Source organism: Diabrotica virgifera, chromosome 5 (genome assembly GCF_917563875.1).
Source record: "Diabrotica virgifera virgifera chromosome 5, PGI_DIABVI_V3a".
NCBI lineage: Eukaryota > Metazoa > Arthropoda > Insecta > Coleoptera > Chrysomelidae > Diabrotica > Diabrotica virgifera.
The window spans coordinates 42,386,384-42,530,562 of NC_065447.1; the positions used below are offsets into that span (position 1 = coordinate 42,386,384).

At 33.2% G+C, this 144,179-nt stretch overlaps 3 protein-coding genes across 9 annotated transcripts; all 3 read right to left on the reverse strand.

Moving 5' to 3' along the window:
* Positions 1-7,817: 7,817 nt before the first annotated feature.
* Positions 7,818-36,860, reverse strand: LOC126885716 (mitochondrial amidoxime-reducing component 1-like). Of its 3 annotated transcripts, none has more exons than XM_050652445.1 (6): positions 36,496-36,860; positions 32,716-32,879; positions 22,920-23,090; positions 21,039-21,225; positions 13,277-13,563; positions 7,818-8,032 (listed from the first exon to the last, which is right to left on the reverse strand). In XM_050652445.1, exons 1-6 carry the CDS (start codon positions 36,499-36,501, stop codon positions 7,921-7,923), a joined length of 927 nt encoding a protein of 308 aa, XP_050508402.1. In that variant the 5' UTR covers positions 36,502-36,860; the 3' UTR covers positions 7,818-7,920. The 3 variants fall into 3 exon arrangements, with proteins under 3 accessions (XP_050508402.1, XP_050508404.1, XP_050508403.1); XM_050652447.1 differs by having other exon boundaries at positions 32,716-32,919; positions 36,496-36,858; XM_050652446.1 differs by lacking the exon at positions 36,496-36,860 and adding an exon at positions 35,036-35,052 and having other exon boundaries at positions 32,716-32,919.
* A 5,219-nt stretch (positions 36,861-42,079) lies between these two features.
* Positions 42,080-108,360, reverse strand: LOC126885717 (mitochondrial amidoxime-reducing component 1-like). 2 transcript variants are annotated; one of them, XM_050652449.1, is made up of 6 exons: positions 108,195-108,360; positions 83,452-83,723; positions 78,219-78,398; positions 67,884-68,073; positions 53,722-54,008; positions 42,080-42,302 (listed from the first exon to the last, which is right to left on the reverse strand). In XM_050652449.1, the coding sequence occupies exons 2-6, from the start codon at positions 83,709-83,711 to the stop codon at positions 42,188-42,190; spliced, it is 1,032 nt and encodes a 343-aa protein (XP_050508406.1). In that variant the 5' UTR covers positions 83,712-83,723; positions 108,195-108,360; the 3' UTR covers positions 42,080-42,187. The 2 variants fall into 2 exon arrangements, with proteins under 2 accessions (XP_050508406.1, XP_050508407.1); XM_050652450.1 differs by lacking the exon at positions 108,195-108,360 and adding an exon at positions 107,921-108,150.
* Positions 61,598-65,716, reverse strand: LOC126885718 (uncharacterized). Of its 4 annotated transcripts, none has more exons than XM_050652451.1 (3): positions 65,435-65,716; positions 65,156-65,341; positions 61,598-64,876 (listed from the first exon to the last, which is right to left on the reverse strand). In XM_050652451.1, exons 2-3 carry the CDS (start codon positions 65,322-65,324, stop codon positions 64,188-64,190), a joined length of 858 nt encoding a protein of 285 aa, XP_050508408.1. In that variant the 5' UTR covers positions 65,325-65,341; positions 65,435-65,716; the 3' UTR covers positions 61,598-64,187. The 4 variants fall into 4 exon arrangements, 3 of the variants coding, with proteins under 3 accessions (XP_050508408.1, XP_050508409.1, XP_050508410.1); XM_050652452.1 differs by having other exon boundaries at positions 65,156-65,248; positions 65,342-65,446; XM_050652453.1 differs by lacking the exons at positions 65,156-65,341; positions 65,435-65,716 and adding an exon at positions 65,342-65,428.
* Positions 108,361-144,179: the final 35,819 nt, after the last annotated feature.

Below are 144,179 nucleotides of genomic sequence, written 5' to 3' on the forward strand. Positions count from 1 at the left end.
AACCAAAATTTCAAATTATATGCATTATATGCATTTATATAAAAATATGCAAAATTTGATACTTTTGCATTTTTTATGCATAATATGCAAACTATGCAATTTGGGTATTTGCCTAAGTCTAGTAATAAATGATTTACATCTTGTTTTTTGTAAAAAGTTATAAGTTTGGAAGAACATCCTCAGCTTGTTCATCTTCATGGGGAGGAGCTATCTTGCGAAAAATCCAGGTGTGAGGTGACACCAAGGATGTTCTTCCAAACTTCCAAGTTCTTACAAAAAACACGATGTACATCATTTATTGCCAATCTAAGAATGTTTGTGTAATACTATTTGTTTTGAACCAATTGATTCTTTCTCCTACCTTCTGGGTCAGTTCTATGTTGTGTTCCTGTATTAGCTGATGATGGCTCGTGTTAAGCCGAAACGTGTCCTTTTGTAAGACTGAACTTTTTAATAAACAATTTTTTGTGGTACATTCTTAGAGTCTAGTACTTTGTTGTAAGTCCAGCACACCAGAGGAATCACAAAGCGGATTGGGAAAAAGCAGAAGCACACATGATCATACATTTACCATCAAACAGATAATAGAAAAATGTCAGTACAGTAGAACGTCAATAATCCGGATTAATTGGGACCGGACCCCCATCCGGATTATCAAATTATCCGGATTATCGAAATTACCTTAAAAAAGGCCAGTATACAGATTTAAGTACAACAAGCATTTTAAAATTTTATATGATCTCTTCTACAGTAAAGGTTCTAGAGGTGAAATTAATCAAAACATCTTTTTATGTTCAAACACTGTATTGTAATTTATATACATGTGTACAGTAAAAACATCAGACACTATTTGACTTTAAAAAAAATGTGTAATAGGTTTTTGAACTGCGGTAGTGGTTCTTTTTTTTTCGCAGCTAATTCCTTAATTCGTTTTAAAATAATCAGATATTTTTGAAAGATACAAATCCGGATTATTGACGGTCCGGATTTTTGACGTCCGGATTATCGACGTTCTACTGTAACAGGAAAAAGATTTATATGACGTACATAGACCTTGAAAAGGCTTTTGACACGGCCAAAATATGGGAAATGGAGAATATATCTCCTAATATTTCCCATAATAGAATATGGGAGAATGGGACAATGGGTCAAATTCGTACATAATGTAAATATATAGCAGAATATTAGTTAAGTTAATCTTAACTTTAAGTTTCTTCTTCTTCTTCTTCTTAGCCTTCTATCGTCCACGTTTGGACATAGGCCTCTCCCAACTCCTTCCATCGGTCTCTATCCTGAGCAACATATTTCCAATTCGTTCCGGCTACTCTTTTAATATCATCAACCCATCTCATCTGTGGTCTTCCTCTCGGTCGTTTACTTTGGTAAGGTCTCCAATGTTGTATCGTTGCATTCCAACGTTGGTCTTTTTGTCTAACAGTGTGGCCTGCGAAGCTCCATTTAAGTTTGGCAACTTTTGTTGTTATGTCCTCGACTTTTGTTTTTGATCTTACCCAGTCGTTCCTCTTTTTATCTGACAGTCGTATACCTAACATTGCTCTTTCCATAGCTCTTTGTGTTGTGGCTAGTTTATTCATATTTGCCTTGGTTAGGGTCCAGGTTTGACACCCATATGTCATGATAGGAAGGATGCACTGGTTGAACACTTTGGTTCTCAAATATTGAGGTATTTTGCGGTTCTTAAGTATCCAACCAAGTTTTCCAAATCCTGCCCATGCTAGTCTTGCTCTTCTATTAATTTCCGCACTTTGGTTTTCTTTGTCTAGTTTCAGGATTTGGCCTAGGTAGATATATTCCTGGATTTTTTCTATCTCACTGCCATTTATAGTTATGCGTCTGGGGTCATCTGTGTTTGTCATTATTTTTGTTTTCTTCATGTTCATTTTCAGGCCGACGTATTGGGAGCTGCCTGCGAGTTCCTCCATCATAATTTGCAGTTCCTCGAATGAGCTCGCTATAATCACAATGTCGTCAGCGAATCTGAGGTGGATCTGAGGTTATTATTTATCATAATAGTAGATACAAAGTGTTTTCCTTTGGTCGCATATTAGTATTCCGGTAGGTGTGTGTGTGTTGACGGAAACAATTATATAAAATAATATTAATTAAAACGCAAATAATTGTCAATAATATACTTATTTATTTTTTTGCTTATACATCTCTTAAGAGGGTTTGTTATTGTTTCGGCCCAGCAAGCGATCGATGCCGCTGGGGTGTGGTAACCGACTGAGTGGCTGAAAGAAACCACAGACGCTAATCTGTTTGTGTTTCTATCATCTGACCAGAAGGGCAATAAATTATTTAGATCTGGCGTTTAAAAGTTAAAACATTTCTGCAGTTTTAGGAAACGTTTTCGAATGCATGTCCAAAGTGAGTTATTGACATAAGGTCTGATAAGGTAATTCATTTATGAGGAATTCAGTTTGTTAAACTGAACACACCAAAAACATATCGTTAAGGATACATTTCGTTTCGTAAAACCGTGCCCTTCTTAGCATCTGATTTGTATATTACATGTGAATTTATATGACCCATATTATTTCGTTTTGAGAAAAGTTATTAAAAATTAAGAAAATAAAATTAGCAAAAATTGTAATTAAAGCGTACCGCTATATTAGTAAGAAAATAAATAAATTTGAGATCAGAAAACTTGCTGTTGTTCATAAAAATGTAACTGATCTACATTTAAAGTATAATATGCAGTTCGCTATCTTTAAAATTCTCTAGAAGTACTCTGTTTGGTTATTGTTTATTAAGAGGATACGCCTAAAAATGCGCATTTTTAGTGGGAGTAACCTAAAAAGTAGAAAATCTCAAATTTTAATGCTTGAGTTGTTGCAAACTAATAAAATTTTAAAACAAGAAAAGAGTATAAAATAATAACACAAAAAGGTAAAAAAATATTCAAATTTGTAGTTCCAGTTCAACTGGAAGATTATCTATTCCGGCTGATTCGTTTCTGTTTAGTTTGAATAACTGTTTCTTTAATTTCAAGAATCGTGGGTGACTCTTTTTCTCCCTCCTCTGTTTCATCTATTTCGCTTAACTAATCATTCTGTTTCGTCTCAATCGTCTCCATGGTTTTCTTCTTCGTGCTGTAAATTAAATTCGTCGCTGATTGCCGTTAATAGCATTCCACTCAGGCCTATTTATTGGTTCATCGTTGCCTTGAATAATTTTCTGTTACTATAAAGACAGATAATAAAATACTTCAATTTCAATCAATATTAGTTTTAATAAATAGGTAGGTATAACACCTCAATACGATAAAACAAGAAAATATACGAAAAGTTTAGTTATAAAACTATTACCGTAACTTTAATCATCATTATTCCAATCATCATAATCATCATCACAAGTAAAAGCAGTATTTATTCCTAACTGAGTATCGAGGCCAAGTTTTCGTTGAAATGTTTGCCATGCTGAATTGACAGGAAGTGAGATGCAAAATATAGACCTCCCCGTATCTTCTTTAACTCAGCATTCGTTTGATTTGCAATTAATACAAACCACGAAGGCGTAACCAGAAATTTGGTCTCCTTAGAAGTTTTACTTCTCCGGAAATTCTTCTTTTTCTTCTTCCTTCTTGTATGTAAGCTTTAAAGCCCGTTTTTGTTCACTATTAGCCTCCTAAATTGTTTAAGTTATCGCACCATCTTTTTCTTGGTCTGCCGATACTTCTTCGTCCATTTGGTGACTTTATCTCGTGCTATTCGTACTATCCTATCCTTTGCGATTCTACTAATGTGTTCTTTCCACTCCTGTTTCCGTTTTGTCACCCATCCATTTATGTCTTCTACATTTCATGACCTTCTTATGTTTTTGCTTCTCTCCCTGTCCAACAAATTTTTCCCTGATATTCGTCGAAGTATTTTCATCTCTGTTGTTTCTAGTAGTCGTCTCGTTTTAGATGTGTCAGGTCTTGTCTCCGCCGTGTATGTCAATATAGGTCTAATTTCTGCTTTATAGATTTTTGCTTTTGTGTCTTGTCTTAGGTGTTTGTTCTTCCAGCTTGCGTCATTAAGAGAACCCGCCGCTTTACTTGCTTTCAAGCTTTGTTGTCGTACTTCCTCTTCAACATCTCCGTAACTGGTTATATCTAAATATTCCCATATATCTAAACCTTGCTTCCTGCTTTATTATTTTTCCATCAATTTCGATTTTACATCGTAGTGGGTATTTTGATGTTGTCATACATTTGGTTTTTTCTGCTGATGTTATCATATTGTATTTCTTGGCTGTTGTATTGAAGATGTGTGTTAATCTTTGGAGATCGTCTTCTGTCTCGGCGATTATTGCGGCGTCGTCTTTTTGGATTTCTTTGGATTTGGATGTCTTTATTCCCCATTCTGTAACCATGACCTTTACGTACTGCCTCTATTATTGGGCTTAAATATCAGTGGGCTTAATGAGTCACCTTGTCTGACTCCGCTTTGTACTGGTATAAACTGCGTTAGTTTTCAATTTATCTTTGCTTGTATTCGATTATGAAAATAGATGTTTTCAATGGTTTGTATAATATTGATTGGTATGTTCCTTCTATACAGTAAATGTAAGACGTCTTCGAATTGGATGCGATCGAAAGCCTTTGTCAGGTCTATAAAACATAGATATGCTGGTTTATTGTAATCAATGGTCTTCTCTGTGATTTGTCTCAGTACAAATACGGCATCTACGCAGGATCTACCGGATCTGAATCTTTTTTGTTCATCTGATAAAGTTGCTAGTTTATTGATTTTGTTGGTTAGGACTTTTGTGGTTAGCTTAAGTGCGGTGTTCAGTAGATTTATACCTCTATAATTATTGGGGTCTTCTTTGTCTCCTTTTTTGAACATTGGTATCATTATCCTGTTTCTCCATGTGTCTGGTATCTTGCAGTGCAAAATTAGTTTTTGTATAAGTTTTGTCATCTCTAGGGTTATACTTTCTCCTCCGTATTTTAGAAGCTCGTTGGTTATTTCGTCTGGTCCTGGAGACTTTCTGTTTTTGAGTGAATTTATGGCTATCTCTACTTCCTGAAAACTGATTTCTCTTTCTTGTCTTAATTCAGGTAGGTTATTGTTTTGATTATATTTTTTCATTTCCTTTAAACAGTTCCGTCAAGTACCTTTCCCATTCGTTTGCTTGGTATGATATTGTATTCCTTCAATTCTGCCATTTCTTTCCGTTGGTTTCTTATGAATCTCCATATTTGTTTTTGTGTTCCGTAGAAGTCGCTTTCCATCCTTTTAGTAAAGTGTTCCTAGTGTTCATTTTTTGTTCTTCTTACCAATTGCTTTGTTTCATTTCGTATTCTTCTATAGGTGTCTCTCCGGAAATAAAACTTTGAATTGTTTTAGGCAGATGTAGCTACGGCATCCATATCCAGTTATTTTATCGTGATTCGGTACTAGGAGGCCTGGTTTGTAAATCATGGTTAAAAAGGCGTAAATCCTCAGACAGAAAAATATCTGTGGGCCAGTTATCATAGCTGTTTTGTTATCTTATACATACTTATTTAAAGACGACTAGTTGATGAATTATACCTATATTAAAATCTAATCTGAAATTTGGAAAAATTATTTTTAACGTGAATAATTACATTATAATGCACAATTTTTCGTATAAATAGAAGATAAGATACTATTAACTACTAGGAAAAAACTTCAATTTGGTTTCACCAAATAACTTGGAAACAACAAATCTCGTATCAATTCATTTTAAATGCATTCTTTTTTTTTCGAATCCTGAGAAAACTAATATAGTTATTTTCCTAACTAGTGCGGAAAGTGATACTTTCACGCACGAGACTGCCGTTGACCCGAACGACGCGATAGCGGAGTTCGCCCAAGCAGTCGAGTACAGGGAAGACACATTCCGCATGAGTTAAGAACAATATTTTTTCTAGTGCCGTACGTTTGGAAAAAAGCCACAAAAAATAGAGTTAAATCAATTTTTATTTAGAAGTGAAAATACACAAATTAATTCTTTGACAAGGTTGTCAAAACCAAACTTTCAATACAATGGGTTACCACGACGACGATATTGGTTTCCATGACGACGATTCAAAACCATTGTAATTGTCTACTGATCTGACTTTTAAATATTATGTCAAAATAATTTTATTTCATGGAATTATCGCGCTATTTTCATTAAAACATGGACACAATAAGGTAAATTTGAAATAAATTAGTAAATAATATCTAAATGTTAGTTTATTGCATGTATTATAATATATTATAATGCCATATTACAAGGTATTTTACTTTCCCGCACGCCGTGCGGGAAAGTGCAACTTTCGGAAACGAAATGCGTGCCTGAAACTGGCTCTTTTAGCACGGCCGTAGAAAAAATATTTTTGAAAAACTTAACGCAGATTGAAAGATCACATTATTACCGAAGGTCAAAAGTCCCTTAAAATAAACAAAAAATTTCTCTTTTTTTTTTCACCCCTGTAATTTATTAAAATAAGAGTTAAAAATCTCAAGACTTTTGTCTTCTTGTGGACACTCACATTTATAAAGCATAACTAATTATAATGATAATATGTGATGTTCACTACATTGCTTAGCCTTTATTTTTTTGCTATCATTTCAAATGCCACTCTCTGGGGCTTTTCATCGATTGTCATTTGTTTCGAGCTTCTGTCATATATTTATAATCTGTGTATAACATTAATATACACGGATTATACGACATATGACACAAGCTCGAAACAAATGACTGTGAATGAAAAGCCCTATTGTTATCTGTCCGGATTCGTATACTTTTCTTGATAAGATTTTAGGTTTGAGGAGAAGTGAATTTTTAATTTTATGGTTAAGTAGTTTGAATACTTCTCTGGGTATTTTATCTAATCCGGTTGTTTTCCTGTTCTTTATCCTGCAGTATTTCCGTTTTGTTCTGACAGACGAATTTTTATTTTTAGGAATTGATATACTGTACAATGACCTGCAAACTAAATAATATTTTTTCTGGTTCCACGATTGTTCCTGAGACTAAATTGTTTTTCAATTTTTTTGTAAATTGCATCTAGTGTACGATTTTTAATACATAATTAAGACGTGCTTTATTCTAATGATAACGTGATGCTCACTACACTGCTCAGAGTTTATTTTTTCGATATCATTTAAAATGTTTACAGTGAATAGCTAGTCTATTGGCATCATGATTTGTATATTTTGTTGATGAGGTTTAGAACACATACTTTTATCATAGAGTAGTTTGATTACTTCGCTGAGTATTTGTTCTAATCTGGTTGTTCTCCTTTTTTTTGCTAGTTTCATGGTCTTCCCATATTATCTTTGGTCCATTCACCATTCGATACATTGTTCAGTTGTGTTTCTATTATCTTGTAATCATACAGAATTTTCTTCATTTCTCCAATTTCTCTTGTCCGTTAATGTTAACGTATCCTTGTTTGCTGGCATTGCCTTTCTTATTTCAAAATATAGATTTGGAGTTTGCAAACTGCTTTTAAGGCCAGTTTTGAAACTAAAAAACAACTATTTTACGCTGTTTTTGCTACCAAGAGATTCATTACCTTAAAGGAGACAATTATATCTATCCAATCACTGGAAATCACTGGTTTTGATTTCATGTTACTCAATGTTTTACTTCCAATAGATTATTATAATAATATTTTGTATTAATATGAAATGTATTTTTCTTTTTTTTTCACTTTCAATTTTTATTGGACTGTTAATAGATGAACAAAGTATGAAGTGAAAAAAAGAGAATATGAAGTGAATAGAAGAAGAAACGGAGATAATAGTAGAAATAACTGTTATTTCCGTTTAACTACTGGAAATAAGCTAAAAAATAATACAGATATATATTTTGCTAAAAAATTTACGTTTACATGTCACACAATGATAAAATTACTAAATTCTCCTAAAGATAAAATAGATAAAAGTCACTTAATTAATAATTTCCCACATAAACATCGTCATGGAGAGAAACTTTGCCAGTCTTAATTACTTCCAAGAAAATACCCATAAGAGGATCCTTTTTTGGTCCGTTGCTGACACGATACCTATAACAAACATTTACAGTAACTGAATATGTAATACTAAGGTAAATGATAAAATAAAGCAACGAAAAGATAATAATATATCCGCAATTAGGATATTGTAAATGGTTAGGATTGGATATGTAAATGGAGCTAGATCCTAAGGCGAGGTCGCTTAATTGACGTTGAATGCCAAAAATCCCTTCTCAGTGAACATGTTCTTCTTCTTAAAATTCCCTCTCCTATCGGAGGTTAGATATCATAATGGCTATGGCTACTTTGTTGGCTGCTGCTCTGAATAGTTGTAATTAACTACAGTTAAACCATTCTCTAAGGTTCCTCAGCCAGGAGATGCGTCTTCTTCCTATGCTTCTTCTTCCTTGGATCCTTCCTTGCATAATAATTCTCAACAACTCATATTTTTCTCCTCTGGTAATGTAACCCAAATATTCCAGTTTTCTAGTTTTTATAGTTTTCATAAACGTCGTAGCACTTCAACATTGGTAATCCTTTGAACCCACTGAATTTTCAATATTCTTCTGTAACACCACATTTCGAACGCTTCTATTCTTCTTATGTGTTGTCTCTTCAATGTCCAAGCTTCCATTCCGTATAAAAATATAGAAAATATGTAGCATCTTAGAGCCCTCAACCTGAGAGGCAACTGAAGGTCTTTGTTTGTAAGCAGTGTCTTCATTTTTTATAAATGCTTGTCATGCAGTTTCAATTCGAACTTTAATATCTTTGCTTTGGTCCTTCTTGTCATCAACCCAGGTCCCCAGATATTTGTATGTCTTAACTTTTTCTATTTGGGTTTGCTCTATCATTAACCTTTCATTTCCATGTTCTGTTTTTGAGACAATCAGAAATTTAGTTTTTTTTCTTGTTTATTTTTAGTCCGTATCGAATGCAATAATCGTTAATTCTATTTAGCAATTCCTGTAACGATTCCAGGGTGTCTGCCATTATAGCGGTGTCATCAGCGAATCTTATGTTATTTACTATTCTTCCGTTTATAGAGATTCCATCACTTAGCTCCGCTATCGCTTCCTGAAATATGGCTTTACTGTACAGGTTAAACAGTAGCGGCGACAGAACACAACCCTGTCTTACTCCTCTCTTTATATCAATATTCTCGGATTCTTGTTCTTCTATCTTTATATTGGTCTTTCGATTCCAATACAGATTGATGATAATTCGTAAATCTCGTCTGTCTATTTCTCTGTTTTTCAATAATTCTATTAGTTTTTCATGTCGGACCCTGTCGAACGCTTTTTCGAAGTCGATGAAACAGAAATAAATATCCAGGTTCATATCTAAGCATCTTTGAAAGAGGGCATTAAACGCAAACAATGCCTCTCTTGTTCCAAGTCCTTTGCGGAACCCAAATTGAGTATCATCCATATCATATTCTAGCTTTCTGTATAATCTTTCATGAATCACCTTTAGAAATATTTTGAGGGTATGGCTTATTAGTGATATTGTCCTATAGTCCGAACAATCTTTGGTATGTAGTGTTTTTGATATTGTTACAAAGGTGGACACCAACCATTCCTGAGGGATTTTTCCGGTTTTATATACTTCATTAAACAGATCCAGTATTACCCGTAGAGTTTCATCGTCTAGACATTTCAGTAATTCCGCAGGTATTTCGTCTGGACCTACAGTTTTTCCATTTTTTACGTTTCGTATTGCTTGTTCGATTTTCTCCATGATGATCTCTGGTCCCGTTTCGCTGTCGATTTCTTCCGGTTCTTGTCATGTGAAACATGTTACATTTTAAAAAGAAAGAGTTATTTGGTGATTAGAGTTAAAGGGTTCTATCCTTCGTTGCACATAGTTTTCATTTCTCCGTCTAACGTGGCCAAACCATTACAGTTGTTGTTCTTGAATCTCTTTTGAGACTGTATTAACACCGGCTCTTTTCCTAATCAAGTCGTTTCTGGTCCTGTCCCATCTAGCCTTACCCAGCATCTCCCGTAACATTTTCATTTCATCTACCTCCATCTTCTTTTCCACATCGCCAACGTAAAATTTACCACACTCTTGTATATTTTTTCCCGATTTTTAGATCACAGAGTACCCCTCTCATTGGCTTCTAGTTAAACCAACCGCCTGCACCCTGTGGTAATTTCTTGATCTAGTGTCAAAATATTATGAAGGAGTCAAGGTATTTAAATTCTCCTAATCGTCCTAGTTTTTCTCAACCTAACCTTAAGTCCTCCCTCTTCGATAGCCCTTCTCCAACTGCCCAACATATCTTAGCTCTCATCCACGATATCATCAGCAAAGATCACTGACCATGGAACCCCCTCCCCTACCTTCTCTATCAGTTCTTCTATAACAAAATTAAACAGATAGGGACTCAGTCAAGAGCCTTGATACAAACCAACTATCACTGGAAACGCTTCTTCTTCTTTTTCTTCCTCGTCTAGCCATTCACGTCCACATCTGAACATAAGCCTCTTCAAGTCTTCCTTTCCATTGTTTTTTTATTGTACGCTACTTGTAGCCAATTTTTCCCGGCAGTCCGTTTCAGACCATCTGTCCATCTCATAGGAGCTGCCTCTGGGTCTTTTGTGCTGGTATGGTCTCCAGGTTAGAATTGTTCTGTGCCATTTGTTTAGATCGCTCCTAGCTACATGTCCAGCGTATTTCCATTTCAATTTTAATGATTTTTATACCACATCGTTGATTTTGGTTTTCTGTTTTACCTATGTGTTTGTTTTCCTGTCCTTAAGTGATATCGTGATAAGTGATATCGCGTGATATCCTTTCGATTGCGTGTTGAGTAACTCTGAATATATTCATATTCTTTTTGTGATTGTCCATGTTTGGAAACGCTAAAGTGGAAAAAATATTTTATAGAAAAGTATAACGTTGTAAAAGCTTTGGAAACTATATAAAGATAAATGGATGATACAGTTCTTCCCCTCTATCTTTTACCATGCATGAAATTATTTACGAATTACTTTTTGAAGTTATACCCCTTTAGGCTCGATTCGGAGTGAATTTCTATTATTATGCGCGCATGCGCACTCAGACAGTATGGAGTTCGTTGCTAAACCCAAAGAATATAATATACTCTCTCTTAACGTCTATATTCTTTGCTAAAGCTTTTAAATTATGTATATATGAGTCCAAAAAAAGTGCGGAAAGAATATATTAGTGATTTTAGTAAATATATTTATTATAATTTTTGTCTCTTTGGATGTGTCTTCCTCGGGAGTAAGATAATACGTATTATTAAAACATTTTTATATTTTATACTTCACTTCGTCTATTTGTTACCGTGATTTGTCATAATGTCCGAGAAACCGTATAAACAGTGAGGTCGTGGAGTCGTGGGTCGTTGATTCGGCTATTGGGGTGAGAGCACGCCAAATAAAATTCTATTTTAGTGACGTCACGTTGCCTAGCAACCGTCGATTCTCCCATTGTGAAATTCGATTTTGTGACGTCAGCAAAATAGAATTCTATTTGGCGTGCTCTCACCCCAGACGGGGGGTTCCGGGTTCAAATGCTGACAATTGCTATCTTTTTTTTTAATTTTTGGAAAGTGGTAAGTATTAAAATTAGTTTAATATTTAAATAAAATAAAAATAAACTGTTTAAAGTATTTTATTTCGTTGAAATCATATAATAGAACTATTCGGACCGTGCAAGTTCGGCAAAGCGACCTCTATTTCTACGCTCTGTACTTTTATTCGCACTTTTAATTATATTGGCCAATTATATTAGTCCTGGTTGCTGGATAATGATCAAGGCCATAGTCCAAAAAATAATAAGAAGAAAAAATAAGATGCAGGATATGTTATGCAAACGTAAACAATTGTATGTAGTAAATAAAATTAGTTATTAAAATGCAGTACTGCAAGCAAAATACAATTAATTAAATTTACCTTTATATAATAATTGCATATCATATCAATATTGTGGAGCAATATATAATTTTTCTGCTTCAATGACAGAAGGTATGAAATATACGTCAATTTGACAATTTCAATTGACAATATGAATTATTTAAGATAGTTGCAATATTTCTCCGCGACTCGCGCACGGTCGTTTCTCATTTCCCTTCCATAGAGGTATATATTAACATAGAGGGAGCCTACCTTCCGCGCTTCCTGACGACAAGATCTCATGGACTGGTTTGCTGCATCTCTTTCTAACACATTGTATCGAAAATCTATGATGACATTCAGTGTGAATATAGGCACGGAAGAGGAGGACAACTGTAGCAGCTTTACTATGCGTAAGAGTGAAACAGCACTAATCCAAATAAAAAAGATGGTGTCGTCACTTCGCTCCGAATGACACTCTCTCTATGCTAATATATAACTCTATGTTCCCTTCCAAGTATTTGCACACCGCGAATAACTTCTTACGTGAGTACAAAGTATACACACATTCTTCTTATTATACTAGGTCTCTTTTTTACTCACGGAAACTAGTAAAAAAATACCGCAAAATTAAGCCGCTTGTCCATAGAAATGGCAATAAGTGAAACAAGGATAAACAATACGACATCTCTTTGATACATTGTTTACTATGAATTTTGATCTTTATCGTTTTCAATGACAGTGACATTAGCGCATTTGTTGTTTATATTGGAATTTATAACTTATGTTGTGTTTGGATGACCTCTACTCCGATATGCTTCTTGTCGTTCGCCAACAAGATGGTTTGATGGCATAAAACGGATCGACAAAAATTTGATGCAAACAGCACAAATCAGGAATACATGGAGAATACTGAGGGAGACCTATAACCAGCAGTGGATAGATCCGGGTTGACTGATGATGATGATTGTGTTTGTTTTATAAAGTTATATTGTGTTAAATACGTCCACCGATAATTGCTAGTTCCTAATTATTACATTGACAGTACGTATCAAACATCGACGTAAGTTTCAATTAACGTTTTGATTTTACTTGTTTGAAAATGAAATATGACATTTGAGCAAAGATAAAATGGAACAACTATATGAAAATATGCATTGTTAAAGAAAAACTAAATATTAAACTAATTTTTTTAAACTACAAGGAAAAACTTTCTTGTAGCTGGCTAATATACCATTAATCACAAAAAAAATATTGAAAAATATTTTTTAATAGTTATAAATTTATTAAAAAACCTACAAAGGGACACATCTAAATCACAGATCGTTTTCGATCTATGTAGATTTTATTAATCAATCTTACAGAAGAATTTGGGTGTATTCTCATTAACTAAAAAAAAATAATATTTTAAGATAATTTCACTTACGTTCCCAATGTTCTTAACGGTTCCCTATCACTTCTTAGAACTCCTTTATCCATATCCACAGTGGTCAATAGGCATCTTACACATTCCAAAACATTTTTAAATATAACATCTCCGATTTTTAAATACTCCCACTGATCTTCTAGAAACGGTTCTAAATTATCATCGTCCACAAGAATATTTGGTCTAAAATTATTCTCATTTATTTCAGAAATACCAGATTTCTTTTGAAAATCTCTTATGGACGCAGCATTGTTAAGCATAACAGCACACATGTTTGAACTTAGACCCTAAAATGTTATATTATTTTAATTAAAATGAATGTATTTTAAATTACTTTTAAAAATATAATATAAAAAACAATGTATTTTAATTAATTTTAAACATATAACCATATAATATAGGAGCAAGCAACAAAGAGAAAAACTGATTTTTTCGGATTTTTTCACTCTGTATAATATTTTAATTTACGGATTACAAATATTCGAAAGAGAAATACTTGAATTCCTTACGAGAAGGCATACTCTAAATGTTTTTTGTAGAGTCTTAATTATCGTCGATTGAAATAAACAAAATCCGATCATTTATTTGCATTGTAAAATGTAAAATTAGCATAATCATAAGTTTCTGTTTACATTTGCTAGATATTTTCACCAAGATGATGGTTACTTATTGTCTTTCTTTTCATTCGCTTCATCTCTCTTTTGCCTGTAGTAATTCTAAAATAATATCAGAGTTTTCAATAAAGACAGGCATGAGAAGCGAAATTAAATCAGATCGACGGGCGGGGAGATTTTTACCAGCGAAGGATATTGTCGTGGAGATTGAGAAAATAAGGAATTCAGGCTCAGCCGGAGTCTGGCTTCTGGCTAGTCTGGTCTGACCTAAATACCTAAGTACAATACTTGCATCAATTGTAGGGTACGGTTCAAGTGTATGGGCACATATATTAAATAAAAAAAAATGCAGAAAAATTAAATAGAGCTCAGAGAGGATTTCTTGTAAGAATGACGGGAGCATTTGGAACAACTGCAACACAGGCACTCACAGTTTTAACTGGAGTAATGCCAATGCATTTAGAAACACAAAAAAGACCATGTAATTATTGGCTAAAAAAAGAAAAATATGAAAAAATAATACAAATAATAGGATTAGATATACGAAATAAAAGAGAATTAAAAGAAATAATAAATAGAAAAAAACAAAATGAATGGGAAAATTCAACAAAATCTAGACGTTTGTACAATTTTATACCAATATTAGAAAACATTCCAAATTATTTTAATCCAAAACAAGGTTTAGTACACTTTTTAACAGGACATGGACCGTACCCAACATATTTGGAAAGATTTAACTTAAAAGATGATGCATATTGTGAATGTGGAGAACTAGGTACACCAGAACATATAGTGTTACATTGTGAAAATACTATAGAAAATGAAGAACATAGAGAAATGAGAAGAAGATTAGAAAGAATTGAAATAAGAGATATATTACAAAATGAAGAATATTTTGGAATATTAAACAATCTAACAGAAATAATACCTAAAAAACAACAAGAAATTTATAATAATAGAAGAAGACAACAAATAATCCAACCCTGATGAAGTTGAATAAGATAAAGTTAAAATAAATAAAATAAAATATAAATTCAAAAATAGATATTCACAATTATAATAATAATAATTCAATATAAAATAAATAAATAAAAATAATAATTCAATAAATAATTCATTAAATTAAAAAAAAAAACTACCAACTCTCTTCTGAAAATAGAGGGACTGTCTTTATAACTTAGAAGGGAGTTGATAGTACCAAAAATAGTTTAACAAATATATATTGTTTCTTTAAATTTGTTAAATGTATTTGTTAAATGTAATTAATAGATTATGGCAAATTATTAATTGTAAAATTAGATTTAGTAGTTTAGTAAAAAATGTAAAAATATAAAAAAAAATATCTGTAATCCCATCAGAAAAAAACGACCTGGATTAGTTACTAGAGGCCAGGTCATATGTATGAACAATAAATAAATAAAAAAAAATAAAAATAAAAAAGTCTGGTCTGACCTCTGGCCACTCAAGTGGTACTGGTGATGGCACCATCAGATTCCTAGTTCTAGGTCTAGGTAGTTGAGTTATAGAGATATATAGTGTGCTTTACGCGTTGGCTCTGGTGAAGCGGTAAATAAATATTTGCCGGCATGTTATAGAAGCCATCAAGAACTAAGAATTAGATCTGAAACCTCCGCATAATCTTGCCAGTAAAAAGTGTTTAGTTGTAGTGTATTAAGGTTGTGGCGAAAGCAGGACAAGCTGTAAGTTATAATATTTTTTGTTCCGTTTTTATTTTGGTGAAACAACAGATAGTCATAACAACCTAACAAAGATTCTTCGATTCTTAATCATACAGCGTGATGATCTCAAAACGAAGAATTGTCGAACCTTAAGATGAGTTCACAATTGCTCTAGAGTAGAACTGACCGTTGCAGTGGGCTCTACATTTTACAGAGGCTCCACATAAAAGTAAAAAGCAGCTAAGAATATTAACCAAAAAATATCACGCTAAACAACCTAGTTCAAGTTGTAAATATACAAGCAAGTCTAGAAAAAAGGCTAGCAGCTGAGGAGCAAGTAAAGGACCACCAATCTAGAAGGATACTGATAAGGATTGCAAGGGATAAAAGGAAAATCCCAAGAATCCGAAAATTGGATTTCATAAAACGTATTGGGTTTCTGCAGCTAATTGCATACAATTCAAAAGCTGCACGTAATGTGCTTATTACGAGCTTCAACAGAATCCTAATCGATATTAGACACGTACTTTTATTAAGATCTAACAAAAAACTAGTTAAAGACTGTCAAAGACCTCATGTAAGTTAATCAAGTCACAAATTAATGCATGACACGCAAATTGAATATCTCTTCATATCAAAATTAATTTAATTTATCGCCGTTTCAAAGTTTATTACTAAAGATCTTGTAACATCGAAAGTGGAAATTCCCAAAGTAAGAAGTAAAAGGCGTATTATAATAGGCGCTGCCTAATTTTCCGTTGACGTAAAAGACTCACGGTCAGAGGAAGTTGAGAACCTTATTAACTGGTGCAAAAAGAACACACAACTTATTATTTTGAGATAGTTGAGAATGTAAGAAGGTGTTCCTGTGCATTTAAAATTAACTTATTATTAACTCATATTTACTTTAGAACAGGGCGCATCAGTAAAAATATTAGTACATTTGGATGTTAAGAGGTGACTCATATTTTTTTGCAGAAATTGCGTGAAAATAACTCATATAATAATATTTGAGTTATCCTCCCACTCAAAAAGGTCCGGAACATTGTTTAAATAATCAAAATGTCAAAAAATGAAGGAAAAATTCGATTTTTTTCTTCGTTTTTTGATTATAACTTTAAAAGTATTCATTTTCCACAAAAGTTGTACTAACATAAAAGTTGCGTAATTAAATTTCCTACAACATATGATTAGCTATAAATTTTAAAAATGGTCACCCTTGTTGCAAATTAGCAATATTTGCGAAAAAACCATAAAAAACAAGTATTTGCATTTAACGTTTTTTAACCATTTTTGCTACACATAGGACCTTCATATTTCATCCAGAAAAACTTTATGATATAGTAAACCAATATTGTAAATTTCATTAAGATCGGTTTAACAGATTTTGCAAAATAAATTTTGCAATCCAGCTTTCGCAAAAAATATTCATTTTTTCAAAATGTTGGAGGGAGGACTGAAAATAAAGCAGACAGCAAGTTGAATTTTTTTTACATACATGAGAACACTGTACCTTTCATTTGCAATTTGCGAAATTAAAATCGGTTAACTACCACGACGTCAGGAATTTTTTTAAATAAACATTAATTTTTGGTGCTACGCGCAGGATAGCGGATACGTTTGCTCTGATTGGCCATTCCAGTGACCTGTGATAATTATTGATAAATTTTAATTTTTAGTGCATTTCAATATAAATAAATAAATTTGTCCATTGCTAAATAAAAACACATACTCTGTCCTTTGAAATAACACTTTTTTAGCAAAAACTTTATTTGTTCATATATTTTAACTTAGAGAATGAAAGTTTATTATTTTTAAACATATGCAATTGTTTAAACAATATTTCATAAACAATAATCAAATTAGTTTGATTTTTGTTGAATTAAAATATTAAAATACAACAAAATGTAGAGTAATAAAATAATATATATTAAATAAAGATTGGAAGAAATTTTGGTGGAAATCAACCTGTGTGAATCGAACACCGCTGTCTTGCCCGTAGCACCAAAAATTAATGTTTAGTTAAAAAAATTCCTGACGCGCCGTGGTAGTTAACCGATGTTAATTTTGCAAATTGAAAATGAAGGGTACAGTATTCTTCTACATTATGTAAGAACAATTCAACTTGCTACCTGCTTTATTTTCAGTCCTGCAACATTTTGAAAAAATCAATTTTTTGCGAAAGGTAGATTGCAAAATTTATTGTGCAACATCTATTAAACCGATCTTAATGAAATTTACAGTTTTGTTTTACTGTATCGTAAAGATTTTCCGGGTAAAATATGAAGGTCCTCCGGGTAAAATGCGAATACTTTTTTTTATGGTTTTTTCGCAATTATGGCTATTTTGCAAAAAGGGTGACAATTTTTAAAATTTTTAACCAATCCTATATTGTAGGAAATTTAATTACGCAACTTTAATGTTAGTGCAACTTTTCTCGAAAGTGAATACTTTTAAAGTTATAATCAAAAAACGAAGAAAAAAATCGAATCTTTCCTTCATTTTTTGTTATTTTGATTATTTAAACAATGTTCCGAGCCTTTTTGAGTAGGAAGATAACTCAATTATTATTATACGAGTTAATTCCAAGCAATTTTTGCAAAAAAATATGAGTCACCTCTGAACGTCCATCTCAAAACTGATGCGCCCTGGACTACTTGTAAATAATGTATAATACCTGAATTACTGTAAATAACGCTCAGTTGTTACATATAAATAAATAAATAAGCTGCTCATATTTGAAAGGAAGGTTCTCAGAATAATATTTGACCCTCAAAGAGATAAATTGACAGGAGAGTGGAAAAGGTGCCCCAATGCTGAATTAATGAGTAGGGGAGAATGGTGGAATGGGAACCACTTAACTATATTCTTTAATAAAAAACAAAAAAACAAATTTTAAGTTATATAAAAAATCGGTCCAGGTTAAGAGCTAGTTTAAAATGTTAATTATCCTTCCCTATTATTATTGCGTCAATTTATTTAGTTATGTTAAAGTTATTATGGAATTACTAAAAATAGTGAATGGCTTCAATTGCCCCAATAGGGCGGGTAATAGGAACCACAATTTATTTTAAGTTTTATCTGTATTAAATTTTTAATTTTCATAACAAAAATAGTAATAAATTGTTTTCAACTCATTTTGTTTAAACAAAAGTCACAGAGATAATCTTTAGCTGTGTCAACCCCCGAACAATCTGCACGTACCCATCGACCACAAGCTGTACATCGATACCACAGTTCTGCCACTAAACGCCTAAGGGTCGATTTCTCATACCTGCGTTAATCTATGGTTCAGTTGAACCGGGTTCACGGGTGATCTCCGGTTCTGTTTGGAATGCATTTCTCATTGCGCGTTCATGTCAGTGCTCGTTCTACAGCTTTCGAGAAATGCCAATAGATGGCAAAAGGTAAAAACCTGTCGCCATTTTGAACTACCTTTTTTACGCTGTTTTTGAATAAAGTTAAATTTAAGTATTTATAATCAAATAGTCATTTTAATAATTATAAATAAATATTATAAAAACACAAATAATGTTATCGTTTATCGTTAGGCTTAATATAATAAAATAGGATATATTTATATTATGACAGCGTTTCGTATTAATACAACGCATGCGTAGTCCATGAAATCATCTGAACTGAGTTCTGAAATCTTTGAACGGCCGAATTTCACCGTTCAAGCATCGTTCAAGTTTAAACTGCCATCGGTTGAACGGGAATTGAGAAAGACGATTTTGACTTTAAACTGACGTTTACTAGAAGTTCAGGTTAAACTGGAGTTGAACTTGATATGAGAAATTGGCCCTAATAGTTCCCATTACCCGTTTTGTTTTTCGAAAATTTTAACCTATGAAAAAAATTACCAAAACCAAGTGATTAAAAAACAAATCACATGTAGTTATTCTTTAGGTAGTTAAGTTTAGTTTGCATAAAATAGTTTTGAGGAAAAACATATTGGGACCAACTTACCGTGAATTTTGTAAACCACGTGTATTATAACGATTACTGCAAAAAGTCTATTATGTTTACACAAGAATCAAACAACACTGAATAAACATCTGCAACGATGTCGCTGCTTCTCTGCATTGTTGGTAGCGTGTCGCCAGTGTCAGCAAGTATTTAAATGCGCGTAATTTAAATAAAACTGGGTGGTTCTCATTACCCGATGGCTCCCATTCCCCCATTCTCCCCTATGTATGTACTTAAAACATTGTGAGACACATAAAAGCTATATCCAGATAAGGCGGGCAGTTCATGGGGTAAGATCAGAGGAAGACAGAGTTTTGGGTGTTTTTATGTTTTTTGAGACACCAAACGGTAGAAGATTAGTAGGCCACCCCAGAGAAAGATAGAAGGATGATGTTAAATCTGATTTATCTAGCACTGAGTGGGGTACAATAATAAGAAATGGACCAGATCGTAGAAGATGGAGGGCAAGAAGAAACCTATGTTATAGTCGGTTCGCTAAACTCAGACACAACTGGCTAGTGAGTTTAGTGAGTAATTTTGCCAATTTGGTAAAATTGGCAAAAAAAATTACTAAATAGTTAATAATTACTAAATACAGTAGAACCCCGATTATCCGTGCTCCTCGAGACCGGAGGTGGCACGGATAATTGAAAAGCACGGATAATCCGAACATGTATTTCTTATGTATAATACATATTATGTACGAATACACATACATATGCACCTACCATAAAAAGATAACAGAAACAATAAATCTTTCATTATGAGTCTCTTTCGGCATATAGAGTTTCCATCGAGTGATTTACGATGACGCTATCTTAATAAAATCTTAAAAATGCAATTTGAGTAATAGAAAATAATAGCACGGATATTCCGCACCCGGATAATCGGGTTCTACTGTAGTTAGTAATTTTAGTTTAATTAGGTAGTTTGTAAACTTACGTATATATGTACCTATTTTTTTTTAAATAAAATGTTAAAATAATTTCTTGTCTCATTTAATGATAAAATAAATAAACTCTTCAACATAATTTACGAAATAAAAACCTAAGTACAACATGGAGGATAATTGAAGTTTACCTTAATTTCGTCCTGAACCAACCTTTGCACTTGTTAATTTAGTGATTTTTTTCTGGGGTCGCTCATAACTCTTTTTTTAATTTTGGGGTCGCAATATCAAAAAGGTTGCGGACCGCTGGTTTGGAGTCATCACGTTTATAATTTTTAAAACATTAATTGTCATTAATGTCACTGAATGTATTTTTTCGTAGCAACGAAGAGCATCTGACGTAATATACTTGACGACGGGAAATTATCAAAAGTTATCAATTTAATTTAGATTTCTGTAGCTTTCTATTGGTCAGAATCTCCTATGAATGGAATAATCAACTAAAATCACTAGCCAGTTGTGTCTGAGTTTAGCGAACCGACTATATTTATTATACAGGTAAAAAAAGTTTGAATATCTTAATAATTGTGCTGAAGATTTACTAGTCTTACCATAGAATCTGACGTCATACCACGATTGCAATAGTCAATTTGCTTTTGATGTACCTCGGCACTTCTTTTGTTAGTTCCATTATTATATCCAATGCGCAAGCCGGGTTTGTCGCCTTGCAAATATGTGGATATCCAGGTACTCGCTTTATCTCCACAGTCAATTAAAGGTATCGTTTCTCTAAGTTGTCTAAAACAGATAAGTGATAAATAAGAAATAAACTTGCGATTTTCTAATTTCAATTCATTCTAATTTCTCAAAGAAAACCGTATCAACCGGAGCTGTACCGGTGCACATTCTGACATAGGAGAGGGCACAAATCCATCGAAGGGGTAGCGGAGCTATAGGTTCAGGACCAGAAAAAGGAAGAAGAAGCCTGGAAAGTTGGCAGGATCAGTGGTCAAAAGAAACAGGCAAATCCGCCTGGAACGAGGACCCTTATCCCTAATGTAGTGAGGTGGTATGAATGCAGACACAGGAGCGTCAACTATTATTTCACACAATTTTTGACGGGGCACGGATCCTTTTGGTCGTATACATATCGTATAAGAAAGACCGAGGACGATCTGTGTACCGAGTGTAGAGTGGAGGATGACGCGCACCACGTAATATTCGTACGCCCTGTATATCATGCAGGGCGAACCTCGTTACAGCTGAGAATGGGGTCCCCTCTGGGTGAGTCCCAAGAATTAATACACAAAGCCACTACAAATGAAAAAATGTTTGACTTGATCATTGGATTTGTCAACGAAACGATGAAGCATAAGGAAGAAAGAGAGAGGAGGCTCCAACAAATATAATCCGTTTGTATTTCTTTTGAACATGTGTCGTTCCGTGCCGACCGGGGTGGGTAGCCAATATACAACTCCCACTTCTGCCGGGGCAGAGTCGTTTAACATAAAAAAAATTAATCCTAGAGTTAGTAAATGTTAGATGTTTTGTTTTTCATGTGTTTATATCTTCTGTTGTGAGTGTATAGATTATAGATGAATGGGCCACTCCTGCGGGGGGTGGAGAATGAAAGTTTAGTAGTTCTTACTAACTGTCTAGTAATTCTTTGCCAGTTTACGGTCGATGGAATGATGACGTGGTTGCTCCCCCTCACTCATTATCATGCAGATAAGTCGGTTGCCTTACGGACCTTGGCTGGCTGCATGTGTGAATGAAGTGGCGAGACCGGGTTGCCATGACAGTCACAAAGCGCACGCAGAGAGTGCTAGATGGGGGTGACGAGCAAAGCTGGTGGGTCAGAGCAATTCCCGCTAAGGTCGGTTCCTGGCCCGCCGGTTGGAGAAAGAGGGGGTGAGTTTAGTTGGTAGGCGGCTCGCTACGGTTAGGCATAGAGAGTTGAATCCAACATACCTGGAACACCTTCCCAGAAGTCTTTAGAAGACTCTCACCTCCCAAAAAAAGATTCTCATAGAAAACGTATATAAAATAATTTACCTGTCGAAACATTTTTTAAACTTTCCTTGTAAATTAATTATTATCAGCTTTGTTTTTTTTACTTATTTCTTTCACTTTTAATAAAAAAAACATCATTTGATTCAAGATCAGACAAAGTCAATCAAAAAATTAAGTTCATAGTATTCATATTGCAAAATAAAGCAGAAGTACATAATTTTCTTGTTGATTCTTGTTTATAATTTTCTACAATATCCAAGTAAATCATTATTCATTACTGTCTTTAAAAGTTTTTTTTTGAATAAAGGTTTTTGCCTAAAATATTGCAAATATATATTTTAGTTTGTATTATTTGCTTGGGGGCTTGGAGCTGTAGAATAATATTTTATAGATATGCATAAAGTGTGTTTTTCACTTGAAAACATCACTTTATGCACAAACCGCACTCTAGCATATAAAATGAAAATAAATATATTTACTTAATATGCACTTCTTTTCCTGTTGGTATAGGTATAATAAGAGGTTCCATTCCTGGAGCATTCAAAGCAATGCTGTTAGCATCATGGGATTTAACTTCAAGTAAAACCAGCTTAGGAAAATGTTTGGCAGATCGATATTCTAGATAGTTCTGTTCATATACCACAAATGATCTAAAAAATAAAAAAGTATCTCTTTAATCAGGTAACATTATGTCGAAAATATGTATAAATCAACTAGTATAGGTAGACCAAAATATTATAAATGAGGCCCCTAGAACACAAGGGGCGTAAGTGACATTGTTTAAGAAATTGGGGTTAATACAAAAATGGACTCCCAAACACATAGAAAACATGGTTCCCTAGGGATGTAAGTGAGCAGTCTATCGGGTGCTGAAATCTAGTGGCAAATTACTTAACTACTTGGCTAACAATGAGCTGTGTGATGGATGACCGAAGTTATCTTTAACGTTTGAGTTAAAGTTAAGATTACTCTCAGGTATAACGATGCCCATAACTATTTAGGTAAAATTCGCTGTGATGTATTCTTCACAGTTATGAGATAGTTCTTTCTTCAACGTTATATTAGAAATAACATTTGAGGAACAAAGTTTGACGTAACAAAGAGAACCCTATGTAGAAATAGTACAAGTTGGAGTGAGCGCGAGAGATTGTTCGGAACATGCTACAGAATGGGTAGATGACCGTAAAAGTAAATACCCATCGTCGGACACCGTCGATTGCCGAACAGCAAACAGCTGTTCGGTGGTGTTTCAAACGGTAGATAGAAACAGGGTTGCTGTATTGGTGTATTTTCCCACAATTTTGGGGTAATTTGAAAGCGTCTAGGGAAATTTTTCTAAGCAGAAATTGTAGTGGGATTTTTGGGGGCGGAAAATTATGGAGGATTTTAAGGGGTTATGGTAAATTAAATTTGCGAATGTACATAGAACTGTATGTTATACTCCCATATAATCGAAGATTATAGGAACTATTCATTATTTCCAAGGCCGTCGTTGATAAATAGTATAACTTTGGTTTACTGTTCTCTTCATTTGACTACTAATTAATTAAAATGCGGCAAAAATTTAAATTTGGGGTATTTGAGCTTCAATTTGAGGGAATTTCAGTTTCTAAGTGGGGGATTTATAAAATATCAACTGGCAACTCTGGATAGAAAGCTCAGTAGGTACTTAAAATAAAATTTCAACTTACATTATATATATTATTATTATATTAAATTTTTAATTGTATTACCCTTCTATTCTTAATTATTAAATTATTAGCTTCTAAATTCACTTGATTTCTGTCTAAAAAAAGTCAAAAGATAAACCTAACCTTACATAACTACAGAGTTATCTCATAACTTGAGGTTTAACGTCGCCTTATAAAGTGACAGTTGATATGTCAGATAACTCAAGGATTGTCAAGAAATAACGGAAGTAGTTAAGTTAAATATGATACACCACACCAATTCGAGGATTATAACTTAACTACAGGATAACTTTACGTTAAAGATAACTTCGGTCATCCATCACACGGCTGAATGTCGAATATTTCAGTTGCCAAGAAGTGTTAGTTCTGAACACTGAAAATATGTTTTTGGAACTTACATCCCTTGTGTTCTAGGGGCCTCAAATGTTTTTACTACATTAACCCTTCAAAACACAAATTACGATTCTGTTTCCGGATTTAATGACATATTGGTAATATTATTGTATTGGCTGATTAGCGGACAATGTAGCCGTTGGTGCGGAATGGCAGAGAATAATGAATGGAATAAGATGGAAGAGGTAAGGAAATAGAATCGGAGGAACGGATGCATGGTACTACTCTGCGATTTTAAGGCGAAACCTCTGCCTTGGTATTGGTGATGAAATACATAGTATGTTTTAGTGAAAATCGGCTATTGAAGCCAAATTTCGTGGTTTCCAAACATTGTAAATCAAACGATTTATCCTTTTAACCTACCACTTTGTATATAAGTATTTTTATTGCAAATATCAGCTTCATTTTATGTTAATAGTAACATGAAGTCCCATTCTTAAGAATTATTTTTTAGTAGGTTTCCATATTACCTTATTATAATAAACAAGTTAAGGTTTTCTCTAAATAATCTTATTTTGTGACGTGAACCTTAATCAATGGTATATCTTATAGGTAAACCTATATTGATTTGCGATATCTTCTTAATAATTTTTCCAAATTCCACGAGAATTAATATTTATTTTACTAATTTATAGTTGGTATATCCTAGAACACAGAATTGTAAATGGGCAAATCTCATTAAAATGACCTTTTTCAAAATTGGATTGCTACCTTGAGTATCTACCCTCAAAAATCCTCGATTTTCGATTTTATTTAACATAAGGTACATCGGTATTTTTTCAATTTAGCTCTTTCATTTCATATATTAATAACAAAATATTGAAACCAAACTTTTCCTTCCTTTTCTTTCATTTAAAACAAAGTTGTATCCAACCTATTTACAAAATCTCATAAAGATAGATTTTATACTTAAACCTGGCAAAAAGGGATAGGAAAATACCCCTAGGTTGAAAGGTCTAATGATGTTTGTCCGGACAAATAGGAGGACGGAAGACTCTACAAAAACTGATCCATATGCACATTACACTAGTTTACACTCAAAATGCGACTGGAATGCCACATGCTGTTTTTGGTTAATTTTTGCTCTCTGAACACGAATATGATGGAAAAACTTCCTAACACGTAAAATTTTTGAGTTATGATTAAAAAAAGATCAGTATTTTGATAATTTTTTTTTAAAACAGTCATTATCAAATTCACGTTTTTTCTAAAAACTGCATAATTTGGCAACACTGGGATGTGTAGTGTCTACGGATAACACATTAAATAAAAAATAAACCAAAGGCAATCCTTATTCGGCAAACCTACCCATTTAAACCTACTTCCAAATGTCTTTATTCCTCTGAGCCGCATCTATTTTTATATGGGCCCCCATGTACGAGAATTTCGCCGTGGTCTGTTGACCTTTGGGTTTTACAGAAAATGCTAAAAGTATGGAACGGCTATAAAAGCAGCTCGTTGTTAAATCACCCCCTCAGTATTGGTTTAGTGCGCATAGTGGTGTTATATCGAAAAGTGAAAGTATCCAAAGTGAAAAATGTCCAAAGTCCAGAAACGTGGTTGTGTTAACCCCGCGGATAGTTTTTGTTACATATGTGGTCAGTTTACTAATAAATAGCAGAAAAGGATAATTAATAAGAAGACAAAAGTAGCTTACCATAAGTATTTTGGATGTGTTATTGGCGATCAAGATGTCAAGATCGGGACTGGGCTCCTTACATATGTTGCCAAACCTGTGCTGTAAATCTAAGTAATTGGTTAAATGGCAAAAGCTTTTCTATACCGTTTGCAGTTCCGATGATTTGGCGGGAACCAACAAGTCATTTCAACGACTGTTACTTCTGCATGACAAAAGTGTCTGGATTTTCAAGGAAGAGCAAACATAAAATTGAATATCCAGATATTCCGTCAGCAATAAAACCGGTTGTGCATAGCGAAAATTTACCAGCTCCAGAACCCCCGGCAAATTGGGAGGAAGATTTAGAAATCTATGACGATAGAAGAGAACCCGATGATGCATCAGAAAGGGGCGATTCCTATTTACCCGAAAGCGACGATAAAGAACCTCATTTCATCCAACAAGCTGAATTAAATGATTTAGTTCGAGATCTTCACTTGTCCAAAGAACATGCTGAACTCTTAGGTTCTAGATTGAAATAATGGAATTTACTAGCCAGTGGAACCAAAGTTACAACATTTAGGAACCGTAACCAGGAGCTCTCCTCGTTTTTCACTATGCAGGATTAAATGTGTGTTTATGTTAATCCAAATGGGGTTATGGAAAAATTAGGATTTTCACATAACCCAAAAGAATGGCGTTTGTTTATAGATTCTTCTAAATCAAGTCTAAAAGCAGTTCTGCTCCATAATGGCAACAGAAGACGATCTATTCCTCTTGCACATGCAGTTGACATGACAGAAACACATGAGAGTATGTCGCTTATCCTAAATGCAATAAGCTATGCTACATACAAGTGGCAAATATGTGGTGACCTAAAAGTCATCGGATTATTACTAGGTCTTTAGGGAGGATTTACAAAATTTTGCTGTTTTCTTTGTCTTTGGGACAGTAGAGCAACACAGAGCCATTACCAAGTTACAGAATGGTCTCCAAGAGATCAATATATTCCAGGTCAAGCTAACATTAAGAATATACCTCTCGTTGATCCCCAAAACGTTCTGTTACCTCCGTTACATATTAAACTGGGTTTGACTAAAAACTTCATTAAAGCATTAGATAAATAAGGACATGCGTTTAAACACCTTAAACAAATTTTTCCTAAATTAAGTGACGCGAAGCTGAAAGAAGGGGTATTTGTTGGACCACAAATCAGAAAACTACTAAGAGATTAACAGTTTGATGAAAAATTAAGTGATATTGAGTTAGCTGCGTGGAGATCTTTCAAAAGAATTGTTTCCGAGTTTTTGGGAAACAAAAAAGTAGATTACCAAAATGTTGTAGAAGAACTACTTAAAAACTACTGCAAAATGGGCTGTCGTATGTCTCTGAAAATACACTTTTTGCACTCCCATTTAAATTTTTTCCCGGAAAATTTGGGTGCGGTCAGCGACGAGCAAGGAGAAAGGTTCCACCAGGATATTCTCACAATGGAGCAATGCTACCAGGGAAGATGGGATTCAGCAATGATGGGAGATTACTGTTGGTTCCTCATGAGAGAAACTGATACAGAATATAAAAGGAAATCAGCGTTTGCAAAAAATTTGTGTACCAAAGACTTACCATAGTTTTTTATTCTAGTTCTAAAATTGTATATATAGTATATAAGTATTTTTATAATAAATATTAATATTTCTATAACTCAAAATATATACGTGATGGAAAATTTTGGTGTTTGAATTCGTAATCAGGATGCTTTAAACTTCACGATACAGCTATTTTAACATCAGTCGTAACTTTTTTTCTTTTTTGTTGACTAGTGTTATGGATGGTATCATGGGTGAAAGTCCGATACATAAAAGACAGTATCCGTATAAAGCAGCATTCTCTATGGAAACGGTAGTGGAACAGGTGATTCTGGATGTATTTCTCGATAAGGTGGGATCAATCGTCAACACCTCTTTCAAAGCGATAAGGGCGATTCATTTAAATAAACGAAACCAGCTGCAGATGGAGTGTATGCTGAAGAGCCGTAACGTTGTTGGGGTATACAGTGTCAGCACTGATAGACAGGAATTATTCGCAGGGGAAACCTTATCTGCTTTTTTAAGGAATTGATCATGGATGGTTTGATAGGTAGATATAGTACCGATAGACATTATGCCCTCAGATATGCGGATGAGTTGGTCATCTCAGCCCACGAAAAATTTAATGGCGTAATCAGTGATATAACGAAATAGCCTCTGACTCTAGTCACAGAATGAACTTCAAATGTAGGGCTCAACACAAGCTCCACGAACTATACGATCATGAAATTTAGAGGGATTATGTTCTCTGATTAATCTGAGAGTCCTCTAAACAGTACAAATCTAAATCTGGTGAGTGAAGTAAAGATCTTTGCAGCAGTAGTAGACTGGAGGCTTACTTGGAATCGGCAGATAGATGATAGTAGATAGAATCAACAAAATTTTATATTGGATTTAAGACATTGTGGTAAAACCAATAATCACAATGGATCAGTAATACTCATATATTGACCAAAAGTGCAGCAAAAAAGTGCCATTTTCTAACTAAGCAGGCTGCAAAGACTGCTTGTTTCAAAATCACACGGACTCTTAGGGGCACACCAACAGCAACTAGAGGGGCTCTACTGGATCTCTCACCTATGCGAAGCGTTATTAGAGGTAAAGCGAGAATGATATATATCATAGACTGCGAGAAATCCTGAACCGCCTAATAGTTAGATAAACGATATAATAACATCATAAATAAAATCACATATAATGAATGATAGTTTCTGACCATAAGGTACCCAGGAACAGGCCCAAAGAATCTTTCACACATCGTTTAGACAGTATTTTTTCCCAGTACCATCCATACCCAGTATCCTACCTATGATGGTATTACTTCTCCGTCCAGTCTGTCCTGCGCGTAATACTTCAACTGAGGAAATTGTACGGAATATATTTAATGAGAAACATATTTATATAAAACTGAATGATTTTTAATTAACAATAATAAATAAAATGTTAAGGTGCAGTGTAAAATATGAACTCACCTTTAACATTTTAAAAATTAAATATATAAAAATTTAAAAAACAATACATAATACTATTTTTTGAAAAGAAAAGGACACATAGAGAAGAATAAGAACAAGAAGAAGAAGCTTCGTAATTTAGAGTGACCGTGATGATTGCCAACCTCCATAGTAAAGGACGAGTTAGAAGAAAAAAATGAAAGATTCAGATTTTGTTGAAATATTTTATTAATGAGTGTTAATCTTCTTCATATATGTACATATTATATGAAAAAAATATAATACTGTAACTTGTGTCCAATAACTTATCATTAAAACTATTATTATATAAAAAAAATGAAATACGATGATCAAAAGTTAGAAAAAGTTACATTTATATATACGTGGTTTTAAATATTTGGAAATACATTAGACTCCCTCTATAACGGGAACTGAAATGGCTGACTAATTACCTCGTTATAAGCGGATCTCGTTATATCAGACAACAATAATATTGAAGTGTGTACGTAGTTTACAGGCCCTGATATTCTAGTTACGGAAACTCGTCCGATTGGCGCATGACGTCAGCAACAGAGTAAAGCATAATCCCGTCTATGCGTTCGTAATACGAACGCGAATGAAATTTGAGAATAGTAATGAATGAATTATGATTAGAAAAAACTAAGTGATTTTTATAGTTTAGAGGAAAATTATTAAACTATTTCCGTTCATTTAAATATATTTTCAGTTATGTGTAAAGTTCCTAGTCTCGATTATATTGGGATACGGAAAATAAAAATATTCATATAATCGATATCTAATAAAATTATTATATTTCGTTAGTTGTCAAAAATTGATTATTGGCCTACACATAAGAAAATATAGTCTTTACCAAGGGGAAGAGAAACCCCAAAAATTGAAACCATAAATTTAATTGATTGTTAAAAAAAACAAAATGTTTACTTTTTAAATATAATGTACTTCATCAGATTAACGTGACAGGTTCGGAAAAGGCAGAGGTTTACAGATTTCATGCCATGCACTTTATTCAAATTTTGTGATTGTGAAATAGACGTACATACAACAACTATGTAGCAGTTTTTATAATTTTTCTTTTACGCAATATCAGGTTGTTAAGAGATTTGTTTAATTCTTTAATTCGAAAGTACATCCGAGACCTAAAAAATAACTTCTTCGCTTTATTAGAACAGTGTACAGTTACACTTTTGGACATAAGGTTTTCTAAATAATTTTTAGTTACCAAAATGGAATCACCATTTGTGGAACGAAAAATTGTCTCGATTTTCTCAATATATGACAAAAAAGTTTCTGATGGTTTACATAAAAAACCACCCTCACTTAAATGATCAACCCACGTGTACGTTGAAAAATCTTCGGATTGAATACTGGAATCCTTCAATTTATGGCAAATATAGCCAACCAAATTCTCCAAACCATCATACTCGAGGTCACTAATGTTTTTTTCATTCTGACTCTCATTGTAAACTTGAACATCCGCAACTGTTTCGTTCTTAGAATCCAGCCTTTGGATCAATTGTCCAGAAATTGGTAAATCTGGAGTGTCGTCTGTTTCCACGTTCGAAAATTCGTTCCTTTGTCTTTCCCATCCGTATATAACTTTTATAAAACATAAAAATAAAGCTTTTTGTAAACACTTAAAAACATTTTTAATGGGTTTTTCCCCGAAAGAGGTAATTTAATCTTTTGGTAATATCAGGTTGAAATATTTGATTTGGAATTTGAAGGATTAGAGCGTCTTTTTCATGAGCTACAAATTTGCTTTTACTGGTTCTATAGACTAAGAATACACTTACCATTTTTTCGTTTTTTTTATATGCTACATTTTTTCTAAGAATATTTTTTCGATAAAATACTTACTTTTTGAATATTTGCGAAAAACCGCCTGAAAACGTGTTTTTTTCTTTGTTGAAAAGTAAAAATTTTTAGTCGCGTCGCAAATGACTCTAGTACTACTGAATTAACCTAGTACCTAAGTTAAAAAACTCTATAGAACAAAAGTTGCTTAAAGTTAGTCAGTTTATCTGTTTCCGGACTTATTTTAAACGTCTATTTTTTTCACCCCCAAAAAGGAGTGACTTTCACCCCCAAGTAAAAGCAACCAATGGCACAAGTTCAACTTTGAAGTGGAGGATGAGTAGTATCTAAATCCAAATTTTCATGCAATTAGGAGTTTACCCTGAAAATTATACGGTATCGCCGTATTTCAGGTTCATTTATTGGAGCCTTAAATTTTAAAGCTGTTTCTTTTTACCCTTTAAATCATTTTGCTTAAAACCATTTTTTAATTATAAAATAATTACATAATGAGTTATTTTATTCTAGTAATTATTGTTATTTTAATAATTATAAAAATTTGTACTTTTTTGTAATGTATGTTAAAACAAGCAATCATTTAAATAATTTTGTAACAATTTGTATTATTTAAGAATATAATGTACTAATTACATTTTGTTTTGTAGTAAGTGTTTCTTAAGAATATTAATGTATAGTTTTAATATATTGTATTGCAAATTATCATTATTAAATGGTTATTATTTGTGAAGTATTCTTTTTCTTTTTTCACACCCTTATGTATGTAACAAAACTAAGGGACTTTATGAAAGGTAAATCTAAATATAATTAAAGAGGGGGCGGCTTAATTGGAATTGCACGCCGGCGGCCACTCTTCGCGGCGGCTCTGGTAAGATCCACATCCAAAAAGGCACAACGCATGTTTAACGAACATATTCACAACGTTATAAATAAATATCGCAACCTTATACAATATACAATAAATTCAAAATATTTATAAAGAAAACCACGGTAGACTTTGAAGACACGAAAGAATGCGATACTTAAAAGTTACATAAAGAATCCGAGATAACTCTGTTGCTGCCGTCATTGACTCCGCCCACTATGCGCATTATCTTATCTTCTGTGTCTTTATATCGTGCGTAGTTTATTAGGTGTCGATGGACGACCTGAACAATGAGACGTTTTCGCCATAGTAAATTGTAAATTTCCTACAATATTCAATATCGGTCGATAGAAGAAGAAGTTTATTACAGGCTGTGAAGTTTATTACAGCACTGGCTTCGATAATATCACAGATGTTGGCCATTTCTATATACAGGCTGTTGGGGTGTTTATTTATAGTCATAACTGCTCTCAAAACAGGTAATGAAACATATTCTTCGATTTGATTTTTCCTCGTTATAACCAAATATGCCTCGTTATAGAGGTGTTATAGTTCAATAGGAATTTCATGGAACATCTAGTGTACCTCGTTATAAGCAAAACCTCGTTATATCCGTGTTTGTTATAGAGAGAGTCCACTGAAGTTTATATTATGTATAAAACCAAAAGAATTTAATAATTTAAGAATTTAACAAAGTATATTCAAATGGATGAGCTACAATGGTAACTCATTCTTTTGCCCAGTAAACTATTTAAATTAAAGTGAGTTACAATGTTTTTTTTTATATCAGTTTATCGAATGTTAAATGCGTTAGTGTATTCAAATAAATAAACATTACCTGTCTCTCAATAGCAACTTTCGATGACCTTTTTCCACCTCTCGGAAACCCTGCTTAGTACATTCTGCCTCTTTCACTTCGATTCGTTTTCCACTTTTAAATGGATAAATACATAGTTTCTTTACTTTTCCAACTTTCCTCCACTCTGTTGCCATTTTCAGTTGCTATAAAATTTAGTCCTAATCAGGCAAAATTCATCTGCGTCTACAATTATTAAAGAGAAAACCTATTGATTGACCCCTTGGTAGATATCAGCATACTCAAATACTGACTTGCGATAAATAAGATACATTCAAATATTTACTAAATCAGTAATTAGACATCAATGTTTATTGTTTGTGCTGCAGATTGTTAATAACAAGGATAATCTGGATTTTTCTGATTATCTGGCAATGTACCAGTATTTTCAGGGATTTGCTAAGCCCGTAAATACATACCGTATGTGTAAAGCAAATATTAATCAATATTAGTGTATATTTTTATTCTGACAGCAATTACAAAAAGTAAAAATATTTTTTAATAATCAAAGCTGTTTATTATACAGGGTGTAACAAAAATACAGGTCATAAATTAAATCACATATTCTGGGACCAAAAATAGTTCGAATGAACCTAACTTATCTTAGTACAAATATGCACATAAAAAAAATCAAAACACAACACAGGTCACTTTTTATTTCGAGGAGGACACTTTCTTGTTTTTTTCTAATTGCATCATCGGCACTTCAACCCTCGAGCAGTGAGGTAAACTTTAATACGAAAGACATTATTATAAATAAAAACGAGGGAAATAAAGCTCTTCACGTTTCACTTTTACTTCACTTTTTGTTGTGAGAATGAGAAATGTGAGAAGTTGATATTTTAGAGGTTATGATCATCGATTATAAAAATCGATTATTTTTAAATTACAGTTAAACTATTCTACTTACTTTAAATTAGTATTACGTATTTTCTTTTTGTTTTTAAATTTCTTCTACTATTAACTAATTGGTCTTACTAAAAATCTATTTCAATACCAGGATAATATAAAAAATAATCCTATCGAAACGTATCTATTATTCGATAAATCGATTAATTTAGTTCTCGAACCAACTATGTTAATCACGTACCGTGGTCACGTGATAGTATTTAAAGGAGGAGAAAGGCTTGGTAGTACGTCATCACCGCGCACGATTTGAAAATTAGACTCAACATCATTTTAGCTCCTGTGATATTTTTAAAGAAAAAAATAGCAAAAATAGGTTCAAATCAAGGTTGGATTGAAATAGTTATGCTAAATGATTTTAAAAGTGAAATCATAAACTTTTTGTTTAAATATTGGTATTATTTACATTACTTTTACGTGAAATACATCTAATTTTTCGACGTTCATAAAATACAGTGAGTAAAATTCAAGCGATACGTATTTAACCAACACCTTTGTAAAATTTTGTTTTCCAAAATGTTTCTCAAAATTTAACCAAAGGAAGTTATTTCTGTTTCGTGATTATTACGTGAAATAAACTTGCCTTTGCGATGTAACCGACATTCACACCTATTATAAAAAACATGTACCATATATTATGATTTTATATTATTCTAATGTCAAACATGTATAAAGGAAGCACTAATATATAGGTGAATAATTTGGCACTGAAATACGTTTTTTCCCGTCATAAATCACCGAGTTACGTATTCGTTGAAATTCGCCGTAAATTTAACGTAATCATCACGTAACTGGGCTCAAACCTGTTTGCTGGGTTTGAACCTGAGCAAAAAGAACCTGAAGTTTTTTCGGTGTCGAATATATTATCAAGCCTCTCTGAAACCTGTGTAACGCTAACGGCCGGTTTCACAAAAGTAAAGTTAACTTGTGGTTAAGAGATAACCAGAGGTCCCCATATTATGATATATTGGGGTAACCTCTGGTTATCTCTTAACTTTACTTTGTGAAACCGGCAGTAAGAGATTTAGAAAAGTTTTTTTTTTAACAATTTTGACAGGTTCACAAAAGCTTTTAATAAAATGACAATCTGAATTTATAAAAGCAAACTTTCAAATTGTATTTTTAAAAGTATTTTAACGTTTCAAGGGAAAAATAGAATGTTACCTATATATCTATATAAATTTTTATCATCACTAATATCATTGTAATGAAATATATTCAATAATATATACAATTTTGAGCTAATTTACAAGTTAGTTAAAATGTTGTTTTTTAAATAGACTAGTAAGTCAAAGGTTTCTGTCTCGAAACTGTTTGTAAACCAATGACTTTTAATTCCTATATCTTTGAACTATTTATCTTTTCCTATGTTATAAATGATGATGATGCTACTCACGTTAAAAACAATAACAAATTCACACTTATTTCACAACATCAGAGCAAATAGCCAAATTGAAAACGGCTCTGTCATATCCAATCCAGTGGAAAAAATTATACTTCAAAGACAAGTTTCTTTTAACTGGTTGTTTTTATTCATTAATTACAGTAATTAATTTTTATTTATGAAAAGTCGAGAGATACCTTTAATATTTTGCAATGGCAATATTTAGTAAAAGTTTCAGTCCAATAAAAAATATCAAGTTATTAGTTTACTAGTTTTTGTAAATTGTTTATGTTTTAATAAATTATCATTATTCTCTTTAGCTTATCCCTATGCGGAGTCGGCTTCATAATTACATTTTTACATACAACTCTATCTTGGGTCACATCAATATTAATTTCCTTTACCAACATATCCTGCCTAATCGTCTCCCCCCAAGACTTCTTTGGTCTTCCTCTCCACTTCAGCAATTCTTCTCCACATTTTGGCATCAATTGGTGCCACTCCTAGACTACCCCTAATAATCTTCTTAAAGTGTCCTCTCCTTAATGGAAGTTGGTTACTACAATTACAAATTCTTCTCTGTCTTCAGCTGTACTTGTTAGCTCTTAAAAATTTAACTGTTCAAAATTTAGCCCTGACCATTGTCGGATGTGATCCATCAAAATGAAAAAGTTCCTATGCAGCCGGGTCACAAATTTAAACTTAAGAACGAGAATGTTAAGGTGCTATGTTTTCTGCGTTCTGCTGTACGGCATGGGAGCTTAGACACTGAAAGAGATAAACATCAAAAACATTGAGTCATTTGAGATGTGGTGTTACAGGAGAATGTGGATAATACCATGGACAGAGAGAGTAACAAATCAAGATGTTTTGCTGAAACAGGGGGAAGGAATGCGAAGTCATAAAAACCATACAAACGAGGAAACTGGAATATCTAGGCTACATAATGAGAGGGGAAAAGTACTCCCTGTTAAGACTCATAATCCAAGAAAAAATCTCGGAAAAGAGAAATGTGGGACGTAGGTGGATTTCCTGGTTGCGAAATTTAAGGGAGTGGTACGGGTGCAGTTCAATACAATTGTTCAGAGCTGCAGCCAACCAAGTTAGGATGGTTGGGATGGTAGCCAACCTCCGATAGAAGACGGTACTGCAAGAAGAGGAATTGTCGGATGTTTCTGACCCACGATAGTCTTTTCCTTCCTAGTTTGTAACGTTACAAACGTCACATATTTGATATTTAATTTTTAAATAATTAAAAAACTCTAACAAGAAGTAAAACCACTTCTATGTAAATTGGTATATTTATTAAAACTTAAAAATCCCAATGGATTGAATAAAAATGTCCAATTCAGAACGTTTTCAGACCTATCGGTCCATCATCAGTGAATCTACAATAAAATAAGTAATCCCACTATTAGAATTGAAAGATGGTTGAAATTTTTAAAAGCTAAAAATGTGGTTAGATTACTTACGTGCATACTTGCTAAATAGCCCCAGAACCAAACAATGGTTGAATTTAAAATTCAATTTACATTATTTAAAAATAATATTAAACAGGCTAAACTCCGATGTTACAGGATATTGCCTATGGGAACATGGTGAAACCCTACCAAAACCTCAATCAACCATCTTAGGCCAACTTTGACTATAAAGTGACACTAATGTCTAAGGAACTGTTTGAAGTGACATTGACAGTAGAGAAAAAGGTAGTCGATTTTCAATGATAATTAACCAAAAGGTCATGACCCACAACAAATGATAAAGATTTTAATATCTGAAAATGTCTAACATTTTAAATCTATTGGTTATTGAAAAGAAATTGTGATATACAAAATTAATTTAGAATATAAGATTATTTATATTGACTGTATACCATAACATTAGATTGATCAAATTGATAGAAAGAAAGTAAGCTGCTGTCAATAAAGATAAAAAGATAAAAAAATAAAAATAGATGAAGGTGAGAAAAGAGAAAAATCAATATTAGTTGGAAAGTTATTGTACAAAATGAATAAATTGGTAGGCAATTTAATCTAGTCTATATTGTATTGGTGGTTGTATATGTAAAAGGAAAATATTGTTATTTAAAAATGCAAGTTTTTGTAAATAATGGATTTGAGTTAGGATACAGTCAAATAATTAAAAGTGTGTAATATGTGAATGAAAAAGAATTGTAATTATTATGAGATGGTTTATTTTTTAATTTTATTTCAAAAGTTTTGAGAGAATTCTTGTGACAAAGTGTTGGTATGGGAAATTAGAGATAAAGTAATGTATGATTATAGCTGTTAAGTCCAGTTGATACAAAAATGAAATTAAAATGAAAATAATATTGAAAGTGTACTGAATAAAATAAAACCAAAGTAAGAAAAAGAATATAGATATAATTTAATTGTAATGATAATGGATCTGAATGTGAGAACTGAAATCAAGTGAATGGATGTTAGTTGGAGAGGTAAAAGTTTTCTTGGAAAAGGTCAAAGACAAAAAGCAGAGGGCTGTGGTGTAAGGTATAAAGACAAGAATTTTAAGGGAAAGAGAGGGATAAAGAAAAGATGAGGTGTGGAATTAAACAGAACGAAGTAATGAAATGAAAAAGAAGTAAAAAGATAGTAGGGTGAATTAATGAGGTGATGGTTAATAGGGTTCAATAGTTAATAATGTTATTCGGGTAAAGGAGTTTGGAAGCAGTGAAGGAAAGAGGAAATTTTGAAAAAGAAGAGAGAGTAAGTTGAAAGAGAAAGAATAGGATAAAAAGAGGAAGTTGAAAAAATAGGAATTATGAGAATAATTGGCGGTGAATGGGGACAAAGTTGCGGTTAAGGGATGTTTGTCTATTGACACAGTTGGGACTCTTCTTCATGTCCTTGCCAATCTCCAAATCTTCGTATAAGTCTAAACGGAGTGTATTGTTTTGTTGAATATTGTGTATCAACTGGACACCTTCAGGAATCTTAAGTTCATGTTTATTGACTTTTAAATGGTGTGAAAAGGCAGAAGTGGTATCTCTCTTGCTGTGTTCAGCAGATCGGGTAGAAAGGGATCTGTAAGTTCTGCCGATGTAGGTGGCATCACAATCTGAACAAGAGAGTCTGTATACCCCACTCCGGTTCATATAATGGATAGGATCTTTGGTATTAGTTAAACTTTTGCTGAGAGTGTTATTAACTTTGAAAGATATTTTTATGTTGTCACAAGAATTTGAAATGATATGTTTGACTCTTTCAGATAATTTGGAGTTATTGAATGGTAAGGAGGCATAGATGGGAGTAGTTGTGGATGATGTAGAGAAAGCGGATTGTTGTAGTAATTTGAGTTCTCTTTTTTGTTGAAGTTTAGTGATAATGTCTGGGTCATAACCATTGTTGACTGCAATCTGTTTGATAATATTCAACTCTTTGTTGAATTCAGTTACGGATAAAGGAATAGAGTTTAATCTATGTATAAAACTGCGAAAAGCAGAGAGTTTATATGATAAAGGGTGATTAGAAGTAGAATGGATAACATGATCTGTCTGTGTTGGTTTACGGTAGATACCAAAGTTGAAGTGGTCATGTAGTCTGGTAATAGATAAATCCAGAAAGTTAATGGAGTTAGAAGATTCTAGTTCCATGGTAAAGGTGATATTAGGATGGATTTGATTTATTTTGTGAAGTAAGTTGTGAGCTGAATCAGAGTTACCAGAAATGAGGACTAAAATGTCATCAACATAACGGAACCAGTGTAAGATCTCTGGATTTTTTATGATATAGTTGGATTCTAAGTGATCCATAAAAACATCAGCTAAGAAAGGGGATAAGCAACTACCCATTGCTAAACCGTCAGGTTGTTGATAAAAGTTGTTATTAAAAACAAAGTAATCTTGAGATAGACAAATTTTGAGAATGTTTATAATAGACGAAGTGGTGGTGGAAGTGACAGAATTATTTAAGAGGAGTGAATTAACCAGACTAATCGATTCATTTTTTGGTACTGAAGTAAATAAATTGCTAACATCAAAAGAAAGCATAACAATATTTGGATTAAGATTGACAAGTTGAAGTTTTTCAACTAATTGGCGAGAATTCAAAACAGTAAACTGTGGGGTAAAGTTAATAAAGTTTTTAATGGTGTTAAGAATGAATTTAGATAAAATAGAAACTGGAGTGTTAATGAAGCTGACAACGGGACGAATAGGAATGTCAACTTTGTGTATCTTTGGTAAACCGTATAACCTGGGGGTGAGTGGATTTGATGGAATTTTAGTATATGGTGCTTCAAATTCAGAAAAGAATTCAGTAAATTGCTTTAAGTTGGTTTTCATCTTCGAAACAAAAGATTTAGAGGGATCAACAGGAAGCAAAGTAAAGTTATTGTTGTCTAGGAAAGAGGTGACTTTGTCAATGTATAATTGTTGGTCTAAAATAACAAGGCAGTTACCCTTATCTGCTTTGCTGAAGATGAGGTGGTGGTTTTGGATCTTATTTTTGATAGATTTGAGTGTGGAGAGAAGGGATTTAGACTTATTATATGAGAAATTGGGAAAAGAGAGAGATGAAGAAGTTTGTGTAGAAGTAGAAGGGGAACTGAACCTCCCTTTTAGTTTTTAAATAATTATTTTACTTTATTTTCTTTAATATTTCATTAACAATAATTTTCTACTATTTATTTTACCTGTTTTCTTCGTTAAAAACTCGTTGGAGCCCTCTTTTATTACCCTCTTTTATTATCTTCTATTTACTATATCTCTCTTCATCTAAAATCTAAATCATCATACCGAACGTACCCCGTATATTCTTACTCTGTAAGTAACTGTCTTTCAATACGGAACATGCCTGCTACTTCATAGTACTTGGTCGTTATTTCAAATGTCGTTTTCAGTGACAGTGTCACTTCATCCCTACTCCCTGACACAAACTGGAAGGGAAGAGTAATTATTAAAAACTTAAAATAAAAAACTCACCCCAAGAGAATAATTGTTGATGGAAAATAATTCTAATTTTCAAATTACATGCCTTTTTAAGGAATAATAATAATTATTATAATAATAATAATTATTATTCCTTAAAAAGGCATGTAATTTGAAAATTAGAATTATTTTCCATCAACAATTATTCTCTTGGATAATAATTATTATTATTCCTTAAAAAGGCATGTAATTTGAAAATTAGAATTATTTTCCATCAACAATTATTCTCTTGGAGTGAGTTTTGTATTCTAAGTTTTTTATAGTCTACTTTTAACTTTTATAATAATTTTTTCTTATACCAAAACTTCAAATGTTCAACCATGTGTTTGGTTTCTATATTTCTTTTCATTTATTAATATGCACGTGTAAATCAAATTTTAACTAGTATCAGTATTAATTCCATTTAATATACCCTTGCCGATTTGGTAAAGTTACATTTTGGTTTTTCTTCTTGATGATTGATATGTGTCTCTATCTTATAGTTTTTGGGAATAAATCACTTTTCTCCCTACGGGAGTCACCAGCATCCTAACCGGTGATCGAACTAAGGCTAAATGAAGACCATTGACCAGGACATCTAGACTGCAACAACTACCATCTCCAACTGAAGGGGCCTAGGGCCGAACATCCGCTCAGGCCTACAAGAAGTCTACAGCAGTACCATTCGACATCAAGAAGTTACCATCAAATACCAGCTACCAAAAGCCATAAGTATAATCCAGAATTGTTAGTTGTTGGTAAGAATTTGAATATATTTGTTATTGCACACAATAAGTCATATTTTTATTATATCTTTATTGAATAATAAACATGATTAGTTAAAAATACGGTTTTGTTTGCTTTCATTCTAAACTTTCATAGTTCATTTTTAAGATTAGGACAAGACGTACACACACCTGAGAGACTGAGCTAAGCAAGGGTGTAGCGATGGCTATCTTGGATGATTGAGGCAATATTTTCGAATATTATTTCAATTAGCTGGGGTAGTCCATCGCCTTTTTTTCGTTTCATTGGCGCCAAACGTGGGGCACGAGCCCACGACCCTGAGATTCACGAATCTCTCTTTATATACCCTTAATATACTCATTTTTAACTTTATCTCTTTTTTTCATTCCACTCATACATCTAAGCATTCTCATTTCCGCCACATGCATTCGTTGTTCCCCTTTCTTTTTCACTGTCTAACATTCAGTTCCGTACATCAGAGCCGGCCTCATGACTGTTTTTATAGAATTTTCCCTTCAGCTTCATTGGAATTTTTGTCACACAACATACCACTCGCTTCCTTCCACTTCATCCATCCAGCCTTAATTCTACCGATACTAGATACTTAAAACTATTGCTTTTCACAATCATTTCACCATCCAAAGATCATTTTATGTGTAGTAACTCCATCTTTAAATGAACATTCCAAATACTCTGTTTTTGTCCTACTAAGTTTTAAACCTTTTTCCTCCAGAGCTTTTCTCCACTGGTCCAGTTTTTGTTCTAAGCCTCTTTCACTATATCTTACTAATACTACATCATCAGCATACATTAAGGATTATGGATATTATATTAAGGATACATGTAGTTTCGCTGTTATCTGGTCCAAAACTAATGAGAATAAATAAGAACTAAGCACCGAGCCTTGGTGCAATCCTACATTCACATGAAAATCAGTTTCTCCCACACCTGTCCTAACACTAGTCGTTACTCCCGCATACATATCTCTCACAATCTTTACATATTCACCAGGGACTCCTTTCTTATTGAGTGCCCACCAGAGAATCTCTCGAGGAACTCTATCATATGCTTTCTCAAAATCAATGATTACCATATTATGAGAGTTTGTTTTTTATTCCTAAATTTTTCTATGAATTGCCTTATAATGAAGATTGCATCTGTTGTTGATCTGTCCTGCATAAAGCCAAATTGGTTATTGGATATTTCGGTTTCTTCACGTATCCGGTATCCGTCTATCAATTATGTAGTATCTCCCATATTTGCATGGTGTGACTAAGTAGTTTTTAGCAGTGGACTCAAAATTTCTAATGATGATAATGATGATGAATGACCCCAAGCATATTCGTTACAATATCTTAAGCATTTATTTAAATAAAACAACGTTTATAAACATAATATTTATGTGTTACTTTTAATAAATTTATTATATACATCTAGCAATTTATATACAGTTATTGTAAACCATTCAAATGGTTTTATTTAGATTCGCACTATTCACTTCTATGAATGTATACAGTATCACCAAGTTTTAGTAATCCTGTTTGTCTAACTTCCAAATGGACTCCCATAATTCCATAATCACCTGGACCTTTGCACTTTCGGTAACTGAAAAAAATTACAAAGATATACAATATGTCTTTACAAAAACTTTTGGAAAATGTCTCTAAAAGGCCTTGACAAACTACAATACTTTGGAAAAAAAACTTTTATTACCACTTTTAGGAAAAAAATTTTTTTGGGCAAAAATCATATTTGTTATTAGTGGCGCACCCAGGGGGTTTTGGGGATTAAAACCCCGTTCCCTATGGCATATAAAAAATATATAAAGAATAGTAGGAAAATTTAATTATCTTTCACAAACAATACAAAACAAATTCGGTGCCCAAGCCAACCATTCCCAAAAGGAAAATTCTAGGTGCGCCACTGTTTGTTATAAACCTTTTATATGACTGACACAATTTGATAACCTCTGTGGCAGTACAAAGCATGCATTGTTCTCGTGTCTAAAATAAGGCAGACTCGGGGAGTGCAATGCATGATTCTTAAGCAAATTCATCAACTAAAAGGTGATAGGTGATGCAGATCTCAAGCTGCTAGCATTGAAAAGGAGTATTCTGTGTAAAGTACATTACGAAAAGACTTCCGCTCCACTCAAATACAGCAACTACCGAACATCCCATTCATACTTAAGAGAATTCTCGGTCTGAGAGCCTGTGAGCAGAAGTACACTCAAAAACCATCTGTAGCCCAAATACAAATATCCTAAAAACTCACTATATATTTCGGCAATATATTCATTAGACACTCAAAAAGAAACTCATCTCTCTATCAAATCACAGACTTTCTGCCAACAGCAAATGCTCTGGCGAATACATAGATATTCTGGAAAAAACTTCACTATTTTACCGTCATTAATTAAATATCTCACTCCCTAACAACACAAAACATTCCAGGAATGTACTATCAAAGTTCTATTAATGTTTGAATGTTCTGGACATTCAAGGAACATTCGGTGAACATAATATGATTAAATTATTGGTGGAATGGTACCACAAGACATTCTATGAATATACTACCAATGTCCTATATTTTAAGTGAGGCCATTTACTATTCAATTTGCGTTCATTTTCAAATTTTCCGCGCGTGTTCTATGTAAGTAGGGTCGCGTGCCGCGTGGTCATCACATTTTCACATTTCATGATAACCTAAAAATTTATGATTGGATGGAAAATGGAAATTAGAATTAGTGGCTTTTTTGCAGTTCTGTATATAAATCCGTTTTCAATTTTCTTTATTCATTATGAAACGAATAACGTAAATAGTACCTATTTCTTTTGATTTTTAATTGTAAAGAATAGACAAATTACCATTCATTTTAATTTTTTTTAGAATCGGATGAGAGTGGTCGACAAAAAAAACAGGAAGGAAACGTACAGCCTTGTGGCTATGAAAGGCAAAAGAAAGATATATGTAAAAAGTGTATTGGCTAGTTGGAAGAAACTCTACATTGTCGATGCATAATAAGTTATTACTTTATAAACAAATATTAAGAACTGTATGGACTTATGGATGCCTACTATGTAGGGGTGTACTTACTAAAGGGGTGTACTGGGGGTGTATTTACTAAACCAAGTAATATAAAAATTATACACAGATTCCAGAACAAAATAGTGAGAAATATTGTAGATGCTCCTTGGTATGTGACAAACAGTGATTTCCATAAGGACCTAGGAAAAGAAGATGGCAGGAAGTCACGAGCAACAACTTCATAAGTACGAGAATATTGAGGAAATCCAACTCCTCAATACTACTGGGCAAACTAGAAGATTGAAGAGAACAAGGCCTTTTGAACTAGTTTGAGTGATAGGTGATAGTGAAAAGCAGAGCATAGTACTTGTGTGCCTGTGTATGTTAAAATAGTGCATGATCTTGTTAGATTAGATAAGAGACGCTATGGGGTAAGATCTTCATTTTAAGGAAGAGTAGTAATTTAGGTTAAATTAAAATTGCTCATTGGTCAGTTACGACCAGATTGTAATTGTAATGTACAATTCAATACAATGAATCATAATCGTAGTGATGATTATGGAAAAAAATATGTGACAAGATTTTGTGCAATAAAAATGTGTATAAAGGTAAAAAAGATCAAGGCAGGTTTTAAAAAATGTGTATATTTATCAAGGGTGTATTATTTGGTATGGCCACATATACTTCTGGTATATCGTCGGTGATGTGACAATACCTCCTATCTGCTTTTTCATGAATTTTGTAGGAGACGAAAAACCATTTTTAGGGTCATCTCCTGTTTTCACATGTAAATTTTGACATGTTTTGTAGTAAATAGATAGTTGAATTTACTACAAAACATGTCAAAAAATATCATATGAAAACAGGAGGTAACTGTAAAAAAAGTTTTTAGTATATATATATACTAAGGATTTATACAGTTTTCACTGTATTCCTTCACTCAACCGTTCTCTCTAGCTCTTTCTGTCTTGCCAGTCCCCTTCCTGTAGATTTCTTCTCTCCACTGCTTCGTCTACTTCATCTCTGAAGGATCTTCGGGGTCTGCCTCTCTTCCTTTTTCCTATCGGGCTCCACTCTGTTATTCGGTTTATCCACCGATTTTGGTCTGCTCTTCTTACATGTCCGTACCAGGTTAATCTCTTCTGTTTGATGTAGTCTATTATGTCTGAGTTCACTCCCATTCTTCTCTTAATCTCTATGTTATTTATTCTATCTCTCCTTGTTACTCTGCAGCTTCTCCTTAGGAATTCCAACTCTGTCGCTCTTATTTTATTTTTGGTTTTCTTATTTATTGTCCAATTTTCACACCCATAAGTGAGGATACTTCTTGTGTCATGGTATTATATACCTATTCTTCTTTTTGTTTTTATGCTGATGTTCTTATCCCACAGTATCGGGTTCAATTTTCGTATGCAGTCTCTTGTTTGTCCTAGTCTATTTTTTATATCTTCCTCAGTTGTTCCTTTGTTTGATATTATAAAACCTAAATACTTGTACTTATATGTTCCTCTGATTTGTTTACCTTCGTCTATTTCCAGTTTAGTCTCTCTTACAAAACTCATGAAAAACAAATCGGAGGTATTATGTCACAGCAGCGACTATATCCAGGGAATGTCTAAAAAAATATACTGTGAATGTCCAAAGAACATTCGTAGACATTCATGGAATGTTCCAACAACACATTCAAGGAATGTTTAAAATGCTGACACAGGACTTTCCTGGGATATTTAGAGGACGTTCTTGTACTTTTGAGGACATTCCAGGAATGTTTTCAATGTCCTATGTGTACATTCTAGGAACATACATGGAATGTTTGGTGTTATTAGGGCTCCAAGTTTTGTATACTGTCAGGGAGGGGTGGGTCTTTGATGGTTTCCAGATGGCATTGCGAAAGTATACCTATCTACAGGACAGGGAAGTAAGGGTCGTAGATATCCTCGTGCGTTCTATTAAAATAAGCAGTACATTCAGTCAAAAAAATGAAAACTCAGCCGTTTTACATCTCCATTTCCTTTCTTCTCTACTTCTTACGACTTTCCGCGGGACCACAGAACAATCATAACCAGTGGTAGAAAAGATTCACCAAAGTTCTGGGCAATAATCTTTTGTCACAAATAAATTCAAAGACTCATCGTCTCATCATACGAAAGCTTTTCTTCATTACAAATCGACAAAATCGTCAAGTAAAGAGGAACCAACACAATATTTACCGTCTAATAAGAACTTTCATCAGTTGTCCGATCAATCAAAGACAACATTCCAAATTAACAACACGGACTTTATGAAATTCTTTGTGCCGACGGCCAATCTTACCTAGGCCAAACCAATCGAAGAATCCAAAATCAGAATTATGAATATTTCATTGTAGTTCGTAATTCCGATTCAATTTCAGCTCATGGTCAGCACCTTCTGCATACAGGCCACAAAATTGATTTTGAAAACTCTAGAATCATAGCTTCTTTCATTTCCATAAACCAAGAATTATTAGAAAAATCATAGATTTTAAAACACGCCGAAAAACAGATTACGCCACCCGGTTGCATCTAAACATTCCGTATATGTATTTGGACCATAGGAGTTTTCTATTGGTTCGTTGCAGCACGCGATAATATTTTAACCAATAGGCGGTGAGGTTCCAAACGCATACACGGAATGTTAGTCGGTCCAAAATTCATATACGGAATGTTAAATAATATCGTACACCGAAAAAGATAAGTTTTTTAGAGTCTTTTAAAAGGAGATTGATTTTAAAATACTTGTTACTGTATTATTAAATAAAAATAAAACAATTATAGTATTTCGAATGTTATTTGGTGCGAAATTCGTATGCGGAATGTTAATTATTCGTAGACCAAAATAAATATATAAACCAGAATAAATAATATTTAAAACACAACCGCAAACGTTATAACCAAGTTAACATTTATTTTCGTCTGATAGCACACAGCCCTAAACTTCAACAGAATTGAATTGAATAGCTGAAACAGATCTAAACATACTTAACAACACGTGCAAGTCATTAAAAATTCTGAGAAAGCGAAACCTTAGTCAAATAAAGAAATTTGTCTCTCAAATCTATACCATCCCATTTATGAATTTCGCACCAAATAGGTACCTAATCATTGTTTTATTTTTCTTTAATAATACATCAATAAAATACGTATTCTAAAATCAGTCTCCTTTAACTGATTAATAAAAAGTCCCATTTTTGGTCTACGAATAATTAACATTCCGCATATGAATTTCGCACCAAATAACATTCGAAATACTATAATTGTTTTATTTTTATTTAATAATACAGTAACAAGTATTTTAAAATCAATCTCCTTTTAAAAGACTCTAAAAAAACTTATCTTTTTCGGTGTACGATATTTTTTAACATTCCGTATATGAATTTGGGACCGAATAACATTCCGTGTATGCGTTTGGAATCTCGCCGCCTATTGGTTAAAATATGACCGCGTGCTGCAATGAACCAATAGAAAACTCCTATGGTCCAAATACATATACGGAATGTTTAGATGCCACCCGGTTACTTTCGACAAAGATACCCCTCCTAAAGAAAACATCGCCCGCTCCAGTTATAGTCGATTCGCCAATCTGAGACACAACTGTCTACACTTCAATCACAATAAAGATGCACTCGAAATAAACAAGCACGTGGAGCACTCCCAAATCGTGATTTGCGGGTGCTCCTTGAACATTCAACCTGTCTTGGTTTGTTTATTTCTATATAGTGCATTTTTATTGTGATTATAGTGTAGTCAGTTGTGTCTCAGACAGAGCCCCCGTAAAGGTTACTGGCACCTGTGTGGAAAAAAGTATTTTGGCGCCCCTTAAGGTATTTTGGATCATGTTTTTCTATTTATTTTTTTAATGTAGGTAGGTCGGTAGGTGCTTGAAATGAAGCAAAAAACTGAACTTTAGAAGTCATATTTATAGTTCAATCACTAACGGTAAAATATTGCAAAACCTCCGAATTTTAAACAACCGCTTGGATTGACATGAAATTTGGCGTACACACAACTAACATGTCAAAAAAACAAAAAGTGATATTGTGCCGTGCTGATATGTGGTTTTGTACTGGGGGCGAGTTTTGTAACGGTTCACGTTACGAAATTAGCTCTTTAAATATTTTTATAATTATTTTCTTTTGATCGCTTAATTAAATTTCTCTAATTTGCTCGTAATTCCAAATTTCTCTAATTTGCTCGTAATTCCCATTTATAACTATTATTTTCTTTTATATCTTAAAAATATTTATTTTATGACGCCATAACTCAACATACTAAAAAACTACCTGTTAGTTTCGTGGGTTGGTAGCGGTGGATATGACTTCGTGTTCTGAGGTCGTCCTTGTGACAGACGAAAAGAACGTGAGCTTTCACTTGTGGTTGGAGATTCAACGAGCATGGATGGGTGGCGTGTGAAGATCACATTTAGAGGTTAGACCTCGTTTTAGTTAAAATGTGTGAATTTCGAAGGATGGATCACCAAACTTCTTCAGAAGTCTTTGGAAGGAATCAATACAATGGGATTTCTGCATAAAATCATCGTATCACACGGTAACTAGCGATATCTGTTTTTATATTATTTTTTTTTATAACTGTCAGCAGCCATTTCCAATTAAATCATATGTGTAAATTTATTCAGTGAATTTAGTAGATATCTTTTAATTAATTCAAAATCTTTAAGTAATATTCCTTCACAGAAAATCCTAATCTTAATTTTTAGCTATTTATCTGTATCTTTGATATCTGTATATTTTATTCTTACATCTAATAAGTAGCCTATAATTATTTTAAAGGAATCAATATCTATTCTGTAGTTAAATCCCGAATCCACGTCTGTAATTAGAAATTCTCACATAAATCCTTGTCAAGATCAAGTAGTCCATTAATTAGAGGTCTCTTTTTGTGTGTAACTACTGGGTTTTTACATTACTATCTATCCTAAAAACTTTCCTAATTTTTCTTATTTCTTTTCTTTGATTTGTCGTACGCTTGGGAAATTGAAATAAACGGAAATTGTGTTTTCTAGCCACCCATGTGAAAACTTAAAAACACCTCGAAACACCGAGAGGCCAATCTCCAACCATAAGTCACTGGCAGTAGTCACTTGGGGAAACAAGCTTTTTTTGGGGCATTCCGGCTCCTTTTCGTCTTGGCACCTGGGCCTACAGGAGTCATGGGGTCGCACCATCCTGATGCTCATTTTCGAGGATGCAACCGCAACCTCTTTAGGAGTCGTTTGATGAATGGGTTTGTTTGGGAACATTTAGTGTAGTGCTTTAAGTAACTATTGGTTTTACATTTCAGACATTTGGTTTAATGCACTATGTTATTAATTTTTTTCAGATTTAGTTTACCTTTGTTTTTTTTATATGACATTTGTATATTAATATTTGGTTCCCAAACTATTGTATCTATGGTAAGTTACTTGTGTGCACCAGGTAATCAGGCCTAAAAAATTAGAGTTTTATATTTTATTATTGGTTTGATATTTATTTTGTAATATTACTTGCTTGTTTCCCAAATATTTTATTAGTTATTCGCTTTATTCCATTTGTTCGGTTAATTTAGGTCATCGTTTCGGTATTTATCTTAGCTTCGTATCTATAACTTTTATTAATTAATTTTGCTTAATTCATCATTGTATTTTCTCTTCGTCAGGCTTGTGCCTATTTATTTATATATTTTTTATATTTGTCGGTTTCAATTTAGTGGTACGTAGCAAGCGTACTATAACCATTTGGTAGAGGGTCTCATGTGAGTTGTACCCTATATGTAAGTAAGAGGTACTTATGTAATTTTGTAACAGGTAACATTATTGTTGTCTTAGATAGATTTAACTTTTGTATAACTTTGTCATTTTAGAGTCACATGAGCACTTTGTGTAACTCAGAGATTGTCAAAAAATCTAGTAGTTATGTTTAATAAATATTTACTTATTTTGTATATCATTTATTTTTATTATTCCTTTATGTTCATTATTACTGATTTAATATATTTAATATTTGACAGCAGTGTAAGATACCTGGGAGAGTGATCGAAGATCATTTTCTTGGCGCCCATGATTTGTTAGTTTTATTTAATTGGTTCTTCTTTAGCACTTATTCATCTTTAATTATTTTCAGAACAATATTCTTATTTTAGTATACACCTTTTCTAGTCATCAGCATCTACTTTGAGCTACTGTTCTTCGACAGGCATGCAAACGAGCCGTATCCATCCTTGAGTGCCAAGTTGTTCTCTTGCATCTCTTGCTAGCCAACTCTATTCAGTTTGCCTCTGTCTATTCATACTTCTACTTCTATCCCTTTTAATTACCCTTTCCTGAACTTCATCATCATTATCATTATATCCTCCCATACAAGTACTACTTCACAAGTAGTATTTTTTCTTACTTCGGCTTCAATGTAGAAGCCTCTTCATTCTTATCTACATCTAGTTCCTTATTTTTTCCTTACTTCTGTTGGAGTATATCCTTCTCTTTACTTTCACTCCAACAGAAGTTCTTCTTTTTTGTTTCAGTAGTTTGTTTCTAACCTACTTTTCATTATCTACAACTCTGCTTCTACTGGGTTTACAGACTTCATAATATATCAACCATTTTTTTCACTTTTTTGTAAGCTATATTTTTGCTAAAAATACTTAATCCATAAAATACTTTTTGAGTTATTTGAGAAAAACCGTCTAAAACCGGGGTTTTTTGTTGAAAAATGAACATATTGACTCGCAAGTAACTCGAAAAGTATTGAGTAAAAAAACTCTATAGAACCAAAGTTGCTTAGAATTAGTCAGTTTATCCAATTCCGGACTTATTTTGAAAGTATCACCCCCAGGGCAAAAGCACACATCGGCACAATGTTACTTTTTTTCTTTGACGTGGTAGCTATGTGTTCGCCAAATTGCATGTCAATACAAGCGATTGTTTAAAATTCACAGCAAAAATTATGAGTAAATGGACTATTATTATTTTGTAGACTAAAATATCAAAATGAAACAAACATAATGAAATTATAACAAAATAAATTAAAATGACTGACTTCTGACATGTTCTCGCACATAGGAATCGACAGTAACTGGATGATGTACTAATAAAATTTCGTGTGTATTTATACTTTCATCTTCTTTAGATCCAGTGTCCATATTCAGAGGTTTGCCGCCATCAAGTTTACAAGTTCCTGGAACCGTTCTCTATCGGCTGCTGCGATAAATAATTATTTTACTGTGGTTCCACACCATTGTCTAATATTTCGCAACCATGAAAGTTTCTTTCCCTCCACTTTTGCTTAAACTATAAGGGGAAGTAGATGGTATTTAGGATGTAGGTCGTCTAATTATATGGCCTAAATATTCTGTTTTTCTTCTCTTTTTCTCCTATTTATACCTAATCCCTAATTAATTTCTTAACTTTTATTTTAAAATAAATTTTTGTTTTTTTTTATTTTTTTTCCAAATTATTTTGCAATTTTTTACCCTGGGTTTTGGCGCCCCTGAAGGATGGCGCCCGTGTGCATTGCACACTTTGCACATATGGAAGCGGGGGCCCTGGTCTCATATTAGCGAATCGACTATACCAATCCAAATGCCGCAGTCCAGAATTTTCGGTCCAACCCCTACCCAAACGCCACGTCATCATCGACAGCCTACTCTAAGGCCGATGCCGCACTGCAGGAAGTTTGGTAGGATCGTGGATGGTAGATACCTGCCTGGCGACCATCCAGCTACTTATACCACGAATAACAAAACGACGGTAGCCGCAGTGGGGGCAGTGGCATCCCACTACCATCTAACTATCCGGTGGATCGCCAGGCGTCTATCCACCCAAATCCAGGACCGTAACTACCATTGGGGTAACCTTGGCCGGGGGCCCCCGATTAGTTGGCCGTGCATAGATTTTAACGAGGTCAAATAAACCTTCAAAGTACTTTCAGTCAAGTTCTACTTCAAGTTGTCCAGTTGTATTAAGTACTCGGCCTATTCATTCTAACAACTTCAATGCGATTTTAACCTGTTTCACCTGCACGATTATAAAAAAAATTTTGTCTCAAAATCTCTCCATGAAGTCACCTCATTTTCTTTACTTTCAAACCACAAAGCAGCTCCGTCTTTTAGATGCCTTCTTATAATTTCTTTGCAATCTTCGAAGTTCTGCATATGTTGTAATTTGTTTTTTAAGATATTAATAAATGGTACCGGATGTTGTTTTCTAATATCCTCACCAAATTGGCTTCTGATTTCATTAGAGCTGTATATAATAACTTCCCGACGGTCTCTTCCTTTTTGACATTTTCCTATTTCCTTCAATTTTTCTTCCACGTTTTCCATATCGAATTTTAACGCATTCTCGAATTTTTCTTCCACCTTTTCAATTTTCTGTATCTCCTCAGCAATCTGGTTTAACTCTCCCTGCATTTTCTCTAAATAAACCTTCATTTCATAATTTTCCAACTCTCAACGAACAGTATCGTTCATTGGGAGGTACTGAATTCCCCATACCAGTCTGAAAGGTGTTCCTCGAAAGTCTCGGAAGACTCTCAAACCTCTCAATCCAACACGCTGGGCTGGAAGATTTGATGTAGTCAATGCATTGAAACAGAAATTTTGCAATGTTTCGAAGTGCCTTTCAAGTCTAGCTCTGACAAGTAACAAAAGAAATAAAAGAGACGAAGCAGCACAACTGAAAAAGAACCTAGAAATTTGTTTTGTTACTAGTTGTGCAAAATAAAATCCTTGAAATCCTCAACATAGTCTCGAAAACACTGCAATCAGAATTTTTTTTGGACCTCTTAACAGCTTACAGTTTACTTGAAGAGAGCCTCTTAAACCTAACTGAAATTGAGAGGCAATTTGAAACCTTCTTTGAAGAGACTTCAAATATGTGTCAACGTTGGGGAAAAGCAGTAGAGTTCGCTCCAAAAAGAATGCAGAAGACGAAAAAACATCTCGATGAACTGTGCGAAGATGAAAGACCCCAAGATCCAAACAGAGAAACCGTGATTTACTCAATGATCGACACATTATGCCTCGCTTTTAAGGAACGAAAGCAGTGTTAGATACGTACCGAATTGTTCAACCTGATTTTATTTTGAATGCAAACGAACAAGACCTTTAAAACGAAGCAATCAACTTCGTAAAACGTTTTCCAGATGAGATATTGTAAACCCCCGAGACCCACCGTTAGGGGGCCCCCAATTACGTTTGTCCCAGAGCCCGAACATCGTACTTACGGCCCTGTCCAAATCAGTCGTGTTTGATATTCCATCCGGGTAACCTGGTTATGGAGGAAAGCGTAATAAATGTTGTGTATAATGAAGGGCAATTTGGGACCCAACAGACCCACTATGTGACGAAACATGGCTTAACATATATCTGTTTTATTTATTCTTTGCAGTTGCATTAAAAAAATCCAATATTCAAGTCAGGTGAATTTAAAAAACAATTTGTACAATTTGTAGTTAGTGAGTTTTACCTCTAATAGGACCATATGCTAAAAAACAAACCAAATGTAAAGTAACAAATGAAACAAACGATTCCTTAGCAGTCAGTTGGATACTGACTTCTAACTTCATTTCACTCTTTCACTGCGTCCAGAATGCAGCGCCTCTCCACCATCCCCCTTTAAAATCCAGCCTCCAAGCGACCATCTAGCATCCTGCAGTGCGGCATCGGCTTAAGATCGACAGTGTAAATGCAGCAGTTTTGCACCATCCTACCAGAAGTTTGCAGTTAGTAGTGAACAGTGTAGTGAAGAAATGCTGAAGCTTTGAAGAATACATAGAGGATATCGAAAGATTGGTTTAATTAAAATCGACGCGGTTTATTTAAGAGAGTCATGAAATGAAAACCTGAGGTTAGATAAATAGGATAGCGAATGAAGCCAGACAAGATTACTATGGCCCCAGATACTGCGTTTGTACTGTCCCACACATATCAAGTTATTGTTGTTTAGACAGTCAATTTAATATAATAATACTTTTCTTCTAACTCACGTTTTTAATGTAGTCAATGGTTCCATAGAACTATTTCTATTGCTAGTGTCTGGATCTAGGGTAGTCAGCATACATCTGGTGCATTCTCTAACATTTCTCATAATAACGTCGCCAATTTTGACCCATTCCCAATTGTCTTCGTCAAAAGCTTTCATGGTGGGACCGTTCACAACTAAGTTAGGCCTAAAATTGTGAACGCTTACTGTACCATTACCTATCTTTTTAACCAAGTCGTCTACTGATCGCTGGTTTATTAAAGACATACTAGTAAGATCCGGATATAGTCCCTAAAAATAAAGAGTTTATATTATTTAACAATACTGAACTATATATTTTGAAAAAAAAAAATATTTTTCAATTAAAAATCTTTTAAAAATATTTAATTTACAAATATTTTTATTAGGTTGAAAAACTTAGTCTTTTATTTAGCAGATGCCGCTAGGCACCTACTACCATCTCGTCAGTTGCGGTGGGAGATGGATATGTCGAAAATTTTTGCCTGGGCCAGAGAAAAGCAGCCTATGCAGTCTTTGATGAACCTCTAACAAGAGGTGAAATCGTCGATAAGAGTGCTGGCTGCACTCTCTGATCTGAGTAAAAATTAAGACAGTTTTGGTTTCGCACCGCACTGAATGAATAAAAATGGTATACATTTTTATTTTTATATATTTTGAAATTTTTAAAATATAAACTAATATTTTTTTTGAAATAATTCTCTGTAAAATGAAACTAAGAGACGTCTTATATTTAAGTTCGTTCAGAGAGCGCCATAAACGCCCTTACATACGTTTCACATAGACTTGGTCCAGAAACCAAAAACTTGGTCCCATTAGGCTAAGGCTCCACGGGCGACAAATTTACGCTAGCAGTAGCCGTAAAACGAACTTAAGTTTCCGCGGAACGGAATATTAATAGCCGAACTGAACCGACTAGCACAAGTCCTGTAGTCGGTTCAGTTCGGCTATTCCTATTCCGTTCCGCGGAATCTTAAGTTCGTTTTACGGCTACTGCTAGCGTAAATTTGTCGCCCGTGGAGCCTTAGCCTTGAGGTTTTATTTCTCCGGAAATAAAACTTCGAATTGCAATAATTTTTTATTAATAATAATCTAGAACAGTGATACTCAACCTGCGGCCCGCGGGCCGCATGTGTCTCTCTAGCGTTTTTTATGCGGCCCGAAGACTAACTAGAGGGCCCTGTGATCATATTATTTGTCAAATTTCACGTATTTTCTCTAATTATTTGATAGTGTGCCGATGTGTTTGAGGCGTGTTTGGGAGTGAGGCAGATAATTTAATGACTTAAATTTTAAATTATATTTAGGGGAGTGCATATAGAATTTCACTTCGGAAAAAATCAAACAAGATAGAGCTTTTTGTAATTTCATTAAGAAATGTTTAATAAACAACATATCAAAAAGTTCTACTCAATAAGTGGGTGCTTCATTTTTTATTAAACAAATGAACTGCGAAATTAGATATTTTTTAAATAACTCCGAAAATATAAATTTTAGAAAAAAACTGACTTAACCATTGAAAAATTAAGAAAATTTTACAAAAAAAAACCTTATAGAAAGATTTTTCTAAAATTAAATCTGTAGCTTCTATAACTTTTTATTTATAACGCTAAATTCACCCTTCTCACAAACATTGGCGCACTGTAAACTAGCGTACGGCGAAGTGCACGGTTGAGTTATTTTAATGTAATTCTTTAACTGATCGATCAAATGAAATTTTAGAAATTGGACATGAGAGAAGAATAATTGAGCTATCCTATGGTTATAATAAAAAGAAATAAAATTTATAGGCATAAGAACGGTGTGGGCTGAAAGTGAGACTTACATGAATTTTGTTTAAAAATTATTTAAAAATGTGTAACTATTACAATTTTTCTTATAAAACTCTCAATTTTGCACAACTTACCTTTCAAACATCTTTCTAAACGATGTTTCATTCAAAAAAAATCTTAAAAATTTAATTCAAATGATAAGGACATCTCAAAAAATGTAATTTTTGAAAACTTCATAGTTTTACAGAATTAACACCACTTTAAGACGGTATTACTCAAGTTTGAATAGGTCTATTACAGTTTTATAAGTGCTTTTTTAAAGCTTAGGATGTAGTCTTTAAAATGCACTAAATTATTTTACTTTAGAAATGAAATACACTATTTCTTTTTGAGAAAATTAAGAAAGATAACAAAAATGTAATACAAAAACCGAAAATTACCAGCTAAAAAAATTTTTATACAAAGTGATCAAAACATTTTTCTGTAAAACTTACCTAAAATACATTTAATAATAAGCTTCAACAATAATAAATGTTCAACAATAAATTTTTTTTTAGCTCTTATACAGAATGTCTGCGTAACTTGGAACCTATTGATAACTTTTTATTATCAGTCTTACGAAAAAAAGTTATTCTTTATAAAATACTCTGCATTATATACAATCAAAGATGCAACCATCAAATATAAAATTTTATTAATTTTATACGTGGTATGTCAAAAAATATGAATTTCTCTCAAGAGTAAAGTACCTCTATAATTCACAATATCGAAAATTGTTATTAAGAAAAGTTGTTTGGAATTAAAAATATGTTTCAGTGTTCAATGACATCCTTCTATTTAAAATATTGTGAATAATAAAGGCACTTAACTCTTAAGAAAAATTCATATTTTTACATACCTCGTATAAAGTTGAAAAAGTTTGATATCTGATGGTTGTATCTTAGATTTTAGACCAGGTAGCGCATTTTATAAAGAATAACTTTTTTTCGTAAAATTGATAATAAAATAGTTACAATAATTGAAATAAAATGATGATGGGTATTCGTAATTTGAGAAAAAATTACATTTTTTTTTCGATTAGAATGATGTAATTGTATATTAAAATATAGTTTTTAATTTCAAACAACTTTTCATAATAGCATTTTTTGATATTCTGGAATATAAAGGTACTTTACTCTTTAAAGAAATTCATATTTTTGACATAACTCATATAAAATTGATAAAATTTAATATCTGATGGTTGAGTTTTAGATTTTTGACTATCCAGAGTATTTTATGAAGAATAACTTTTTTCCGTAAAATTGATAATAAAAAAGTTTTCCATGTGGTTCCTAGCTACGAAAAGATACTGGATATGAGCTTCTGTATAAGAATTGTCAAATTGTAATGCCATATTCGGATTCAGCATAACCAAAAACAAAATAGAAACATATTTGATCAAAGTAAAATGATGAATTCAACGATATTTTTAAAATTATTTATACAAAACAATTGTTATTGTTTAAACAATTAATAAACAATTAGCGGCCAAATCTGCGAGTAGAACTTTTTACTTTATGTATATAAACTAACAAAACTAGTTTTAGAAGAATATAAGCTGGTTTGAATTATTCCGAAACAATGCATGTTTTCGTTCTAATTGCACTCCCCTAATTGAGATTTTTAAGAACTCTGTTTAAAAAGCAAGGTATTATTAACTTTTAATAATAAATTATTAAAGTTAATGAACAAATACTCATTTTAAAAATATTCAATACTAATTTACTACATTGCAACGACCCATTTAGTAATCACAAGAAAAATTCAGGTCCGGATTAACAAAAAATTTTTTTTTAAATAATTGTGACCTTGAAACAACACCCTGTATATTGTATTATAACATTTTAAAAATTCGTCTGCACATTTAAAAAGAGCATAAAAACTATTGCTCGCTTCAATTTTTGCGCAGACGATTTAAGGACATTAATTTTGAAATAATTATATCGAAATGTTTGTTTTGAAAGTATGAGTTCTTAAAAATTTTGACATAATTTCAAAATTAAAGTCAATGAATTGTCTGCGCAAAAAATGGAAGCTCCATTAAAGCTCTTTTCAAATGTGCAAAGGGGTTTTGAAAATTTCAATATACATGATGTTGTTTCAAGGTCACAATGGATTTATAATTTTGTTTAATCCGGACCTGGATTTTTCTTGTGATTAGTAGTTGGGTGGTTTGGGTTCTAAATGTGACATATGTGTACCAAATATCAAAAAAATATACACAGTGGTTCTAATGGATCCAGAAAGAAATGGACAAAATCGATATAACACCCTGTAACTCGGTTATAAAGTCGGTGTAACAATAAATTTAGCACGTCTAGAACCGCCTCATTTACCTCTATTCACCATTCAAGTATTTCCGTTTCCCAATGAAACACCCTGTATACTACTTCAACTTGATTGCGGTCCGCAAGCTGTGGAAATAGATACTATGTGGCCCAGGAAAGAAAAAGGTTGAGTATCGCTGATATAGAAGCTCTTTTCGGTCCCCGAAAATAGTGCGTTCCTTAAAGGTATAGGTAGAAGGCATAATGTAGAGCAAAAAAGTCGTATAACATTTTTTTCTAAATTCATCCGTTTGACCAAAAAACGAAAATACATTTTGATATTCAAATTGAAGTCTGGCAACAACGCGCCACACAAAAATCTAAGGCCTTGTTCAGATAGGGCGGTTTTCCAACGTAAACGTCGCGATTAACCTGTTTTTCCCCTATTTTTCTTGGTATTAGGGTAAAACTTCACAGGCGACATTAGGGTGAAATCAAGTAAAACAGGTAAACCGCCCACGTTGGCGGTTTACCTATTTACCAGTTAAACCAGGCACACAGAGCCGGTCGGTCGGCAACAATGAATGTACAGAGTTATTCACTATATTTTGACCCCCCTCTAAACTGCTTTATTTACAGAATTAAAAAAAAATGTAAGATATGAAGCACGACAATATAGCTAAACATAATAATATACATAAACTTGACAAAATTCGTGCTACATAATTTATTAATGCTCCGAATAGCTCTAGTCTCAGAAAATTTAGGGTGTGGGTTCTTACAACAATATTTAAGCTAAAGAAAAGAAATTATTAATTTTTTTGGGTGCCATTAATAGATCAGAATCTATTGCTATATATCTATATAAAAATTACAAAAATGTTACGTAAAATGGTATCCCTTTGAATAGTAATGGTACTTACCCTTGGTGTATGTGGTAGTCTGCATTTCCTAATACAATAAGGATCATAGATGGATTGTGCGAACAGAAAAAGACGACATAAGTTTAAAACATAGTTATAATTTATTCAGATAAAAAATTGTTAAAAAACTGAGTTGGTTAGAAAAGTAAAAAAATAAGTCTTTCGCGTTTCATTTTAAAAGTTCGAAAAAAGAAAAAAGGAACGAAACAGTTTATTGCAAAATACCTGGTGATGATCTGTTGTTGATGAGCTGCTGGAATCTGATTAGCTCGCAAGAGCTGTGGTGGATGCGGCGAACTCACTTTCACTTTACAATTGTAGATTTAAAGTACTGTTACATAATTGTTATTATATTATACGAAAAATAAAAATTCCATAGTTTTTTGTTTTATGAAAAGAAAATAACTGCGTTCATGATTATTAGTGATACATCTCACTGACTTGATAATAAACATACTTTATTTAGACCATTGTCTTTAAAAAAACGGAACCACGTTCCACGAAGATTGAATTAAGTTCTGTCTGCACGAGACATATTAAACGGAAAACTTGTCCGCGAAAGTTGAATTAAGTTCTGTTTGCACGAAACATATTAAACGGAAACCTTGTCCGCGACAGTTGAATTAAGTTCTGTTTGCACGAAACATATTACACGCCGTACTAGGAAAAACTATTCCTTTATTGTACCGGACACAACACAAAGAATATACCGGTATGGTATTTAAGACAACATATCGCACTTGCGATTTTCACGACAGAATCTTTAAGATCCCATTTTGCCTATTTAGGCACAGACAAGAAAAAATGCACGTCTTCACTGCATGGCCGCTAGAACTTAATTCAATTCTTCTTTTCCTAATCTCGGACAAGATTTCTTTCTCCTCTAAATTCACCTCCCTTTCTCACAGCTATCACCTACTTTGACCAATAGTCATCATTCCGAACATTTTCCTACCAATCACATAGTTGGAAAATAATAATTACGCCATCCTTATTATGGTCATACGTTTCTTTTTCGGCCAATCACCATCGCTGTCCTTTTTGTAACCATTTAAGGATTTCCACGAAAGTTACTGCGTTGCAATTTCTGTGGAGTTCTTAGATTTCTATCATTCAAACACTTAGCAATATTTCCTATTCTTATTTTTATGAGACATATCCTGTTGCAAAGTAAATAACTCCTAGGAAATCTGTCTCCGAGCCCTAAAATCTCTTTGTAGTTTTACTGGCTGCAATAGCTAAATTACACCACTTAGGCATCTAGCATTTTTAGAATATTAATCATTCCGCTTTCACGGGTGATCTATGAGAAACGCCTTGGGTGTTACTTTACGTCGAATTTTATATCGATAACGACAGAGTCGGACTTTGCGATATTTAGGCTGTGGTTTTTCAGCTTGTTTCAGATACAAAACTGATTCAATTTTAAATTATGATTTTTTTACATTTATATCGCACTAGTGACGTCATCCATCTGGGCGTGATGACGTAATCACGACCAGCGTATTGTACATTTTTTTCTAATTCTGTAAATAAAGCAGTTTACAAGGGGGTCAAAATATAGTGAATAACCCTGTACCAGGGGCGTGCAGTCCATGGAAGCAAGGGAAGCATTGCTTTCCTTGGTTTCCGTAGTAATGCCGTACCATCTGAGTAACTGAGATAATTTTAAAAAAATTGAACAAACACATAATAAGCAGGATTTTAAGTTGCGTACGAGAATATTTAATTATGTAGTACAAGCAGCAAGTACCTACCTAATAAGAAAAGACAAAAACGTATTTTACTCTATTTTTGTCATACTACAGTAAATAACTAAGCAATGAAATAGGTACCCATACTAGTATAAGCAGCGCTGTATGCTGCATCCTTCCGTACTCGGACCATGATCGTATTTCTACGGTGGTATTCGGAGTTATATCGGCAATCGGCATAATAATCTGATTTTTAAGTTGCTTCTCTCCAGCGACTCAAGCCTATGTAAAAATCATCGGGGTTAGATGGTGAGCGGTGAGTTCAAATTTGGGGCATATCTTTAGCTTATAAGCAGTTTTGTCAATTGCATACGAAGATGTTTTTGGTGAATTTAAATGGGATTTACCAGCATTTGACAATGACGGGCTTCGTTGACTGATTTTTTGAAAGTATGAAGATGGATTTTATTGAATTATTTATATAAATAAGTACATAGAATTATTTATATTATAAATACTAAATATAAATATTATTTATATAAATATATTATAAAATATGTATTAGTGTTTTGGAAAATGGTGAAAATGTGAAATGTGGGATACAGAAACTATAAATAGCTCGAGAGGATTTTTGGATAGTTTAAAACATTATTTGAATTTTACTTTATAACTTAGCTTTTTTCAGAAATATTTCCATTCTCAGATAATTTATTTAATGTATTGCAATGCAAGATAAACGAGATTGGTTTCTGTGTAAAAAAATTAGCGTATTTAAAGATATTATTAACAAAAAGAGAGAGATGACTTTGAAAAATGCTCGAATAATATGATGGCAAGAAGTTAAGTTAAGCCTAAAAGGAAACGAATAGGTACGCACTGATAATGTTGGAGATGTCGAATCGTGCTACCGCCAACTATACAATTTACCAGATTTTCGATCAAATATGCCAACGAATGGAAAATAGGTTTTAAGAATTTTGATGACCGAGACTTTCTTTAGCTGTGCAATTTTAATACATTAAAAAAACACATTTTCCTGAAAAACAAACAAAATCTTTGATGCGTCTTTATGGACAATATTTTGACTTGATTTCATTAAGTTCAGAACTAACAGCTTTATATGAGACTGAGGATATTGAGTATTCACACAAAAAATATTGCCAGTGAGTTACTAATGTAACTGCACGATATTACGGCCTAGTACACAATTGCGGTCCATTACATTTAAAGTCGTAAAATAAGATATATTTTGAAAAGGCGGAATACTCACACACTATATTCAAATCTATGATGCTTTTGAAAGCAGTAATTAAAATTCCCGCCATTTTTCATGCGGCTGCTGGCACCTTCACTTGTCATGAATACCCAGTATGCACAGAATCGTTGAATAAGCACCACGTGTTATTGTTTTTGTTTAACGAGTGATCCCAATCATCATAGAGTTCTCAATAGAAGTTGGTAAGATTTTATAAGAAATATCTATATTTCCAATAACCAATATGCATTTATTTATTTCGTTTTAATTCTTTCGTAAGATAATTTTTAATATTTTATTAAAAAATTACATTTTAATGACGCACGCAATTATGTTCTCATTCTGTATGTCATGTACGCTATTCCGTTCTACGGACGGAATTAAGGAATAAAAGGTTCAACTGTTATTACTTGTTTGTAACGATTTATTAACCGAATTGGTCAACATTTTGTTTATAGTGGAACATTGAAACCTAAAAGTTTGCTTGAGATAATTACGTACTAATATTCTGTCAACCACCTTCTTATTATTTGAATTCTAAACTGTGTTATATCTCAAAAATTAACCGAAGTCATACCATGAATTCGATTTTTCAGTGGGCATTTTTATTTGTTTATTTGAGGAAATAGTAATTATTTCTGGGCCTTACTTCTTACTGATATTATTACTTTTAATTTCGTTACGTGTAATTAATATTTTCTTGAAAAAATGTCTTTTTAATGACGCACGCAATTATGTTCGCATTTTATATCTCATGTACATTATTCCGTCTTATGGACGGAATTACGGATGGGAAGGGTTAAATATTATTATTATTTTTTTATTCATAATCACTTCAACGGGTAAGATTATTACTTTTTAGTGCTACTAAAACCTGTAACGGTTCGATTGAGATATTTACGTGCCAGTATTTGACCAGTCTGTTTGTTGTTATTTGAATTTTATAATGGTATTTGTCCAACTATTCCTTAATAGAGTTATGCTGTATAGTAATCTTTTTATGAGTATTTGTTTTGGTTTAATTAAGAAACGTACTTAATCAATTTTGTTAGTTTTTTTTTAAACGGCATTTCAAAACACATTACTGATTTCATTGGTTTTATTTTAAATTAACTGGGACTGTATTAAATTAGATAAATACATTTAATTTAAATAGCACGGTTATAGGTTCACAGAATATTAAATGACCATAAAAACGTCCTTTAGACCATAATTTGAAATGGCAATGTAGCTTTTGTCCATTATTACATTTATACGCAGCTAAACTATATCAAGCAGTATGTATGATTATATTCTTACTATACCTACTTGAGTCTTATATATGTAATTTTTTTCAGATAAAATGCCATCAAAAAGGTACACCCCGGAATTATTAAACGAAGCCCTGGAATCTATCCAAAGTAAAACAATGTCTGCGTATAAAGCTTCGAAATTATACAATATACCTAAACAGACATTATTAGATAAGATACACAGAAAATACACAAAACAATCATTTGCTGGAGCCCCAACTATTCTAACAACAACTGAAGAAAATCTTATAGTAAAATGGGTACATCATTTAGCAGACATTGGCTTTCCGGTTAATAAAGATCAGTTATTATATTCAGTCTCAAAACTGGTCAAAGAGCTAAATCGTCCACACAAATTTAAAAATGGTTTACCAGGCAGACATTGGTATGAGGGATTTTTAAAAAGGAATTCAACTATTACTAAAAGAGTCTCTCAAACCCTTACCACAGCGAGGGTTGGTGCCAATGAAGAGAAGATCAGAGCTTGGTTTCAAAAAATTTACAGTTACTTGGAAGATAATAATTTGGTCGAAATTCTCGAAGACCCTTCCAGAATTTTTAACTGCGATGAGTCAGCATTTTTTCTATGTCCCAAAGGTCAAGGTGTTTTAGTACGAAAAGGTACTCGGACCGTGTATTCCATGTCTGGAAATGATGAAAAGGAATGTTTGACTCTTTCCCTGGGCTCTTCTGCTGATGGTAAATTAATGCCCATTTTCGTTTTGTTTCCGTACAAGAGGATTCCACAAAATATATTATCAAAATATCCCTCCACATGGGCACTAGGTAGATCGGATAGTGGCTGGATGACGTGCCAAACATTCTATGAATACGTCACAAATGTTTTTTATCCATACTTATTGAAACAAAATATTAAAAGACCAGTTATACTATTCATGGATGGACACTCTTCCCACCTGTCGCTACCTCTAAGTGAATTTTGTAGAGACAATGACATTGTTTTGATTGCCTTGTTGCCTAACTCTACACATATATTGCAACCCATGGATGTGGCAGTTTTTCACAGCCTCAAAAATGCGTGGAGGAAAAAAGTCCATGACTGGCGAATGCAAAATAATGGTCGACGTTTAAAACGTTGCGAATTTGGTCCATTGTTAGAAGACTGCATTTTAGTTTCTTTAAAACCTGAAACTATACAACATGGATTTCGTGCTTGTGGATTATTTCCTTTCAATCCGGATGCCGTAAATTATAGCAAGCTCATAAAATCTTCGAGTTCTAATAGCACTACTAATGTCAACACTCCATCTATCAACTTCCCGATACAATCCTCCCCAGGAACTTCAACCACCGAGAATTCGCACCAAATAGTCAAATACTTAGAGGAGTGGGCAGGTAGTGAGAAAATACGTGAATTTAAAAAATGCAATGGGGATTGGATAGGAGATGTAAAGGATACAAATTTGTATCTTTTTTGGAAAACAGTCAACAGCAGTGTAACGACAAGTGAAAATACAAACGATAATAATTTTGATTTGGGCAACTCAACGCTGGAAGCAAACTTTGTGGATAACCTGTCTGACATTAATGTGGATTGGTCTGCCGTCAACGATGAGAATTTTATACAGTTTGACGTACAAAAGGATGGCTTTTTTGAATATTCTTCCCAGGTTAATAATTTAACAACAAATATTGATTCAACACCAGACTCACAACAACAATCGGTGACACTATCTGATAACCTACTAATACCTGAAGATCTTACAAGACGTACCCATTCAACACCACAAAAAACTGAAATTACACTTAGTAAGAATAACTGCGACATGGAAGAAGGAATAATACCTGAAAATATTACCAGCGAAAGACATTTCACACCAGAAAAAACTAAAACCACACTTAGTAAGAATAACTGCGACATAGAAGAAGGAGTAATACCTGAAAATATTACAAGCGAAAGACATTTTACACCAGAAAAAACTAAAACCATACTTAGTAAGAATAACTGCGACATGGAAGAACGAGTAATGCCTGAAAATATTACAAGCGAAAGACATTTCACACCAGAAAAAACTAAAACCACACTTAGTAAGAATAACTGCGACATGGAGGAAGGAGTCATACCTGAAAATATTACAAGCGAAAGACATTTTACACCAGAAAAAACTAAAACCATACTTTGTAAGAATAACTGCGACATGGAAGAACGAGTAATACCTGAAAATATTACAAGCGAAAGACATTTCACACCAGAAAAAACTAAAACCACACTTAGTAAGAATAACTGCGACATGGAGGAAGGAGTCATACCTGAAAATATTACAAGTGAAAGACATTTCACACCAGAAAAAACTAAAACCACACTTAGTAAGAATAACTGCGACATGGAAGAAGGAGTAATACCTGAAAATATTACAAGCGAAAGACATTTCACACCAGAAAAAACTAAAACCACACTTAGTAAGAATAACTGCGACATGGAAGAAGGAGTAATACCTGAAAATATTACAAGCGAAAGACATTTCACACCAGAAAAAAGTGAAACTATAGCAGTTCAGTCCTATCAACAAACAATTAGGACACAAAATGATTCTAAGTCAGAATTTTCTACACCGTTTAAAAATGCATTCTATTGGCCAGAAACTGCCTCTACTAGCCAAAATAAAAAAACGGTCAAGAGAAAAATAACTCCAGCAGTAGCGACGTGTTCAGAATACATAGAGTACCAAAGACGTGTAGAACAAGAAAAGAAAAGTAAACTGGAAAAAGCAGCATTGAGGAAGATGGAGAAAGAAAACCGACTAATAAATGAAAATAAAAAGAAAACTAAAAGCGCAAAACAAAAGAAACTGTCCAATAATGGAAAAAGAAAAAAAGAACAAGAAGTAGGAGAAAAGAATTTATCCGATCAAGAAAATAAAGATGATAACCGCGAAACAAAAAATCACACACTCCAACCTCTTCCTAAGGCAATCCAGATAGGAGATTACGTAGTGATTTCATACGAAGGTGAAAGATTTCCAGGAATTGTAAAGGCAGTTATAAACAAAAATCCAAAACAATACGAGGTCAAAACAATGACATATAGTGGAACCAATTGGCGCTGGCCTGATAAGGACGATATACTAATTTACAACTCTGAGGATGTCTTGAAGAAAATAAAATGTCCTGTACCAGTCAACAAAAGGGGTATATTTTCTGTTCCGGACTTTAATGATGCCGATAATTAGTTTCTATTGTGGATTTCCAAACTGTTTAATTTTAATTTTTTTTTGTGTGTACTTAATACTTAATGTAATATTTTTTAAACTTATTTCAGTAACATCCTTGTGACTAATTTCAACTAACAAGGTATATCCCATTTTCTTATTATTACGTCTTTTACTTGTATTTTCTAGTGCTATTATTCCTAGTACACAAGTTTATTTGACCACCTAACCGTAGGCCGGAAATAGGTACCAACTAGAACGGAATTACTCTAGTCCTCGAAATTATAGCACGTAATTAAAGACATTGGAGTGGTAATTAAAAATATTAAATTTGATATGAAATGTAGGTTACTCTATATAAAAAAATACCGCACTCAAAATATAAAAGTTCTATTTTTGGGTTAAAATTATACGACATACAAATATACTTATTTTAACAATTAGAATTTTGTCTCAAAGGTAGAAAAGTCTTAATAGGCCGGAATATGGTACAATTACCTTATTTTTTCCACCTACCTCTACCGAAACTATACATTTCCTGACCTGATTGTAGGGAGGAAAGGCGTACCTACTTTTCGTCCCTAGGGAGACAAGGTACTTTTACTCCCTAGGGAGTATACCTAGTAGTATGTATACGTTTTATAAAGGATTTTACTTGTTTTCTTTTCCAATTGAATATAATCTGATTAAAGAAATGTCACAATATCCACGTTTGTACAAGGAAGTTATAGACAAGTTTTCGAAAAATGGTAGAAGAACTGAATTACATTATAAATAGGTGTTTTTACAATTTTTTTTATAAATTGCTTCCCCTGTTTCAAATTTCATCGCACGCCCCTGCCCTGTACATTCATTGGGGCCGACCGACCGGTACTGTCCCGCCATACAGCTGACCGACTATAACAACTTTTATTTATGTATTCAATTTAGAATGTGTGTACTGATTTTCAGCCTTAGTAAATGGATTTAATTACCTCCGCTGGTAAGCAACTTTGACAAGCTGTCAGTACCACCTGTTCTACGTTTCGCTTGACCGACCGAAGTATGTTTCTCTACACAATCATGGTAATCAACTGTGAAAAAACTAGCTTTAGTAAATTCAGAGAGATTTTTCGGCGCTGCCTCTCCGTCTATAATCTTCTCAGTAAAATAATCAATAATCATTATAATTTTGTAGGTTGTATGAATTAAGGATATTCATCTATACGCTCTGAGCTTCGCTGGTGTCGCCACTAGCGGATTACTAATGCAACTTTCGCCGGTAATTTTTAAATTTATTATTTAATTGTTATCGCTTAATATTTACAACGCAAAAAAGTAATTAAATTGTAATCGATTTTGCTAATCATTTTGACGTTCTATTGATGAAATATTAATTTCTTACTTCGGATACTTTCACAACTATCGTGTAGATGGCGCTAAGATTAATAGATTAATTTATAATTAGGGACATATTACGGAATATTAAAAAAACTCAGTATTCAGTAAAAATTCAGTATTTAACACGTAAGTATATTTAAGGTAAAAAAATATACCACAGCTTTAACCAACTAATATTTTGGCTAATTACTAATGTTTTTCATTTCAATTTTAAATTAATCACTTTGACATTTATGTCAAATTTCCAGGAAAGGTTCCCTGACTTGTCACTAGTGGCGCTCACGAACTTTTAAATATCCCCTCTACGTACGAGCTCACAGCGTATAGTTCTTACATACATGTTTAGCTATACTTACTGCAGAGAAATTTGAAACACTTGTATAAAATGATATATCCTTTTTGTGTGCCTTCTCAATATCCCTTTTGTAAATACCATCATGAAACCCTAACCGTAGACCAGTGGGTTTTTGTAAAATTAGTCTGGATAACCAAGTTGCTGCTTCATCTCCACAATCGATCGCACTACAAGGTTCTTTTACATGTAGCCTAAAAAATATGCCAACATAAACTTTTATATTAAAAAATACCCTGAAGTATAAATTTTAACATTTTCAAAATATATCCAAAAAATGCTATAAAAAATGATCAAATTAGGAAAGCTGGTGGTCTATATAATACACTGAGTGAGTTCCTGAAACTAATACAGTGGAACCCCGATAAGTCGGCCCCCGATAACCCGGAAGTTCGGCTAACCCGGACCGATTTTTATCAGACAAACATTTCAACGATAAAAATGTATGTAATATAATATTTGAGAGATAATGGGTATTTGTGTAATTTGAACTACATATACCAGGGGTGGCCAAGCACCTTGATAGGCCGAGCCATTTTTCAAAATTTGTAATTTTTCGCGAGCCACGATTAAACAATTATTTAAAAAGTGTAAAAATGGTATTTTTTCCTCAGTGAGAAAATTTTTTTCTCGGTGTTTGGATTTCACGAATTTTAAAGTGAAATAAAATGGTTTACATCGCTGTTTCAAATAAAAAAATATTTCTAAAAGTAGCCTTTACTATTTCAGGATATCTCGATTCTTCGTCATATTTCCATCTTTGTCTGGGACAGCCTTCTGATCTTCTACCGTCTGGTCTATCAAAAAGCACTCTTTTTGACACTCTGTCTTCCTCTGACTTTACCACATGACCTGCCCATCTTATCCGGTTAGCTTTTATTTATCTGACGATGTTTTCAGTACCACACAGTCACCAATTCAGTTGGGCGGCACCTTCTCCACTCTCCTGTCAACTCATCACTTTGAGGGCCAAATATCACTCTGCGAGACCTTTACTTTCAAAAACCAACAGCATATTTATTTCCTGCTGCTGTAGCTTCATGTTTCACTTCTGTATGTAATAATTGGGCGAATAATTGGCATGCACAATCCAAATTTAGATTATCTTTTTGGCAACTTGGATCTTAATAATGATGATAGGGAGTATATTGCTCTATTTCACGCAGCTATCCATGTTGAGACCTCTTTTTATATGTGGCTGTCATCTGTGATTACCGCCCCCAGATATTTAAACTCTTTTACTACTTCGAAGTTGTGGTCATTAGTAGTTACGCTCTGCCTAACTCTTGGTCTTGGATTTTGTAGTATGTATTTCGTCTTCTCTTTAATTATTCGAAGGCCCAGACTAGCTGCTTCTTACTTGAGTTGTAAAAATAGCTCTCTCTCATCTCTTGTAGAATGAGCAACAGCTCTAAATCATCAGCAAAGGCCAACAATAGTTTTGATCCTCGATTCGAAAATCCTCCTGTCAGCTCAGATGATACTTTACTATTACATATTCTAGGGCCAAATTGAATAGCAACGGTGATACGGGGTCTCCTTGTCCAAGTCCTAATGTTACACCTAGTCTTTTACATTTTTTGTCAATAATTTAAGACATTTAACACAAAAATTAAAAGTAGTTCAGCTGCATTTATTGAGAGCCACAAATAATCCTTCAAAGAGCCACATGTGGCTCGCGAGCCACAGTTTGGCCACCTCTGACATATACGATAGTAAAAATGACTCATGGCACACGACGTTCATTGTCGTGTTATCGGAAACAACAGGCACCTGTACTATCCTTTATTTATTTCAAACTGTTTTAGCATTGTTTAAAAAAGACTAAAAGACTATTAAAAAATTCTTTTTTAAACAATGGTCTTAGTCTTCGCTGTTATTAAATAATATAACATCGTTGCGATTGAGAGCGTATTGTGTGTAGTAACAGTCGTATTGTTCGCTTCCGTTCTGTAATCGTTCGTAAATCTATTCAGATTTTGTGTTTGCGTGTTTTTTTGTCTACGTAATGCCAACAAAACGTAAAAATGTTGTATGACAAATGACAATGGAAAAGAAACTAAAAGCATTAGGTAGAATTGATAAAGGAGAATCGTTAAAAACAATTACAGCATCATATGGTGTCGGTACATCTACAGTATCAAATTGGACGAAAAATAGAACTAAAATCGAAGAATTTTGTTTCAAAATGATAACAAAAGACAGTTTGGACAATCGGTGCAAAGCTAAAAATGAGACTCTCGACGACTCTTTGTATGTGTGCTTTTATACGGGACGGGAACGTGGTTTACCAGTGTCTGGACCAATTATTCAAGAATCAGCACTCAAGCTGAATAAAATGTTGCCTGATTGTGAACCAAATTTCACTGTGAGTCAAGGTTGGCTGGATAGATGGAAAAAAACGTCATGGAATACGCCAACTATCTGTAAGTATACCGTATTTTATTAATTTTTACCATTTTCTACGGCTAACCCGGATTTTCGATAACCCGGATCGGCCGCGGTCCCGATTAATCCGAGTTAACGGGGTTCCACTGTAGTTGAAGATAATATAAAAGATAACATGAAGTAGTAGTAAAACATTATAATGCAATATTGTTATATTATAACACTAGAGTGATACTCTAGAACCTGAGTCGCACCAACTGGCTTAAGTTTGTGTTTGTCGTAATACCAAAAAAACAAAATGTTAGGAAATACTCAGATTAACAACTAATAATCAGCCTATTAAACCACAACTTTTAAGACCTTCCTAATAATAAGCCATAACAGAATTAGGCGCAAAAGCGAAGAAAACCTCGAAGAAACTTTGGTTTTGGAAATTCTATGTGAACTTGTGAGGCACTTTTTGCGCTAAATATGCTATTACATAAATTCCGTGATCAAAGAAAAGATGTATTTGCATGTTTTGTGGATTTTGAACAGGCATTAGATAAAATTCAGCATATGCTAAGAAATACAGAAAAAGATGATATAGATATTCGTGTAATTTAGAATATGTACTGAACTCAAACCGCCATGCGCCATGGTAAAAATTGGAGATAGTTACACCGACAAAATCTCCATACAACCAGAAGTCCGACAAGGTTGCATTTTGTTCCCAACATTGTTCAATGTTCACTCCTAATATTTATTTACAAAAGCACTTGTGATACAGCCATATGGAATAAAACGGAGAATTAACGGGGAATTACTTAAGAGTAAACAGTAGCGATCAACAGGTAGCAACAAAATATAACTTCGGGAAATAGTATCATAAGCTTTGGCAACAGTGGTAATCTTTGACATTATCTAAGATTAATATTTTGACAATATCATATTCGCGCTAAATAGAAGTAATAGAAAATGATTTTATTATTAATAAATAGATATTTATAAAAATAAACCAATATGAGTGAAAATTGTATGTTAAGATAGGTATTTAGAAAGGTATTTGCATGAAATATATAATAATAAAACAATAATAAATAATCATTTTTTGTTGTAAAGCGAAACAAATTTCGATTTTCGCATAATTTTGGCACGTTTTTTAATAAACCTTTTCTTGGAAGGTTTCACTTTATTTGTCGTTTGATGTACTTTTTTCATTTTGTTAAACTATTGATAATATTTTTAGAATAAGAAATCCTTCTAAAACTTTATATACTCGCATTAGAATTCGAAATATTTTTAAGTAAAATATACTTACCTACCTACATATTATAACTAAAACTCACAATTAACAACAATCTATTCTTTCAAAGAGGCCAACAACTTATACAACAACAACAAATATATAATAAATTAACTATCAATAAACACTACTTTCCTATGAAACAACAAAAACGAATTCTTAAATTAACACACTACTGCACTAAACAGATATCGATAAAGATGACAGAACAGATTAGAGAAAATCTAACGCAGGTTTGTCAAAATGACAGTGATAATTTCTCTATGTTGCCTAATTAGTTATAATATGTTCGATTTCTTGTTAGAAATAAAAAATTTTAGTATTTCCAAGATTACACAAAATCTAGGCATGGGACAAAAAAGTTTATTTGAAGAAAGTTTTTTTTTCTTCTTAATGGCGGTACAGGCTCCTTTTTTCAATATTTTATTTAGTTATAGAGTAATTTCCACGTACTAACATATTTCTGAAATTGGGCTCTGTACCGCCATTCTTTATTATATTACGAATATGTGTGCCAAATATCTCGACAAAATATTCAAAATTAGAGCCTCAATCTTGGAACGCGTTTGTTGCTACCTGTTGATCGCTACTGTAGCCTCTTAATGTAATAATTACGACATGCGGGCAATACAGTAACTCTTTCAGAAAACATTGAAGATTGCTTCAATGCTGTTTTAAGTGCTATTTGTAAGATTAAGTGCTATTTGAACCCATTTTTGATTATTGACGTTGAACCTATTTTTTATGATTGAAGTATTATTACTACGACGAAAATGGATATAACTAATATAAACGAGGAATAGAATTAATTGGAATAAAATTATTACAGAGTAGAGACCATGAATATACAAACGAAAGAGAGGGAGACCACAGATAAGATGGGTAGATGACCTAAAACACCAAGCCGGCTCAAAATGCCGGCTGTCCAATATTTAATGTCGCAAGGCTAAAAGAATAAAAAGAATATAAACTTTTTTTTTTTTTTTAAGCTCCATTTAATTTACAATCTGTTATCACTCGTAACAATAAGTAAATTGTGGGAGTTCGGTCCTGGCAGGTATACTAGTTGGTGCGTATTTGTCAGCTCCAAACAAAATAGTTATTTAGATAGTAGCTAATGAGTAAAAAATTTTTATTTTCGCATATATAAGTGTATTATAGTGCGTTCAATTATTGTACGTAAGTACTCTTTAAAATTATATGAAGCCAAGTTATTTCACTGGAATTTATTATTTATCAGAAGTCGGTTTGATACAAAAAACCCTAAACACGTTTATTCGTTATCTATAACGACATGATAAAATCACCTGTTGTAAGACAGGTCCGTATTTCAGGATTTACTTAGTTTTGAATAATAAATAAAATATGTCAAATCCGACTGCCGGGACTTCTGACTACAGGAGCGCCCAAATGGAAAACACTACTAAAACTTATTCTACTGCTTTGATTGAACAACAATTTCCAACAAAAGAACAAGCCATTGTATTCCCATCCATTGAAAACCTTAAACTTCAAGATTATCTGATTTCACTAGGAAAGTTGATCGAGCCCAAAAATATCCTATTTTCCTCAAGGCTTTCTAACAACAGAGTGTGTATGTACCTTGCAAACAAAAATGTCGTTGAAAATTTCATGAATAACTATGGAGGATCCATAGAAATTAATAACCAAAAAGTCCAAGCACGCAAACTAATCACTCCATCACAAAGGCTAATTCTGTCAAACGCTTGTCCCTCCATACCGCATGCTGTATTAATTCAAGAAATTGAAAAATAGGGCCTTCAACCCATGTCTCCCATGTCATTTCTCAAGATAAGCGCCGGTTTGCCGGAATTCAACCACATTTATAGTTTTAGACGACAAATCTTTATCACACCACCGCTTGCCCCAATACCTGAATCCATATTAATGAATTATGATAACACCAACTATAGAATTTATTTTGCACAAGATTCCTTGATCTGTTTTTCATGTAAAAGGCCAGGCCACACTGCAGCAAATTGCAAAACAATCCAAGAATCAGTTTCTGAAAATTATAACCAAAACCCCCACTCCCAATCATCTTCGCAACCCATACCTTCCGAAATACTTTCAACCAACCCCTCAAAAACTCCAACCTCACAACCAATTATCAATATAGATACAACCCAGTCCACACAAAATAGCTCAAAACGCAGTTTGGATGACATTGTTACACCTCCTCTAGCGCAAGATGCTAATTCAGAAAACCAAAGTCTTGAACCATTTGTTAAACCTAATGTTGCTCCAGCTAAAAAACCAAAGAAAAGTAAGGGAAAGACTCCAACTCACGTACTCATGGAACCGACCAAGGCATTCATCTCAGAGCAAAACCCTTCATTTGTTCTTGATTTTGATCAAATATCCGATCTATTTGAAAATGTTTATGGTGCACAGGACCCAGTCAGCATCATAAAAAACTACACTAGCGAATTTGAAGCTTTAGTGAAAATGCTAACAGCAATATACCCGTATTTCAAATAAAGATCGATTAAAGCTAGATGTACAAAAATTAGAAAGAAACTATTGAAGCATTTACAGATGGCTTACTCGGATACTGAGGCATCAGAGACTGAAAGTGAGTTTTCTCAAGAATAGAGTCATGAACTTCTGTGACAATCCCAAATTTCAGTTTTATTTATTATAAATGGGCTTCTTATCAATTTTGCAGTGGAACATTAACGGTTTCTATAATAACCTTCCAATGCTCCAAATAATTCTGTCCAGACACAATCCAGATATAATTTGTCTTCAGGAGACTAATTTCAAAAATGAAAACATACAAGCTTTAAAAAAATTTAAAAATTACTGCAAAAACAGAACTAACCAAGATAAAGCCAGTGGTGGAGTAGCTATCTTTGTAAAAAAGTCAATTGAAACTACAGTAGTTCCTCTCCAAACTAATCTAGAAGCAATTTGCATTAAAGTTAACTCGAGTCCAAATATCTACGTTTGTAACTTATACTTACCTTCATCAACGCAAGTAGACTCAGAAGCATTAACTGAACTCTTACAACAAATTCCCCAACCCAGGCTTATTTTGGGCGATTTTAATGCTCACAACTTTTCATGGGGCTCTTCTACTATAAATACCAGAGGAAGATTGCTGGAAGAGATATTTGAACAGTTCAACCTTTCAGTCTTAAACGACGGCAGACCCACTAGATTTAATATACAGAACGGTGAATTTTCATGTATAGACCTTACGATATGCGAACCAGGTCTGACCCCACAGCTCACCTGGGATAGGCTGGATTTCTTGTATAACAGTGATCACTACCCAATTTTTATTCATAACAACAAAAACCAACGTGGACGGACATTTACCCCAAAATGGAATTTAAAAAAACCTAACTGGAATCTTTTTTCAAATTTAGTCGAAAGCAGTATGACCACATTTAAAAGCACCTCAAACATAGACGAGACCCTTAAGAACATTGTTACCATTATCACAGAAGCAGCAGAAAGAGCAATAGGAAAAACTTCATACATAAAACAACGCAACCCCGTCCCATGGTGGAACCATGAATGCAAAACAGCAGTTGAATCTAGCAAAAGAGCTTTTAACAAATACAAGCGCTACAAGACTCTCGAGAATAAAATTGAATATACAAAACAACGTGCAATAGCCAAGAAGACAACTAGAAATGCCAAACGCCAGTCATGGACTCAATATGTATCAACGTTAAATGCAAACACTCCCATGACTGAAGTATGGAACAAAGTCAGAAGAATATCTGGATTAAACAGCAATCAGAATATCAAAAGCCTCGAGAGAAATGGAAAGGCAGTTACTAGTAATACTGAGATTGCTAAAATCCTTGCTAACACATACAAAAACCGATCCAGTAATATTAATTATAAAAAATCTTTCATTAATTACAAACAACATGAAGAAAATAAGAAAATTAGCATTACTCCTAACACAGATGAACCGTTAAATTTACCCATTTCTCAATTAGAGTATACGGAAGCATTATCAAATATTAAAGAAACTAGCGCTGGCCCGGACGATATTCCTAGTATTTTTATTAAACACCTTCCAGCGAGCGCTCACAAACAACTTCTAGATCTGTTTAACATTATTTGGCTTCAACACAAATTTCCTGAAGAATGGCATGAATCCATAGTAATACCTATACAAAAACCTAATAGTATTAAGACAAGTCCCGAGTCATACAGACCGATATCTTTAACATGCGCCATGTGTAAGTTACTAGAAAAGATTATTAACAATAGACTAAGATGGCACTTGGAGAGACAAGATTTGATTATTCCAGAACAAAGTGGTTTTAGAGACCAAAGGTCAACTATAGATAATATCATAGATTTGGAGAGTGACATTTCTGAAGCATTCGCACTAGGGGGTAAATGTCTAGCGGTTTTCTTTGACATATCAAGAGCTTTCGATACAGCCTGGCACGACTATATAATAAAAAAATTACATAGTTGGAACATTCAAGGTCACAGCCTATTCTTTATTAAAAATTTCCTTCAAAATAGAACTTTCAGAGTTAGGACAAATAACATAACATCAGATATAATGTATCCAGAAAATGGTATCCCTCAAGGCTCGGTTATAAGTCCTACTCTCTTCATAGTGGCAATCAATGATATCCTCAAAAACCTAAAATCGCCTGTAAAGGCACGAGTCTACGCAGATGATCTTGTAGTTTTCTGCAAAGGTAAAAATATACAAAATATATTTCGTCATACACAGAACTTTATACAAGACTTAGAAATCTGGTCACAAAAAACAGGTTTCTGTTTTTCCGCTGAAAAAACTCGCTTCATCTTGTTTTCAAAGAGAAACGTCACAAATATCCCCAACCTAAGACTATGTGATGAAAACCTAAAGCGTGCAACGTCAATTAAGTTCTTGGGCATGACATTCGAAGAAACCCTAAGCTGGAAACTTCATATAACAAATCTGATGTTATCTTGTCACAAGCGACTAAATCTTCTAAAAACTCTGGCCAATAAAGAATGGGGTGCGGATCGCCAAACACTTTTAATGTTATACAGAACATTAATCAGATCAAAATTAGATTATGGGTCTACTGTGTATTCTACAGCGGCTAAGACGCTGCTGAAAAAACTTGACAGTCTTCACAATCTCGCTTTACGTATAATATCTGGAGCTTTTCGCACAACACCAATCGAAAGTCTGTATTGTGAAGTTGGAGAACCCTCCTTAGAAGACAGAAGAGTTTATTTAAGTGTAGCATACGCCGCAAAAATCAGGTGTAACTCAAAAAACCCTACTATACAAAATTGTTTTACAGAAAAGTTCCCAAATCTCTTCATAAATAAACCAAGAACGGCCAAACCCTTCTACGCAAGAATTAGAAGCTACTTAAATCAAATAAACTATGCGTTCCCAGAATGCTTTCCTTCCAAACTGTCCTCAATTCCTCCGTGGCAAATAAAGAACCCTCAGTGCCTAACACACCTCATTTCTTTCGATAAACATTCAACAAACCCACAGTTAATCAAATCCGCCTTCAATGATATACTCCGCAATTACAAGGAGTATACACAAGTATACACCGATGCATCTAAATCAAATGAAGGCACTGGTGCTGCAGTCATAACCCCAAGATCAACAAATAAATACAAACTCCCTTCAGAGTACTCTATTTACTCTGCTGAATTATACGCTCTATACCAGGCCACCCTTGCTGTCAATGCGTCCAGTAATACCAAATATATCATACTCACAGACTCTCTAAGTTCGGTACAGTCAATCCAATATGTCTACCCATCTAATCCTTTGGTCATCAAAATAAAACAAGAAGTTCATACCGCTCAACTGAATGGAAAAATTATCATATTCCTCTGGATACCATCCCATATTGGAATTCAAGGAAATGAAGAGGCAGACAACGCTGCAAAAGAAGCTGCAACTAGTGATAGTGCGGAGTGTACGGAAACATTTACGAGTGCGGATGTGAAAGCGGCGGTCAAACGTAAAGTGCGGTATATGTGGGAAGAAAAGTGGAAAGTGTCATCGGCCAAGCTACGCGAAATTAAAAAATCGATAAAACCCTGGCCAACATTACCAACAAGCCGGAGAGACCAGGTAATATTAACGCGACTCCGATTGGGTCATACGCGATTAACTAATAGTCATGTTTTTTCCTACAAACAAGAACCAAGATGTGACAACTGTGAAGAAAAGTTAACAATCAAACATTTATTGGAGAATTGCGCAGCATTAACGCCAAAGCGCATATTGTACAATATACCAAACAAACTGAGTGACATTTTAGGCCTACAGTGCAATATGTCAAATTTAAAGAGGTTCCTAAGTGCAATTAACATTTTATACAATATATAAAAACACAAATGTATTAAAAATTATTGTTCACCACTATTGTTTCGCTAATAGCCAATTTGGCTGATGCGATTTTTGTTAATAAAAAAAAAAAAAAAAAATAAGTAAATTGTATGACAATTATCAGAAGAACAAATGACATGTAGGAATTCTCTCCAGTGAGAGGCTTCCTTTAACATATAATTAACAAACAAAGTTAATAATGTAGTGGTAAATGTTAATTAATTTTATTTAAATCTGTTTAATAAGTCTGTAGGCTAAAAAGAATATAAACGAGATTTTTTATTTCGCTAAAATTTAAAGTTACTTACGTGATGGTAACAGATTTATTAGTTTCTTTGCTGGGAATTTTAACATAGAGAGTCCTCATGGTAGGAGCATCCAAAGCAAAATGATTCTCATCGTGTACAGATATGTCTATCTGTAGGAGTTGAGGATATGTTCTAGCTGTTCTAAATTCTTTATCTTTTTCTGTGTATACTACTAAACCCCTAAAATGTAAAAGAATAATATTGTAATGTAAAATAAGAATTGTCAAAATAATAAAAAATATTAAGTAGATAAATTAGAGCTTTATTTCTAATGTCCGTAATGTTTTAGTTTGTGTAGTCAATTTCATTAAATTAAATAAAACATTTTCCAAGCTCATAGCCTGTTGAAGATCCAGTTTTACAGAAAATTCAAAACTGGAAAGAAGAAGACCGTCGACAGTCTTGGCAATAAATATCAAACCTATACTCAGTAGTTAAGACGTATTGGGACCAGGGCGACTCCTTTATCATGGGAGACGAATTGCTTAAACGAGTACTGGGTGTTTTGAGGTATTTTTGATATTTCACAGCATTTACGGGAGCCTTAATAAATTCAAAATATATTAAGCCTTAAACTGCTATACAACCCTAATAGACCCGGCCGGATCTGTTTTGAGGTGGATGTGAGAGGTGGCATTCGGATTGTTGCAGATAAAGTTAGGTGACAACTTCAATAATTATATAATTGACTTATGGTCCTTCTCAAATATGCCCGGAACATTAATAAAAAAATTTAAATATTTAAAAATTTCCAAAAAATCGATTTTTTTCTACTTTTATTGCTTATAACTTTAAAACGATTCATTTTGGAACAAAGTCGTAGCGAAAGAAAATAAAGATAATTAAATTTCTAATAATATACGACTGGTTTAAAATGTCTTAAATTATTACCCTTTCTGCAAAATAGCAATAAGTAGAAAATAAGGGGGGCAAAAAAGACTGTTTTTATTCAATGTTCTTCAACCACTTTGGTTGCACTTAGAACCTTCATAATTGACTTAGAAAATTCTTACAGCTTACTTAAACTGTCCACCAAATTTCATTAAAATCGATCTAATAGATTTTGCATAATAATTTTGAAATCTAAATTTTTTTAAAAAAGTTCAAATTTTTTAAAACCTTTCTCAATAAAAAGTAGACCATTTAGTTTGCTAATACATTGCTTTACATATAAAGAGGTTCTCTACCAATCTAATACACTTTACAGAATTAAAATCGGATTATTTAAGCGGTCTCAGCACTGTTTTAAAGTTATAATAGTTATTTATGATATAAGTGTTAAAAGTACACGTTTAAGGCACGCATGTCAAAAGTTTGCAGAATGAGCGACGCGAGTTCTGCAATTCACATGAGTGCCTTAAAAATGTACTTTTTAACACGCATATCATACAATATTTTTTCTACAAACGTAATTACAGGACAATATCTACAAAAACTTTTACTTGAACTTGACTGACATTCCATTTTTATATTTTTTTGACATTACATCAAAATTGCCTATACGGTCAATACGAACTGGAGTGCCATAAAAATTTTAAAGCACTAGTGCCTTAAAGTAGCATTTTTAACGCTCGTATGGAGTGCTAAAAATTGCATTTTTAACACGGTTGTAGAAAAACAATATTTTTTCTTATAAACAAATACAGTGAGGACGTTTGAGTTGGAATAAATTCATTTTCTTGAGAATGGGAGACTCTGGAGATATATCCCGAAACAGATCGATTTTTATTTTTAAATTATAATTTTTTGGCATCAATATCATACTAGTGACGTCATCTATCTGGGTGTGATGACGTAATCTAAATATTGGAACTAATTTAATTCAATTTTTTTTTTAATTCAAACCCTGTATAAATAGTTATGTTAATGTTTATATTAGCGAATACAAAATTGATTAGCCCTTCGATTGAGCTATCACACGGCATCTATTCTCATTTACAAAATCACTGATTACGTCATCACGCCCAGATGGATGACGTCACTAGTATGACATATATACCAAAAAATTATAATTAAAAAATAAAAATCGACCTGTTTCGCGATTTATCTTCAGAGAGGCCTATTCTCGAGAAAATGAATTTATGCCAACTCAAACGTCCTCCCTGTATTTGTTAATCTTCTAAAAGTGCCTATCTTCTAGAGATGTTGGCGACCACATTGACCCATCTTATTCTATTTACGGCAGCTCGAAATAGATCAGTTGACGTTAGACCAGTCCACTTCCTAAGATTGGCCAGCCAGGATATACGTCTACGTTCAGGGCCTCTCCTGCCCTCAATCTTGCCTTGTAGAATCAACTGCAGCAGTCGGTATTTTTCATTACGCATAATGTGGCCGAAGTAAGCCAATTTTCTGTTCTTTACGGTGTTAATTATTTCTTTGTCTTTTCCTAGCCTCTGGAGAATAGTTATATTAGTTGTGTGGTGTATATATGAGACCCTCAACATACGTCGGTAGCACCACATTTCAAACGCCTCTAACCGTTTTATGGCATCTTCTGTCAGGCTCCAGCTTTCAACTCCGTATAGGAGGACACTAAAGACGTAACATCTAAGAATTCTTATGCGTATATTGATACTTAAAGACAAGTTGCAGAGAATTTTCTTAAGACTGTTAAAAGAGCTTCTGGCTTTTTCAATACGAGTTTTTATTTCGTAGCTATGATCCCAAGTATCCTTAATGTTGCAGCCCAGGTAGCATATTTTCTGTACTCTCTCTAGAGGTGTATTGTTTACTGTAATTTGGGCGTTTATGTTGGTGTTTTTACTAATGATCATTATTTTTGTCTTCTTACAGTTTAGTTTTAGGCCGTATTTGTTACATGCTTCTACAACATTATCCATGATCCTTTGGAGCCCCTGCACACTATCCGCCAGCAATACTGTATCGTCTGCATATCTAATATTATTTATAAGTTGTCCATTTACTGCAATACCATCTTCTGATTCGTCCAAGGCCTCTCTAAAGATGTTTTCAGAGTATATGTTAAATAATGTTGGTGACAGTATGCAACCCTGTCTGACTCCTTTTTCAACCGTGAAGATTTCGGACAGTTCATTTTCGAATCGAACTGTTGCTTTTTGTTGGAGATATAAGTTTGAAACGAGTCTTATATCCTTACCATCGAGTCCTGATGTTTTTAGGATATCGATTAGTTTTCCATGTGGGACTTTATCAAATGCCTTCTCGAAATCTATGAAACATGCATACACATCGCAATTGACATCCCTGGCTCTCTGTATTAGAACTTGCAAGCTGAAAAGTGCTTCCCTCGTTCCGAGTCCTGATCTGAATCCAAATTGAACTTCACTCAGCTGTTCTTCTAATTTGGTGTATATGCGCGAGTGAATGATAGTAAGGAGTACTTTAAGTACATGGCTCATCAAACTAATTAATCTATGTTCTTCACATTTTCTAGCGTTGGCTTTTTTGGGAAGTGGAATGAATATTGATAGTAGCCAGTCTTTTGGTAAGTAACCAGTCTCGTATATGTTGTTGAATAACTTCGTAAGAGCTGTAATTTGTTGTGCCTCTAATAGCTTTAAAATTTCACCATGCACCTCATCAGGTCCTGGTGATTTCCCATCTTTAATCCGCTTAATGGCCATAGTTACTTCTTCGTTTGTTATTTCTGGGCCATAGGGATTGTCTATTTCATACGGACTTCGTGCAGCATCTTCGAATAATTCTTGCATATATTCTTTCCATCTTCTTAATTTATCTTCAGTTGTAGTCAAAATTTGACCTTCGACGTCTACGACTATGCCTATATTGCGTTGTTTTCTGATGTTCTGTACTTCTTTAATCTTTTTGTGCATATGGAAATCGTCATGTTTGCGTTGTAGTGTTTCAATTTCTGTACATTTCTCCATCAGCCATGCTTCTTTTGCCCCTTTTTTTAATAAGCCAAAAAATTGTTTATAACTTTAAAACAGTGCTGAGGCCGCTTAAATACTCCGATTTTAATTCTGTAAAGTGTATTAGATAGGTAGAGAACTTCTTTATATGTAAAAAAATTAGCAAACTTCTAAATGGTCTACTTTTTCTTCAGAAAAATTTTAAAAAATTTGAACTTTTTTAAAAAGATTTAGATTGCAAAATTGTTCTGCAAAATATATCAGGTCGATTTTAATCAAATTTGGTGAACGATTTAAGTATGTTGTAATAATTTTCTAAGCGAATTACGAAAGTTCTAAGTGCAACCAAAGTGGTTGAAAAACATTGAATAAAAACAGGCTTATTTTGCCCCCTTATTTTGTATTTATTGCTATCTGGCAGAAAGGGTATCATATAAAATTCAATTATCTTTATTTTATTTTGCTATGACTTTGTTCCAAAATGAATCGTTTTAAAGTTATAAGCAAAGAAAATAGAAAAAAATCGATCTTTTTCGAAATATTTAAATACTTTAATTTTTTTTATTAATGTTACGGGCATATTTGAGAAGGAACATAAGTCAATTATTATTGTTGAAGTTGTTACCTAACTTTATCTGCAAAAATCCGAATGCCACCTCGCACATCCGAAAATAGACCTTTTTTCACAGATCCGCCCTGGTCTATAAATCATCAATCATCAATTGGGCTTTTCATCGATTGTCATTTGTTTCGAGCTTCTGTCATGTGCCACATAATATTAATATATCTATGTACCTCATACGTCTTTGGTTTGTAACATTCTATATACCATATACCAATAACGTATGACGTAGATATATTAATAATATGAGACCCATGACAGAATCTCGAAACAAATGGCTGTGAATGAAAAGCCCTATACCACGAACAATTTTATTGAATGCGACTCACTCAATTGGACAATATGACAATATGTAAATGCACTGCAGAATATAGCGATGTTTATTGGAGTGTCCGGCTGTATTTTTTCGCAGCTTGCTTGTTTGGTGTTTAACATTTATTATTTCATACTGAGCTACTATTTAGTTATCACTGATTTTACTTTTGATGATTCTAATAACAATAATAGATTTTTTATGGGTTATATGGAAATATTAATTACGTTTTGTGCTTATTTATTATTTAAAATATTCCTTTTTTAGCATTACTAATTACATTTTGTAATGAATATTAAAAATAATAAATAATAATAAATTTAACAGTTAAACACCTGAGATTTGTATTTTAATTTGCCCCAATAGATAGTTGTTATATTATGGTGTATATTTATGTCATTTTATCGTTTGAAAATAGTTAATATTTTATTCGTACATTACCTGTCTCTTAATTGAAGTACTTTTTCATCCTCTTCAGTCTGTTTTAAACCAAGACGGGTACATTCGGCTTGACTTAGCTCCTTTCGGTGACCACTCTTCAATGGATATAAATATAGTCCAGATACTGAACCTATTTCTTCCCATTTTGTCGGTATTTTCACAGCCTTTCTCTTTTGAAAAAAGTGGAATCCGAGGTAAGCTAGAACCGCAGCTCCGGCTACTAGAGTTGTGCTAGTAGCTACTACTTGATTGTTGATCATCTCAGTAGCGGCCTAGAATAAAAAATAAAATAGTTATAATCATTTAATATAATTAGAATATCTTGGTCATATTATGAGGAATGCACAAGGATATGGCTTGTTGCACTTCATTCTTCGGAACTAGGTATTTGAAAAGAGGGAACCAGAAAAAAGAAGAAAATCTTGGCTTCAAAATCTGAGAAAATGGTTCAATACATCTACAGCCTGACTATTCCGAATAGCAGCAAGCGAAGTTAGGATAGCCATACTGATCGCCAATATCCGGAACGGATAGGCACCGTAAGAAGAAGATAGTCAAACAGCGATAGAAAAGAATAGACCGTTTATTTTTTAAATTATACTTGGTAATCTTTACTGAGGTGCCTATACATTTTTGGAAAAACTTATTTACAATAGAATCGTTGGCAGTTTTTATAGAAACTAAGCTGATTTTAGCTGATACAACAACGAGCTTTATCAACTTTATATACACATGTCCAAAAGTTTGGAATACGTACAAATAATGTATCTACGCCTATGGTAATGTATCTACGCCAAAACTGTTGTTGATATTCATTCTAGAGCGTTTTTAAATGAAAATGATAAAAAATTTGAATGGTTTTTGTACCATTTTGGTCAAAAACAAAAGATGTAGATCTTTGAAACACACTCAGTGATAAAAATATCCAAATTTACTGGTTTGGACGACCACTCGTACGAAAACAAACTAATGAAATAAAAAATGCGGAAAAATCCCCTTACGAATAATTCACACATCCACTACTTCGGACTGGGAAAAATTTTTTGAATAGAATCGAAGATCCAAACACCAGTTCTTAGAATGTGTTTCGCCCTCTTCAACCTCTCTGGGCTCATCAGTGAAGATGAGAGGTTGAATATCTTCAGACACATTCCAATCAAAAAACAACATTCGAGACCTAGACATAGCAGGAGCGTAAATCTACGCCCAATCTGACAATGACCGTCTCAAGTTTTAATTCCCTAATTACTTAAAATAAAATGTACGTTTTAAAAACAAAAGATGATCTTTGAAACACACTCAGTGATCATGATATACACTCAGTGATAGAAGGACGCCACTGTTGGTTCTGGAGAAAAGAGTCACTGGTGCTATGTACATCGAGGAAGTTATAAATCCTGTCGTGCGTATATTCCGAGGGGTAGTAGGTGATGAATTTGTGTTTATGTATGACAACGCACCTCCCAATCGAACAGCAGCATTACAAAATTTTCTGGAAGAAGAAAGAATATCTACATTACAGTGGCCCTCGAATTTCTCCGACATGAACGTAATTGAACATGCTTGGGACATTCTCAAAACACGCATCAAGAAGCGAAACAATCCCCTATTATACTTCGAGAATGTTTCCTTGTTAGAATGACAGGAGCCTTCAGTACTACAGCAACATCAGCTTTAACAGTATTGACTGGTGTAATGCCCATGCACTTGGAAACACAAAAACGTGCATGTAGATATTGGCAAAGAAAAGAAAATTATGAAAAAATAATACAATTAATGGGAATAGAAATCAGAACAAAAAGAGAATTAGAAGAAATATTAAATAGAAAATGGCAAAACGAATGGGATAATTCCCCTAAAGCAAGACGTCTCTATAATTTTATTCCAAATTTAAATAATATACCAAATTATTTTAACCCAAAAAAAGGATTAATCCATTTTCTTACAGGGCACGGTCCGTACCCTACATACCTACATAGATTTAACTTAAAAGACAATCAATATTGTGAATGTGGAGAAATAGGCACACCAGAACACATAGTATTTATTTGCGAAAGACAAACAAATACACAAGAACTACAAAGAATGAGAAGAGACCTTTTTGGCATAAATATAGTAAATATAATACAAAATGAAGAATTATTTAATACACTAAATAATTTAGCGGACATAATATCAAAGAAACAATTAGAATTATATAATATTAGACGAAGAAGAAATCAAGTAAATAATATCCAACCTCTATGAATTTTAATAAGAAATTATACAAAAAAAATTAAAATTACATATAAAAATATAAAATAAAATATTGGAATAATTAAATAAATATTTATATAATAAATAATTAAAAATTAATATCAAATATAAAATAAAATAAAATAAATAAAAAATCAAAAAAAAAATATTAAACAAAAAAAAAATTAAACTAAAAACCTGAAATTTTAAAACTCAATGGTCTGAGGCTCACCGAAATACCATTGAGAATATCATAAAGTCGATTAGACCTGCACTTAAAATTATTCGTGACTATTTTTAGATGAATAGTGCTGGCATTTCTCATCTGAGAATGAGAAATGGGAGCACTTTTATAAAAATTATATGTTAAAAAAAAGTAATAATTTATCTTTTGTTTATTAGTTTTTGTTTAGTTGCTGTTATTTGTTTATTAGAATTGTTTACAATTTGTAGTTTTCATAATTAGTAGTAGATTAGGGCTATTGTTAATTAGTCAAATAGAAAAAATTCTTAAAATAATAATATTGTAATAAACTACTGTAATCCCATTAGGAAACGACCTGGATTAGTCACAAGAGGCCAGGTCAATTGTATAGTACTATAAATAAATAAATAAATAAATAAATATACTTCGAGAACTAAAAGATGCCTCTCGTGAAAAATTTGAGAGAATTCCGCAAGCCCAGCTCCACCAGTTAATCGGCAGCATGCCAAATCGTCTACAGGCATGCATACAGGCCAATGAAGGAAATACTGATTATTAGTTTTATTAAAATTTATTCTTATCTATACTAATTTATTTTTAAATGTAAGTTGTACATTGTAAGTTTTTCACTCCAAGAGATTAAATCATTTTTTTTTGCCTATGGTTTATCTGGTTTTGAGATTTATTTAGTATTGACGAGAATTGAAGCAAAATGATGTTTAACTATTGATCCAAAAAATCTGATATAGTACCCACGGCGTGCGGGAAAATTTACTTTCACGCACGCCGTGCGTGCAAGTGCAACTTTCGGAAACGAAATGCGTGCGGGAAAATAGCACTTTTAGCACGGCCGTAGAAAAATAACTATCTTATCTTATTTGTATTATTTCCATTTTTTATGTAAAGTTTGTAATTTATGGCATTTACCCTAATAATTCATGGTAAACAATAAAATCAAGCAAATTTTGTCTGCTTAGGTATTGTTTGACCTCGTACTTCACGGTTATGATAATTTAGTGTAATTGACTTTTAACTACGAGTAAATACTATGACAAATTTTTGTATTTGAATTTCGCAGTTGTAAGTATTTGTGAGGTGAAGCATAAAATATACAATTATAAATGATTTAAACATACTTGTAGTTTAAAAATAGGTTATATCTATTGCTAATTTTAATTGTTTAATTTGTTAAATACTATTGTAAGAAAACACCTACCAGTAATTTCAATATAAAAAACATTTGACATACATATTTTCAACATCCATTCTCTCAAGAGCCTTCTAAAGCTGAAATATTGGTATTATAAATGCCGAAAGACCATAATCTTAAAGATATTAAAATACAAGGCTGTCCCCCCACGTGATAGAAGACGAATAAGAGCCAAAAGGATGTCTGATGCAGGTAGGGTACAAACCAAAGTAATAATGATCGATAGAAACAAAAAACAACCAAACAGTGGCAGGTTAAGAAGTGATCAGACAATTTAATTACTTAAGCTCCGTCATCACTAACAGTGGAGGGTGCGAAGACGAGATCCGTCGACGCACCACAATGAGCAGATCAGCAACAGTCAAGGTCACAAAAATATGGAAGAACACTGACATTACAAAAACACAAAATTACGCCTAGTTAGAGCAATAATATTACCTATCGCCACGCATCAGAAACATGGACCATAAAAAAGGGTATAACGGCACTTGAAATATACGTGTACCGTAGAATGTTAAGGCGGAGATACATATGCGCTCTGCTCGGTGTGCGAGCCGCTCGCGCGCAGCGTATTCGTCAGATTAGTACGTGTTTTCAAGTGACGCACAAACGGCACGCACACGGCGCACCACGATCTAAATTCTGTCGGTTTTTCACCAAACGCTTTGATGGTTCGCAATACGTATTTGGACGGGTTTGCGAGTGGTTTGTTGGTTTTGGCGCGCATGAGTTGAATATTTGTTAGTAATGGAATGGTCGGAACTGTCGGAAGGAAATTGATGTTTACCGTGGAAAATCATTATTGTGGGATCCTCAATAAAGAACCATTTAATTTAAAGAAACAACTTAAATCCGATCTGAACGGAAATAGAAGCTGAAATAAAAAAATGTACATGCGGACCTTTTTAAAAAATGTTAGTTCATTGTTGTACTAAAAATAACATGTATTAAAAATAAGATTTACTATTTTATTTGGGCATAAGCCACAATTCGAGTTTGAGATCAAGTTTACTTGACCTTTCGACTTTCACTTCGGAAATAGTTATCAATATCAAAAAAACATTCATAAGCAGATATATATTAGGGTGTCACCGGAAAGCGAAATAGGTAACGCACGACTTGGAGAACCTATAGTTTTCTAACTTCGTGTCTGGTGAAGCAACGCAGTTGAAACAAGGGGATATATTATAATTGTGTCACCGGAAAGCGAAAAAGGTAAGGCACAACTTGGAAGACCCAATAGTTTTCTAACTTCGCTTCTGGTGAAGCAACAGAGTTGGAACAAGCAGATATATTATAATTGGGTCACCGGAAAGCCAAAAAGGTAACTCACAACTTGGAAGACCCAATAGTTTTCTAACTTCGCTTCTGGTGAATCAACGGAGTTGGAACAAGCAGATATATTATAATTGGGTTACCGGAAAACGAAAGAGGTAACGCACAACTTGGAAGACCCAATAGTTTTCTAACTTCGCTTCTGGTGAAGCAACGGAGTTGGAACAAGCAGATATATTATAATTGGGTCACCGGAAAGCCAAAAAGGTAACGCACAACTTGGAAGACCCAGTAGTTTTCTAACTTCGCTTCTGGTGAAGCAACAGAGTTGGAACAAGCAGATATATTATAATTGGGTCACCGGTAAGCCAAAAAGGTAACGCACAACTTGGAAGACCCAATAGTTTTCTAACTTCGCTTCTGGTGAAGCAACGGAGTTGGAACAAGCAGATATATTATAATTATGTCACCGGAAAACGAAAAAGGTAACGCACATCTTGGAAGAGCCTATAGTTTCCTAACTTCGCTTCTGGTGAAGCAACTGAGTTGGAACAAGCAGATATATTATAATTGGGTCACCGGAAAGCCAAAAAGGTAACGCACAACTTGGAAGACCCAATAGTTTTCTAACTTCGCTTCTGGTGAAGCAACGGAGTTGGAACAAGCAGATATGTTATAATTGGGTCACCGGAAAGCCAAAAAGGTAACGCACAACTTGGAAGACCCAATAGTTTTCTAACTTCGCTTCTGGTGAAGCAACGTAGTTGGAACAAGCATATATATTATAATTGGGTCACCGGAAAACGAAAAAGGTAACGCAGAACTTGGAAGAGCCTATAGTTTCCTAACTTCGCTTCTGGTGAAGCAACGGAGTTGGAACAAGTAGATATGTTATAATTGTGTCGTCGGAAAGCGAAAAAGGTAACGCACATCTTGGAAGAGCCTATAGTTTCCTAACTTCGCTTCTGGTGAAGCAACTGAGTTGGAACAAGCAGATATATTATAATTGGGTCACCGGAAAGCGAAAAAGTTAACACAGGGCTTGGAAGAACCTATAGTTCCCTAATTTCGTTTCTAGTGAAGCCACGCAGTTGAAACAAGCAGATACATTACAATTGTGTCACCGGAAAACGAAAAAGGTATCGCATGACTTGGAAGTACCTATAGTTCTCTAATTTTGTTTCTGGTTGTAGGAACAAGCAGATATATTATGGTAGGGGAGCAAAGTATGCTAAATGTGCAGTCACTCGAGCGCTTTGGGGACCTATTGGGTTGTGATTATTAGGTCCTAAAACCAAAAAAGTTAAGTAAAATTTTCCATTTTAGTGGGGACTTCCCATTTTTTAATTTAATTTTCCATTTCCAACAATCTTTTTTCCGATTATAGCGCCATCTATCCATAATTCAAAAAAATGTTTCGAATAAAAGTTGTTTATTTTTATACAAACAATCCAAATCTGCAATAAGAAACGGGGTCTACCATTTAAGATTTTAAAGTAACCCCCCACCTCACCTCCGTGGGGGGTCGTGTTTGGAACCATTCGATAGATTTTTCAAAAACATTGATAAAGTGTATTTTGCAGTTTTTCGATATGATGTTTATTTTGCGAAAGATCGCGGGATTTGTATTTAAAATTTTAAATTTACCCCCCACCCCTCTCCGTGGGGGGTCAAGTTTGGTATTTTTCGATAGATTTTTGAAAAATATTGAACACGTAGTTTTTAGTTTTTCAATCTGACGTTCATTTCGCGAAATATTCGCTTTTTTTTGTGAAACTTTTTGACTCACCCATTTCCGTACATTTGACGCTCAAATCGTCATATTTTTGAAATATAGACTCTTTTGCATGTACTTACTTACCTTATCTTAATCTGGCAATTTCGAATATTTTAAGGATAGATTTTTTTTTCGGGCCCCTCTGAACGAACTCCCCTGTGTTAAGAGCCAATATATGGTGGAGGTACATCTGCAGGGTACCACGTTTCTCCCCATATGATAATCTGACGCGCTCGAGTAACTGCAAAAATCCCCGCTTGGGCTCCCCTACCATTATATTTTTGTTGCCAGGAAGCGAAAAAGGTAGTTCCCGAAATGTTCCCAAACTGCGGCTTATTCCACATAAAATAGTAAATTGCATAAGATGACACAAGAAAATAGTTTCAGAACAATACCAAAATAAGATGTAGTAGAAGTACAGGACAGAGACATGATTATCTACAATTACTAAACGTTCGTAAGTTTCCTCTGGATCGTCAAAATGAAAAATTTTAACGAACAATAACCGCGCCACGAACGCGCGGCGCACACACGGCGCGGAGTTCGCGGCGCGGATATCTGTCTCCGCCTTTACGCATACCAAGAACCGTACATCGTACGAATAATTCAATACTAGAAGAAGTTAACATAAAAAGTAGGCTCACCGCAAATTATCAACTAAAATATACTAAGATATTTTGTACATATAACTAGAAGAAGAGAAGGCATAGAACGAATGATAGTTCAAGGCTACGTAGTGGTCCAAATATCCAGAGGAAGATCTCTAGAATCTAGAACGATGGTCGGGCCAAATAAAGAACTAGACTGGTTACTCATTCTAAACAACATGCCCAGGAGAGAGATAATTAAATAGAAATAGTCAAACAAAATACATGACAACATTATAATATTACCTACATCCTCACGAAGGGAAAAGATACAGCAGGACAGGTAAGGATTGAATTATTGCCATAAGTAATTTCATCTTTACCGGTCAACAACTCCGATGCATGAACTGGTAAGATTAAGGTATATTCTCTTGAGGCTGAGAAATCGACCACTAAAGTGGATGAACTAAATAAATGGTCAACGATGTGGAGATGCAGAAGGCAAGACGAAACACTGCATCAAAGATTCACAATACATATAATCCCGAGTTATTCAATCTTGATATTTAAAAAAGCTGATCAAATATCCAACGGTCCAGGCCGACAACTCACATTCACTTAACTGTGTTCTAGTAATCTTGGTTCTGACTCAAGCTAGAAAACAAAAAGGCTAACATAGTAGTTTCAAATTCTAAATGAATCTGCTAGTTAGATTAGAATACGCTGGTATATCGGATCGACCTATGGATGAGCAGTAGAACAAGGGATGGGACTTGCAGCTCGATATTACTCACTTCATGGATAATGGATACTTACCTACTAGACGAACATGTACCTACACTTAAAAAACCGGAATACAGATATTTTAAAAAAACACGATTAACTAATCAGAAATAGGCGAAAAACTGACGAGAAAATTAACATGAGATAAATATATGATACATGCAAGTTAAAAAGAATAATGCCTATTAACAGTGGCGGCTCGTGGCTTTAGGGACAGGGTCGGCAAGGTTTTGTCTCCTCAGATAGGTATGTCACCTAATTAAAAAGCTTCAATTTCATAGAAGATTTTTGGTTTTTGTTTTCTTTCATTTATTTTTTATTTTTTTTTTGTTTTTTTGTTTTTTTTTTGTTTTTTTTTTTGTTTTTTTTATAAATTTAGAACCTAAACCTGTTTATAAATTAACTCTAGTCTATGTTGTTCCGAAGTATCAAAATGGGTTATAACGTCATTGTAAAATTTATTATTGTTTTTGAGAGGTTTTAAAAGTTTTTGAAGTTATACTTCTTTAGACGCGATTGAGAGTAAAATTTCATAATATTGCGCGCATGCGCACACAGAGAGTGTGGCGTTTAGTTGCTGAATCTTTCAAGTTATGTATAAATATATCAGTGCAAGAAAAGGTGTGAAAAGAATATATTAGTGTTTTTAGTAAATATATTTATTATAATTTTTGTGTCTTTGGATTTGTTTTCCTCAGGAGTAAGATGAGTATTATTAAAACATTTTATTGTATATTTATTATACTTCACCTTCCAGTCTGTTTTTTACCGTGAATTGTGATTAGGTACGTCCGAACCGATACAGACACAGTCCACGTAGCGTATTTGGTATAGCATTCGGCCAGAGATCGAGAGGTCGTGAGTTCGAGTCCGGAGCAATACTATACTTTTTTTTATTTTTTTGAAAGCGATAAGCACAAAATTAGTTTGGTGTTTAAAAAAATTAAAACAAACTGTTTAAAGTATATTTATTTTTAAGAAATCATATAATAGAAGTATAACTTCTTACGTGCGTACAAAGTACACACACATTCTTTTTTTTTTTTTTTCTATTGAAATTTGAGACAAGTTTGACATTCTCTCTTGTTTCATGGTGTTTCGACAATACGTTTTGACTCTTTTGAGACAAGAGAAATCCCGTTCATTTGAGGCAGAATTTACCCACATTTGAGCACAAGAATTTATTAATTTCGGGAACAGTTTGTTATACCTAATGAATTGCAGTATATAAAATTAAACATATTGTAACTTATCCCACCTTCCGAAAATATTTAGATCAGCATATAAAACTGTTAATCAATTTTCTTATTTTATTTGATTAAAGAATGATGGTATTAATGAACTTGTCTAATAGATATTTTGAAAATTCTTTGGAAATAATAATTGAGTTATCCTTCCACTCAAAAAGGTCCGGAAAATTGTTTAAATTTAAAAGTGTCATCCTTGTTGCAAAACAGCAATAATTGCGAAAAAAACATAAAAAACAAGTATTCGCATTTTACGTTTTTCAACCATTTATGCTACACTTATTACGACCTTCATATTTTAACCAGAAAACCTTTATGGCATAATAAAACAATACTGTAAATTTCATTAAGATCGATTCAATAGATTTTGCAAAATAAATTTTGCAATCCAGCTTTTGCAAAAAAGATTAATTTTTTCAAAATGTTGCAGTACTGACAATAAAGCAGATAGCAAGTTGATTTTTTTTACATATAGAAGAAAGGTACAGTATTCTTCTATACTTAAAAATAAATTCAACTTGCTATCTGCTTTATTTTCAGTTTTGCAACATTTTGAAAAAATGAATTTTTTTGCGAAAGCTGGATTGCAAATTCATTTTGCAAAATCTATTGAACCAATCTTAATGAAATTCACAGTATTGTTTCATTATATGATATAGTTTTTCTGGGTAAAATTATGAAGTGTAGCATAAATGGTTGAAAAACGTAAAATGCGAATACTTGTTTTTTTATGATTTTTTCGCAATTATTGCTATTTTGCAACAAGGGTGACAATTTTTAAAAATTTTAACTAATCCTATATTGTAGAAAATTTAATTTGCCGTTTGTAGATCACCGCTCGGCAGATTGTTTATCTGCCGTACTTGCCATTCAAATAAATACGGGGAATGTATAATTGGTTGCCTATCGGCTAATATTCCATAGCTTTATATTACAAGCAAATGGTCAATCTGGGGACGGCTTGCCGAAGCGGGCCTTATAAGAATTCACACAATCGCAATCGGGTGCATGGCTAGGATCATTAATTTGAAAAGTCTCTTACGCACAGCGCACAGGGATCACTTAACGTATCGGATCGATCGAATTCTTTTAAAAACAATGAATAAAATTTAGTCTGTATTATCTCACAGAGTTTTTTTTATTTCACAGAAAAGAATATCATCAACTTTGATTAAATTAAACTATTTAAAAAAAAATCTATAATGTGTCCATAAATGTGTGGGTCGGCACTGCCGACCCTGCCCACCCTGACTAGCCGCCACTGCCTATTAACGCTGCCGCAACAGAAAAAGTACACCACTTTTCAGCACACTTCGGTGAACACAATAATAAACAGGACTGTATTATCGGTTGTTTCTCTTACTAGATAAGAATTAAAATAATTCAGTTGTTGACCTTTACCAAAAAAATAACAATAATATTTTTAATGTACCTATCCAACCACTGCAGACAAGAAAGGGGAGGAGACAAAAAAAATTGTATGTGCAAATGGATGAACAAATGAGCATATCCACAAGAAAATAATATATAAAAATAGTAATGGCAGATTTGTTAATAACATACGACTTACCGACTATACAGTATGTATTAATTGCCGGAAGAGAACAAGAATTATACAATCTGCTGACAATGTAGTGAGCGAGGGTTAAAATAGGGTCTTTAAATTAATGCAAAGAAAAAAAAGGAATAATTACGAAAAAGAATACTCCAGACATAAACATATTAGTAAATGACAATGACAGTACACTAAATTAACAAGTTGAAAAGTTTAAATTTCTAAGATGCTGGATACTTGAGACCTTAGGCTCAGAACATGAAGTAGAATGTAGAATAGAACACCCCAGAAACGCATTACTAAAAATGAAACAATTTTCACCAGATCTTGATCTAACTCTACAATATCGTATGATATTGTAGAGTTCTGTAGTTCTGTAGAGTATTGTAGAAATTAAATCCAGTGATGAGCGCACCGGCAAAATAGCGCAAAAGATGGAAAACACATTAAGTTTGTGAGATAAAAAGAAATGAAACTAGTGGAGGTGGAAGATTTAGCGATAAAAACCTAAAAATATACATTCTATTTATTGTTTCCCACCTTTAGACGTATCAGAGGAGTATGTCAACTAAAACTGTCACTGTGACAGTGGCAGTTGCTAAACTCGTCCGATACGTCTAAATATCTAAAGATGGGAAACAATAAATATAATATATATTTTTAGGTTTTTATCGCTAAATCTCCCACCTCCACTAGTTTCATTTCTTTTTATCTCATAAACTTAATGTTTTTTCCATCTTTTGCGCTATTTTGCCGGTTATTAGCGCGCTCATCACTGTATATACACGATACGTTACTACATGACATGGAAGCCTAGACAATGACAATAATTAGCTTGTTATTTCAGGTAAGTTAAAAAGGCAGATCTCGCTTCTTTGATGCGTCTGATGATTATGCTTTTAAGAGTGATTTAATAGGCTATTTATCTAGAAGTCTACTACGTATATGTAGATACAGGGTGTTTCATTGGGAAAGTAACATACGTTAACTGTAGAAAGAGGACACTTGGGCGGTCTCAAAAATACCATACTTAATGGGTCTTACTCCATTAATAACAAAGATACTGAGTGTTTATCTATTTTGCCATTTTCTTAATTGGTTCATAACTTTTTAACCACACTGTATATTTATTTTATATTTGGCACGCAAATATCGTTTAAGGTGTACAATAAATTAAATTATTTACAATTGCAAAAAATCCAGGTCCGGATTAAAAAAAATTGGGAAAATATTCCAACCCAAAAAAAAAACACCCTGTACATTAAATTTTTTTAAAATGGATTTTTCAGTTGAAAAGAGGATGAAAAACTAAATTTAGTGGTATACTTTGAATTTTTGGCAAAATGATTTTGCTGATCAAATTTTGAATTTAAATTCAGAAATTATGTGAATTTCGAGAGCCCTAAGTAGAAAAAAATTGAAATATAGCTTACAACTTGTCAATTAATTTATTTACAAATAAAAAAATCCAGGTCCGGATTAAAAAATATTGTATAAATATTCCGACCCAAAAACACCCTGTATAATAAATTTTTTTAAAATGGAGTTTGCACTTGAAAAGAGGCTGAAAAACTAAATTTAATGGTATACTTTGAATTTTCGGCAAAATGATTTTTCTTGTAAAATTTTGAATTTGAATTCTGAAATTATGTGAATTGCGAAGCTCAAAGTAAAAAAATTTAAATATGATTTAATTTTAATTAATACCATTATTTAATCTAAATTGGTAAAATATTAACATTTTGACACATAACAATAATTTTTGATGGTGGTAATTTTGAATAAGTACTTTAGTTTTGAATAGTTATGCTGCACATTTTCTCTGTTTTGTTATAATTTTTAGATACTTTGTTGATTAAAGTTATGTATTCTTTATCGACTCTTTATTATTTATTCATTATTTAAAGATGAATATTCGCCATAAACTATTTGTCACAGATAACAAAAAAAAACACTGAAATGTGTAACATTTTACCAATTTAGATTAAATAATGGTATTAACTAAAATTAAGTCACATTTTAATTTCTTCTACTTAGAGAAATTTTAATACAAAATTTTATCAGAAAAATAATTTTGCCGAAAATTCAAAGTATTCCATTAATTAAGTTTTTCATCCTATTTTCAAATGCAAAATCCATTTTAAAAAAATTTAATATACAGGGTGTTTTTTGGGGTCGGAACATTTTTACAATATTTTTTAATCCAGACCTGGATTTTTTATAATTGTAAATAAAATAATTGATTGGACACCTAAAAGAATATTCGCGTGTTAAATATAAAATAAATATGCAGTGCGGTTAACAAGTTGTAAGTTGTATTTAATTTTTTTTCTACTTAGAGCTCTCGCAATTCACATTATTTCAGAATTCAAATTCAAAATTTGATCAGAAAAATCATTTTGCCAAAAATTCAAAGTATACCACTAAATTTAGTTTTTCATCCTCTTTTCAACTAAAAAATCCATTTTAAAAAAATTTAATGTACAGGGTGTTGTTTTTGGGTCGGAACATTTTTCTAATATTTTTTAATCCGGACCTGGATTTTTTACATTTGTAAATAAATTAATTTATTGTACACCTTAAAGGATATTTGCGTGCCAAATATAAAATAAATATACGGTGTGGTTAAAAAGTCATGAACCAAATAAGAAAATGGCAAAATAGATAAAAACACCCAGTATCTTTGTTATTAATGGTGTAAGACCCATTATGTATGGTATTTTTGAGACCGCCTAAGTGTCCTCTTTCTACAGTTAACGTATGTTACTTTCCCAATGAAACACCCTGTATAACTCTGTACATTCTTAATTCTTATGTCTGGTGTCATCTACATGTATGTTTGTTGAAATTTGCTCTTAAAGTTTCTACGAAATATAGTAGAGGGTCCGATATAAAGTCAATTTGCACCGATCTGTTTAATGGATGAAAATGATTGGGTATGTAATTTAGCATGTTAACAATTACAAAAAACAAGGGTTGTTCGATCTATTGTCCTTTTCATGATTATTTTTCAGTGCGTAGCAAATGATAGGAAATAGGGTAAGTCCGTGCTAATACACATTTATGACATTTATTCTAACATGACATTTTAGTTAAATCTGACAGTTGTCACATTTTATTTTCAATTTGGAATAAAAACAAATCAAATGTGTTTCTTGCATTTATAAAATGGCATTTTCTTTGATTTGTATAGTCTTATAAATTATACAGATTATATTTGTAATATTATTATCTAATTAAAAAAAAATTTTTTATTATGGCGCCATCTATCGACAACTAGAATAACTAGAATAAATGTTATAGAAATGTCACCGACGAAATGTAATCACCGACGTGCCTTTTTTTCTGTCACATACAATTTAATGCGTTAGAAAGAAATCGAAAAACTGTGACGCACTGAAAGATGATCATGAGAAATACTTGTAATCTTGTTCTAACTATAATTAATTAATAATTAAAAAATGAAATTTTTTTATGAATTTAAAATCAGATTTTTTGGATCACTCTAAACAAAAAATGTCTTTTGTAATTTTTCTCTAAAGTTGATTGTTTTCAAGTTATAAACAATTTAAAACTGAAAAAAGAACAAAAGATGACGATTTTCAAGGTTCAAAAACATAAGTAAAAAATATCTTTTTTGTAATCATCAAGTATATAAATTCAAGTTCAAACCTTATTCTATCAGGTCTCGATAAGAATTTTAGCCCTGTTTTATTCTAAAACATATTTTTTTAGTTGTTAATGAGGAAGGTTCCTTATGGGGAGACGGGCATTAACACCTAAAAAACAATGTTTCATAATAAAATAAGTCCAACCGACTTATCAAGAACTGACAGAATAAGGCTTGAACTTGAATTTAGGTACTTTTAATTTTAGGTACTGCTAGTTTTGGAATCATTGATTTCGCATCTTATGACTTCTTTTGACAATATATTCGTTAGTACTATTATCATTCGCATTTTAGCTAACCTTGGCAAAGTTCTACTCAAAGCAAAGTACTATGCTATGAGTACCTACTAAAAAGGTAAGTTCATTTTTTGAGCGCATTTTGACTTAGTTACCCACAGTGTTCTGTTTGTCTATTGCTCTTTCTTTCTAAGATACCTTCCTTAACTTCTTCTATAAGTACATACAGTCAAATTCTCATCTTTGTCTACGCATGGCACTTCGTTTGTTCTGTGATCATTAACCCCTTCGCGCCGGATCGTCATACGGCCAGTCGCACCTATATACGCGTCCGCGGACGGCATCTGCGTATGCATCCGAAGATGTGTAGATGGGGTAATTTGATCGTTTGTTGTTTATATATCACGTCGGCGGACGCGTCTGCGAAATATCCGATTGTTGTCGGTTTTCCTAGCACAGATCAAAGGGTTTCGGTGCGAACGCCCGATGCCTCTCCACACATCTGACCTGTGACCACTACGGCGCATTAGTTTTCGCAGTTAATTCAAAGTACATTTTGCGTCAGCGTCACCCGACAATTAACACAGACTGAACGATTTACAGATGTGTACCTACAGATGTGTGGTCAGCTCGTGATGATGCATCGGTAGATGCAACCGCAGATGCGTCTGTGCGGACCGCGTCTGCGGATGCATCTGCCGATGTGTCGTCTCCTTGATTATTTCAAAACAAACACATCTGCCTTATGTAGTTTCCAATTTAACTAATTCCGAGACAACACTGCGTCTGGGTGGCCTGCCTTTTTGAGTCGGCGATACAAGGAGCCTTGTACTATGAAAACATTCGATTTTAAGATACATCCTGTTTCCCAGGGGCTCGGTCGAAATTAAGAACAATCTCTATACCTTTAACTTAACAATGTGTGATTTAAACTGTCTCGCTGTTCGGATTTATGTTTCCTAAAATCAATAAAGGCCTTTTGTCGCTACGTGACAGAATTGGAGCTTCTGTTTATTTCTGAAACGTAAATTTTTTCTTAAATTATTATTAATCTTTTTGCTTTTGAACCCGAAGGAAAGAGGAATCCTTATGCTTAGTCGGTTTTAGTCTCTCAGTCACTTATTAGCCACCCTGATGGGTAGACGCTCGCGTTTTTAGCTCTACTCAGAATGTATTCTCTCGAATGATTACATTCTTACTTCACGGCTCGCATTTTGTCATTATCATTACTCGGTTTTTCACGCGAATTAATTCTCTCACTCTTTATTAATTACATACTGGACTCTTAAATCGCGGTTCACTTTACTGTCAATTTTATGAACATAGCAAATGTATGTATGTTGTATGTTTTTTGTTGTAGTAAACCCAATCATAATTATATTGTATAGTACTTGTAAATAATAGTGATTGTGTTAAATAAAATAATTATCCCACACGTTTTTGAATCATTTCAACACCGATTTACACCTTGCTTCGACTCGACAAAGATCATCAGAGTCTAATTAAGTATATCAACCACTATAGAAGCTGGCTCCCCTCTTGTGTGAAGGACAAGAGATATTCACCAGGTCCATTTACCCACTGGTGTAGCGTCCTGCACACTAATCTTTCCTAGCTATTTATATTATGGTGTCACGTGTTTTTTTACCAATCGTCTTTCGATAATCCATTTTTGTGTATGATTTATTAACGTACTATAATACTTCTATGCTTAAGTTAACTGCATTTTTAGTGTGGATACAAGGTTTATTTACTCTGATTTATCTTCGTAATAAAAAATATCCACATTTAGATTTATGTATGACAAATACTTATATAAATATTGACAGTGTCTCTTACGTATTTATTATGTGTTTTAGATAAAGTATAAAATATTCACAATAGGTTACCTCAAAAGATATAGTGATAAAAATACTTTTATTTATTTATTAAGCGCAACATGCTTTGTAGGCCTAGGGCTGAAATGGCCTGATGGCAGGAGTAAGTTTAAAAATCGGGGAACAATCAAGAGAACTTAACGAGATGCGTAGAGAGCAGAAAGAATATAGAGATGAAATAAGAGAGCTACGCCAGGAGAATATAACATTAAGAGAAGAAAACACGAAACTAAAACAGGCAGTTTATCAAATACTTAGAAGAACGGCTTGAAAGTTTAGAAAATCAAAAAAGGCGGAAAAATATAATTATACAGAGTTTGAACATAGATACAAATGGCCCAGATATCCTAAAACACGCAATGAAAAATGTTATGCAGACAGAATTAGAAGTAGATGTACAAATAGAGAAGGCTCTGAAGTTAGGAGAAAAAGTTTGTTTGGTTGAGCTTGAAAAGGAAGAAGATAAAAGAAAAATCATGCGAAACAAAACCAAATTGAGAAATCGAGAAGAAGATCTAGTTTATATCAACGATGACCTATCAAAGAACGACAGAATTATACAGAAACGTGTCACACAAAAAGCGCAAGAACTAAGAAAGGAAGAGAGAAAAGTGAAAGTAGGGTATAAGAAAATATATGCCGATCATAAAATATGGCGCTGGGATGGAATGAACCACACGTTGGTGGTAGAGACCAAAGCAAAAATACTTTTACAATGGTTATATATTAAAAGTAAGTAGGCACTTCATTTAAAAATAACTGCAGGTAGCATTTGATGATGTGCAAAACTAATAACATGATAAGTATAAGTAGTTTTTTTCTGAAAGTAACCATCTGTCTGAAAGTAATCTGTCTTACTGCACCTAATTGACCTACTGACTCATTATTTAACTACTGGACAAGTAAAAATGTATATAAACATTTTTAATTTCTTTGCAACACGAAAATGCAGCAGCTGCATAATACTCTGGTTAAGAGGAAACAGTAGCGATCAACAGGTAGCGAAAACGCGTTCCAAGATTACGGCTGTAATTTTGAATATTTTTTCGAGATATTTGGCACACGTATTCGTAATATAATTAAGAATGGCGGTACAGAGCCCAATTTGAAAAATATATTAATATGTGGAAATTACTCTGTAATTAAATACAATATTAAAAAAACGAGCCTGTACCGCCATTAAGAAGAACAAAAAAATACAGTTTCTTCAAATAAACTTTTTTATCCGATGTCTAGATTTTGTGTAATTTTGGAACTACTAAAATTTTTTATTTCATTAGTAGTTCCAAAATGACACAAAATCTGTACATGCTAAATCTGTGCTAAGTAAGGTATTTAAATGCCAGTCTATGTATATGTATGTTTTTTTCTATTTGGCAATAAGAAGAAAACCAAAGGTATAATATAATGATCTTCTTTTAGATCATGGATGGAGAACATTTGTATAAAAAACTTTGAGCAATATTCAAAAGTTCAATTGCTGTTGTAATAAAACAATAATTTGGTTTTTGTATGTCGTTTACCATTAGAAAATCCTCCTTTTTGTTGGTATTCACTGGAAATGTTTTAATGTTCATGAGTTTCTTCCATACTTTTTGGCAATTTAGGCAACAAGGCAATTTAGGCAAATTTAGGAACAAGATCGTCGGGCGTTATACATATATTTCTGGCCAATTCCACATCTTTGGTAGCCAAGGTACTAATATTGCCATTTCGTAATTCCTCATGCAAAATTTTCATATCCTCCATTTTCATAGGTCGTTCACTGATATCTTCTACGGTCTTTCACTTCAAGGAGTTACTAACATTTGACGATTGAGTACATCTTCGTTTAATTAACTATGATTGTGGTCATCCATAATTTCCATCACTACGTTGTCCCCTTGGGTTTTTAAAAATGCTTTACATTTTTCTTTCGTCTGCGCACAACAAATCCAACGCTTGCCGTCATTTTTTAAATAATTTTGAAAACAATGTTTGAAGCCATTCAACATAATCAATTATTGTTTTTCTTTTTCACTAAGAACGATTTTCATTGGCAATCAACTTAACACTGTATCGTATACAGATAGATCGCACTCTATACTAAATATTTTGTGGTATACATATTACTTTTTATTTGATTACCATAAATGCATAACCAATAAAATACTTACAAATTAAAAAGCTATTAAAAGGTGATTAGAAGGATTACGATGCCCGGGACTCAATTCGACCATCTAAATATTTTGACCCTTCTTAATTCAGGTATACGGGACTCAATTTACCTATGCCCGTTGTACAGTAGATAAATTATTACAATCACTGAATACATAGTTAGTGAAAAAATTATCATATTAATCAACTGAATTAATAATTTAAGCAATTATACAAGTAACAGTTAACCAAGAACATTCAAAAGCCATCTTGTCAAGTAAAGTTTACATATCCATACCAGTGAGAATTTTACTACACGTAATTTGCCGTGTAAAGACAGAAAAAGTAGGGATAGCCGTAAAATATTTGCGAATTATGTACCGATGGCCTTAAAGATGACTACGTGTTCTCCGTATTATTTTATGGCTTGGACACGCTTGGATATTAAAGATCGATGTTTCGGACAGAGTAAAAACCTTCGAGTTATGGGCTTACAGAAGGATATTAAGAATAAGTTGGGTGGATAGAGCCACGAATGTCGAGATGTTGAGAATAATGGGTAAAGAAAGAGGGATTTTAAATATAATTAAATTTAAAAAACTACGATATCTGGGACATTTCATATGAGCGTTACAACTTGTTGCAATTAATAACACAGGCCTACAGAAAAAAAAATTTGTTTTGGTGCCGTGAATCTTTAAGCTGATTTTTACTATATTAGTAGAGATAAATGGAAATATGCATTCCGTTTTTTGTATCAGCTCTAGTTTTATGGATATGTCACATTCCGAAATTAGTAGTTTTAATATTAGAGATAATGAAGAATATGCTATTCAAAGGAATATACATTGTTAATTAAACTTCTTCCTCGGTATATTTGTTATTCTCACTGTATTCTGCCTTATTTATGCAAGAAATGATACTTTAATGTCGTTACATTACTATTTTATAAGGAAATAAAACAGCTTGAAAAGTATTTTTAAACTTTTAAAACTCCTCCGTATTAAGCTAGGCCTAATGAAGCAATTCGTTAAGGCACTTGATTCTAATGCTTTGCCTACATAGGAAGGAAGCTGCCCCAGTTAAGTACGGAAAAACTCAAAGCTGGAATCTTCGATATACCACAGATCTGACTTCTTACAAAGGATCTGGCTTTTGTGGGGTCAATTAATGCGGTAGAGAAAAAAGCTTGGCTTTCATTTGTGGGCATTATGAAAAATTTTCTGGGAAATCTCAAAAGTAAAACTATGCTAAGCTGGTAAACCGTTTGCTGAATAACTTCCAATCTCTTGGATGTAATATGAGCATCAAAGTCCAATATCTTCACAGCCACCTGGACCGTTTCCCTGAAAACTTAAGTGACACAAGTGAGAAACAAGATGAGAGATTTCACCAAGACATAAAACCATGGAGGACCAAGGAAGATGTGACACCCATATGATGGCAGATTTTTGAAAAGAGACTGTTTAAAAGTTCATTCCAGGAAATCACACAAGCGAAGTTTTCGTTACGTCAAGTTTTTTTCTATTTTGTTAGTTTTTTTCTCAAAACTAATTGTATATCTGTTTTATTGTACAAAGAGTTTTATTGTAGGTATCTAGTTAAATGGCTTAAAATATACGTATTTTCTAATTGTGTGATTTTTATTTCAATTTAGTATATCAGCATATTCGTATTTTATTGCATAAGAGCTGGTATGGCCTACGTTATCTTGAAAACTAGAGCTGATTTGGCAAAACTAAAGCCATATTCGGAATCAGCACCCCAAATATACCTAAAATCAGCTCTAAACACTTTGGCACCAAAAACACTGTAGGCCTGTGTAATACAAGGAAAATGGAGGGTAGAAAGAGTCGTGGAAGAAGACGCATCTCCTGGTTAAACAAATCGAGAGCTTGGTTTAACTACACTTATGCTCAGGGGTGGGCAAATACATTTAAGCGCCGGCCAAAATGAAATTTTCAAAATGTCTCCCGGGCCGGAGGTTTTTCTCTGTCCAAGAAATTTTTTTGACAAAAATACTATAAGTATCATTTTAAAGCATTTGGAGAAAGACATGTGACTGTTAATAATAATAAATTGTCTTTCTGGTGTTAGGGCAGTCAATGAGAGCAATAACAGGTTATTACCTTCGAATTCTATCCTACTGCATGGATTTTAATGAAATTTTAGGAATAGCCTGAAAATATCTCCTTATTCAAAGTCTACCCTATGCCGATGTGTGCTTTTGTCTTGGGGGCGGTTCCCACCCCTTCTCGTGGGTGGAAAATTTTTTGGTTAAACAACTACGGAAGTTGCTAGAGAACCTAATTCTAAGCAAAAACTGTTCTATGATATTTTTTCGAAAACTCAATACTTTTTGAATTATTCGTGGTTGAAAATTGGCTATTTTCATTGAAATATAACACCTTTTCAAACGGTTTTTTGCGAATTCTTTAAAACAATGCATCTAACTAAAAAAATTATATAAAACATTTTTGTAGCCCATAAAAAATCAAAGAGATTTGTTCCTTCTTCAATCTTCTAGTTATAACACAAAAAGAGATATAGTAGGTAAAAAGAGTTTGTTTTTTTGGTGCATGCTCAAATCAGTGTATTCAACTTGAAATAACAGAGAAACGGTCGATTTTAGGTGTATAATGGTACCAATACCTTTTATTGTGATTGAAAAGTCCTTGGAAATATGCAATATTAAATGTCGATTACATTCAAACTAAGCGAGATATGCTGCAAAAAATTGATGACTAACGAATTTTAAGAAAAAAATTGAGAATGTATTTAACCCCTCATCCACAAGAATTTAAATGCATCGTTTTCCTTCTACAATACATTTTACTAGTGTTATTTTTATGTTCAAAAAGTTGAGCGGGTTTAAAATGAATGGTTTTTGAAAAAAAAAATAAGATCAAATTATGGAGCGCATATTTAATTTTTTTTAAAAATCTTCCTTTTTCTCCATGTAACTTGAAAATGATAAGAGATACTGTTATAAAAAATAAAATCAATATGTTTATCTAGAAGAAACCTACATTTTTGTATGGCATCTTTTTTTTGACATCTCTTATCATTTTCGAGTTACATGGAGAAATAGGAAGATTTTTAAGAAAATTTAAAAATGCGTTCAATAATTTGATCTTATTTTTTTCAAAAACCATTCATTTTAAACCCGCCCAACCTTTTGAACATAAAAAGAACACTATAGTAAAATGTATTGTAGAAGGAAAACGATGCATTTAAATTCTTGTGGATGAGGGGTTAAATATACTTCTCATTTTTTTCTTAAAATACGTTAGTCATCAAATTTTTTACAGTTTATCTCGCATAGTTTGAATGTAATCGACATTTAATATTGCTTAATTTATAGGTCTTTTCAAGCACAATAAAAGTTATTGGTAGCATTATACACCTAAAATCGACCGTTTCTCTGTTATTTCAAGTTAAATACACTGATTTGAGCATGCACCAAGAAAACAAGTTTTTTTCACTTACCATATCTCTTTTTGTGTTATAACTAGAAGATTCATAAAGGAAAGAATCTCTTTGTAATTTTATAAGCTACAAAAATGTTTTATATAGTGTTTTTAGTTAGATGCATAGTTTTTAAGGTATTCGCAAAAAACGTTTGAAAAGGTGTTATGTTTCAATGAAAATGGCCAATTTTTAACCAGGAATAACTCAAAAAGTATTGAGTTTTCGAAAAAAAATTACAGAGTAGTTTTTGCTTAGTATTAGGTTCTCTAGCAACTTCCGTAGTTATTTAAGCAAAAAATTTTCCACCCCCGAAAAGGGGTGGGAACCGCCCCCAAGACAAAAGCACACATCGGCATAGGGTAGACTTTGTTTCTTGGGCTATTCCCTACTTACTGTGAAAATATCACGTAAATCTATATACTAGGACGGAATTCGGAGCCACATACCCTCATTGACTGCCCTATGTGTACATGTGAACAATTTGTTTCCAGTAAAATTACGAAATTTTTAATATGGTCCATTATATTAAGCCATAACAAGGATCCATATAAAAAATGAACTTCAGAAATTCGATTAAGAATAGAGTAATCAAGAGCAGCCTTTTTGAAGATAAGGAAATTTCTGAGTAACCAAAGATTCAATCTGCAAATCCAATATCGGATGGTAAAATGTTATGTCAAGTCAACCATCATAGACGAAATTCAAAGGAGACAACTGATCTGGTATGGTCATGTACGACGTCAATGGACGACGACAGGCTGCCAAAACAAATTTTAAAATCGACGCCAAGGGAAAGAAGGAAGAGATGAACTCCGAAACAATCCTGGCTAGGCAGCATTCAGAAGGCAATGTCGGAAAGGAACCTTCGCTCTGACGAATGCAACGACGGACGAAGCTGGAAACTGGCAACCGGAAGACGGAGAATGCTATAAAAAACCGGGATAATAATAAACATGTTATGTCCACTCTCTTCTTCTTTATTGGATTGTTAATGCTGACTTAATGAAAAAGCTGCAAGCTTTTGAGATGTGCCTTTTTAGGGGAATTATGAAAATACCATGGACCGATCATATTACGAACTAAGTGGTGTTGCACAGAATGGAAGGGGAACAGAGAGCTTTTGACCATCGTTAAAAGGAGAAAGACATAATTTGAAATTAAAAATCACACTAAATTTTTTCTTTTTTTTTTTCACTTCTGTGATTAACATTATAGAAGTTTTCAGGGACATTAGCCCTCGGTAATAATGTAATATTTAATTCTGTGTTTAAATTTTTCAAAAATACTTATTAGTTTTCTCAGGATTCGAAAAAAAAAATGAATGCATTACGCTTTAAAAACAATTGCTTGCGAGATTTTTCAATGGGCCGGATAAAGTAAGCAAAAGGGCCGGATCCGGCCCGCGGGCCGGCTTTTGCCCACCCCTGCATGCTGATCTCTTAGAGCAGCGGTATCGAAAGTGCCAATTTCCATAATGGTTGTCGACCTCCTTAGAAGAGATGGCACATAGAGAAAAGTGACACGATCCACCTTCAAAGAAAAAAATCATCAATGAGCCCTGGTTTGTCCATATTTCAACGTAGGCCTCCTCCCAAAAACAAAATAAGAAACTCATATCCAAATAATCAAAGTACCTTTCTATGGGACCTAACAAAACTAATAATTTAAAGTGAATATCAAATATCACTATTGACACTTAACACTTAATTAACTCAATATTAACTCAATATTAACACTTAACAGGAGTAGAGGAAAAAGAGAAATATAATGCAGGACCAGGACCACTATAATCAAGGCGGTGGACCAGCGACCTTCAAAAAATCACGAGTGTGGTACATTATTTTATTATACAAAATCGGGGAAAGTGGAAATCATTTGACGATATCTCTTGTAACCATTATAAAATTATAATTATAACCATTAGATTATAACCATTTATAAAATTTGTTATAATATACATCACATAAACCAAAGATTAAATTATCTAAATACTGTTTTTTATTGTTAATTAAAAATTGGCATTTTACACAAACAAGAGATTAAATTATCTAAATTTTATTTTGATTGTTAATTAAAAAATTGGCATTTTTCATCTGATATGTCTATTTATGAAAGGCGTACTTGATTTTTTTGCAGTATCACACCAGGCTAACGTGATTAGGTACTAAGTAAATATGTAAACTTATTAATTAGCTAGATACTTACCTACCTCAAAATTCAAAATATCACTTTTAGTACACAATTATTGCAGTTTGTATTTCTAGTTTAACCGGCAAAAACTAGGGTATATCTATAATCTTTAACATTATCTAACATTTAAGTAAATTTTATTAATTGGATTTCAATATAACGTTCCGCTAATATTAATTTTTTATTTATTTAATAAATGAAATTAATATTTTAGTAAAGAAAACTACATATATCCAGACAAATCACATAGAAATGCACAATTTTTAATTAATGTTCCTAGTCTACTTACCTAATTTTGATGTCGGTTAAATTGGGCTTTGTCGCACTGATTGTAAATTTAAAGCATGTGATCAGGATTTTTATAACATTCTGAATAAATTTAATCAGAATGTAGGCAGCGATGCAATGTTGTTTGACCTTCCTGAAATATTCCCCAGTTCTTGTACATCGGATTGAAAGTTCAGAAGATAGGCAACGTACATTACAGATCGGTAAAAAATTTCTGTGGAATACATCTTTAGTGTAGGCAACACATAATACAAGTATACTAAAACATTCCACTAAAAGCGAGACATTTTAATTAATTAATTTGTATGTTTTTTGGTGACTAAAAATATCGATTTTAAACTGAAATAAAATAAATAAAAGTAAATTGCTTTAAAGTGGTCAAGTAAAAGGTAAAATGATATTCAGTCAATAAACGTTGTTGACACCATAGAACTGCAATATTACTGAATACTCTCTTGAAATATCAATGAAATATCGAATCAAATGAGCAATCTTACCAAAAGTCTATCTACCATACCAACGAAAAAAGAGAATCATCTCATCTCTCTAATAATTAATGATTCTTTTGAGAAAGGTAAATTTCCAGAGTGCCCAAAGACAGCGATCATTATTCCTCTTCAAAAGGTTGGTGAAAAATCTACTGCCTGTAATTATAGACCTATTGCATTACTACCGGTAATCTTCAAAATTATTGAGAGACTCATAAAAGCCCCACTTATGTCCTTTCTCGTTGAAAACAACATTTTATCACAAGATCAGTTCGGCTTTTTAAATAATAAATGTACCACTACCGATGCCATGTTTTCTGTAGTACATGAGGTTTATCAAGCATTAAACAATAATCTGCACACTGCCACTGTTTTTTGTGATTATGCCAAAGCTTTTGATTGTGTAAATCATGACATCTTGATAAAGAACTAGATTTCTACGGAATTCGGGGTATTTCTTTGAATTGGTTTCAATCTTACTTGGATAATAGGAAACAACTGGTTAGAGCAAATGATACAGACTCTAGTCACAAAAATGTTGTATGTGGGGTACCACAACTCACAAGGTTCAGTATTGGATCCTCTACGTTTCTTTATCTTTATTAATGACATCACTAGTTTAAAAATCGATGGAAAAGTTTTTCTTTTTGCTGATGATACCAGTATCACTTTGAGCAACTCAAATATCGCAACTCTTCATGCTGCTATAACTTCTAATCTACTCACAATAAAATCCTAGTCCGGTTCTAATGTACTCTCTTTTAACGTAGATAAAACAGTAGCATTATCCTATAAAGGAGCTTTTCAACCCTTACCTCTTCATAACGGGCAGATCAGTATCGTTGATTCTGTAAAGTTTCTTGGTATTTCTTTAGATAGCAACCTTAAACGGTCCCTTCATATCGATATGTTAAGTAAGAAACTATCCTCAGCTTGCTATACAATAAGATATGTTTCGAGGGAAATGAATTTAGCCTCTTCCAAAATAACATAATATGTTTCTTTGTTCGAGTCGCATCTTCGATATGGTCTTCCTTTTTGAGGTTATGGTCAGCTGCTCAATCCGATGTTATTTTTATATTACAAAAAGGGGCAATAAGATATCTGTTTGACCTCAGAAGAACAACACATTGCAGAAGTTACTTCAAAGATCACACGCTACCTTCTTTATATATTTTAGAAACTGTTTGCTTAATTCGTAAACATCTACATGTCTTTCCAGCAAGACCTAGACATGACTGTTCCACCAGAAATTCTACCTTTGACATCTATTTACTGATCCCGTTCAGTGAGTTAGTAAAGAAATATAAATGGGTCATTCCATTTCAAATCACTCAATTTTGGAGCAAAAAAAATTTTGGACCTCCGATTTGTCTGAAAATTGCTATATAGCTTCTGCGGGACGTAAAAATAAGATATTTAAGGTCAAAAAATCTTCTTCTTCTTTTTTTCTCAAAATGTTATTTTATGCGATTTAACAGTGATTTGGTGTTTATTTATACAAATTTGCATTTTTTGTCGTAAAGTATCAATGGAAAACATAATATTTTAATAGAAGGGACTCAAAAATGTCATTATATGGCATTATAACAAGTTACTTTGATTCAAAACAAGCTTTTGATCAAATTTTATAGTGTAGAAAACGTTAAAATGAAGTATTTACATTTTTCTCCATTCCCAAAATACATCATAATCGATTTGGCTGAAAATTTGCCCACAGATAGACAAAACATAGGACTTTAAGTGGTGAGAAGGATTTGAATTATATTACAATACCAAAAAAGTTCCATGCATTTTCCACCATATTTCATCATCTCTGCTGTTATGTTATCGCTTCCAGTGCATTTGTTGTTTGTAAGATTTTTAATGATTTCCTCGATTTGTTCTTTGCTGGGTGGATTATCTTCTATGTCTTCTAACTGTTCATTTTCTGTCTCTGCTTCTATGGATTCACTTTGGTTTGGCTTATTCTTGCCATTTAGTAATTCGTCAAAATACTCTTTCCATCTCTCTACTATTTCTGCTTCACCGCTTATATTATCCCCAGCTTTGTTTTTAACGAATATGGATTTTTGCTGGTATCCTCTTTTCTCGTTTCTGGCACCTTGATACAGGTTTTTTATTTCTTTATTTCTGTAGTTCTCTTCTATTTCTTTTAGCTTATTATCTAAGTGTTTTCTCTTTTTTTCTCTCAACAACCTCTTTACTTTTTGGCTTTGTTCTATGTATCTATTATGCGTCTCTGTTGTTTCTTTCTTGATCATTTCCATCCTTAATGATTGTCTTAGTTCTATTTCTTTTTGGCACTCTGTGTCGAACCACTCCTTCCTCTTTTTAATCTCTTGTTTATTACATTATTTTGCTGCTTTGTTCATTACTTGCTTTATGATTTCCCAGTTGTTTCCGTTTGTTCTTCTATTTGTATCTTTTTTAGTTCTCTTTCCATTGTTTCTCCGTATGTTTCTTGCTCTTTTTTTGTTGCAAACCGAATTGGTTTATTTATACATTTCTTATCTTTGATTTTGCTTTTGTTTTCTGGTATCAGTTGCTTCATTTTAATACCCACCATGTAATGGTCGGAGTCGGCATCTGGTCCTCTGTATGTTCTAATCTTCTTTATACATTGCTGCTCTTCTTTTTCGATCAGCACGTTTATTTAACTAATTTATAATAAATTTGTTAAGTCCAAAATTATCTTCAAACTTATTACGTAAATTAAAAAAAAATAGAGCGTCGTTTAGAGAAAAAAATTACATTTCAAATGATGTGCCACTCGACCACACTTGCTATTTAAAAAAAAAGTGGTGGTCGATGCGGAGCAGTAGGGGGTTACATTTGAGGGCATGAATTTTGCATGAAAATTCATCCCCCTTCCATTAAAAATTGATGTGTTTTTTTTTTATTTTGAAGAAGCTTTTGGTTTCTGAGTTTCTGAGACGGTCAAATTTTCGTTGGAACAGACTGTATAGGAAATAATTTCATCTTGGTGTATTATAAGTAGGGGTCGACAAGACAAGAATTCTTTTCTTGATAACAACTTCTTGTCGTGTCTTGAGAAAAATCAAGAAATTTAAAAAAATCTTGTCTTGACGTTTTCTTGACATTTTATTTCTTGTCTTGACTCAAGAAATTTCAAGATCTTGAAATTTCTTGATTACCCGGTACGGTGATTCCCCGGGGACCTTTTTATTGCGTTGCGTGCTAACACGGCCACTGAGGGGAGTCCCAATCGAAAATCTAAATAAAGGCAAAATATTAGATAAAGAACGGTTGCGTTCGGACGACCACAGCGGCTGACTCTGACTGTCAGCAGAAACCGGCTGAGTGATTGTATCCAGCCGTGATAGGGAAAGCTTAGTAAATCTCTCAGTGGCTGACTTCCAGCGGTGACATCTGACAGCTACTGCTGGCTCAGCTGTCCAGCCGCTGTGGTCGTCCGAACGCACCCAATGGTTTCTGATCAGTAAATTTTGTCAGTATCTGGGAAGCTTTAAAACACGTTCTTCAATACTCGAAGGCTCGAAGGGGAAAAATATTGCACACTCCCATTGGTAGTAATTGGAGTAAACTTACTTTTAGACAAACTGGAAATATTGGGCTCATTAACTTGAAAATTTTTTGCTCAATTAGAAATCCAATGAAATCAATTAATTTGTGGTCATCTGATTGAATACAACCAATAAAACCAGCATTATACTGAAAACAGATCCCATGGGCTGTTTTCACTCAATCATGTAGCTATGTATACCTACATTTCGTTTCATTTCGATTTTGACATTTCAAATATTCAATATTTCAAAATGTCACGATTTGTTTGTAATACTGATGAGAATATTAATGAAATTATTAATTATCTTCATTAAATTTTTCTAATTGTTCCTTTGTTAATTGCACATTTAAATAAATTGTTTCTGCTCTGTATTTTTTTTTTTCATAACCAGCAAAAAATTTTCTATCCGAATAACCCTCGAACATTGATAAATGCTCAAAAATTTTTTAACAACTTTCTCAAGCTTGTTGCTTACAGGCAACAGACCTCCGCCTACGGCGTCGGTCTGTTTCCAAGCAACAAGCTTTCGAAATCTGTTATAAAAATTTTTCGAACAATTATCAATGTCCTTGGGTTATTACTACTGATAATTAAATTGATAGAGACACTACCGACGAGTAATAATTAATTTACTTCATTCAAGCTGCGAGAGATAAAATACTAAAACACTATAACAAAACTAATTGGATATACTGTATAGTTCTTATTTTGGATCCTCGGCATAAAGTAGAGGCATTTTCCTCTTCATCTTGGAGAAAGCTTCTACAATCAGAGGCAGTACAAAAATTTGAAGAAATATTTAAAGCTTTAGTACATTCTTTCACGGTTTTTGCTCTAAATTTTAAAGAACCGCTTCGATTGACATGAAATTTGGCATACGCATAGCTTACATGTCAAAGAAAAAAAGTGATATTGTGCCGATGTGTGCTTTTGCCCTGGGGGTGACTTTCACCCCCTTTTGGGGGTGAAAAAATATAAGTCCAAAATAAGTCCGGAAATTGATATACTGACTAATTTTAAGTAACTTTTGTTCTATAGAACTTTTTCGCCAAGTCAACACTTTTCGAGTTATTTGCGAGTGAATGTGTTCATTTTTCAACAAAATAACTACATTTTTAGTCGGGTTTTCGCAAATAACTCAAAAAGTAAGTATTTTGTCGAAAAAAACGTTCCTAGCAAAAATATGGCCTGTAAAAAAGTAAAAAAAAATGGTGTATACGTTAGGTCTCTGGATCTCGTAGAACCAGAGTTATAGCCAATGAAAAATAGATTCATATTCACCAAATTTCAAATAGAATATTTTGAAGTGAAATATCCAAAAAATTAAGCACCTTTTGTGGAGAATCCATTATAATTTTTTTAAAGTATTTAAAAAGAGCTTTATTTCTGTTTTTATAAAAAGTTTTTATCATTAAATTTAAGCAAGTTACGCTCAAAATAAAGTTGGTCCCTTTTGTTTTGGCAAAAAAAATCGGGAAGACCACCACCTAATTAGCAACTTAAATGAAATAAATCGTTACCGCTACATAAATTATTTTACTTATGTTCTGTTTATATGATCTGTAAGTTTCATCGATTCAGAGTGCTTATTTTTGAAAAAATTTGGGTTTAAAGTGAAATTTTTAAAAATTTTAATTTTGAAAAATATGATTTTTTTCAAAATAACTTAAAAATTGTTAGAGATACCAAAAATCTCGAAAAACAAAAAAAGTCAGCATTGCTTTTCTGAATATCATGTATTTTTTTGTTTTACTGTTAGGCAAAAATTGGTTAAGATTTGGTGTTTCTAAATTTGCATACATTCGTGATCAGTGATTCGTTCAACCCCTTTTAACTACAGCCCTTCCAAAAATAAGGACTTTGAACCGATGAAACTTACAGATCATATAAACAATACATACGCGAGTCAAGAAACTTGTGAAGTCGTAACGATTAAGTTCATTTGAGATACTAATTAGGGGGTGATTTTCCCGATTTTTTTACCAAAAAAAGGGACTAACTTTATTTTGAGCGTAACTTGTTTACTTTTTATACTAGAATTTTTTTTTATAAAACAAAAATGAAGCTTTTTTTAAACACTTTAAATAAGTTGTAATAAGTTTTCCCCCAAAAGTGCTTCATTTTTGGTTATTTCACGTTAAAATATTCCATTTTAAATTTTACGAATATGAACCTATTTTTAATTAGCTATAACTCTGCTTATACTACGTATACAGACGTGATATATACACCATTTTTTTTTTAAATATTTTACAGGTTATATTTTTGCTACGAATCTTTTTTCGACAAAATACTTACTATTTAAGTTATTTGCAAAAAACCGTCTAAAAGCGTGGTTATTTTGTTGAAAAAATGAACATATTCACTGGCAAACAACTCGAAAAATATTGACTTAGTGAAAAAACTCTATAGAACAAAAGTTTCTTAGAATTAGTCAGTTTATCCATTTCCGGACTTACTTTGGACGAATATTTTTTTACCCCCAAGAGGGGGTGAAAAGCACCCCCGGGGCAAAAGCACATATCGGCACAATATCACTTTTTTTCTTTGACTTGTTAGCTATGTGTATGCCAAATTTCATGTCAATCCAAGCGGTTCTTTAAAATTTAGAGGTTTTGCAATATTTTACCGTTAAAGAACGGACTACTTACTATTTTAATAAATCCCAGAATGATCTCGATTCTGATTCGAAATGTGGATGTACCGCCGAATGCTAAGAATAAGCTGGACCAGCAAAACTACAAATTAAGAAGTATTGGAAATAATGAACACACGTCCTCATCTGGTCAATACGATCAAAATTAGAAAGACGTCATATCTAGGACACATAATGCGCCATAGAGAATTTGAGCAGCTTCAGGTAATATTAGAAGGCAAAATCGAAGGTAAAAGGGGTATAGGAAGAAAGAAGAAATCCTGGCTCTGAAACATCAGAGATTGGACCCACACAACAGTGAATGACTTAATTCATCAAGCCCAAAACGGAGAGAAATTTGCCATATTGATCGCCAACCTCAATAGAGAAGGCACTTAGGAGGAGGAGAATGATCTACAGAATCTAATACCAGAGCCAGCACTTAGTCTGAGAAAAGAAGATAACGAATTTGATTTAGATATTATGTACTTACCTATTTAAGAACGCTAAGAGTGATAACTTACAATCTTGGAAGGATGAAATTGGAAAATACTTAATGAGCCTAGGTCAGAATATACTGGTCTGAGAATATACTTGGTGGAGAAGACACGAAAATATCTACCCGTCATTATCGAAAATGGCCAAGGATTTTCTAGGAACGCCAGCAACATCTGTACCTGCGGAAATGCTATTTTCAAGAGCAGCTTTAACAATAACAACGCCAAGAAATCTGCTAGGCGTTGACTACATCATGAGAAGTGTGATCTGCCTTAATTCATGGCTTATCAATTCCGATTTAAAAATGTGCTAATTTGTTATTTAAAATAAAATCTAGTTTGCAATTTTATTTTCAACAGGATTAGGAAAGTATCATTAATTATTATTTTTAATTTACATTTTTGTAAATCGTTTTAGCAAAAAAGTGTTCAATAAATTAAAATATGTTATGTTAAAATAATGTTATCTTTTTCACAAGTAAATGGGTCATTCCATTTCAAATCACTCAATTTTGGAGCAAAAAAAATTTTGGACCTCCGATTTGTCTGAAAATTGGTATATAGCTTCTGCGGGACGTACAAATAAGATATTTAAGGTCAAAAAATCGTCTTCTTCTTTTTTTCTCAAAATGTTATTTTATGCGATTTTACAGTGATTTGGTGTTTATTTATACAAATTTGCATTTTCTATCGTAAAGTATCAATGAAAAACATAATATTTTAATAGAAAGGACTCAAAAATGTCATTATATGGCATTATAACAAGTTATTTTGATTCAAAACAAGCTTTTGATCAAATTTTATAGTGTAGAAAACGTTAAAATACTGTTTTTTTTACATTTTTCTCCATTCCCAAAATACATCATAATCGATTTGGCTGAAAATTTGCCCACAGATAGACAAAACATAGGACTTTAAGTGGTGAGAAGGATTTGAATTATATTACAATACCAAAAAAGTTACATGCAATATTATAGTCAAAAATATAGGCGTCTACTGTAAGTAAAATTAACTCGAAAATATCGACCTCACGACAAAAATTGTTAAAAAGGAATTGTAATAATTGTAAATACTATTTATTTGTAACAATTTCAGTTCCTACCATTTTTGTCGAAAAGTTAAAAATGGCGGAGATATTGAGCCAAACATGTTCTCCATTAAAATCAAGATGGCGGCTAACGTAACGGAGGAATTCATTCGTGATTTTAAATTTAGGCTACTATTGACACCCTTAAAGATCAGAAAAATAAAATTTTGGGCAGCTCGGCATTCAAGGTCAAATGCTATCCCGACTGGACTAATATATACTTTTGAGTCTGATATTACTGCATGTAACTTTTTTGGTATTGTAATATAATTCAAATCCTTCTAACCACTTAAAGTTCTATCTTTTGGATATCTGTGGGAAAATTTTCAGCCAAATCGATGATGATGTATTTTGGGAATAGAGGAAAATGTAAAAAACAGTATTTTAACGTTTTTTACACTATAAAATTTGATCAAAAACTTGTTTTGATTCAAAATAACTTGTTATAATGCCATATAATGACATTTTTGAGTCCTTTCTATTAAAATATTATGTTTTTCATTGATACTTTACGACAGAAAATGCAAATTTGTTTAAATAAACACCAAATCACTGTAAAATCGCATAAAATCACACTTTGAGAAAAAAAGAAGAAAAAGATTTTTTGACCGTAAATATCTTATTTTTACGTCCCGCAGAAGCTATATACCAATTTTCAGACAAATCGGAGATCCAAAATTTTTTGCCTGAGTGATTTGACATGGAATGTACCAAATACGTTTTAGGGTTTTTATTATTAGTCAAGATATTTTAAGATTTCTTGTTTTCTTGACAAGAAATCTTGGTATTGATATAAAATTTCTTGTCTTGTCTTGAAATCTAAAATTACTTCTTGTGTTGATCTTGTCTTGAAATCAAGACAAGATCAAGACAAGATCTTGAAATTTTCAAGAAGTTAGCGACCCCTAATTATAAGACATGCTATCCTCACGTAACGCCTCCAACCTGCACACTGAATTTTTTCAGAAAGTGGTAGACTCGCTCAAACAAAGCAATTAAAACAATTTTTAAGACTTTTGTAATCTTCTTCCAAAAAGAACAATGTAGGGGAGAGTTGGACAAAACGGGATACCATTCTTGTTTATTTTTATTACGGAAAAAATGTTAAAGAAATTATCATATTATTATTTTTTATAGGTATAACATTTATTAAAGCACACAAAAAGCATATTTTTAGCTATTTTTAATGACTGGAAAATGGTAAAAAAAAATTTATTAAAGTCTTACACATCCCGTTTTAGTATACCACGGTTGGATAAAACGGGATAGGTTCACAATATTTAATTTTTTGCATAATGTTATCTAAAAAGTATAATTAAGTAGACATAAGACTGCAAAGCAAAATTTAACTTTGAAAAAACAATATCTTCACTAGTCAGAAACTTAAAAGTAGGCCTCTTTTATGTTTTGTTGCAAAATGGAAATAAGACCTTATTTATTTAGGACTAGGTACGTATACCAGAACAAAAGTCACATAAAAATATGCTGTTCTTTTCTGCAGTATAAGAACACGCTTTATCGCTATTTAAAAAATTAATAGGCCAACAAATAAATAGGTGGATAAAACGGGACATAAAAAACTGTATCCCATTTTATCCAACTTATAAGTGTCCCGTTTTGTCCAACTCCGACATTTTTTAAAACAAAAATGGCTCCTGCCTAAATGTGAAAGTAAAATTAGATATACTACACATGAGAATATTCGTTAACGAGTGCTTAATTAAATGTAATAGTTACCGGAATTATATGTTTATATATGTAGGCAATAGAATGTAGAAAACAACGCACTTAAAAGTACAAAGTACCAAAAAAATATAGTCAACAGGGCTGCTTTATCCATTAGGCAATATAGGCAGCTGCCTAGGGCGGCAAATTGTGAGAGGGCAGCACAGGGGCTTGAAATTTTAATTGGGGGGGGGAGGCAAGCATTATAATATACAATACATTATATATTATGTGATCTAATAATGAAAACTGAAAGTATTTTTTGTAAATTTCAGTCATTTTCAGTTTCAGGGGAGGGGGCAACTGCCTCCCCTAACCCTATCAAATGACGCCCCTGGGGCGGCAAAAATACTATACAAAAAAATATTTGTATTTAAAAATTAAAATCGAATAACAAATATGTATATTCATCATTCATCCATCAATGAAATAGAATTGGGCGTTGGTTTCTAAATAAAAGAAATTGCATTCATATCAAAAATAAAACAAACATAGCATTCTGTTATCTTAAACCTAACACCATTCATCAAAAAAAAACGGAAGTCATAAATTTAGTGATTATTGGGCCGCCAGAAGCTTCGCAAACACGGTCGGTGAATTGACTGAAAACATCAATATTGCACATATTGCAGAAACTAAAGATTACCAGTAGGAAATCGAGTTAGAGTTGGGATTTTCAAACTGTATTATTACAAGGAGATAACATTCGTGTCGTCGCACTGATATAATACTCCAGTCAGGGAAATAAGCAAGAAATAGACCATGTTCGGGACAATGAAATTAATATCAAGGTAGCTGACTACTTTTTTAGTTATTGTGGACTTGACCTATAGGATGAAAACATTGAAAACCTTCATGTTTCCTGTCTAGAGATCGTGTTTTTTAATTATTAACAATTTGGTGCAATCAATGCGATTTTTTCCATTTTTTGCACTCAATTAAAAAGCTAAATAGTTGACATAAAATTACAAAATTTATGTTTTTAGAACATTGAAAAACCTTCACAATGACGATTTTTGAAAGTCAAAAAGTTAATTTGTTGCTTCGTAAACTGCAAAATAACTGAAATTCGTTATTTATTAATAACTTTCCTAAAACTAACTTAGAACCGTAGTGTTTCGCTTTACTCAAAGTTCTGTATTGGGGTACATAACAAACTCCCAAAATTTGAGACCGATCCATTAATTAGTTTAAAAGTTTGGTATTCTATTTGTTTATCCCAGAGACCTTTGTTTTGCAAGAACAAATGACAGAAAATAATGAAGATAGGACAATTCTGCGTATGCCAAATGAAAGTAGAAAAGTGATCCTCTCAAAATGTGTTAAGAAAAGATAAAAAATTATCTAATATAGTAAAAAATACTAGTTTATAAACATTTACACAACATCTTCTTACATAGGTATTCGGAAAGATGACATTTTACTCGAATTTTTAAAAATGTAGTTCAAATGATGATTAGTCATAGTAAGTGAAGGGGGATCTTCTGCGTTGATTGCACTAAATTGTTAATAACTAAAAAACGAACGCGAACTCTAGGCAGGAAACATGTAGGTTTTCATCCTATAGGTCAGCAATTAAAACAGTTGTCAGCTACCTGGCGGGAGCCGAAAAATGCATGAGTTCAAAAACTAAAAAAGCAACTAAACTACTACCATTTTCTATATCTTGGGATCTACTCAATGAATTTTGATATTTCTTCTTTTAATTTGTATGTACTTTTGTGTAAATTACAAATATGCAATTTGTCTAGACATTTATTAATTAATAAACAGTCTAATTTTTTAAACAATTTTTGAAAAAATAATATTTTCTCAAAAATCCATTTTTTGTAATGATATATCATTATTAATCATAGAAAAAGTTAAGGTATATTTTAATGAATAAATTATGTTCAATAAATTATTATTTAATAAAAATAATTTATTTATTAAAATATAGGTACTTTAACTTTTTCTATGATCATTAATAATATGATAGAATTGATTAAAAAAATGACATAACCCAGACATCCAAAGTGAAAGTTATCCTCCAACACCAAATTGTTCTATATCGTCCATATAATGTTCAGAAAAAAGTCACACCTTTTTGAGCGTCGGGTTTGGGGAGGAGAGGGGGGAGAAATCGGAAATTCGTAGTTTTTTACGTTTTTCGTCAATATTTCTAAAACTATGAGGTTTAGCATGAACAAACTTTTATACAAAAATGTTCTACAATAAATTTGAAATAGAAAATGCCCCTATACATAATCCTTCTAAAATGAACGATTCCAAAGTTACGGAGGTAGTATAGTATAATTGGTCCAAAAAAAGGCCTAACCTACACATCCAAAGTAAAAGTTTTCCTCCAACACCAAATTGTTCTATATAATCCACATATTGTTCAGTAAAAAGTTACACCATTTTGAGCGTCCGGTTTGGGGGGGGGGGGAGAAGTCGGTAAATTAGTTATTTCTTTACGATTTTCGTCAATATTTCTTAAACTATGTTTAAGCGTAAACAATGTTATATACAAAAACGTTCTACATAAAATTTAAAACAAAAATGGTCCTATCATTACTTGTTATAAAATCAACGGTTCCAGAGTTACGGAGGGTGAAATGTGGAGGTTTTCGATACTTTTTATATTTCTTGGGCAGTTGAAGATGATTTCGGGTGGTGAGGTTGACGTTTCTTTAAGGGCTTATCACTAACATACCATCGGCCACTGAAATAGCAAATCCTGTTAAAGAAAATTTCTTTCAATCAGTAAAAATATTATAAATTGCTCAAAAAATATAAAAAGTATCGAAAACTTCCACTTTTCACCCTCCGTAACTGTGGAATCGTTGATTTTATAACAATTATATATAGGACCTTTTTTGTTTTAAATTTAATGTAGAACATTTTTGTATAGAACATTAAAGCATATTTTTAGAAATATTGACGAAAAACATAAAAAACTACTAATTTACCGATTTCTCCCCTATTTACCCCCCAAACCGGACGCTCAAAATGGTGTAACTTTTTACTGAATAATATCTGGACCATATAGAACAATTTGGTGTTGGAGGAAAACTTTTACTTTTAATGTCTGGGTTAGGCCTTTTTTGGACCAATTATACTATACTACCTCCATAACTTTGGAACCGTTCATTTTAGACGGATTATGCAGAGGACCTTTTTTGTTTCAAATTTAATTTAGAACATTTTTGTATAGAAAGTTGTTCATGCTAAACCGCATAGTTTTAGAAATATTGACGAAAAACTTAAAAAACTACGAATTTGCCTATTTCTCCCCCCTCTCCTACCTAAACCCGACGCTCAAAATGGTGTGACTTTTTTCTGAACATTATGTAGACCATATAGAACAATTTGGTGTTGGAGGATAACTTTCACTTTGGATGTCTGGGTTTGGATCTAGTTATACCATACTATAATGATATGGTTAAGAAAATAGGGGTCTAGGACGTTTCATCGCCGCCAGTTCATCGCCGCCGTTTCGATGCCGCCAGTTCATCGCCAGCCGATTCATCGCCGGCCGTTTCGATGCCGCCGGTTCATCGCCAGTCAGTTAATCGCTAACTAATATATTTCCGAATTTTCGATTAATTTTCGACAGTTACATTTATTATTTATTTTTAGTATTAATTAGGAATTCTAGGAAATGCGAGATATGACCATTCCCGTTGCCATACTTAATCTTTTAATAGACTTTTAAACTTTTATAATAACAAATATAATTTAACACTACAAATTTAATACTGTTTTGTATCAAATTTAGGGGGAAGTAGAAACAGAACAGTAAATTAATATAATAATATTTTTTATCTATTTATTTGTCATAAGTTTTAAACTGAATTTAACGTCGTGTCGTGTCATCTCCCATAATACAAGATCAACTGACTAACTGGCGATGAAACGGCGGCGATGAAATGGACTGGCGATGAACCGGCGGCATCGAAACGGCGGCGATGAACCGGCGGCGATGAAACGTCCCATTCCGAGAAAATAGGTACCTACATATTTGGAAAAAAATAATTTTTTCAAGAAATGTTTAAACAAATTAGACCCTGTATTAATTAATACATTTATAATAAAATTGCATATATGTAATGTATGTAGAAATTACATACAAATTAAATTGTTAATAATTAAAAAAACGGACGTGAACTCTAGACAGGACACGGGTAGGTTTTCTTGCTACAGGTCTACAATAATTAAAAAAGTAGTCAGCTACCTGAATATTTCAGTTAGATATTATGAAAATGATGTAACAGTGTGAAGTAGCTTCAGTGAAATAACAGTTAAAAAATAACGGCTACTGCTATCTCAACACATTCCTATCTTATACTAGTGCAAATTGCAATTTATACATAATCATAATTTTTCATTTTTATGTAAAACATTATGTGTTTATTTTCACCGGTCAAAAGTGAATTCATACCATACTGTGATCAGTGTGATTTTTGTTCTTCTCACTTGTGTAAAATATTATTTTTTATAAATTCTATGTTCCTCATTTTAATACATTTCCAAACAATACATTTCTTATTTAAGGGACCGTTCAAGTATTACGTAACGCAAGTTGGGGGGGGGGGGGGTCAAAAATCTTCAAAAATCTTCAAAAATCGCGTTACATAATGCTTGAACGCTCCCTAAATAAAAAATTCTGCTTGCATTTTTTTTTCGCAAAAATGGTACATGTTTGAAGGGCGGCTACTAGAGAATTGCCTAGGGCGGCAATTGACCTAAACGCGGCCCTGATAGTCAAACAATTGTAAACACAACAACTTTTCATCAAATAGTGTCATCGAGGTAAACCGAACTGAGAATGTTAAAATGACGACTGAGAACAAGTTTTCGTCGTTGTCTGATTGATAGCAGCACTAGTTGGGTCTCTAGGCTAGGTATCCCGTTTTATCAGACTATCCCGTTTTATCCAACTCTCCCCTACTGTGGACTATAATGTATTTTTTGTAATTGCGATACCTCGATCATTCGCAGAAACTTATTACAACTAAACACTTTTTAGTTAACATGCATTTATTGCGAATTGCGAAGTTACTTCGTGAGCCGTATACCACATACCTACCTTCGTCATGGATGACTTCGGCTTCCTGAAAGAGTCAAAGAAATCTCACATTTACATTTAGGTCGATTATCTCTGGGATAAAAGTAAAAAATATGTTTTTGTTTACAATTTCCGCAACTATCGGAGCTCATGCATCACTTCGTACCAGTTACGTAATGTTTCAAATGAATGATACCCGTAGAAAAGACGAGAGAAAGTTTATTGTTATTATAGTTGTAGTTAATTTATGTAATTTGGGTTGCAGCAATGGTGGTGTGAATTAAAAATGCTTTTTGTTTCCTGCTTCAACAGATTGAGATGCACTGGTATGTTTGGTGCAAATAAATGCTGTTTTAGTCCACAGTACATCGTCATTTTTGGAAGATGATTACAAAGGTCTCAAAAATGGTCTTAACTGCTTCGTTTGAGCGAGTCTACGGGCCGGTATTTCAATAGCTACTTAAGCTTTTGCTTAGTTAAGCCTGTGTCAAAAGTTAAGGAGAAGCTTAAGCCGGGTGCCGTATTTCCATCATTTCCTTAACTAAACTGATGCTCATCAACTGTAAAGTTAATTGGTTTGGTACCTCTGAATACATCAAAATGCCAGAACTAACTGTTCTGAGGTAAAAACCACTACTGTTGACGTTTAATTTTATATTGTCATCTGTATCAATGTCAATTACTTCACTTAATTTTGTGTTGTTAGTTTATTGTCTATATTTTCTCTAGTTATATTTTTATTGTTATTTTGCATAAGCAATAGATCCGTCTTTGTTTATTGAATATATTCCTTAAAATGTCAAATTCTAAGGTAAGTTTATTTTTGTAAAATAAATATACCTACCAAGCATTGTAGATATAAATATAGTATTTTTACTACAAAAACGTTATTACGTAGGTCAAAATTTTTGACGTAAGAGAACTGTCAAAACATTAGAATGTGACTTTTCATTATTGCCATGTTTATAATAAACATGACAATAATGAAAGTCACAATCTAATGTTTTGACAGTTCTCTTACGTCAAAAATTTTGACCTACGTAATAACGTTTTTGTAGTAAAAATACTATAATTTTCATGTGCCTACACCTTCCAAAAGTAGTAATAATTTTAATAATCGTTATTACGATTAATACATTAATAGATTAATAGATTATTATTTAATAATCTAATAATAACGTTATTACTCAAAAGTTGGTTTTCAAAATAACTCTCTAGTTAATAATCTATAGAAATAACCTCAAAAAACAGAAAACAAATTTTAAGCAAAGGCTTAAACCAACTCCCGCGCGAGCTTAAAATTATTTGGTTTAAGCCTAGGCTTAAGCCTCAAATTGAAGTGGAAATACAGGCATCTAAGCTTAAGCAAAGGCTTAAAGTAAGCTTTGGCTTAAGTGAGGTTGGAAATACCGGCCCTAACACTTTCTGAAAAATTTTAGAGTGAGGTTGGACGTGTTTCCACGTCCCGCGTCATTAACATATTTACGTTGTCGGACTAACGAAACGCGGCTGTAAATTTGTCGGACAAGAGATCGACAATCTTTATTAATTAAATATAAGAAGGTACTTCAAATTGAAAATTAAGAGTTTTGTAATAACAAAACTACCGCATTAGAGTGACAAATTGCGGGTGTCGGACTCAGCGCCGGATAAAGGGGCGGGCGGGCGAGCGGTCGCCCGGGGCGCTAAATTGTGAGGGGCGCCAAATTGTGAGGGGCGCCAAATTGTGAGGGGCGCCAAATTTTGAAGGACGCCAATATAAAAATAAAGTATTTTCTATATTAACTTTGAACATTTTTCCTAATATGATTGAATAAGTCTAATATTATTTAATTTAAAAGAAACTATTTCTATATATATTCAGAATTCATAACTCAAAATAAAGATTAATAGATTAAAACCAAAGCCCACTATTAAAAACAATGCAACTTAAGAATTGTTATGGCTTGTATCACTCATACAAAGTTAATGCAGACTGCAGACAAATTATTTTACAATCTAAAAAGTTTGTTCATTTTTTTTTTGAAAATGTCATTTGTCACGTATAACGTATGTCAACAATCTACTTAAAAATATGTAGAGGAAGATCAAATTTTAAATTATCAACAAACTTAAGAATAGTCAGCGATACTATACTGGCGTTAATGTTATACGCTTCATTGGTTAAGTAATATTTAGTTTTTCTGTAAATTTGCATTAACAATGGCGCGCGTGCTTTGTGAAATAAAAAAAGTTTTGTAAGATTTTGATTGTGGAATTAATTAATTTTTATTCTTTTTATGTTAGGTATATAGATTTAGGTAAGTTGCCATCTACGTAATAAAAAAAATAAATAAATAATTCATTTTATGGTAGGAAATCATAATATTCAATCGCACATTGTCATGAGGTAAACGATGAAAATTTTGAACATTTAAAGTGATTTTTTAAAATTTTTATTCTTATCGGTCTTAGTAAATACATTATTACCTATTCTTTCATTGTAAAGTGATTTATTTATTGTTTTAATTTTTTTTTACCAAACTATGAGTATTGACGATTAGGAATGATAAGTTCTTCTTCACATGAATGTACAGAAACCTATTTCGAGTATGTACTTTGTAAGCGTTAAGATGATTTATTTTTGCACAAAAACGGCGCGTCGTATGGAAAAAGGGTAGATTTTTTGTCACAAATTGAACGAGGAATTCTAAAATGATTTTTTTTTTGAAATATCTCAGTGGCTTACTATTTTTTTTTTAATTTAGACCATTATCCGTATGCGCGCCAATGATGGACATAAAATGCTTAATTTTATATCAAAGAATGCGCAATAATTTTAGAGCAATAAATAAATCGTCAGTTTGTTAGAAAGATTTTAACACCTCGTTTCTCGGAAATGCGTTTATAGAACAAACTATCATTATTTTTTCATGTAGAATTACTCATTAAAGTTTGCCGCACTTATTTAGAATCACCCTGCATCCTTTTTAAGGATTTCCACAGTTTTCAATGTATTCCTTCACTCAACCGTTTTCTCCAGTTCTTTCTGTTTTGCCAGTCCCCTTCCCGCAGATTTCTTCTTTCCATTGCTTCGTCCACTCCATCTCTGAAAGATCTTCGGGGTCTGCCTCTCTTTCGTCTTCCTATCGGGCTCCGCTCTGTTATTCTGTTTATCCAACGTTTTTTGTTTGCTCTTCTCAGTGCCAATACCAGGTTAATTGCTTCTATTATATCTAGTCTATTATATCTGAGTTCATCCCCATTATTTTCTTAATCTCTTTGTTATTTAGTCTATCTCTTTTTGTTACTCTGCAGCTGCCCCTTAGGAATTCCATCTCTAATACTCTTATTGTGTTTTTGGTTTCCTTATTTATTATACAATTTTCACACCCATAAGTCAGGATACTTCTTGTTATGTAAGTTCAATTTTCGAAGAGACACTTCGATGTTTTTCTCTCATTGCTTCCCATAGCCTTGGTTCTAGGTATCGAGTCTCAGGCCTACTCATTATATAATAAAACAATTAATCAATAATTTTCAATTGAATTTAGATGATTGTAGATGCCAAGGATATGACAACGGCTCTAACATGAAGAAAAAAAGTAAAGGTGTACAAGCTCGTGTTTGCAAAGTGCTTTTTTTATACCATGTGGATACCACTCTCTCATTGGAGATGCAGATTGTGCGCATGCAGTGCGCACAATCAACATCTTTTTTGGTATTGTACAACGTTTATACACATTTTTTTCTGTTTGTTGACGATATGCTTCTTCTTCTTAACGTGCCCTATCAAGTCCCCTTGACGTTGGCGATTAACATGGTGAAACTGTCTCTGTCTCGAGCTATTCTAAATAGGTGTTCTGCTTTCTTTATTCCTGTCCACTCCCGGATATTCTTCAACCAAGAAGCCTGCTTCCTACCAATTTCTCTGCGTCCTTCGATTTTACCCATCATAATAAGTTGAAGAATATTATACCGGTCTCCCCTTACTACGTGTCCAAAATAGGCCATCTTTCTATATTTGATGTTATCAAGCAGCTCGCGGGTAGCATTTGCTCTCTTAAGGACTGCCACATTTGTCAGCATAGCCGTCCATGGTATTTTCAGTATACGTCTGTGCAGCCACATTTCAAAGGCCTCCAAACGGTTATTGGTGGATATTTTTAATGTCCATGATTCGATACCATACAAGAGGACTGACCAAATGTAGCATTTAATCATGCGCTTTCGAAGTTGAAGTTGCAAGGTATCATTACAGAAGAATGACCTCATTTTTAAAAATGTCGTGCGGGCTATCTCGATTCTACATTTTACATTTATCAATATGCATTTATCTTTATCTTTTGTTTCGCTCCTTCGTCGCTTGAACTTCAAATGCGCTTGTTATGCCATGCCATATGTTGCATCAGTATATAAATATATGTAAAAATATATTTATTCAAGAAATAGTACAATAGTTATTATTTATAAACAATAACTATTGCACTATTTCTTGAATAAATATACTTTTACATAGTTCTTTATAATGAAATTTTGATTTTTTGCCTTTTTTACTATTTTTTATATTTGCAGTAAATTTGTATATTAGTATGAAAGGGCGCCAAATTCTGTTTTGTCCAGGGCGCTCGAAACCCTAGAAGCGGCCCTGGTCGGACTCTACCATTTTGTCATTACAAAACTCTTAATTTTCAATTTAAAGTACTTATATTTAAAAACAGTAAACAGTAACAAAATAATAATTTAAAGAGGTGTCAGAAAAAGGGTGAAACACTATCACCAAAGCTGCCATCGAACGTGCTTCTAAAACCCTAGGTTAATAGGAGGTGACCTACTCGAAATGAACACCATGTTAGAAGAACTGGAAAGAGCCTGCAGAAATCGGTCTAAAAATAAATATTCCCAAAACAAAATACATGACGAACCTCATGCCCAGTAACAATTTAAAAATTCACAAAGACGAAGTGGAACTTGTTGATAAATACACATACTTTGGACACGAAATTGGAATAGGCAATGACAGCGAAATAGGTGAGGTATCAAGAAGAATTGCACGTGGATGGGCAGCATATAAAGTTCTTAAACATGTATTTAAAGACGGCAACATACCTATTGATCTGAAGAGCAAAGTCTTCGATGAGTATAATGGTACGGTGCGGAAACATTGTCCCTAATAAAAAACAAACCTTTAAAACTAAGAATAGAACAAATAAGGATGGAAAGTTCAATGATATGAGTAACAAAAAAAGTGTTGTTGGAATTCAATTATAAACTATTGGCGTCTTTCTTCGTGGGCGGGCTATTCTCCGAACTATTAGGTCGTATATACTCTTAAGTAAAGATTGCATAAAAGTATCATGTTACAAGGGATGTGAATGCGCAGGGCCGTCTTAAGCATACACGGCGCCGGGGTGCAAGACTCATCTTTGCGCCCCCTTTTGTCAGAAGATTATATAGGTTATAGGTACTCTAAAATTAAAACTAATTATGTTTGCATTCTTTACTTATAAATTTTAAAAAACATGGTTTCAGTATTCAAAAAGGATCAATCTTATAACACTATACTTATATCAAAGTCTACTTTTCTAGATTTTTAAGTTGGCAAAGGTTTTTATTACTACGGTGATATCTATTTTTACTTGCTTTTCTATACTTATTAAAGTCAGGTTTGTTAATTTGTCTTGACCCATTGTTGAGCGCAGATAATTTTTGATCAATTTAAGTTTAGAGAAAGACTTTCGCTCCTTCGGCTACTGTTACTGGAAGTGACAATATAACTCAAAATATCGAGTGGAGTTGTGTCTTTATTTATAAAAAAAAAATATTGGTAACAATGCTAACTCATGGAATAGATCTTCACCATCTATATCAGATCTATTTCCATGCGCTATTTTTTTTTGTAAATTTAAACAATGCGTGTTTTTTAAGTTTTCTTAGGAGTTTCTCCAACTCAATATATTTTCCAAGAAAGAACAAATATCCTAAAAAATATAATGTTCCCTCAATATTTTAAATCTTTTACTTAATTTTCCAATGGCAATGTTTAATAAATAATAAGATAAGTTAATTTTAAAATTTGTTTTTGGGTCTAAAAGAGGCTCGTTTGCAGCCTCGTAAATGAAATGTTTTTTTCGGGGACGTGGACGAACAGTACATAAAATGTCAGTACGGTTGTTGGATAAATCTTTACTAACTTGATCCAGCACCTTAACAGCTTCCGAAACAATAAAATCGCTCGTTGGCAAAGTTTTGCTGACAGTATTATTAAACTTTGCTAAAATATTGTACCATGTCACGACAGAACAGATAAATTTAAAGTTCTTTATTTTGTTATCAATGAGCCATTGTCGTATTTGTTGTTGTCAAAAATTAAATATAATGCACTATAAATATTCCCCATATTAAAACGAAGTATTTTTAATCTCAATTCTACTCTTCCATCGCGTATTTGAAAGCGGTTTTAATGTAATAGAATAGTGGGTATCTCATTCATTATGATTATGACATTCCACCGTAATATTGAGGCGCAAAAAAAAACATAAATTTCTTGAACAAACGAAAAAATTTTTGTTATTTCCAATGAGCACTTATCATTTAGCCCTAAATTCAGGCTGTAAACCGCATAAGGAACACAAAATGCACGAGGATTCATGTTTATACTTTTTTTTGAAGGCCAATATTTTTCCCCTCATATTTGCTCCATTATCATACCCTTGGCCTCGTAAATTATCTAAATCAATGTTCATTAATTTCAAAAATTCTAACAAATAATAGTATGCTAACCCTTGTCCGGTAGTATAGGTAACCGGTAAAGAAACCTAGAAAATGCTTTCTAACTTCGGCAAGCTTTGTTGACGAATTGAGATAAACAAACCTAACAACAATAGTAAGATGTTTTAAAAGATCAACAATTGTGCATTTAATTTTTTCACCAATTACACTTATCAATTCATTTTGATTATGTCCACGAAAATGAGGCATATGATGCTGAACACTTTGAATTCGTGCAATGTGTTCTGATAGCGCATTATCAAAATTGGAAATTCATTCGATTAATTTTAAAAAGTTACCGTTATCCGATTCATACAAACTTTTACTGGTTCCCCTTAATGGTAAATTATGTCCTCCTAAAAATCACCCCCTAATTAGCATCCTAAATGAAATTAATCATTACCGCTTCAGAAGTTACTTTATTTACTTATATATTGTTTAAACGATCTGTAAATTTCGCCGGTTCTAAGTGTTTATTCTTGAAAGGGCTGTAGTTGAAAGGACTTAAACGAGTCTCTAATCACGAGTGTATGCAAATTTTGAATAGCTATATCTCAACCAATTTTTGTCCTACAGAAAAACAAAAAAAGTCATCGTCACTCGACATTCAAAATAGTGTAAGCGTCGCCTTCTGGAAATTATTGTCGGAATAATCTAAATTGGTTTCATATTTCTTTTGCATATCGTAGGTGTAGTAAGCATTAATAGCCTTTGTAAAAAATACCGAAAATGCACTTGTACTCGTATATGTTTGGTATTTGTAGTTTTTTTAAGGACAAGAAGCGCAAGTTTGAGCCTGGCAAGTGTTCGGCTTGCGCCCTTTCGACTTGGCGCCCGGGTGCCTCGCACCCCTTGCACCCCCGGGTTGAGACGGCCCTTAATGCGAGAAATGTGTTTTAGTTCGGTTTGGTATTTGAGTCTGTAAGAATATTTTGTAGAACACACATCTTAATTTCTTTCTTTGTATATTATTGTTATAATACGGTTCGGTTAAAATAAATAGTTTTTACTTTTATTTGTACCTTTTATTATCTTCTATTTCTAATAAAAAGACAATATCACAAACGAAGACCTACGAAACAGAAACAGACTTACAGATGTTCTGGAGAGAGCTTGAATATTGAATTGGAGACAGGCTGGCCATGTGTCATCTGGCTATTAACAAATTTTCACCTTGGTATTAATCAGCTTTTTTTGGTACGCGGTGCGGTGTCCAGCCTTTTGTGGGCGAGCCACAAAATGTTTACAACAAAAAAGCGAATATTTCGCGAAATGAACGTCAGATCGAAAAACTGAAAAATACGTGTTCAATATTTTTCAAAAATCTATCGAATGATACCAAACACGACCTCCACAGTCTTCCACCTGCTCCTTAAATCGTACTCTGGGCCTGCCTCTTCTCCTCACTTCATCCGGTTTCTAGCTGTAAATGTGTTTCGACGGTTCCGCCTCATTCATTCCCTCGAAGTGGCCTAGCCACCGCAGCCTGTTTATTTTGATAGATCTACCAATACTAGGCTCACTATAAAGGTGGTAAAGTTCAAAATTATAGCGTCTACGCCATAATCCGTTTTCTTCCACGCCTTTATAGATATGTTTGAGGATTTTACGTTCAAAACAGCCTAACCGTGCTTCATCAGTTTTTGTTATCGTCCACGTTTCTGACGCGTAAGTGAGGACGGGCTTGATTAGAGTTCTGTATAATATGTTTCTTTTCATAAGCATTTTTCAGTGCGCACAAATGATAGAAAAAAAGGGTGAATTATCACATTTAGTGACATGACATTTTAGTTAAATCTGACAGTTGTCACATTTTATTTGCAATTTGGCATAAAATCAAATCAATTGTGTTTATTGCATTTATAAAATGGCATTTTCTTTGATTTGTATAGTCTTATAAATTGTACAGATTATATTCGTAGATATATTATATAATTCGTAAATAATTTTTTTTTCGATTATAGCGCCATCTATTGACAACTAGAATAAATGTTATAAATGTCACCGACGAAATGTAATCACCGACGTGCGTTTTTTTCTGTCACATGCAATTTAATGCGTTAGAAAGAAATCGAAAAACTGTGAAGCACTGAAAGATCCTCATGAGAAAAAGCATATCAATATTTTTGTTCTTTTTGTGACTATGATGTTAAACGTTTCTGTAACGTCTGTGAGCCTAGATATACGAATTCTCTTAGTATTATATTACTCGTAGTAATATAATGTCATTAACAGGGGAGCAGTCGCGTCGTGAGAAAAAATCTCAGATTTTAGCATTTTTAGGCAAAACTTGATGAAAATTTTTTCAAAATTGCTTTCCACTCGTAAGTGCCTCGAGGAAGATCGTAGTAATGCGTGGAATTTTTTTTTAATTTTTTGAAGTTATACTTCTTTAAGCGCGTTGGGAGTAAATTTATATGTGCGTCAATTCATCAAACGTCTTGGTACCCGGAACAGCTTAAACGTTATACGTCCTCTGATTGGGTAATTACAATGACCTGTCAACAATTGTTCAATATGTCGGTTATTTTATTAATACGTCAGTGGTTATGGGTAAACAAATTGCATGTAGTATATTAGTTTTTATTGTTGTGAGGACAGACACAAAAGCAAGTGTATAATTGTAGTGACTTTTTAAATAGTTTTTAAAAGCAACAGCTACGCAATTTTAAATGTTTTAGTATTGTAATAAAAGATTAGGACCTACATTAGCAATACAATTTCTACCAATCTTCATATCTAATAAATTGCTTTTTTAGTCTATATTTTGTTGTATTTTATATTTTAATTCCGCAAGAATCAAACTTATTTATATAAACTAGATAAGAGAATAAGCAACTGTCAAAAAAGTTTAAAACGTTTAGTAGCTTATCTAAGTTCTGCGTGCGGTGAGTTCAAAATCTAACCTAACCTTATAGACGCAGGTTCAATTCCCAATGCAAATTTTTATTTTTTTAATTTTTTTATACATTTTATGATTGTAAGCATATTTATTATATTTTTTTTCAGAAAATACGTATTTAATTAAAATTTTTGTCAACAATTATTGTTTAGAAATCATTTCTTTGTTTCATTTTTCAATGTGTTGGCGTGTGTTTTATTCTTTTATTTTTTTAATTTTTGGTATTGTTTTAATAAAAATTTTTTGAAAGTAGTGAGTATTAAAAGTAGTTTAATATTTAAATAAAACATAAATAAACTATTTAAAGTATATGGATTTCGTTGAAATCATATAATAGAAGTATAACTTCTTACGTGCGTACAAAGTACACACATTTTTAATTTTTTTTTTATTTTTTTTTTAATTTTATTTTTTGTGGAATTTATGACTTTGGTGAGAACCAATTAGCTTTAAAATTGTTAGAAATAGATATTTTCAACATAACAAGTAAATAAAAATATTATAAAATAGAAATTTGATTTAAATTCGTATTTAAATCTATATTGTGAGATTTTTTTCTCTACGCGCGACTACGTACGTTACAAAAGTGAGCCTGACTGCTCCCGGGTTAAATAAATTTATCATTTTAGGCCAAATTTCTTAAAATTGACGTGGAAGTCAACGTGTTAATAAACTGGCCAACAAAAAAATTTCGCCAGCTCCTTTTTTATAGTTATAGACTTGATTTTCTTAATGTAGGTAAGTATTGTAAAATAAACAACTATAAATTTAGATTTACGATCTTGTTATCAGTGTATAAATTAAAAAGTGGCCCTTCATTTTATGGCTGTTTACTGTTTCATTTATTGTTTGTTTAACATTAGTAAAAAGTGTGAACAAGTAATTAAAGCTTTTAATTTTCTTTCAAAACGATAAATCAATCCAGATTATTATTTCAAAAGAATTTATGAGTTATTAACGCTAAAACCAAACAACATTATCCTAACAAAAAGGTGCCGGCTTTTTTTGTCTTTTTTAAATATTGGAAAATATGGAAAAATCTTTATTATTACACATAAATATAACGTTTATATTTTTCTGATTCTATATTATACAGTGCGGTGGAATAAGTGTTGCCCCCCCCCTGTTAACTTGTTCGTTTTAAGAATATAAGCAAAACGCTCGGACAGGTCGATTTTTAAACTAACCATAGTATATTATAGCATCAACGTTTCGAACTTTACGCGATTCCTCTTCAGGTGACAGCCATAACTTTGATTTTTTTAAATGGTAAAGTACATCATGTGACACCTCATTTAACAGCTTTTGAAATACTGATTTCAAAAATGTATAAAACTTTAATCCTTTTAGAGATCGTAGGCGCAAAATTTCGGTCGAACACTTTTTAAACGCATTTATTTTTTTCGAATTCTGAGAAAACTAATAAGTATTTTTGAAAAATTTAAACGCAGAATGAAAGATTAGATTATTACCGAGGGCTGACAGTCCCTTAGAATAAATAAAAGTTTCTTTTGAATGATATATTTGAAATTAAAAATCACACTAAATTTTCTCTTTTTTTCTCCACTGTGACTTATTAAAATAAACATTATAGGAGTTCTCAGGGACTTTGGACCATCGAGAATACTGTAATATTTCATTCTGCGTTTAAATTTTTCAAAAATACTTATTGCTTTTTTCAGGATTCGAAAAAAATGATTGCATTTAGAAAGAATTCGACCAAAATTTGGCACCTACGCTCTCAAACAGGATTAAAGTATTATACATTTTTGAAATCAGTATTTTAAGAACTTTTTAATGAGGTGTCACATGATGTACTTTCCCATTTAAAAAAATCAAAGTTATGGCTGTTACCTGAAGAGGGATCGCGTAAAGTTCGAAACGTTGATGCTATAATATACTATGATTAGTTTAAAAATCGGCCTGTCCGAGCGTTTTGCTTATATTCTTAAAATAAGCAAGTTAACAGGGGGGCAGCACTTATTCCACCGCACTGTATCTATGAATGCTCATTATAATGTAATACGTAGATAAATAACCACTTGGCTGAAGTTCGGGCATGCTCAACATTGAAATAAATTATAAACAATAAAAAAGGATGAGTAGATGCCAATTGTTTAGAAGGACTAGAAAACTAAGGCCAAGGATAGACGGACGTATCTTATAGAGGATTAATGTTAGTTGACCAAAGATAAACACTTATGAAAAAAGGCTATTATGCTCCAGAAATGAAACACAGGAACCTGTGTTATAGAAGAATTATTAAAAATGGATCTCTTATTCAGTCTAACCATGGATAAAGTCAAAAAGAGCGGAACGATGCACTATTGATAACCAAAATGAAGATAGCCTTCAAAGACTAGTTCAGAGATTTAACACAAAAGCAAAAGCATTTGACGACAATTTCAACTTGAGAACAAAAATAATATAAACTAGGAGCCGGTATAGGTGAAATTTGCTAATCATTTTAGGCACGATAAGACCCTATAACTTACATAGTAGAGCCTAAAAGAAAACGTATGAACACTGCGCCGTCACTTTTTAGTGGCACATGCGGCGACAATGGCGCATCAAAGTTTCCACTTATGGACGGGATAAATAAATTAGAAGGTACCCTCCCTCACTCACAGAATTCAATTTTTGTTCATTCTTTTTTTGAGTTCTATGTGATCAAAAAATATAGGTCTGGATCCCGCGTATGAAAAAATAGTTGATTAATAGCAAGCTGAAAATTTGTTAATAGCTTAAAGGTGTCTTGTCGGACAAACTTTGATATATGGGAACACTGGAACAGGGGAAGTTTTAATTGTGGAACAGGTTAAAAATTTGGAACCGTCAGACCACGAAAACGGCACTTGTATTTTGTCCGACAGAACAGACTTAAATTCTCCGAACAGAGATTAAACTCTCATGCAAAAATCGGACTGCTATTTATCACCAAATGGGCGTTTTACTGAGTGGAACATGTAGAATATGTCAAATGACAGGAATTATGACAGGTGATAAATAGCAGTCTGATTTTTGCATGAGAGTTTAATCTCTGTTCGGAGAGTTTAATTCTATTCTGTCGGACAAAATAAATGTGCCGTTTTCGTGTTCTGACCGTTCCAAATTTTTAACCTGTTCCACAATTAAAACTGCCCCTGTTCCAGTGTTCCTATATATCAAAGTTTATCCGACGAGACAGTCTAGACACCTTTAAGCTATTAATAAATTTTCAGCTTGCTATTAATCAACTTTTTTTTCATACGCGGGATCCAGACCTAATAAGGCTCAGCGTATTTTTAACCCACCACCTACTTCCCCCTTCCCCCACCATCAAAAACTTCATTTTTCGTTTTTATTTTTGTTAGGTGGGATGCAATCAATTTTAAAGTTTCAAAAAATTCATAGGCATAGTTCAGGCTTTTGCAAAGCATGTCTATTTTTTTTTTAGATCCATAGATTGAGTGTACATAACCTCAAAAAATATTTTTTTTTTGGAAGAAGCGTAGGTATATCTTTTTTTTTGAGATGGCTGGAGGTCTAATTTTTTTATCTTTTGTGTATTTTATCCAACACTATGTTTTTTTTTCATATATTTCCGTAAGGTAAGCCACCTTAAAAAACCCAAAAACCATTTTTTATGGAGTTTTTGGGGGTAAACGTGTTTCTCCTATTTTTAAATGTTCTAAAGAACTCAGTTATTTAATTTTACATATTTATAACCTATAAAAAGAACATTGATTTGATCTATTTTGATGTCTATAAACTAGGGAAAATCCCCAAAAACTCCCAAAAACAGTTTTTTTTTGGATATTTGAAGGTGACAAGTGACAAGCCTTACGGAAAAATCTGAAAAAAATTATAAACATATTGTTTGATAAATTACACAAAATAGAAAAAAAAATTAGACCTCCAACCATTTCCAAAAAAAGTTATTCTTTTTTCAAAAAAAAAAAAATTAAAAAATTGTGAGGTTATGTACACTCAACCTACGGATCTATAAAATATATACATGTTTTGTAAAAGCCTCAAATTTGCCTAAGAATTTCTTGAAATTGTAAAATTGATTACATTCCACCTAAAAAAATAAAAACGAAAAATGAAGTTTTTGATGGTGGGGGAAGGGGTGGTAGGTTAAAACTACGCTAAGTTTTAATTTTTAATCACATATAACTTAAAAAAAAATGAAAAAAATTGAATCTGGGTGTGAGAGAGGGTACCTTTTGTTGGAATTTACTTAATACTCAACTATAATATATTCTTGTTAAGTGTTAGAAACACGTGGAGTCTCTTTTCATGGGAGGCCCACTTCTTAGAAACATTATCGCGATACCTTCTTACGTAAAATTGCATAAAAGTATCATGTTACAAGACATGTGAATGGGAGAACTGTATTTTAGTTCTGTGTTTGATATTTAGTCTGTAAGAATATTTTGTAGAAGAAACATCTTAATTTCTTTCTTTGTATATTATTGTTATAATACGGTTCGGTTAAAATAAATAGTTTTTACTTGTATTTGTACCTTTTATTATCTTATATTTCTAATACAGCATTTGTAAAGTAAGGGACAGGTTATCAAAGGACTTGACTCGTGTTAGACCGATTAAGAGTGGAAGAATGTTAAAGACCAATGTTGAAATAACGCAAACATGGTATGAGTACTTTAGATAGTTGCTAAACCAGAGGAAAAATACTAGAGGATACGAGATTACAAATGAGAATCTTATACCTAGGGTTACCATACGTCCGGATTTCGTCTGGACAGTCCGGATTTGAAAGACATGTCCAGATTGGCGTCCGGATATGAGAAATGTCCGGATTTTTTTCTTTACTAAAAAAAACACTTGGCCCAACGAGAGCGCTTTAATTGTAGTCAGCGTTGTACCGAATTTTGTCAATGTGGATGAATTATTTGATGAGTGCTCGTCACTTCTCCAAATTCTAAAAAAAGCTGAAACCTAAATGGACTTTACTACCTAAAGAAGAAACCCCAAACACTCATGACAAATGGAAATAAATATTTGCATTTTCAAAAAGTAACGTTTCCTTTACGAATATTTTAAAAAAGTAGAATTCATCTTTTGTCTGCTTGGTACTTCGGCTCCTGCTGAACGTATTTTTTCGATGATGAATCTGGCATGGTGTATAATATGTATTTTAAACTGGCCGCGATTTTCGATGTTAGTTACATATTGTAGCGAAACAGCTGTACTTTTAATTGTTCCATATGCATTTCGCATATATGTACAATGTAGAGGTAGCAACATAGTCAAATTCACATTTTATATTTGCTACAACCCCTTGGACTACCCCTGTCCGGATTTGGCCTTAATAAATTATGGTAACCCTACTTATAGCGGGTATGAGGTTGTCGAGGCGTTAAATCGGATGAAGAATGGTAAGGCAGTAGGACCTGATGGAATGTCTGTGGGGATTTGGAAGGTTCTAGGAGATGAGGTGGTTGATATTTTCTGGCAAATGATGTGATCGAAAAATCGGGGAGAGGCTGAAAGAAAAGATATACAAGAGAGTGGTGAGACCTGCGTTGGTGTATGGCGGTGAATTGTGGCCTATAAAGAAGATTTAGGAAGAGAAGATGGTAGTCGGTGAAATGAAAATGTTATGGTGGATGCCTGGGTGCTAGATAAGACTAGAAGGGACAGAATCAGGAACGACTTGATTAGGGAAAGAGCCAGCGGCGAGTCTCAAAAAAGATTAAAAAGAAAAGAGGAGAAGATGAAAGGATTGCGTGGCAGAGGACTTAAGATAGGAAAGTTTAGGTGAAAAAGACACGATAGGTATACAGAAATGGGTGGCGAATAAGAGTAAGGGACAGCAACCCCTGAAAATGAAAAGTCCGAGGAAAAAGAAGAAGAGTAATTACGGAATAAAGCCTTGTTTTTAAATATGTTAAACGAAATCTTTCCAAACTGATAAAATATCTCTATAATTGATGCCATAAAGATTAAGCATTCAACCATAACTTTTATATATGTTACAGTTCAAGTTGATTATCCAGTTGGAGTTGACTAATCCTAGTTCGAGTCAACTCAAAAGGCTGGTTTTAGTAAGAGTTGATTATAAATATAAAATGAAGATTTTTATTCAACATTTACTAGTAAAAGTAGACTCCAACCAGGAAAAGTATACTCTTCCCAATAGAGTTGATTCAGACAAACAACCGATTCCAGAAATGAAATGTAACTGGATATGTTAAAATCATGATAATTAATTGAAACGGTCAAAACAAAGAGACGCACACTCATCAAAAAAGCACGTGAGATTATACTCGTAAAATCTACATTTACTGAATCGATCCAGGAATAGTCAACTCAAACTAGTAAGAGTTGATTCTATGTTTCCTGCTATCTACTTTTACTAACAAGGGTTAGGAAGAGTTTACTTCAACTAGTAACAGTTGAATTAAATTTTTCAAATCAACTCTTACTGCTCGTTTTAGTTGGAGTTGACTCCAACTAGGAATTGTCAACTCTAACTGAGAATCAACTTGAACTGTAACATAAATATAAAATGAAATTTTTATTCAACATTTACTAGTAAAAGTAGACTCCAACTAGGTAAAGTATATTTTTCCCAATACCATTTAGTAAGAGTTGATTCCCACAAACAACCGATTCTAGAAATTAAATGTAACTGGATAAGTTAAAATCGTGATAAGTAGTTGAAACGGTCAAAACAAAGAGACGCACACTCATCAAAAAAGCATTTGAGATTATACTCTTATAATCTACATTTACTGAATCGATCCGGGAATAGTCAAACTAGTAAGAGTTAATTCTATTTTTCCCGTGATCTACTTTTACTTACAAGAGTTAGGAAGAGTCTATTCCATCCAACTAGTAAAAGTTGAATTAAATTTTTCAAATCAACTGTTACTGATCGTTTTAGTTGGAGTTGACTCGAACTAGGAATAGTCAACTCTAACTGAGAATCAACTTGAACTGTAACATATAATATACATCCGTCGTAATATTCCCTTTTTTAATTTTTTTGTTCACAGTTGTAAATTTAATTACATTATCGAAATTGTAGCCGGATGTATCGATTTATCGCATTGAAGTACCTATTAGTATTACGGATATAAGTGATTAAAAGTGGAAAAAACTCGATTAACTTATCTGGAACAATTCTGATTCATGAAATATTGAGAGAGGTTAATATAAAATAGAAACATTATATACAATACTAATCGTAACAATTTACATCTATAACAAGATATGCTAATAAATGTAGACCATATTGTTCGTAAGCTATTTTCTTGTGGCATTTTAATAATATTTACTATCTTTGACAGTTTATTAAATGAATAATTTGACAGACAGCCTGTGGAGTTAACGGAGACAGTAACAGCAATGGTTACCAGAATAACAAACGAGGAAGTGGCCCAAGCGCTTCAAAAAATAAAGAAAGGAAAAGCAGTCGGATCAGATGATATTCCTGGGGAAGTATGAAGAGCATTGGGAGAGACAGAAATAAGTTAGCTAGCAGGTCTAGTTAATAGAATTATGGAAGTTGGACAAATGCCAGATGAACGGAGAAGCAGTATATTAATACTTATCTACAAAAACAAGGGAGACATACAACAATGTACAAACTACAGGACTATAAAACTACTTAGCCACACCATGAAAATATGGGAGAGAGTAATTGATAGACGGATACGTGAAGAAACCGAAATATCCGATAATCAATTTGGCTTTATGCAGGGCAAATCAACAACAGATACAATTTTCATTGTAAGGCAACTGATGGAAAAATACAGGAATAAAGAGACCAACGCTCATATGGTATTCATTGATCTTGAGAAAGCATATGATAGAGTTCCTCGAGAGATTCTGTGGTGGGCACTCAATAAGAAAGGAGTCCCTGGAGAATATGTAAATATTGTGAGAGATATGTATGAGGGAGTAACGACTAGTGTTAGGACAGGCGTGGGAGAGACTGATAAATTTCAGGTGAAAGCAGGATTGCACCAAGGCTGGGTGCTTAGTCCTTATTTATTCTTATTAGTTTTGGACCAGTTAAGAGCGAAACTACAGGGTAGCATTCCATGGTGCCTAATGTATGCTGATGATGCAGTGTTAATAGGAAATAATGAAAGAGAACAAAAACTGGAACAGTGGAGACAAGCTCTGGAGGAAAAAGGTTTAAAACTTAGTAGGACAAAAACAGAGTATTTGGAATGTTCATTTAAAAATCGAATTACTACAAATAAAATGGTATCTTCGGATGGTGAAATGATTGTGAAAAGCAATAGTTTTAAGTACCTAGGATCGGTGTTACAGAGTAATGGAGATGCATGCAGTAGAATTCGGGCTGGATGGATGAAGTGGAAAGAAGCGAGTGGTGTGTTGTGTGACAGAAAAATTCCAATGAAGCTGAAGGGAAAATTCTATAAAACAGCCATAAAGCCGGCTATGATGTACGGAACTGAATGTTGGGCAGTTAAAAAGAAAGGGGAACAACGAATGCATGTGGCGGAAATGAGAATGCTTAGATGGATGAGTGGAGTGACAAAGAAGGATAAAATTAGAAATGAGTATATTAGGGGAAGTCTAGGTGTGGCACCAATTGATGCCAAAATGAGAGAGCATAGGTTAAGATGGTTTGGTCATGTTCAACGTCGAGACGTTAATCACCCAATACGAAGAATAGCTGAAGCGCAAATTCCTGGAACGAGTACGAGAGGAAGACCAAAGAAGACCTGGGGGGAGACGGTAAGGCAGGACATGTTGGTAAAGGGGATTAACATTGATATGACCTAAGATAGAATTGCGTGCAGAAATGCAGTTAGGGATGCTGACCCCGCATAGGGATAAGGCAAAGAGAATGATGATTACTATCTTTAACGGGTTTTAAGCAATTTTGAAGTTTGATTTTCACTTCAGAAATCGTTCTCAAAATACAGATTAAACCAATTACTTTTGTTACTTGGTAATACAAAAAAATACTTCAGAAGTACTTTCATCAGGTGCACAACTTGACTGGCACAAATGAAAAACAATGAATTGAATTGACTGCGTACAGATGTCGGAAGATCCAAACAAAATATATACAAACTCACCTGGTTTCTGGGTTGGACCGCATCGATTTTGGTAAACCGAGCTTTTGACTTCCTCTTTGAAGTCTTAATCAGATCACTTCACTACACTACTGGTCGGGGTGACTGCACTACTCCTGCTTGGGACGGAAGACAGTTCATTTATATCGTCAATGGTAAGTGGTTCATTGATTTAGCGTTTTGGTGAGCATTGGAGCGAAGAATTGGATTAGTAGACGGAGCGGGAGTTGTTTCTATATTGAGTATATTCAATATCAATCCCATTGACCGAAATGTATTGGCTAGAAGTCTCTCCTGATTTTATCCTTATCCTCGATTTTCCTCTCCTATTCCCTCCAGGAACTTGCAAATCAGCATTTTTGTATTGGGTGATTAGCGTCTTGACGTTTAACATGCCTGGCTGGTCGTCTCTATTATTTTGACATCAATTGGTGCTACTGTAGACTTCCTCTAATATAATCATATAATCATAGATAGTAAGTGACTTAAGGTTTAGGTCGTATTTATCTCGATGAGTGCCAGCTCATACCAGTAAAGTACGGGGTAAAAGATCAGTAGGAATACGCCAGAACTCGTGTCTGAAGGAACTGAGAAGATGGCTTGACCGCTGATCTGCAGAAATTTTTCGTGCAGGCAGTTTCCAAAGCTACAATTGCCATTTGGATCTTCAACGAGTGTCAGCTATCCTGCCATCTTTTAAATGGTCTGCTAGTTTGGTGCCTGGTGTTCTTAAATACCTGGCTACTCAAGCTAGTCTATCTGGCTCTTTCGACTATTTTCGTCTTCTCTGTCCTCTTGACTATTTTCGTCTTCTCTGTCCTCTTGACCATATTTTGCAGCGATCTTTTATTTAATTTCTTATTCTATTCTCCTAAAATTGTTCCTAAAATTTTCTAAAATTGTTCCTAAATTTCGCCCAACCAGTTCGGGTTCATAAATGCTGTTGGTACGAGAGAGGCTTTGTTTTCAATACAAGTCTTATTCCAGAGATGCAGAGACGTAAACTGCGACGTATACGCATGTCTGGTTGATTACGAGAAGGCGTTTGATCGAGTACAACACCCCAAGATGATGCAAATACTAAAAGAAGCAGGAATTAACAACCAAGATCTGAAAATAATTAGAAACCTTTACTGGAATCAGACTGCAAACCTCAGAGTTGACGGTGAACTCACCGAATATGTCAAAATCATGCGTGGAGTGAGGCAAGGCTGCATTTTGTCCCCCCTAATTTTCAATCTTTACTCTGAAAGAATATTTATCGAAGCTTTGCACGAAACTGGAAAAGGTATTCTACTACGGGTACCGGCTAAATAATATCAGGTATGCAGATGACACCATAGTATTTGCGGACAACCTAGAAGACCTACAAGTACTCATGGGCAAAATCACGTATTACAGTCAGCAATATGGACTCAATATAAACGTAAAGAAAACAAAGCTTATGATCGTCAGCAAGAAAAAGATAACAGAAGGTCAACTCTATATCAACCAAACCCCTGTAGAAAGAGTGAGGTACTACAACTACCTCGGCACCATAATAAATGAAGAATGGACCAATAACCAAGAAATAAGAGCGCGCATCGGAAAAGCTAGGTCAATCTTCAACCGTATGGGGGCATTTTTCAAGAGCCACAACCTTTCTCTTGGTATAAAAGTAAGAATGCTGAGATGTTACGTCTTCTCTGTCCTTTTTATGGTGTTGAATCATGGACCTTGAACGAGGATATGTGCCGAAAGTTGGAAGCATTTGAGATGTGGCTATATCGGAGAATTCTTAAAATCCCATGGACTGATAGGGTCACAAATGAGGAGGTTCTTAGTAGAATGGGGAAGAACCGAGAAATACTAACCACCATCAAATCTCGAAAGTTAGAATACTTTGGACACATTATGCGAAATGAATCCAGGTATGCCCTCCTACAAGCCATCCTGCAAGGAAAAATATTTGGAAAGCGAGGTCCAGGAAGAAAAACATCCGGGATAAAAAACCTCAGAACCTGGTTCAACACAACATCTGTGCAGCTTTTCCGCGTTGCTGCAGATAAGGTGAAGATTGCCATGATGATCGCCAACATTCGTCACGGATAGGCACATCAAGAAGAAGAATTCTATTCTCAATTATTACCAGCAGTTGATCTAAAGGCTCCCATTTCTTAAGCCGGACTCAAACGACTCGTGTACTTGGCGAATAATCGTCACTTGCGTATACTTGCCATGTCGTCTGAGTGGGT

Bases quoted from the DNA above. Each gene is read 5' to 3' on its own strand.
- LOC126885716 (XM_050652445.1), bottom strand. The intron at 23,091-32,715 runs GTAATGTTTATT...TTTATTTTTTAG, and splicing joins AAGTTGCTATTGAGAGACAG to ATCATTTGTGGTATATGAAC. The intron at 8,033-13,276 runs GTAAGTGAAATT...TGTTTGTTATAG, and splicing joins CCGTTAAGAACATTGGGAAC to GTATCGTGTCAGCAACGGAC.
- LOC126885718 (XM_050652451.1), bottom strand. From the start codon at position 65,324: ATGTCGCAGTTATTCTTACTAAGTGTGGTTTTAGTTTTTTCTGGTGTG. The intron at 64,877-65,155 runs GTATTACTCGTT...TAATATTTTCAG, and splicing joins TTCGCTTGTAATATTTTCAG to GTATTACTCCTTCTTCTATG.
- LOC126885717 (XM_050652449.1), bottom strand. From the start codon at position 83,711: ATGATCAACAATCAAGTAGTAGCTACTAGCACAACTCTAGTAGCCGGA. The intron at 78,399-83,451 runs GTAATGTACGAA...TTTACATTTTAG, and splicing joins GTACTTCAATTAAGAGACAG to GGGTTTAGTAGTATACACAG. The intron at 42,303-53,721 runs GTGAGTTAGAAG...AATTTTTTTCAG, and splicing joins CCATTGACTACATTAAAAAC to TTACCGAAAGTGCAAAGGTC.